The 144,179-nt window shown below is 37.3% G+C and overlaps 2 protein-coding genes across 6 annotated transcripts; one reads left to right on the top strand and one right to left on the bottom strand.

Moving 5' to 3' along the window:
* Positions 1 to 32,064: 32,064 nt before the first annotated feature.
* Positions 32,065 to 112,288, bottom strand: VPS50 (VPS50 subunit of EARP/GARPII complex). 3 transcript variants are annotated; one of them, XM_064410219.1, is made up of 29 exons: positions 112,130 to 112,288; positions 109,810 to 109,878; positions 102,086 to 102,208; positions 101,422 to 101,493; positions 96,828 to 96,881; positions 93,711 to 93,781; positions 93,191 to 93,308; positions 93,065 to 93,100; positions 90,583 to 90,665; positions 89,418 to 89,460; positions 87,579 to 87,677; positions 84,623 to 84,763; positions 81,447 to 81,582; positions 76,690 to 76,787; positions 75,918 to 76,012; positions 75,207 to 75,305; positions 71,831 to 71,921; positions 70,140 to 70,316; positions 65,700 to 65,818; positions 64,122 to 64,228; positions 56,694 to 56,815; positions 55,661 to 55,717; positions 53,387 to 53,467; positions 41,284 to 41,432; positions 40,103 to 40,199; positions 39,821 to 39,979; positions 37,360 to 37,481; positions 34,281 to 34,470; positions 32,065 to 32,817 (listed from the first exon to the last, which is right to left on the bottom strand). In XM_064410219.1, exons 1-29 carry the CDS (start codon positions 112,160 to 112,162, stop codon positions 32,698 to 32,700), a joined length of 2,961 nt encoding a protein of 986 aa, XP_064266289.1. In that variant the 5' UTR covers positions 112,163 to 112,288; the 3' UTR covers positions 32,065 to 32,697. The 3 variants fall into 3 exon arrangements, with proteins under 3 accessions (XP_064266289.1, XP_064266293.1, XP_064266301.1); XM_064410223.1 differs by lacking the exon at positions 55,661 to 55,717; XM_064410231.1 differs by lacking the exons at positions 55,661 to 55,717; positions 112,130 to 112,288 and adding an exon at positions 111,126 to 111,175.
* A 2,972-nt stretch (positions 112,289 to 115,260) lies between these two features.
* On the top strand, positions 115,261 to 141,765 carry HEPACAM2 (HEPACAM family member 2). Of its 3 annotated transcripts, none has more exons than XM_064410210.1 (10): positions 115,264 to 115,454; positions 120,983 to 121,333; positions 122,132 to 122,416; positions 128,387 to 128,683; positions 131,540 to 131,665; positions 131,746 to 131,770; positions 131,893 to 131,930; positions 133,268 to 133,341; positions 135,453 to 135,565; positions 138,826 to 141,761. In XM_064410210.1, exons 1-10 carry the CDS (start codon positions 115,385 to 115,387, stop codon positions 138,833 to 138,835), a joined length of 1,389 nt encoding a protein of 462 aa, XP_064266280.1. In that variant the 5' UTR covers positions 115,264 to 115,384; the 3' UTR covers positions 138,836 to 141,761. The 3 variants fall into 3 exon arrangements, with proteins under 3 accessions (XP_064266284.1, XP_064266280.1, XP_064266288.1); XM_064410218.1 differs by lacking the exon at positions 115,264 to 115,454 and adding an exon at positions 118,222 to 118,338 and having other exon boundaries at positions 138,826 to 141,765; XM_064410214.1 differs by lacking the exon at positions 138,826 to 141,761 and having other exon boundaries at positions 115,261 to 115,454; positions 135,453 to 135,569.
* Positions 141,766 to 144,179: the final 2,414 nt, after the last annotated feature.

Genomic DNA, 144,179 nt, shown 5'->3' with positions numbered 1-144,179 from the left:
AAACTGTTGTTTTTGATAGTATTGTGAAAAAAAGTAATTGCTTGTTAACAATATTCCATTTTCAGTGTGAGAACTCTGCTCCAAATCTTCAGACACTTACTTTACTTCTGCAGGGGTGTTTACATTTCCTGGTAGCAAAGTGCTCATTGCCCATCAAAACAGATTTTATCTCCCCACGGGTACTTTCCCAAAATGTTGCTTGTAGATCTGAGCTGAAATGCAGAATAATGGTGTGTGTCGATGCAATTTAAAAGCAGCAGCCAAAAATGATTTTTCCATTTACAAATCGAAAACCATTCTGCTTCACACGGAACTTTGTACATTTCTCTGCTGTTTTCAGATATTGCTCTGAGATTCTTCTCTGTGTGGCTCTTGAGTGTGAATGGATTTTTTAATGACAAAAAAATCCCTAACAAACATTTTTGCTCATATGAATTTCAAGGACATAGGTAAGGAACGGTTTGTATTCAGACTGTATGACACTGATATTCAGAATGGACATTAAGTCTTGAACATGTTTCAGCAACAGGGAAAGCCTGGCTATTCAAAGGTGTTTTAGTACCATGGACTTCTAAAATTAATTTAAGGATTATCTAAATCTTAGAAAATTTTCCCTCTGCCTCTGGTAGGTCAAATGTCTGTATTCTTGGTTGTTCTGCTAAGTATCACACAATTTCACAATGCCACATGGCACAGCTTGAAAAGGTTTTCAATGTTCTGTCAGAGTAATAATCTCCAAATCAAGACTCTTGTCCTAATGGTGCAGGAGCAAGGCAGTGAATATTTCATCAAGTCTAAATTTAACCCCCCAAATAATCTGCCATAGCAAGATGCATTCATAACAGATTCATACCTCTGCTGTGATTGCAGCCATTGCCCACTGCCCCCAAATAACCACCTTATTTCTCCCAAAAGCCTAAACCATTCCTTTCCATTAAAGCCTTGAAAATTTCCTACTGTTCCATGCTAGAAAGTCTCCATTCTTTTGCCATTCTCCAGTTAATTTAGCATTAAATGAATGGGACATTCTATCTCTGATGGAAAGTGTAGTTTTGTCCTTCACTGGCAAGAACCCTAGCAGTAAAAGTTTTGGTTAATGTCCATCAGCTGTCTTTAGGTTTGGAGTCCATCTCCACCATTTTTACATTGTCAGAGATCCAGAATAGACATGGTCTAAGAGCAATTTTCCAGCAGTTTTCTATTTTCGCAAAAACCAAGTTTTGCTGGATGTAGCACCTTGGAAAATATATCTGAAATCAACAGTTTTGTTATTTTCGTTACACTTCAAAAAACATAGCTCATTGGATTCCTCAGGAAACATACCTGATTAAAGCCAAGTTTTGGTGTGGTCAAATTAGAAGCAGCTGAAATATTAAACATAAATTTCCAAGATGGAAACTACAATGAGCAAAATAAAATGTTGCAGTTGATACTATGAAGAAACTGGGAATAAAGAGGAGCTATGACGAACTATGGTGGTAGAATATACATATTCTAGTTGCATTTTTGCACAGAATTCAAAATGCAAAATTCATACCAGAATCACACTTTGAACATTTTTCTTACAGAATAATTTTTTATTTCTTCCTCTTCATATTTCAGCAAATTTTATATCTTGTTCTAATTCTCTGCTACAACTGACTCAAGTCCAAATGTGGCTTGAAAGTGCCAGGATTTCTGGAGGCCTTGTGCATGAGTAGGGGCACCTCACTCCTCAGATTTCTTGCTGAGACCATGCCCTATTAGATTCATTTTTCTTCTGACATTGAAAGAGGGTGTCGATAGTGGAGAAAACTTGTCTTCATCTTGGCTTGGTTCTGAGTTCTTACTGCCCTAAAGGAAGGGTTGTGTTGGGATTGTTGTTATTTATTTGCTGGTGATAGTTCTGGTCTTACACAGCTATAGGGCAAAATGTGAAAGGCAAAAAGTTTCACTCCCAGCCCCAAACAGCAGAGATTAGAGTGACCAGGGAAGAAAAAAAAAAAAAAAAAAAAAAAAAGCTGGCGATATATATTAAATCCCTTCAGGCTACAAGTTTCTCTAGAGATGGTATTTGCCCCTTTAATTACAGCTCCACAAAACAAGAAGGAAACTCTACTGCAAACAACTTTTCCAGCTTTTCTTGCTCTGAAATGTGTGCTCTGGGGCAGCATACTATGTGTTATGAGGTTACTTCCTTTCTTAGGCTTGGAAGGGTTTCATAAAAGAGCACCAGAGCCAAAGCAAAAGTCATAAGTAACCTCCCTAAAGCTGAGAAAACCCCACTGAGCCAGATACAGGGGGATTTGGAAGGTTATAATTTTTCTGACAATCCAACTGTAACTGAACATATAGGAGTTAGCACATTTGAATTCATCCACCTTTGAAAATACATGAGCTCCAAATGGAGCCTGTTTCCTATACAAAAATAAAGCAAGGCTAGAAATCTTTCAAATTCCACTAGCATTATTGCTGTTTAGAGAAAATTTGGCTGCATGAAAACAATGTTGACAAAGCTTGTGTTGTTCTGTTTTTCTTTTGTTTAAGTTAGAAATGTCTCTATAAAATCCAGAAAACACTCCTGTGCATCCAAATTTTTTAGCAATTATTTGGGTTTACGCTCAACTTAACTGCTTTGGTTTTGGTCTTTCTACTGATGGCCAAAATAGAAATAGAAAATAGTCAACAGAAATTTGCTGTACTAGTCCCAAACATGAGGCTCACAGAGTCCTTCACTGCTCATAGTCATCTTTCAGGTTCTGTCTTAGCTATGATTGAGACAATCATCGTCTTTATTATGATTATTACTTATTTAAGGGATTTTGTTGCCAAAAGATCCTAGGCAATGGCTAGAAGTGCCATTATCTGGGTACAGCAAGGCAAAGTCAAGAGGAGAGTCTGCTCTATGAAGAGCTCAGGAGTCTGTTCACAGACACTGTTTTAACAGCACATGCTGAAATTACACAGGGCAGGTGAGAAAAGGGCTGATGACCCGGCATGGGGTACTTACTATTTCGAGGAATTCAGCTTGCAAAGTGCAGGAGTAATGCAAGGTCAAAAAATTATTTTTGTGTTTTGTTACAAATATATGTATATTTACTGTTAAATGTGTGTGCCTCTCACCCCAATGATAATGGATGCCAGGAACCTGCCGTGTTTGGAGTAGGCAAAGAAACCAGGAGGCAATTAGGCTGCTATGCTGCCAACTATCCTCAGAATGAACAAACAGCTGTGTGTTGATTAAAATGGTATTTTGATGTAATGAAGGGGGTTTTTGACAGCAACTATTTTGTGGGAGGTTTTTTTGTTTGGTTTTGTTGGTTTTGTTTGGGGCTGTTCTTATTTGTTCTCTACCCTGGGATCAAGGAGCTCATAGCCCCTGCAGTGGAAGGAGGAGAGCCTTACTCCCAGACTCCCACCCAGCATGCAGTTTGGTGTTTTTCCATCTGACATGATTTGTCTTACAGAAGTGCCAGCAGAGGTTAACATTTCATTAACATATTCCACATCTTCTTTAAGAAGCATTTTTGTTATTTTCTAAGATTTCTCACTTCCTAATTAATTTCTCTGTCATCTTTTTTTCGCTGTGCCTCAGTCAGGGGAGTATAGTCTTTAATGAATTAAACAACATTTTATTTTTGTCTTAGAGCTCCAAGTAGATTGGATATTTAATTTGAGTTTGTACTAAACTAGTCCACCCTCCTCTTAGGCAAGATTTCTTATCTAGAAGTAACATGATTTGTTAATACACAGTTTAAAGGCAATTATAAAAGTATCTGATGTGCTTCCACTCCTCTCTCTACATGTTAGATAGTCATTGCTACGCATCCAGTTTGAATCATAGAGATGACTATTTTCTCTAACTATAAACAAATAAATAGATAAATTTCATACCCCGATATTTTTTTTCCTTTATTTGTTTCAGCCATTTGATAGAGGTGGTAGAGGACAGGGCAGTGAGGAGATGGTAAAATGCAATGTGGGAAGGACAGGGAAAAGGAAGACCCTGGCATCAGCTTTGCTTTCAGAGAAAATGCAAAATGGATCCACTTCCTGTGTTTAATTCCCTCTGTACTGAACAATGAACTGGTGAACATCTTTCCTCAGTTATGGTCAGGAAGAGGAAAGAACACCTCACACCAACAGACCCAGGGGGAGTGGCAGCAAGAGAAGAGCTGATTCCACTTGTGAAAGAGAAGGTGAGGCCACAAATGATGAGCATGGAGAAAAAAATACACAGTAGATTAAAACCTCTGCTTCTGTTAAAATGTTTAGTTTGGTCTTTAATACTCTAATCCTCAAGCTCAACTTTTGAAGATATTTCATAACCTAACCATACAGGCTACAAAGAGAAAGGGAGTTTCAGCTCTCAGCACTGAAAACCCATGTATCAAAGAGGAACACCTGTTACATGGTCATCTGGAAGACAGCGTTATAAATTTTAGCACTAAGCACTTGGAAACAAGTTTTTCTCCCTGAAAATAACATGTGTTGCTTTTTCTAAGCTTCTCTTTTAATTTCTTGTCCCGTTGAAATCCCCAGCAAACCACTCATTCTCCATTTCCCACTAGTATGAAGTCTGGATGCTGTCTAGGTTGATTTCTAACAGAACTGTTCTACACTTTATGGCAAAAGGCCTTACTCTCCAGAATTTCACTGACATGAAAGCTTCAGCAATTGTTCTAATTACAAATCTCTCAGTTATACTTTCAAATCTATGGGGCCAAACAATTACAGCTGCCAATCTCAACAAAATAAGGCTCAGAGATAAAAAACTATTGGTTTCTATAACAGTGGTGCACAGGAATTTTACATCTCTGCAACTGATAACTGAAACAATGAGGATCTATCAGGACTGAAAGGCTGAGTCTCAGTCTGAATGACCCTCTCAATTATCCAATTGATTAATTGGCTGTCTGCAGTTTGCTGCTGTCTCCGTTTTCAGGAGTCTGAGTTAACTGGAACTGAATTTCTCCCTGTAACTGCCATGTTATAAATTCCCTGAAGATTCAGAGCAGACTGATAGGACCAAAATTAGATCAGCTTCCAAGCACTGAAACCAAGGAGATTGTTGGAAGAGCTCTAGAAATCATTATTCCCATGTTGCCTACCCATTCTTCTGCCAGATGTGGCTGCCCCCACAGCTGATACATCAATATATCTCACTATTAAATCAAACTACCATCCATTTCCAGGCTCAGGCTAAGTTGCAAGAACTGTCTCTGATTTAGGGACTGCACTCTTTAGGCCTGAAAATTATTGTCAACACTGTAAGTGATACATGAGATAAAAGTGTATTCTAATGAATTTTCTTTCAAATGAGGTCCAAGAAAACTGAAGCTATGTATAGCTATATTTTTCTTTCAGTCATTTTGCTGCAGGTAAAAATAACATATACAGAATATGTTATCTTAGAAATAAAACTATATGTTATTTAGTATATGCTATAAGAGAAACATATCCTATGAACATATTTTTAATCATTTAACCAAACTGGAAAACTCTATTTCAGAAGGCTAATACAATAATTATTTTGGTTATATGCTCTAAATCTCTATAATTTGGAAAATAGTAGTAGTAACTGCTCTTTTTCAGAAGTCTTTCTAAGGAAGCCAATAAATAGTATTTTATCCTTGGTAACAAAGCACACAGTATTCACCACAAAAATGTGCTTACCATGAAACTAAACAACAAATGAAAATTCTTGTATGATTGCCTTGTGTAAATAAAGGGAAAATATTTGTGCAGGACTTAGAAAGGAAGGAACAGGAAGGGTTTTTTTCCAGAAGTTTATAGTGACCTTGGATTACTGCAATAAGAATTCCCAGACTTGGATTTTACTTTAAAAGAGCTATGGCTTTCATAGGTCAAATTCTCAACAGAGTCTGGGTTGAGTACCTCTGCTTTGAAAGGTATCACAAGGAAGACGAAATATAAACATAAATATAAATAATACTATGTAATTTGTCAATATACTATATATGAATATAGCATTATTATGTATTATAACAAGATAATTTGCAATACAGTACAATATGCTATAATTTGGAACAAACATTTACAAATCCAGTGGAAAAAACCCTCATCAAATTCCAGCAAGAATTTCACTTTGGAGAAGGATGCTCAGAGAGAGAGCTAGGGCAAGGTAAAGAAGAGAACTGCAGAGTAATTCACCAGCCACGCTACCAAAGGAAAGGAACAGCAGCTGCAATTAAAGTGAGAATCAGGATTGCCTCCAGAGTCACAGAATCATAGAAGGGTTGGGGTGGGAAGGGACTTCAAGGATCATGGAGTTCCCGCCTCCCTCGCACTAGACCAGGTTGCTCAGTGCCCCATCCAGCCTTGCCACAGTCCCCCAAGCCTCACTGCCCTAGCAGCTCTCTCAGCAAGCTGGCAATGCTCTCAGCAGCTCCCTGCTCAAATCCTGCTTTGCTGCCTGTGGGACAAGCGTATCCATGAGCAATTTCTGCAATGTTGCTGAGCAGGTGGGAATAAGCACCAGCACTTTCCTTGGTTGCTGAACCCTGAAGGGTTTTACTGCCTTATGTAAGGCCTCTGACTACCATCAGGGAAAAGTATCACAAATGAGATTGGAGAGGGAAAAGTCTGTAAATCTCTATTGCAGTTTTTATGGAGAAATGAAAACACACATAAAAATTAGAGTATTTTATTTCATGGGCATGGCCTCAAAGCGTCGAGTCGGTAGAACAGGAAGCAGAAGTGTTGTAAAATAATCTGGGATAAATTGCTCATAGGAAAGAAATCCACTTCAAACACATAAAGAGGAGTGTTGTGTCCAAGCCACTTTCCCTTTGCCTGTACCCACCTAGGCCTTTGAAGATGAACTTCCTCGCTTGGACTCCTGTTTTCCAACAACCTGAGAAAGGATAGAGTGTGCATATTCCGCACGCTTGAGAGGAGATTGTTAGATTAGGATCCAATATCTACGACTGCACTGCAATGCATGGAGTTCAGTAAGAGAGGAAAAAAAGAGACTTGGATAGCAGCACTGCACCTGAGATGAAAGTCACGTCTCATAGGAACTCAAAGCTTTATAACAACAGAGCAGAGCAAGCAGATCCCTGACTCATTCTAGTGTGTGTAAGACCAGGGAGCATGGCTAGCTGGAGGGTGGCTGGACTGACTCCAGGCTAGGTATGGAGCTGGAAACACATCCCATCAGGGGACATGGCAAAGCAGCAATGCTGCACATGCATTAGATTTATCTAATGCAATGCTGCATTTATCTAATGCAATGCTGCACAACCCTCCAAAACTGTTTTATGGCCACAGGGTGCTCCGACCAGCTCGCTGTGATTTACAAACTTGTCAGTTCATCTTTGACTGACAGCTCTTGTTCCCATCCCCGCTGACCCACACATTGTGCCAGCCAGTCCATGGCAAAAGTAAGGGCCTCTAAAATCTGGTGGGAAAAGAAAGGAAGGGGCAGGAAAAAGCCAGGCAGTTATTTTTGCTGAGAGTCAGAACCCTTACTCCTACAGGAGGGACACACAGTGTCACACAGGCACACAGGAGCCAGTGGTATCTCCTGCTTTGGAAACGGGGCTGACAGAAGAGGAGGAAAACATTGGATCTTTTGCCCAGTGAACTGCAAGTCTGTCCAGAGCAAAGGGATCCCTGCCTGGGAGTTAGTGAAGTCCAGGAGCCCATTGTGCCACCTCAGCAAAGGTGCTTTCATCTAAGGTTTCCAGGAGTAAGTAATAAAAGTGATGGGCTCTCTGGATCCACAATGCTTTGCAGCTTTATTTAAGTTGAGAAACAGATTCCATCTGTTGTCTGAAAGCAGGTAAGAGACATCCTTTCAGTGTAATGTCCTCACAGGAACCCAGTGGCTTTTCTCAAAATCTCCAGAAAGCTCTTGGATGCACCTTGAGCAAATATCTCCTCATAAATCTGACAAGGTCTCAGGAGCCAGAGACACAGAGGGAATTTGGTGCAGCAGTGTGAGCAGAAAACCAGATGGATGAGATGATCAGACTGTCAGTGCAGGTTTCTTTTGCAGACATGGCAAGAACACCTACACTACACTTATTTTCAGCAGAACAGATTTAAATCTGCTCTTACAGTTGTCTGATTTTCATTTTATGAAAGAGAAATAGAACATTAGTGTCTGCAAAAGAATCTTCAGAGGCCATTTAACATTACTCCAAGAGCTCAATTATTCTTAAGAAAATCTTGCAGTCTTTCCCCACCTTTAAGAGAAATAAAAGTTATCCCTCCAGAAAAACAGAATGAAAGCAGATATCTAGGCAGAGAGAAATATACATTTTTGGTGGTTGTATTTGGCCAAACACTAGGGGGGCTGAAGAGTGATGCAAACAGGAGTTTTACCACTCAGAATTAGCTCTGGTCTTTAAAACACAATTGTCTTCAAAAATCCTCTAGATTCAGCACCAAATATTAGTGCTTATTAGTGTTAGGGGAAAAAACAATGACAATGAGAGTTGTCTAAATAGTTCCGTGAAGCACTTGCTGTGCCAATTCATTCCCAAAACAGTGACTGTAACTAAAACACCAGACACATGAGCAGTCCCTGCTGCAGCTGCTTCTGTGGTAACATCCCCTGTGGTTTCCTTCTGACCAGATGTCCATGTTCAGCCCCACCTGTAGTCAGGAGCACAGATTTCCCTAAAGCAAAGGGGTGCAGGAACACAGGTGCCAAAATGAAGTGGAATAAAGCACCAAGTGGGAATGACACCAGTGAAAAGGGAAAAAATTCCCATTTTACATCAGCTTTATATCAAATTGCCTATTTATTGCTTTCATTTTATTCATTACATGAGGGGATAATATATCTTCTGGTGCTTATGTAAAAAGCACATCACACCAGGACAGACAGCCTTGATAACTATTCCATAACTAGCAGGATAAATGAAAAACAGAGGTCATTTTAAGGACAAGTTATGGCTTTCCCTGAAACTTTACAAATTTGATAAACTTCACTAAATTTACCAGGAATAGGGAAAGTTTTACTGTCTTTGGATCATTTCTAGATAAACTCAATGACGAGGTGTAGGAAAAATATTTCCATTTCCTGACTCTATAATCAGCCACTGAATTATAGAGCCTTAGGACTGAAGCACTCCACAAGTGCAGAAATACATTACTTTTGGATCTAATACATCCTGAGGCAAAATCAGCTTTCCATTTTACCATTGCCTTCAAAGAACATCTTAACAGGCAGAATGTAACAATATTAATTAATGGGGCGAAGAGAAAAAGCTGTTGATTCTGTCCCCAAGAAATTTTCCCTAATGGCTCTGTTACTGAATCAGTTCAGAATATTATTTCAGGCAGTGGCACAAAGGCCTGGTATGCTTGCCAACTCTGATAAAGATTGATGGCTCTAGCAACAAACAGCACAAGGGGACAGCTTCCAGCTTCCAGGGAATGTTAAAGCCTGGGAAGGCTGCTCCCCTGGTGCAGCAAGACTGTAAGGAAAAATTATAGACCTACAATCCTTAAGCTAAATAATACTTATTTACCAAAAACAATAGGTAGTTTATGAAAAAGTCTTCAATAATCTGAATTGTTCCTTTGAACACCCACTCTGTTTGGTTCTTCATTCTATATATCTGAAGCCATAGGTTTGAAAACTGACCCTGCAACTCCATGAAGGTGCTAATTTAATAGCTTAGTTCAGATTTAAAATGTAGTGGCCCATAAACACTCTTTTTTTTTTCCTGTTTAAAACTTAGCTCAGCACTTTTCCAAGTGCTTCAATGAAGTGAGGCCCTAATTATTATATTTCAAATACGCTGATGTTCTGTAAAATGTGCTAACTTTTCCTACCTAGAGGCAAGTGAAAGAAATTGCTGTTATTCATGACCTAAAGTCTTTACCTGGTTCCAAGAGGGAGTAAGTCCTCCTTGACTTCACCAGTGGCCTTTTGTGGCCTTTGAGGTTGGGGTAAAGCCCATATGGCTCACAGAAAATGTTCCCAAAATTAACAGAAAAAAATATTTAATAAACAGGCAAAGTAAACACCTCAGAAATTGTCCAAAGATTAATCTGGGAAATCTACAGGGACACCACTAAAACAATGGAGTTTTTTGCAGATATTACTCCTGTGATTTTTTTTCTTCATCACCCACTTGTCACAAGATATTTGCTGAAATGAGAGAAAATTTCATTTCATCTATCAGATATCTGCAGAGGAGGAATGCAGATAAAAATAAGGAAATATAAATCATAAAAGTCTTCCAGAACTGCTTGTCTTAGCAAATATTTTTCCTATAAAAGTAGATTGAAAGGAAGAAATTTGATGTGAAAAGCAATATTTACTAATTTCATTTTTTAACCATATGTTGAAAGGCTTGGAAGGAATAATTATTTTTAAATGTAGGAGAAAATAAATCTCAGGTATCTCTAGCTTGTTAGGAGAAATCTTTTACCTTTCCTTCTATGTCAGGGACAAATTATGCATTTTCTAATTTTCCATTAAATCTGCCTTCCTCTCATTGGTCCCATCACTTAAATTAGGAATATTCTAAAATTTATAATTATTTGCTTATAACTCTTTCCTTTGGAGGGCTGCCATTCATCAGGAGAGCCACTCTAGTTTGGATTTATTGAATGCAATGAGTCCATTCCTGTGTACAAGTGCCCAGAGGAAAATAAGAACCCGCCTAAACTCTTCCTTGCCTCTCAGAGGGTAGGCTGATAGAGGACAAACTTACAACATGACTGCCTCAAATACAAAATTAAATTTTGTGCCCTGCTTCACAGTAGCCCTGTCTGACCCAGCAGCAGTCCTGTTTGCCAAGGCAGCAGCAGTTTGGGACCAAGGTGTGACTCCACCTGGTCATGCAGGACCTGCATCCTCCTTGCCAACAGGTCTGGCATTTATTTGGCCATTTTCCTCTGCGCAATTAAGCAGCACATCACAGGGCACAGGCTGCTGAGCATGTAAAACCTGGGAAAGCAATGTACTTTCCTCTCTGAAAAAATTGTGTCGGTTGTGAGTGACTCCTGTGCACAAAAGTGGTTGTTAGTGTCACACAGAATTACGGCTTGCCCACAGCCACATGACTGGACATTTATCAGTGTTTGAATGTATATTCAAACAAAATTGTTTATGTGAAAATTCCCCAGAGCCAGACCCTGCTTTCACCAACATGCAGCCCAGGGATGTCTTTCATGGCATGAAAAGTGGCAGTCATGGCATGTCTCTGCCCACCTTGGTCAGTCCCCCATGGCTCCTGGTGAACACATCGCTCCCTTTTCTGCAGATGAACTTACCACAGCTGTCAGAGCACCACACACAGCATACAGACAGTGGCAAGTTGTTGCCTGACTTTCTCATGTTGCAGTGTACACAGTATAATGGCCACCAGCTCTTTAAAATTCATTTTCACAAGCACATTTTCACAAACGTTGAAAATAGCCTCAGGATGTATCGTCATGACTCAGTTTTCCCTCTCCTCAGGAGCAAACTATGTGTGGCAAGGCGGAGCAAACAGTGCCTAGTCTGATAGACTTCATCATACATATATTTACCTTGCAAACACAACAGTGAAACTTGAAAAGAAAAAAAATATTCAAAGTGATGTTTCTTTACACAGAAAAATAATCCATCAGTCCTTGCAGGAGAGAATAAAACTCCACTCAGAGGATCTTACTGATTTACATCATCCTTTCAGACATGCAAGAGGCATATGTGAGATCTATCTTCACCTCACGGCATCTCCCTGTTCACTTTATTCTGTACCTAATCTAAATTAACCACCTAGGTTTCATTCACAGTGAGTTTGTTCAGTGAGTGAAGAGAGATTTCTAGAGGTTACTAGAGGTTACTCATGACCTCTAACTTCACATGGCTGAAGTTAGAGGACACTGACTTTGCTCTTTCTTTTTTTTTTCTTATATTACCAGGAGATCAGAACTCATTCCCTCATTCCCTTTAGAAAGGACCAGCCTCAGCTCATATGGTTTAGGAAGAATTTCTATTCATTCTCATAAAGCAAGATGACTGACTATGCACCTAGCCTTTTGTTTATGGACATGGCCAGGTAGTTCTTTCTGCCCAAGTCTGTGTCTCCTTCAGCAACATCTTATCACAAAAAGCGAGTCACTTACTCTCTTTGAGCGTTTTATCTGCTTCCAGGTTGCCATCAATGCCTCTGCTCCATGTCTTCTTGCCCTTTCTCTGCTTCTTCTGACACTTCTGGGCACGCTAATACACACAGAGTAAAAAAACCTGAAATATAAATTGCCTTAATATTCTGTGTCAGGGTCCTAGAGGAATCTATTCAATCAGCTGCCTAAGCCCTTGTCTAAACCTGCATGAAGCTCAACTTCACATTATTACAGTTATTGCTTAACCAGGCATTTAATAGTACTATGATTTGTCCTGGAAGTCATTTATCACATTCAACGGCTTCAGTGAAGTGGTTTAAATAATTATACAAAAGTAAAAAAGTATTTAAAAGAAAGTTTAAAAAAAAAACCCTAGGAGAATATAGAAGGATTAAAAAAGTGACAGGAAGAATTTTTAACTGGGCATAGGAAGCTGTGTTCAGTGTCATACATATTTTGTTCAGCAAAAAAATCCTTAAAATGCCTTTTAATGATTGGCACATGAAAAAAACATTCATCGAAGATGACAATACCATACAGATATCAGTGCATTGAAAACCTTACTACTAAAGCAATTTCACAGAAAGATTTGGGTTTTTTCTGTAAAATCTCCTGTTTGCTTAAAACCCAAAACTGAGGTCTAGCAAAAAGAAAGCAAGTCTGTTGTTCATTGCACGGGTCATACCTAGATTCTATGTTAGATACTAAATTGGTATTCTGGGGTCAGGGGCTGCCCCTCCACAAAGGCATGGATTTTCTGTGGATTCCATGTCACACTTTCCACACCCAGTCTGGTGTCTCAGTTTTGCTGGGGTACCACAAATCTCTCTGATGATGCATTTAATTCATGCCTTTTCAGCCATATGGGTTTTTTCTTTTCTATCTGCAATTTCCTTTTTACAGACTGAACTCAACCTTCAACTGCACTGCTTGACATGCAGCACCTCCATTTTATCTCTACACCCCGTCCCAAGGGCACAACTATGCTCAAGGCACAGAGGTGGGCTTGTAGCAGTGTCTGCCTGGAAAATGGATTCCACAAGGTGCACAAGTGTGAGATTTATAGTCAGAAATGGTGGCTAAGCCGTAGCAAAAGGATGGTATACAAAGAGGGAACTTACTCAGTGAGGCTCCCAATATTCTTAAGAACCTGCCTTCCTCCAAAAAAATCTGGGTGGTGACAGTTTTCCCAGCAACATAAGACCTTTAATCTGCATCACACAAGTCATTCTTTCATAAATATTCCCAAGTTCTGATTGTCCTCTGCTCTGTACTATCCACTTGCTATTTAATCAAGCCAAACAGCTACTCTTCCATATTTTTTCCCTTAACCTCCTAAATAGATGTTTTTATCTTAACTGTTCTTCCATTATTTTATAATGTTGTTGTGAATTACTAGATTTTACAATTGTTATTGCTCCTGTGTTGTTGTGTTTTGTATGTGTCACAAGAATTCACTCTTCTCAACACTACAGAAAGGCAAATACAGACAAACAAGGGGTTCAGAAAACCAGGGAGACAGTGCTGGACACCATGACAGGCACTATTCCCAGCATATAAATAACATTGTATGTTTCTTATGTTTTGAAAATGTCAAAGCAAAGGAAAGAATTTTAAGGAGCAATTTGCAGAAGAGCAGCATCATCAGCAGGAGGGTGTTATTGGTAAGTCATTTTTCCCCAGACATGAGGCGCAGAGCAGGAGAAAGCACAATGACTGTCATTTGAAATTCAGCCAATATGAGTAGGAGAGCTGGCATTGTGGCCAGGGTGAGTTTCTTGGGCTCAAAGTGAAGACAGACAATCCAGATTTGATCCCCCCAGAGGACTGGGGGACGGCAAAGGATGGAAAGAGAGAGATGGTCACTGCAGACCCTCCTTGCAGACCTTCGCATGTGTAAATGCAAAATGACAAGAGGCAAGGTCTAGGACAGAGCTGTGGGGTCTCATTTTGCACATATCCTGTCCTGAGCCACACAGCTACGCTGACTGAACTCTGACGTGAGGACAGTGCTGACAGGATAAAGGGATTTCATTTCAAAAAGCCACTGCTGATGTGTTTTGATAGAGGTTAGCATGGCTACAAACTGCATTGGCAGGGTAATGGTAGGCTGCATGTAGTGATAAGTACTCTCTTGGAGATCTCTGCATGCACCAGCTCTCACACAAGGCTGGTGCTCACTGCTGAGATGTCTTACTGCCAGAGAAACAGAGCAGTGACCTATGGAAACACCATGTGAAACCAGGGTGAACTCAGCACTGTGGTGGGTAAGCTGCAGAGCCATGAAATAACCCAGTGCCAGAGCCAGCAGTCCTTGCCAGCTCTCATATCACAGTGATTTATGGAGAAGTTTTCTAGAAATATAATTTTTTAAGTAGCCTGGAGGTTTCAAAAGCATTCAAAACTCCTGGAAACAGCACTTACTCTTTTTTTGTTATTTTCATTTACAGTAGTTAAATACTTACCTATCAGACTTTCAGATGCAGTACCTCAAGGACAATTTTGTAGAGTTGTGGGTAATTGGTAGTCCTTAAGGTGTTAATAAGCTTAATATGCAAGAGTCAAGATATGCTTTAGCTCATGGAACAACAACTTAGTTAACTTTGTTAATGTCTAGTCAGTTCTGTTCTCACCAGTTTATAACAATAAAATATGCAAATGTATTTGAACTAGAAAATACTCAATTTTTGAGCTGGGAGAGATTTGCTTTCAACCCAGACTGCCCCTTACCACCTTACTTTTCAGCACATAGTCTTGTAAATAGAGAGAACATCACAAAATATCAAAATCACAAATATTAGACCTTCCACTGAAGTTACAAACCTGGCATGAAATTTTCATTTGACTGGCAAGGTAGCAAAGAGAAGTTCTCCACACTTTCTTTGAGCTGGTACTTCCAATTCACCTGTGGACTCCCTGTGCATCCCAAAAATGATGGTCATTGTAAAATATCGCAGATTTGGTAATTAGTCTTAGGTCCTTTTCAAATTAAAAATAAATCTCTGAATCTTACTTCACATCTACATAGAGAAAATTCTCATCCTCCATGAGAGGATGTGGCACTCACACCTCTCAGAAACAGGGTAAATGTGAATTTTACGGTATGAGTCTGGATGAATAACCTTTTATTCCACATCATGAAAACATTCCCTGTATTTCAATTTCACTTCATGCACCGTGACATTTTTTTTTCTTGATTTGGAGATGTTTTTCCTTTGAAACTTCCAGACATGTAACGCAACTCTGACATTTCCCTGGAAGTGTTCCAGAAAACAGCAGACACAACTTTGGTAGGTTCACCCAGAAGCCTCCTTAGTTGTCTCCTTCATTCTCAGCTCCACGACAAGAAAAATCTGAGCCTGATGGTGTTCTCAAAGAGCTTTTACCCGTCATTTGATTCAAAATTTGGCTAAATTTTCAAGTTGTTTCTTCCAGCTTTCACTAGTTCATGTTTCAGAATCATAGCATGAGACAGTCTTCAAAAACACACAAATTTGAAAACACAACCCAAATCTCTGGGCAGCTTTTATCCCCAGGGAATTCTCAGTTCCAGTAGCATAAGGCCTTAGATTTCTAATTTTGTTAATCAGCTGCTAACAGCTTCAGGTCTGAGCCAAGCTAATTTATGTCCACAGAGAATGGCCCCACAATGGCAGTAGCAATGCTTGGAGCAGCAATACTGCAATATTGCCAACACTTGAAAAAGTTTTTCAGAATAGAGCAGACAGAACTGGTGGATCTATAAAAGGATGAGTTTATAGTCAATGCAGGAATTAAATCCATTAAGTGTTAAGAATTTTGTCACTCATGCAGTTTCTTCATTCTATTTTTCATTAACATTTGTAGCAACTATGAATGTTATGACTCATAAAAATTGTTGATTATATTTATTGCAGGAGGTTTAAAATTTAATGGGTTTGATACAATGACAGAAGCATTTATATTTACAATATGAATCTCAGGACGTGTAAAACTGTTCTACATAAACACATCCTGTAATTCTTTGAATGACAATACATTAGCATTTCTTCAGGCATAATAAAATATGAAATAACTAAGGAATATATTATTATCGCTGTCAGTAAGAAGGGAAAACATCAATTATAAAACTTGCTACAGTTCTTTAAGCCCCACTTTAAGCACCTAAGTTCAAAGTGCAGAACCTGAAAACCCATCTGGTCCTGAAGATTTGTCATGACTACGCACTGAATTGTTGGCAGTAAATTACTTTAAAAGCTTACATTTCTTAAAGTATTTATGTGCTCAGTCAGAACAGCAAACCTTTCCAACACTTCAGGGCTGTGAACTAAACAGAGCAGAAGAAATACTAAAAGCTAAAGGCTATGGTCATGATCTTACATCCTCATTGTCCATCTACTTCTGGATATTTTATTCAAAATTAAATGGCAAGGGATTGTGTTTAATTTTTGAACAGGACCTCTGCCACTAGTTTCTGAGTCACTGACTAAGAAGGATTTTGGGTGCAGATTTTAGGAGGGCCAGAAGAAAATCAAGAATTCTGGCTTTGAAGCACATCAAGAAAAAATTGGTGTTGACTTATTCAAAGGATTTGGACTTAGTCCTTATTCATTTACTTTCACTAATTTCTGAACATGGGTTGTGGGCTGTGTCTGACTCTTTTGGACAAGTTCTCTTTAGTGAGTCAGTGTTAATACTTCAGAACCTGATGGCTTTTACTATTGTTTAGATTGTTCAGAGTAATTTATTTCAGATATCATTTACTGTCAGTTATATATTAAATGTAGTTAAAGTCTCTTTATTTTGGTCCTTAACAGCTGCTATTGAGCAAAGTGAAATGAATGAAAAATGCTCAACTTGGTCTTAGAGACATCAACAAACCATCATTTTAAAATCTTGAAAATAAAGAGATGAAATGCACCATACAGCAAACCAAACTCTGGTTAGATGACAGGAGTTCATTTTTGCAATTATGACACAAGCTGCCACAGAAAAGCAGTGCCTGTTTACGGAAGGCATGTGCAGGTTTTTCGTTTCCTAGGCTAATCTCACCCATAATTACACTTCAAGACCCCAGAGCCTCATTTCTCCTGTTGACTGATATAATAGAAGAGGATAGTTTTAAGTCCCCCACAACTTCCAGATAGGAAATGAAAACATTTTAACAGTATTTGTAAATGACAACAAACAACATTAGGGGAAGGGTGCACTGGATATGCAGGATGAGTTGAAAAAATGACCATATTTTGCAGAAATTTTCTCTGTGACTCCTAGCAGAATTGAAGTGTCACATTTCTATATCTGAGAAATTACCTTAGAAAATTGTTTTCAAAATGCAGCATGTAAATCCATCCCCCATGGTAAACATTCCAAGGGAGCTACTATTAGAGGACTCTTGTGCTACTTCATTGCACATTGCACATTGCTCTCACTGTGTTTTATAGGATCTATCTACACCCAGTTTTTGCCCACAATTGCTTCAGGCAGGCCTTTCCCTCTATGTTGCCTGCTACAACTGCACCCAAAATCCTGCCTGACAGCAGCGGCTGGCAGCAGCACCTCTAAGTCCTTGGGCTGAAGCAGATTGAGGGGACCTGCTCTCACCTGAACGGGGAGCTGCTCTCTGTTCTGCAGGGTGCTCTCTGATAAATTACTGTGGGCTTTTGTATACAATACATAATGATATGTGAGTCCTTTAATGCAGAACACTCTGCATTTGTCTTTCATAAATGGATTAGGATTAGGTGCATAACAATGGAAAAATTTGGATTAGGTGCATAACAACCAGGAAAAGATCACAGCAATAAGAAAAAGAGGACAGCAAAGACTGACCCCAGAACTTACCATGTGAGTCCAGGCCTCTTGCAGGACACATTGCTCCTGCCTGGCTTAGCCCTACAGGGCTCTGAGGCATTCTGTATGCATGTAGCATTATACAGATAAAACTCACAGTAGAGGACTAGGGAAACTGCTCTGCCCAGCAGTGCCTAAGGCCTGGGCTGCTGCCCTCACCCAGTTTTGCCTCCTGATTCAGCCTAGGTCATTGGTTACCTGTGTTTAATATATCCATGTTTTATATTGCCTGCATATTTTGCAACAAAGTGTTCTGAAGCTCAATCATTATACAACATTTCCTCATTCAAACCATACTCTGATTCAGCAAAGTATCTAAAGAAACATTTATTTGCTTGAATGATCCCATCTCAGTCAGCACAAAGTCAGATTTTGAAACACACACTGCAGTACTTCATGGCTAAGTGCAAATGAACAGCAAAAGCCACTTTTCTGCTGGTGGCCATCAGAGATACTCCTCCTTTACATAAATTGGAAACAGAGACAAAATATACTCCTATAATGAGGAAAATAGTATGATATGAAACATTTGAATTTTATACAAATGTATGTACTTGAAGCACTTTTGCACAAAGCATCAAAAAGCGATTTGGAACTAATTTATACTTTTGAATTTTTGTCTTAAAAGGAACCATTTTTTTATGTGAGAAATAAGCAATATGTTGACTTTAATGTAAGGAAGGTTTCTGGGAAGGCTTTTTCCAACAAATCCACTGCTTTGTGGTTTGTTTTTTTGCTCGATGCCTTTGCCATGCCTGGGCTCCCAGGGTTAGTTTCTCTCTCTGGGACTCCACAGGAGGTTCCAGCTTGAAACCCAACAAGAGTTGCATTGCTAGTCAGAAACATAAAACATCTTATGGTCTGTCTGCTCCCAACTTGCTTACTCTAAGTAAACACTCAAAACATCCAAACTTGCCAGGGAAATGCCAGAAGAGTAAGCATCCCTTTACTGAAGGAAATGAATCAATCTATCTGCTTCACCAGCAGCAACTGGGATTGCAGAGAGGAAAACAGGAATCAGCTGCAGACAGCAGTGCTCACAAGAGCTGGCTCTGGATGCATTGCTTTTCCTTCATGGGAACTCTGTATTACCGAAACAGAGCACAGAACCTGACTTCTACAGGTAAAGGCAAAGGCTTTGAGGAGTCAAGATTTGATATCCATTGACTCCATTTTGGATCAACCCCAGCGGTGATTATCAAAAACGCAGCCAACACAAAGAATTAATGGAATTATGTGCCCAAGGGACTGGGTCTGTTTCAATAGCTACCACTCAGCTTGCACACATAAATAACCACTTTTGGAAGAAATGCAACAGTAGCCCATAGAATGGTGCAATCCACTATGCACATACAAATTTACCCACAGATTTCATTTTCTATTAAAACTTGCTGTTGTTATGAGAAGAATGGCTGAAGTACAAAAAGCTAATTTTTTCTCTGGTAAAAGAGTGCTTGCCGTGTCTGTTGTATGAATATGAGGACACTGCACAGGATTCCAGAACAAGCTAATCTTATCCATCTGACAACTAATTATGCTGAACAATATATCAGGCACAATTAAAAAGCCCCTCAAACATCAATAAAAACTATTCAGCCTATTTATTATGGCCTGCCTGTAAGCCACAGTTGGCTCTGTCTTCCAAAGTAGCTTCTAACAAAGTCAAGGTATTATGCTAAGAATGAACAAGAATCCAGACAACCTAATTTTTGCCATTATGACTTACAGGCTCTGTATTGGCCTGAAACTGCATAACCTGACACCCTGACTCAGACAGGCCTGAATTTAGCTGTTTAACTGTGACAATAGTCCAATTGTCTGGTACTTGTTGCCTAAGCTTATTTTGGTTGACTTACAGTTTATAATTTAATGAATACCTGTGTTGAGTGGACCAAAGTGCCTCTGAACTGCCTGGAATGAAATTGGTGTGGAAGATGGTAGGTTCAGGATCATACTGGAGGTCACAGATTATAAAAGAAATCATGCTGATAAAGTCAGCAGTCCCTCCAGGAGTGCAATTTGCATTGCTCTGGAAAAAGAGCTCTAGCAGTAAGAAAAAGAATAGAAAAAAACTAAGTAAATGGAAAGCAGTGAATAGCACTGAAACAAACTGCTACAAGAAGCAAACAAAATAAGCCCAAGTGGAACACAAGAGAAAGGCGTACAAAAAATTATCTCTGTGTTTGTCCCGGCAAAGAGGAGAGAGACAGGACACCTTTCTCTTCCCTGGTGAATGCTGCAGGGTACTGACAGCTCCTCATAACCCACCCACAGGTACACACACTGAAACTCACAGCCTGTCAACGGAGAAGCATTGCAAGGGTGAACATAAGAAATATACTAAGAAGGAAATCTCATTTTATCACATATTAACTTTATTATCAAGGATCTCCAGTATTAATTTCAATAAGATACATGGCATACAAATATATAATATTGTAAGTAGACTAATCACATTATTATGATTAGACTCTAAAAACTTTTCATTTATTTTCTCATATACGTTTGTTCTCCTTTTTGCTTATAAAAGGAATTTGAGCATAAGAGCAACATTATGCTAAATATTTCCAGCCTGGCCACCGAGTTGCTTCCCCAGCTGATCTCCCATCCAGACAAAATACACAGCATGTCTTATGAATAGTAATCTGTTATTAGATTGTTATTGGATCTATTTTGTGTTGTCTCAAACTCTCAAATGCCGCTGTGTTGCAGAGAATGACTCATTTGCACTGCACAGCAAACGTGTCTGAAAAAGCCAGAGGTGCTTGTTGGCAGCCCCTGGGCAAGTGGAGATTTTGTCACACTGCAGTCGAAGTCAGAGCTGAGTTACTCACTCCACACACAGGACCTGAGTGGATTGGCCATTTCAGGGGTTTCACTCCTGGTAAACAAGGAGGTGGAGAGAAAATGAGAAAGATAAGAGGGCAGGAGCATGCAAGTAGAATCCAGAAAAGGGGGCAGGATGAAGACAGCAGAGAAATAACCTGTAGAGCAGTTTGAAGAATTGCCCTGGATTGCATGTTTTCAGTAGACAGCAGTCCAATTGCCTCGTGCTTGTGTTATATATTCTCCTACATCCTTCATGAATATGACAAGCATAAGCCTGCACCAGTTACCAAGCAACTGGGAACTGTAATATGAATTAATATTAATAAAAATTCAAAAATTCTACCATAAAACTTCAGGGTTTAAACTGTAAACAGGAAGCAAAGAAATATGCATAAATGCAGTGATTTAGGATTTTTTAAAGTGCTGCTTATTTCTAAGACTATTTTTATTCAGAACTGTTTTAACAGTTTTTGACTGAGACAACATGCTACAGCTCCTAATCTAAATCTGGAATAAAATAATCTGTAATTCCATATTGCAGGTAGAACTCCTTCCTATGCCAGGTATAAAGATGCTAGCAGTTCTAAGATACATTTCTGAGAAACAACTTTGCACGTTCCTAAATCAAATGGTAGATCCATGTCATATGTTGTTTCTGCTCACATAAATTCATTTAGAAACAACAACACATTCTTGATCACCCAGAAGTTTTGCTGATAGTTTCAGGAAATGTGTATGCAAGGTCAGAGCCAGCTCTCATTCACAGCCATGGAAGAGTCAGTGAAGGTTAACAAGAAGTTTAGATAACAGGGAGTCATTTTGATTTGCACAGGGTGGCCAAAGCCCCTATGCAGACATGTATATATTAGAAATCTTGTGCATGCTAAGTTCAGCACTTCCAGAAGCTTGGGATCCCTAACTCCTGCTTGGTGTAGTCAATTTCATCATTTTAGCCCCACCTTTCTAGATATAATATGCTTTCATTCCTATTATATTGTTCCATGAATGTGATTTATTTTACTAAATTGAATGTAGGTAAAAATTCAGAATGAATATATGGATTTTAACTATTTTGGAAGAGTCTTGGAGTTGTAGTATTTTTACAGATTTTGGTATTGTCAATTTTTAAGATTAAACACTTGGGCTTTTAAAATAGCTGATAAGAAAATGAGTAAAATGAGGTGGGCATCATTCTTCTTTCACAAGCAGAAGAATCCATTCCAGGGCAGCTCTTCAGTCATGGGGTCTGTGTTTGGCTGCTCTCAGGACCTGCACAGAGAAGCTCCTCGTGGTGCTAGACATGCATGCAACTGAGCTGAGTGGTTAGAAACCCACGATTGGTCTCCCAAGGGTGATAATAGAACTCCTGCCTAATCAAAGGATTGTGTCGTTTCCCATAATACTCAGCAATTCCTCTATCAGCACTACTGAAAGTACTGCTAAGCAGGGCTTAACAAAGGCAGAACAGTCAAGTCAAGCTCATTAAGCCCCTCCTGGGGCAAACTTAGCCATGGCCAAATCTTCCAAATCTGCTTAAGAAGCTCACAGCAGAGGATCTCTTGGCAAATTATAAAAGACAACACACATTCTATTCTTATGAGCCTTCAATTAAAATTTTAAAAAATATGAAAGTAAAAGTGAAATATAAAACCTATAGTATAGAAGTAACTTTAAAATAATAAAATAAATAAAATAACAAAACTATAGAAACAAAAGCAGGAATTTGCTTTTATAGATGCTGAACTCTTGCTCCTTCTCTGTCACCCAAAAAACCCAAAATAGACTCACATTCTCAACCAAGAAAAGGGCTGGAACTAATTCCTGCCCTTCACACAACAGCCCACCCAGGGAAGTTGAGGATGAAGACTAAAACTAAAGATATAGAAATGTCTTCAGCAGCTCTAAGGCCAAGGTTAATGGTAATCTGAGCCCTGATATTAGTGCATTAAAAAAGATCTGTTTAAGGCTAAGGACCCAAGACTCCCCACAGATCTTCACCTAAGTTTAAAAAGAAAAAGTAAGGGAAAAAAAGAAAAAAAATGGATAGTGTATTTAAAATTAATGACCTAAGGGTAATTGGTACTTCACTGACTCAATTTGCAAATGGATTATGATGGAGAAAAATGTCTTTCTGACAGAGTTCACATATAGCAATGGCCCTGAGCACATACATGTCTCTATGGAATAAAAAGTATATTTGACTTTCTATGGAAGAAACCATTTCCTTCTCACTTTACTGGTAGATTTCATCTCAAAAGCTTATTTCAGAGGGTTTTTTTATCTAATTGGAATTCAGTGTTTGATTTACTATTTCAAAGCATATTTTTACTGAAGATTCGATTTCAATATTTCATTTCAGGGTGTTTCTTGCCAATCCTTCCTTGCACTGTCAGTTTTTTCCTCACTGCCTTTCTGGTGACTGAAGCCAAGCACTGCCACATTCCTGCTCCTTCTATGATCCATTGGTGTTATGGAGAAACAATTCAGGGCTTCCATTGCTTCAGTCCTCTTCCCTTTATTTCAGTCATGACAGAGTCCTCTGTATTTTGTGATTTATTCCTTCCTATCTTAGAGAAACTGTGAAAGCTTCAGTCATATTCCTTTCTAGCTTAAAACAGCACAGTGACACTGAGGCTACATGGTGCCACAGCAGATGGTTAACTTCACAGGAAAGGTGTGAAGAAAACCTAATGACCTTGTTTGCAAGATTGCAGGAAACAGGAACCCTCACCATTTCCTCTGGTCCCCTCCAGATTTGTGGGTCATCCTAGCCCTTGGAATGGGAAATCATCTTCCAAGCTGGCTGACAGAATTATTTAGCTTCTGGCTGACATTGAGCATTTCTATATTGGACTAAATGTCTCAATGTTCTAAAAACATCCAATTTTCAGACACTTTATTCCTTGCTCAGGTTTCTTCCTCAGCTCTTCCAGTTAAGTGCACATGACTGAACCACGAGGGCACACTGGCAATGGCCTCGTGGCTGCTGGTTCCAAGGGCAACACCACAGACTCGATCCCACCTCTCCTCCTGTACACATGGAACTGTTTGGGACCTTTAAATTTTACAGAGAAAATACAGGCCATGGTGCTTCAGGTAAACCTAGAGGCCATATTTAGGAGGATGGTGGGATGCATACATGTACAACCAAATTGGCATTTGGGTAAAATGAAGGTTGGGGGTGGGCAGCTGAGTCAGAAGAGAGAATGATCTGACACAATGCATAAAAAAAAAAAAAAGTCTGTCTTTTGTCTGTAAGCTATTGTGAAAAGCAAAAATAAAAGCAATTTGTCTGAGTAGTCCCTTTCCTTTTCAGATTATCTTACTCTTAGACACTGCAATGGGAGGAATGAAATTCTAACTCTTCTTCCAAAGTGCATTCAGCCTTTTCATAGCACAAATATTGTGCTCACAAATATTCCTCTTCATTATACCAAATTATTTGGACTGGCCTAATTTTCACAAAGTAGGCATTCTAAACAGCAGATAATACACATACACCAAGTCTGCAAATGACTTTTCACTGACACCCAGGCAGGTATTTAATGCACAATGAAGAATGGCTGCTTATATAAGCACAATGTTTTCCATCCCTTCTAGAAGAAACTGTTCAAAATATTCTTTATTTTCATTCAATTGGTTTGAATACAAAATAATGATTAGAGATGAATACGAAAAACTAGATATTAGCCTGACTTAACAGATCAGAGGGGAGCAACCAGGAGGGTTACTATTCCCTCTCCATGGCAGGTGACAGAGAGGCCACTTTGCTCAGTTGTACTATTCCTCTCCATATATTGAGGTAGATAATGGGAGATTCTGTCAAACATGCAGTGCATTTTGCATTTCTCTGGTCCCTCATTGCTTTAGTCCTGAATCTGATCACAAGAAAACCTATATATAAAGTCATCTATTTTGTAGTGGGATTTTTACCATTTATTCCTCTCTTCAGCCCAGGAACATATTAGAAATATGGTCTCTGCAAGGTGGTGACTCTGTTCAGTTTGCAGCCTCGTAACTCTTCTCACTCTGCATCCTAAACCCTGCAGGTACCCTCAGTCAGCCTTTCTCCAGGACTGGCATGGAAATGTTTCTGTAGCCTGAGCCCATGATCCAGCACATGCTGAAAGGCAAGTCCCTAATTGCCTCCTTGGAGCATTCCATTAAAACCAAGATTAGATTAATCCTATCTAATTGATTTCCTCCTTTGATTGTACTTGCATCTCCTCATCTGTCCCTACCAAACAAAGGTTGGTGTTTCAGAACAATGCCCAAATTCAAACTCCACTAATACAAAGGGCAGGCAGCAGAGACTGGCTGGTGATTTCATTAGGAGGAATGTCCTCCCTGTGCACTGTGACAGAGAGCTTGTGATGCCCTGAGAGAGGCAGCCCTCTGTGTGGTCCCCCAGGCTGCTCCCCTGCTTCAACAGCATGTGGAAGGCAGAAAAACAAGCCAGAAGATTAATTCCTCTTGGCAGTCAGGTGTCCTCTGGTCACCAGCCCCTGTATCCTTGTCACCCAGCCTGGGGTTTTTGCCCATTTTCTCACAACCCATCTTTGGCTGGCTGGCCCCACCACTTCCAGCCCTCTTCTTGGAAAATCGACACAGCCAGGATGGGTGGCACAATTCAGGTCACAGAGGTCCCATGAAGGCATGGCTCAAGACCTCAACAATTGCAGGTCTGGATTCTGCTTTCCTCTGCAAGGGCTGATGTCTCCAGCCTCAGTGACACCAGCACTAACCTGGCTCTCTTGACAGAAAGTGCTCTCGGGGTAAATCTCTGGGGAGAGGGGAGGGAGGCATCTCCTCTGGGTGACTGGCACCCCTTTGGGAGGAGGGATGAGGGGGATTCTGTGCTGTGGGTAGACACAAGCCGACGGAGATTAGCCAGACTTGGCTGAAACTTGTGTTATTCTTAGATTCAAGCCCCCCTGAGGCCAAAGAATCATTCATTCCATATTTTAACTGAAACCCCAGCAGAGTGATGATGGTGTCCATGACCAGAGCTCCCAAGTGCTGTTGGCAAGACTCATGTAAGTGAGAAGTAATGCCCATAGAAAGAGCTCTCCCCCAGACTGTCACTGACCATTGCTATGCTCTTTTTTTGTCTTGCAGTGTGCAGTAGAATGCAAAAGAAAAAAAAATGCCCAAAATTTACCTGTCAGTTAGATGCAAAAAGAAGCTAATGCTTTAATCTCTATTGTCCTCCACACTGTATAAGTAAAGCAAGCTAAACATATTAATAAAATATTTAAAGAAGCCCAGTGTTCTGCATTTTTTGTAATTTTTTTTCCTAAGTCAATGTTTATAAAACAGCAAATATGAACACTATACCGTTTTCATGAAATCATGTGAGAATACAGAGTAGAAGAGCCCAGTCTGAAAATCCTTCACTGACCCCATGAAATAGTGAGAGCAAAAAGGTTCAGCACAAAGTACCAGATAATCCCAGAGAATATTATACTTCTATTTTTCAGGTTGTGATACAGGCACAGACTGACCCCCAGAAAATTTTTTATCAACTTCTTTTTTTTCTCATTCCTACAAAGAGCACAGTTCAAAATGTCCCACCTGTATGTCAATCAGTCCAATTTCCAGCTTTATTGACCATTCATTAGAGGTTAATGAATGTGTTTTAATTATTCATACAATTCCCTCCTTTCAAATGCAGAAAACTGAAATTTAATACAGAAATTACTCTCAACCTAAAGGCAGGAGATAAGAGTTCCCAAGATAAGAGATAAGATTTCCCAACTTCCACCCAAGTTCATGGGAACTAATCATATAGAATTTTCAACAGAGCCTACCAGCTTAGAGTCTGCACATTCATCCAGGAAACCAAAGCTAATCAATTTACTGCCTTAAAAAAAAAAAAGTCTCTCGAGACTCTCGAGTCATCATTTCCCATTATTGAAGACATAAATCTTAAAAAGCATGGATAGGCATAGAAAAAAATTTCCCCTATCTCTTTACCTGATTATTTCATTTGTAAGAATTTCAGATATGGGCTTTACAAAAAAATAGTATTTGTAAAAGAAATAAATGGCCAAGAATTTTATGTCCTAATTTTCTTGTGAGCAAGCAAGATTTTAAATCTCATCTACACTCTCCTTGAACCTCCTGGTCTAGCTGTTTTTGCATATTAATTCTGGTATTTAGGTCTTAACTCAGAACCTTAAGAAATATAACTAGAGCTTCAAGGAAAATAAAAATGTGATCCATGTTGGTTGTTTGCCTATTGTTCCCCTGTGAAAAGAAACAGCTCATGTTTCAGCTTCCCTAGTGTTAAGGCCCCAGCGGCTGCTAAAAGTACAACTTGTGCCTATGGAACCACGGCCTAACAGCACCTCACAAAATATTACAGATAGTGCCATTTCTTTTATACTTAGGGGAGTAAAGAACAGGAAAATATAACAAACTTCTCTACATCAGGCACTGAGACAGAGCAGAACCCGAATCAAAGCTCAGGATGCCTCTGTGAGCTGGCTGCAGTGGCATGCAGCAGTTCCAAGGTGGTCCCACGGGGACATCCTTTCTCCTGGCCAGGGCAGCCACAAACACCAAGAGCTCTCCTGGCACACAAGGCAAAAGCACTCGTGCATCACCCAGAGCCCTGCATCTCACCACAGACATTTGGAGCAATCGAAGGCAGAAGTAAACACCTCACTAAAAATAAACAGAACTCAGCATAAAGGTCTGAGAAGGAAATGTCTTTTTGAACAGCAGAGACCCAGCACAGCACTGGGATGTGTCTGCAAGAGGGGAAGGAAGGGCTAATGGCATTACAACCATGACACACCACTGCAGTTCATGGCAAATATTTCCTCTAGTGAAATGTAGCACATTATAAACCACCCATGACCACTCAGCTGGTTGGAACATTTGGCTGCTTAAATATTCTAACTGTGCTGGAGAAAACAGCTGAACTAGCAGCTCAGGGCCGGGAATTACCCCCAGGTCAAACTCATTTACATAAATGACATTTTCCTACACTTCTGGAAATAAATGGTCCTGAAAACTCACAGATGCTTAGTACTGTGCTAATAACTGTATTCGGTATCTGAATTCCTGCATTTATTGGGGTGCGAGGTCTCAAGAGGACAGCAAGCTCTCCCAGAGCAAGCTACATTTTCACCAGGCTGCCCTTCCACTGCATTTCAGCTCGATCCACCCATGCCCTGACCCAGAAGTGTTGTACATCCAAAAAAGGTATCCTCCCCCAGCAGCCAGGATAGCAAGCATGACTATCCAGGAGCTTCCCTCAAGGGCAAGAGCAACATGCTCCAGCAAGTATCCAACCTGCTGCTTTCAATGACTTGGGCTGTGCTGGAGCTCCTGCCCAGCAGGCTCACGTGCTTTCTGCAGACCATGCATCAGCAGCACACAGGCAGTGGCAGAGGGAGCAGAATGGTAACTCAGGTGTACTCCAAACTCAGAATTCCGACTCAGATTATAACCTTGTTCTCAATGGACACCCATTACTCCCACAAGAAAACACCTCCCAGTGTCAATGACAGCAGAGAAAGCAATATCATGTGGCTTGTTCAATTTTACCATTTTTTTGTAGTCCCTAATATTTCACACAAAGCTCTGTCTGTGTATATATTTACATTATAATATAAGGATGAATTTCAAGGAACACATATGCATATTCCACATGCCATCCCTGCAGCTCTCAGACAGCAGTCCCAGGATTATTTTCCTATATAAGGATCCTTTTTATTTTAAGGCTCAAGTGACATTTCTTTTTTATTGTTTACTGAAATACAATGAATGTGATGACCATCTATATATGAATAAAAATTACTAGTGATATAGGGTGGGAAATACATACAGGTATGAACTATGGATTTATTTGTAAAAAAGATCTTCAGAAATACCAGCAGTCATTTTGCACATCTGATCATTCATTTTGTGCCTAGTGACAAGAGGCATCTCTTCCCCTAGATCTTCAGCTTGCTTGTATACTTTGTTTTTCAAAGATTAACACATTTAGACAGGTATTTGACAACTTTAAATCTGACAATATGGAAATCTGTGCAAGATAATCCACAAATGTAACACAGACCTGTACATCTCTGCTCTGAAAGTAGGTTTTCTTTTCACCTATGTATCCAGAGCTACAGACCAAACCAGCACAGCTGAGGTACACTGTAGAGATTTTGTTTAGCAGAATAGCCAAGCAGACTCAAGTTCACACACAACCATTTTTAATGTAGCTTATAATGTCTCTGTGACTGGACAGAATACTCTGCAAAATTAAGCAATGGATCCACAACACAAAAACCAAGGTTACTCATGTCATCATTTGTTTCTCAGACATGTATTTTATCATATGGCGTGCTATCGATTTATGCCTACTTTAAAAAAACCAAAACACATGTTTGTGAAGCCCTGAGTGTTACTTAAAGATGTTGTAACTTCATGATCTCATGGATGAACAGGAGATCCTTAGAAACCAAGTCTCTACTGTGATGAAAACCAGCTCTGGCAGAGCAAAAACAACACACTCACAAATATCCTTAAATAGCCATCAAGCACAGAAACCTTGCTGCTTGCAAATGGCATTATTTCCATATTTGCACCATAATCCCACTGTCAGTACAATGTTTAGCCTTTATGCTACGCTGTTTCAAACAGCGGTTAAAAATAAAATAGATAACATCAAAAATACAATAAATCTGCATTTTTTGGACATCTCCATTTGTGTTATTTACAGTATAGGAGGTCTTAAACAGGAAAAGACCCCAAACAGATCACTTTCACAGTAAGAAGAGGGGATCCTTACAGTTTTGTGCATTCTGTGACACAGTAACAAGCACAACTCTCATCCACAGCTTTGCATTTGGTATCTATCACAAAACAAACCTTTATCATTCATATCTGAAAAAAAATTAAGAGGGAGTGCAAACTTTTCACAGAAGCTTTGAGACAGCCATTGATCACTCATCCTCTTTTGTCCCCCAAGGGGATAAGGGCAAAGAAGGGAGGCTGTTCTTTCAGTGAACACAAGCTATAATTTACACCCCACATCCAGGGCTTGCTAAGCAGACCTGGACAGGGCCTGGTTTTTCCCACTGAAGATCAGAAGTGAGCCAAGTTTTTATTGTACACATGGGAAGGCTCCTAGCCATGGAGAAAAACAGAACCTGGAACAGTCAATTACCTGAAAATGTAGCTACTTGCCTGAAATCATGGAACAGCCATGCTCCACCCACATGAGCATTAGAATTCACACCTCCAGGGGCTGCTCTGTGTGCTGTCCCATCTGCTGAAGCACTGCTGATCCAAGATGGTCTTTCCCATCTGCTTTGAATAATTAAACCTATACCAAAGCAAGGACCTCAATCGTACATCAGGACCACACAAGCAATCAGCTGGCTTCCTGCTACTTTTGTCCCAGTTCCTTGCTTTTTGGAAGAACAGTGTCACCATGAGATACAACTGAGAGCAGTTGACAGTAGAAAAGCCAGTAGTGTGCTGACCTGTGTGGGTACAGGCATTGCCTAACCAGAGACTTGAAAACTGCTCATCTATGTTCCAGGTGAGTTTGACAAATATCAGAGGACTTCTTTTCTGGGCACTAGGATTTAAAGTCTTCATCAGGCTAAAGAAGAACTGACAGATGCCTACTTCTGCACTGCTGGTGAGTGTTCTTGGAGACTGAAGGCGATTTTCTTCTATTATTAAAGTTTTGCAAAATATTCCTCTAAAACACAAAGGATATTTAAGCTATATTCTCTACTGCAGAAAAAGCAGTATAAGAGGCTTATTGCAGAGGAGAACGAAGATGCACGATGCTCAACAATCAATTTTATAAAAAAAAATCTCATATCAAAGGATGGCAACTACCAAACATACCCTAAGATAACAATTCAGCACTCAGTGAAAACTTAGCTACATTAGTCAGTCAGAACCAATTACAGAATATTCTGAGTTAGACCCACAAAGATCAATGAGTCCAACACCTGATTTCACACAGGGCTACCTAAAAACATGTATCTAAGTGTATGTAGGCCATTTAGCTATGTGGCTTCTTGCCACATCAATCCTGGGCAACAAGGAAAAGATCTTGTGGAAAATATGATTTCTGAGGCATATGTGATTGAAGATCATACAGTTGTTAGGTTTAAAACTGCTTCTAGCACATTATTTTGTTTGAGGGCTTACTTAAAAATAACAAGTCAAACTACAGATATACTACAAAAAATCACTCCTGATTGTGATTCATTGCTCACCTTGACCCTGCATTCCAATGACTACACCTCTACCTTTTGGTAAGCACTAAAATTACAACAACTTAAGCAGCTCAGGAGAAATTAAATGAGTTCAGCTCACCAAATTTCTGGCAAAGATATTTGAATTTCTTATGTCATCCAAGAGAAGAAAATGGAAAGATATTTTACACTAATAGTCCCTAATATGTTTCTGTTTCTTCCAAGAGCTCTCGCTCAGGATTTGACTCCAGGGCAGATAGGCTGACGCAAAAGTCCACACTTTCATCTGTCCTACCTTTTTAACGAGGATAAAAGTGATTCAGCTTCAACATATATGGTGACAAACCTCTAAGCAAATTTTAAATGGAACTGGGCAAGACAGCTCGGTCAATAAAGAACAGTGTAAATTTTGTTTTAAATCTTATTTCCTTTAAAATACAGATAAACAAGGAAGCTGAATACCACACAGTCAATGTTTAAAATGTAAATTCTGTCATTCTTCTAAAACTGTATACAGGCTTTCTCTAAACTCACACAATGATGCTCAGTACACTTCTGAAGAGGAAATCAGGCCACAGAAAAGAACAATCATGATGACTCTATGAGGCAACTTTCTGTCACTGCGTTACTGCTGATATACACTTAACTCCAGGTTCCCTCATGTCTGAATTAATGCACAATGGCAAGTATGAATCCTAAACTGAGAATTTAGCATGCTGTACACACCAGTGGATTGCAGCCTATGTAATTTATTTTACATATTAGCTCAAATTTTCCTTTAAAATGGTCTGAGAGCACTCCAGAAAGTCAATTGTGTAATAAAAAATAAAATTCCTCAAACTTTACATATTGAAAACCAAAGGTAAACCTGAAAATTTCAGTAAAGTCAGTGGTGCCCCGACAAATTGATTTCTAGGGCACATATGCAGCCAAAACATTTTACTTTGCTCAAGATCACTCAGGATGCCTACAGCAAAGCAGGAAATAGGAAGATTACCTTCGTATCAATCCAAAACTTCAGTCAGAAAAACATTACTCCAATTCCCTGGCATTATTGCTGACATTTTGCACTGTTGAATTGAAAAAACCAAGTCTCACAAAAAAATCATATTAGCATACAATGTTTATTATCTTCTATTAATCTGAAGTCAATAATTTTGATATGACTAAATTAATTCTGAAATAAACAGACATTTTTAAATACATATGAAGATGATGGGCTTTAACATGAGAGTACTTAGTTGATCTGCACTCTTAATCCACATGCAGGATACATAGATCAAATTATTGTACATATCCTTTCACTTTACACTGAACTATAATACAGCACAATTTCTGGAGGTGAAAGCAGGGAGGAAAGAAATAATATTTTCAAGTATCTCTTTAATTTAAAAAGAGCATCAATGATATATTAAGCCATTGTGTTTCTCTCTGATTTTGATTTTACTTATAGTATACACTTTTGTAAAACATATAGCTCATCAATGATACACAGTGGCCCTTAACTAAGGGCAAGTAACAAAAAAAAAAAAAAAGAAAAAAGAAATATGACAGAAAAGAATTCTACAGATTAGAAAAGTCATATTTTAGAACATCGTCACTTCACAGTGCCTCCAGTGTTGCTAAGAAAGGTCATGCACAACATTTCTAATGCTGTCATTAGTCCATGAGAGAAATGTCTGCGTGCTTCACATGAACAGAAAAAGGTACAAGTCAGAAAGAAAGCAGCTTTCTCCAGTTATCTCTTAGGCCTGTCTGTGTCATCAATGGTAGCTAACAGCTTCTGTCTTGCCTTTTTGTTGATGTAGGTGCCCAGACAAATATTCACCAGATTGGTCAGCTGCTTAGCAGAATATTCCTGGCAAATGAAAACAGATCATGTTAGGGCAGAATAAAACACCAGACAAATACAGAAAATTTTAAAATACACAGACATACTCAGTGTGGATTTCACAATTGATAGAAGCATCAGTACACAGGGGAGATTTAAAGCTATAGTTCAGTCATGTCTGGATAGTTTTCATAGTTGAGGCAGAGAACTGCATTTTGCTACATGGTGGCTTATAATGGAAAATGCTTATGACTTTAAAAGTACTGGAAAGAGTTCACATAAACTAACTCTGTGAACATGTATATAAATCAATTTTTAATGTATTTTCCATTCTTTGCGAGGCTTGGTAGAAAAACATATGCAAATGATTAAGTTTTCAACACAAATTTTTTTTTTCACAAACTGTAATAAATGTTGGTGATCTTTTTTTTATTTTGACTTCCCATTTCCAATAAGCTTCTAAATGCTTCTGTCTGCAGAGTCTCCAAATGATTTTGATTTCAGTATATGACAAAGGAGGAAAAAATGTCAAAAATGTGAAGAAAACAATTCTTAACACCTGTGGAAATACCATATTTTCCACTATTACCTTTATGTCTTAACACTATCCAAACATAGCTTCCACCAATGTGTTTTAAAAAAGTTTTTCCCTGTAGGTCATCAAACCCTGTAACTCACAATCTCTCTTGGGGTTCCAGGCAATACAAGGAAAATTCAATCAAAGACACATTTCTTTCCTCCATTTCTAGGGGGATTTAATCCCAAAATACAGATTTCAAGTGCTTCACTTTAAAAGACTTTTTACTTCAAAGATGGGTATCTCCAATAGCATGTGACTGCCACTTACACAGAACTGTTGTAAGTGTTAGTTCATGGTAGAGTGAAAGCATCTGAATGTTTTCAAAACACAAATATAGACTTATCTCAGCAAGAAATGCTGATTAAGCATTATCAAATGAAGAAAGAAAAAGCAATGACTCTTTTTCATTGTGCCTTACAACTTAGTTTAAGCAATCGACTCCTAAAGGCAATACAAAACCAAATGCTCTTATCCCAAAAGGTAATTCTTGATGATCAAGTTGTGCACTTCGGCACATTCTGAAGAGCTCACAAATGTTTTCAATTTCCCTTTTCTCTAGTTATCTACACTTTTTGATACAATAGGCAGACGTGACTGGCTTAGTCATCCTCCCCACTCATCAGATGTTGAACTAGGTCAAACACAGCCTAACTTCATATGATAAAAATGAACACGTACACGCACACATACACCTATATTTATACTGCTTCCATTACAAAAAATATTATAATAATATTTATTATAATGAAACTTGATGTAAGTTTCATTATAATAAATGCAAATATAGTTATATATGCCTATATTAATTTTTAGCATTAACATAGAAGGATTGATTATATAGTTAGCATGTTTTTATCTTCAGAGTGAATTTTCTCAATAGAGAGAAAAAGAATGCAATTTTAACTCCTACCCTATGTTCTTTTATCCAGGTTTCCATATCATTTTCTGTCAGGTAGTATGCTTTAATGTAGGTCTCCACAAATTCTTTATCTGGAATAGGCCTAATGTCTGTTAACTTTTCTAGTTTCATTAAGAACTGTTGAAAATCCAGCTGCATCAAGGCACGTCCTTCATTGCTGCACTTCTTTACATTGGCATAACTAAAAAGAGAAACAGTGCAAAGCAGAACTTAGAAGGAAATAAAATTAATTTTGCTTCTCAAAGTTAACTTAGTATTTTGAACCTTGAGGAGGAGAAAAATTATGGTTTTAAGTCAAAACAGACAAGAACTTTTCTTAGGAGCAGACAAGAACTTGTCTTAGGATTTCTGCTGCACAGCTTTATTTGCATTAGTACAACACATTTTAGCCCAGTTATCAAACAGAACCCCACTGCACCCAGTGATACTTAGAAAAATCATACCCTCCTCTCCCAAAAGCCATAAAAAATCCCACATTGAACAGCTTACTGCAAGTAAGTTAGAGGAAATTAAACCAATGCTAATTAGCACACTGGACTTTTCAAGTGATCACAACCACTGGAGTCTGAAAGGTACCACAGCAGCTTTAGGAATGGTCATCAGGAGCTTGCTGAACCAAATGAGAGCAGCAAAGATACAAAGCTACTTGCTCAAAAACAGCCACAGCAATGAGAGGATGAAGGGTGGCAGCACTGGCTCATCTCTGTGAGAAGTTGAGGATTTAGCAAGAACAGGCTGCCAGCCTGTTCTTGTGACAGGTTAGAAGAGACAGTAGATGAGTTTAAGAGCAGGGTAATACTAGCAAGGATCACAGTGGAGTGATAGGCAACAAACGAGGAAAACGATCTTTGCAGTTCCTCAAATGGATAAAGAACTGTCTTTGTCAAGATCAAAGGAAATGACACTGCAACGCCCTTAAGAACACCAATTTCAACTGTCTGCAGGGTCGGGGGGCACTGTGGCTTAAGAGACTTAATCCAGCTCATCCACCAGTTGCTCCCACAAGTGACAACCCTGTCTCACTCTTCCCTTCTACCAAATCTAAAATAAGCTCAGTTTTCACTGGTTCGTGAAGTTGATCCTAATTATTATACACTCCCTAGCTGATTAGGTTTGATGCAAAAGAGGCTGCAGAAGCATGCAGGTGGAAGCTGGATACACCACAAGATCAGGTTAAGAATATGAAGAAATTTCACAGAGTTGGTACACATAAAAACTTTGCAGAATGCAAAAGGAACAGAGGCCAAACAAGAGAGAGCCAATGCAAAAGTCCTCTGGAGCTTCATAGAAGACTAGCAGATGATTTTCAGTAGGCTTAAGAAGCCAGCTAGGAAACAGGAGAGAGCACAGCACTAGGAGATAGGGAAGGACTAAATTTAAAGACAGATACAGCTGACTGCAGTGGAGGTAATTCTTCATGCAGTGATGAGCCTGATGAAAGCACTTTCAGTTGACTGGATGAGAAACATCTCCTTCATGGCTTTTATCTCCATACATTCATTGAATGCAGAGATAAAAGAAGTTACAAATTCAGAGAGCCAGCTATTCAGAACACCTTCCTTCCCTTTCCACAGTGTGAAAAGAACCTACAAGATATTTAAAAATAACAGAACTGGCTAAGAATAAGAAAGTACAGGCAAATGTTTGGGAGAAGATGATAATGAGTACTTTTTTACACTCTCAGAAATGGTACAGGACAAATTATACCAGGAAAGTATTCCTAGTCCAACCTGCTTAGGCAAAAGTAAAGATCAAAGTTTCATGCTACGTCACAAACATGAACCTGAACTGCAGCATGGAGGAAGAGATATAAGTGATGATTTCCACAGATAAGGATTAAATGGTTCATGAACACTGAAGCCACAAAAGATGAATGAGATGTGATGTAAGAAATGCAATCAAGTTGAAAGGAAACACAAAGGCTGAGGTAGAGGAGGTTGATAGTGACTGACAGTGCTATCAACTTGAAAGGTGAGGGAAACAGAGAGAAGAAAAGACAGGCCTTTGTTTCACTTCCTTTTATTTGAAAGTAGAAAATAAATTTCAAAAAGGAGAGCTAGTTGTATAGGCCATATGTTATATGAAGGAATTGAGAAGTCAGAGACAGGTCATGGATAGATTTAGTTACCCTGAACATGAAACTGATCTCTCTAGAGACTGCAAAAGGATGATGGCATGAAAAAAAATGGGCAGGAGATAAAAAAGGATGACTTTATTGAAGCAGTGGAAGCTGATGATTCTCAATAGGCAGCTAACACTTGCAGAAGAAGGGTGGTTTTTCTTTGAGGTCCTGATTTAGAGCAGACAGCAGGAGAGTGGGATGCAAAGAAATAAAATAGGTAGTAGGGAGTGAATAGGCTAAAGATAACCAGGAAAGAAGTATGGAAACATATAGAAGGAGTGGAAGACAGCACATATTCTATGTTGCAGAAGAAGTTCTGGTAGGAGCCCAATCATATGTAGTAGGGGGACAAAACCATAAAAATAAAATGCAGGGGATAAAAAGACTATAATACTCCGGCAACAAAATTGAATCCAAAAAGACTGGGTCACTGATTACAAGAGTAAGGGATGAGCAAGGTGTAGTGCTCGAGCAAGCCAACTAAGACATCTCTCTGTTCTTGATAAATTTGGAAAAATCATGTTCCATGGCTACTTTAAGAAAACTGATAGTGTTGACAACTCCATCTTTCTTCCTGGCAAAGCTAAATGGAATTACCATGGAAGTATTGACTATTATATTGTAACTTCCTTCTTTGCTTTGCTGGGAAATGATAGTTTTCATACAGAAGTTTCTTTGAAAGTGTACTGTATTTTCAAATGCTTCAGTAAAACATTCAGTGTCATTCTTCAGCAGTATCTAGGATCAAGACCACCCTCTTTAGGCTTAATGCTGCACCAGACTGTGAAACAACTGCTAAGGAGTGTGTTAAGCACTGATAATTTTTAAGGTCCCCAAAAGCATATGAACGCACAAGGACACTATAAAATTAGAACTTTTAACTCTATAAAATAAACATTATCATTGTAGACATACCTACCCAGAAGCAAGACTTTAATAAATACTTACCCTTCCACAAGAGTTCTATTGGCCAAGCGTATGCAGTGCTCCCAAAGGATGTTGGAGACTGGCAATGGAATACGGACTCTCTTAGACACATCATTCAACCTCCTGTTAAATTCTTCAAATTCCTAACAGAACATAAAAGATGTTTATTCTTTAATGTAAAAATGGATCATAGTCTATACATCCAACAACAGCAACAACTAATTAGAAATGCACATGAAAGAGTATACTGAGAAGTAAGAGCAAAGAAGAGAGGCTTAATAGGCACAAACTGTAGACAACTCAATGTGTAAAGTAGAAAACATATCACTTTCTAGTATATCACTCACAACATTATCTCAGTGATTTTTTTAAAGGAACTATTGCTCTGTTCCCCAGAGCTGTAGTTCTCTGTGAAACCAACACCTCTGAAAACAAACCAAGTAGCTTATCCTTCAAATGCCATTTTCATTGCCTCACTCCCTAAACTCATATTTAACTTAAGTCAAAATATAGCCACTGAAGAAAATCCAATGATGATCTCTTTATCCCTCTAAATACCTACCCCAGCGGTTTTCAAAGCTCAGAAACATTGTAACCACTTTTCATTCTTCAACCTTTCACATAAGGTAATTCCTCAATGCTTTAGAAGGAGCTGAGAGAGGCCAAATGGAACAGTTTAGGACCACACTGCAGCACTAGATAACAATTCAGGTCAAAGGAAGGCACCTGTTTCCACATGAATCATCAATGGCCTGGATGGATTTCAGCTGATATTTTGAGTGAGAAACTAGTCATGACTTAATGCAATTACTACTATAATGATTTTTGTGACTTAAAAGTGAAACAGAAACCCTCTACCAATGATTAATGTCTTTATCATATAAAAAAGTATCAAATTATTTCAATATCAAGCAGAACGGTAATGAACTCCTCCGTAAAACCAGCAAAAGTCATTTGCTGTGCAGTCTTTTAAGACCATACTTGCCCAACAGAGATTTTATTTCCAAGGCTGTTCGTATAGGTTTTTTTCCCTTTTTTCTTACAGACCCTCTCAAAAATTCAGTAAGTGAAGAAAGTCAGAAGAGAACTTCAGTAACTGGCATTTAACACATATTTTCTGAAAGATGAATTTGGCAAAAAGATGCAGGGTACCACAATGTCATGCTTTAACTGGCATACAACTCATTCTTCTAAAGATGAAGATGCCTAACGCTCCATAACCTATTTTTTCAACAGTCTTCTTTCCCCACTTAATCTGCTTCCAACATACTGTGACTGAATATAGAACTTTGTATGTGTGCACATGACTGAAAGTAGCTCATTATTACTTTCATCACTGTGCTCATATCTGATGTTCCTGGAGTCCCAGTGTACACATAAAATAACTCATTGCTTAGTAGTTATTTAAAAGCTTTTGTACCAACTAGTACTAGCTATAGAATAGAGAGACTAAAATTGGTTTTAAATGGTATTAACTCTGATTGTCCTGAAGCAAATTCATCATCAGTTGCATACTCACAGAAGAAAAAAGTTTCGCCCCAGAGATCAACTATTTTAAGCACAAACTGGTATCAAAAATTTACAGCAGCATAAACAAGAATAATCAAAACAATTCCATCAAATTCAGTGCAATGATATCCTCTGTCAAATTCTTCCTTCTTTGCCTTGATTTTTTAGCAGAGAAGAGCTACAAAGTATGAAGGTGTTATCCAAACTGTTATTTCACACAGTGTAGCTTTTTCTGTGATTCACACTTCACACATCTTTAAAATAAAATTTTCAGTTTCTCTAAAAATAATTAGTAATTAATATAGTATAATTAATTAGCATAATTCTACCACTGCCAGAAATTACCTCTGAAGACCTTTAGAAACATTAATTAGGCATATATAAAAGGATGAGAAAGGGATTGTCCCAAGAACTAGTCCTGTATGCCATAAGACATGACAATTGTATAATGACATCTACTGAATGCAATTGTTGGGTGAATAAATTCCCTTTAGCTTCCTTTTCAAACGCTAACTTCTAATATAGCAACTTCAATTAGATACTGCATGATCATCATTGGTGCTGATTCGACCTACAGCTCCTATGATACACCTCAAAGACAATCAGCAAAATTATTCAGAACAGCAGTAGTGCGGTTTGGGGATTTTTTTAAATGATATCTCAGGCCACAGAATCTTCCTCAGTGTTACTCTGTTTACTACACATTTCTCTACCAGTCAAGACTTAAACATGAGACTTATTAAACTTCTTTGGTCAATTTCATACACCATGTAGTCAAAAATCATCATTGAAAACAAGCCTTTAGAAGCAAGAATAATGACACTTCTGGACAGATCTCATAGGAAATTACTATTTCCCATTTGTAAGGATGATGTATTGTCCTAGCCATGCCACTTCAACAGTTTTTGTGAAGTATTACAGCAATTCAGTGTTTATATAAACTCTAGCACACCATTTCCCATAAACTATTCACCTTTAAAAGAGCATCTACATATACATTGTGCTGTGACATGATTTCCTTCACATCCCATTTCACATTAGCCATGAGAAGAAGCATTTGTTCATAATCAATGGCTTTAGCAGCAACAATCCAATAAACTGGTTTACGTAGTTCACTGGCAGTTGACACTGTCTGAAATAGAAAATAAATAAAATTCATTTCAGTAAATATCTATGGTGTAGAAGTATTTTCACCATAATGTACAAGTTTTAAATTTTCTATATGAAAATCAGCTGTGAATGCCACAATTCTGACCTGAGAATAGAACTGCTGAAGAAAAGGCTTCTTGGCAGCTGGCATCACTGCATCAAGATGAGGCTGAAGAAATTCAAACTGCTCAGCCAGAAATACCCTTTGAAAGCAAAGAAAATTTACTGTGAACTAAGTGTAACATTTGGCATGTCTCTTTACAATTTTTACTCTACAGCTGACATATCTGGCAATAACAATATGCAACCCTGGAATATTTTGTCCCAAGAAGAACTATCTCAGTTGCGCGCCAGCATATCAACTAGCAGTCTCAATTCTTACAATTTTAAACTGTATTTGCAAATAAGAAAATATTTAAATAAAGAGACTAAGGCTTGAATATCAAAAATTCATATTTCTATTTTTCTGAGGATACACTGCACAAGTCTGAGCCAGGGTCTAGTAAAGTCAGTGACCAAGAGTCACATAATTTACATTGCAGGACAGTCAACATCAATATTAATAAATCCATCTTAGAATTTCAAAATAACATTCCCAATTAATGTTATGCTAGTGATTCTATAAAACAGAACTTGATCTCATATTCCTCCTCAGGGGTAGAATTTGTTAATAACTACATTATAAGGAAATATATTTCTAACTAAGCATAAATGAAAAAAAAATTTAATTAACTCCTAATCTTTAAGTATCATCTCATGTGAGGAAATAATAATTCCTAGCTGACTCTTACTATTATTCTTCTCAAACAAAAATCACTTTGTTACAGTTGCATTAATTCATTATTATGTCCTCTTCTCCTGTGGTATGACACAGGTACTCTTCTATCCACTGCAAAGAACATGGTGATTCAAGCCAAACTGATATGAACTAAGGAGTTCTGAGACAAGTATTTAATATAAAATCAGAACGAACCATACAGATTAAATATTCCCACTAGCATCTTTGAAATTAAACTTTTTTCCTAATAGATTTGGCCATGTACTGTCAGAAATTACTGGATCATCTGCAGTAAAATTTCATTTCTTGTGTTTACATGTTGCTAGACTAAAGAATTAAACCCCAGTACCTTCAATAAAGAATTCACCTGTATCGTTCATATTTAAGATCACATTGAGAGGTAGGAATTTTTGACCTGTCAAGAAGGCTTTGGATTATAACCACAATTCCTTAAAGAAATCAATAGCTTTCAGTGATCACAAATACAGTGTGTACAATAAACAACCTACAAGGATTCTGTGGCCACCACTCTCTCTGCCAAGCCATACAGCGAATTGCCAGATGTCAAAACTACAAGATGACTGAGATGTGGGCTTGGCACCTTCTCTTTCCTCTCTTCAGCAGCTGTGAGAGTTCCTGAAGGATCAGCAGACACCTCCTGAAACAAAGAATTAAACAAATTAAACTCACAAAACCAGCAAGGATGGCTCCAGCTGAACAGTTTCAGATGCCAGATAAGATGAAGGAATGTTTCAAATTCTAGGGTGTAATTTAAATCAAGCTTATTTCTATTTAAACAGTATAGTGAAATGGGTGAAAAAAAACCACCAGATCATACAAATCAGTAGCCAAGGGAAAAATAAGTCAAAAGAAAAAGGCAGCAAACAATCTTCTCACTACACAACACCCAAACAAGCTTTAGCCAAAATGCCTTTTGGGAGACTGACTTCTCATCCTTGGAGACAGTGTATCTTCAATCTGACAGCAATCAAATAAAGAGGCAAATCAAAGAAATGTTACTTCTGCATAGGCTTTACTGCTTATATGAGCAGTGGCTAACTTAGGTAAAAAACAACTGATGTTCTCCATCACAGAATCACTAGGTTGGAAGAAACCTTTAAGATCATCAAGTCCAACTCATACCCTCACACCTCAACTAATCCATTCCATGAAAACTTCTACCCTGAAGACATCTTGATGCTAGAAAGCAAGGAAATATTCACAGCAAAGGAGTAGAATCTGTAGCGAGAAACAGGTTATACCACTGGCTTGTTCCAAAATTAAAGGAAAAAAAAGAGGACAAATTCTACCCCCACATTTAAGGAATCTAACTACAGGGTACAGTTAGAAGAGGAACCATAGAAGGAAGAAATTCCCAGAGCAGGTGTACAAAGAGACACCCTCTGAAGCCCGGCTATTTCCCAGTCTTCAGAGGACTTCAGGGCATGAAAACATAAAGGTTGTCCTGGTTGGCTTAAATTAATTATTCACACCATGCTTATACACAGGCCACAAGAAGATGAGAAATGCTACAAAAGAAAGGCACAGCACCCAGAACAGGTAAGAAGACAGTCAGGATATGGCACCAATTTTATTAAGAGCCTTTCAAGCCTTTCAAGACCCTGGGGATAGAAACACTGGCCAGCGTACAGTCTATGGATGCTACAACATATCAGCCTGTAAGTATGGAATGACAACAAATAACAATAACAGCAACAAAGTAGTGGAAAAATAACTTTTACAAAAGTAAAATCAGTGGTCCAACATGGCTGCTGTAAACAGCATAGGAACAACCAATCATTATGACAATAATAATGCTTAAACATAACGTTTATGTTTGGACTCAAAAAAACAAATTAATGTAATTCTGAAATTGCTGTTAAACAAGGGAAAAAGATAAAGACAAAAACAACATAATGAAAAAAAGCAGCTTTCAAGTTTGTGAATTGTTTGTTTGTTTGTTTCAACTAGAGACAGAAGTAAAACCAGAAAAATTGCAGTGAAGTAACTACAGAAAGAGGGAGAAAAACAGACTCAAGGTAACCACAACAGTAGCCATGAATTTCTTCTGGGGTCCACAGCAGTGAACAACTGTGAGAAGTGGCCTGAACCAGAAAGCCTTTATTCAAACGGGTTTTGTTCAGACACTTCTGCTTAAGGAGAAGAGGAAAGCAGGGAGCACCTAAAACACTTGTGGAAATCAGTAGTGGTGTCACTTATTCTCTATGTCAGGATTGAGACAAAGAGGAGTATTTCATTGCAGACCTTGAAACACCAAGAGAAGTATTGCACATAGATCAGAAAACTGGAAAATCAACAGGGCAGTTATTCTGATAGCAAAATATCTGACAGACCCGTTGGGGTAGTGTTGCAGCAATTAAGGGTGGGGCAGGTGAAAATTGATTATGTCAAAATGTGTAAGGACCTGGTGAGAATTTAAGTGACACAGGATGAGCAGAAAGATCAAAACTTTGCTGCTATAGACAAAGCAGCACCAGAATGTGTTTACTGCTTGGATGAAAGCCAAACCAAAAGTGACATTAAAAATATAAGACAACTGAGAAGATAATAGCAGCCAAGCTGTTAAAAGTGGTTTGAGGTGTGGAGGAACAAAAATTCACAAGTTCCACTTTAACTCTCTGAGATTTCATTTGGCAGTTTCCTCCTGTGGTGTGACGGCCCAAGGCAATAGGAGGTGGATTTGTTAAATCAGAAAGGCTCTTTCAGTTCTGCATCTCCAGAGACATCAAACACAAACATAAAAATGGGCTACAGCAGATGGAACAATGCACAGTCTGGGAAAGCAGAGTTCTCACTAACAAGGGTGAGGAAGTACCTTCAGACTTATTTTAAAAATATTGTAATTAGGTTACAGACGTAAAAAGCCAATAAAGCAGGGAACCTTGATGGTTCCCCACAGAAATTCTGACACTAAAAACAAGGACTGCTGACTGAGAAGTTCCATCAACACATGATTTGTAACACTAAAAGATCTCACAGAAATACATCAATGAGCACAAGATAAAACTTTGAAAAGAAGCTTATGGCAAATGTGATCACTGAGCATAGGAACAATTATAAAGGCTAACTAAAATGTTATGTTATTTGAAAGATTTATTTTCATTGCTCTGACTTGTGTTCACACTCAGCCAGATAAATCTGGAAAAAAACTGACTAGATGCTTCACAATACTATGAAGTTTGCATTCTGCTGAGGTTATCAGAATAGATAAGCAAGCCAAAGGACCTGGATATTTGCTAAAGATCCTGAGACCTCTTTCAGAGAGCCCTAAGGTACTTCCTGAGCACATCCACATGTTTACTGCAGATAGGCAATGACATCTAACCATCTAGCCACAACAATCAATTCTCTAAAAACTTTAACTAAGGAAAAGATAATATTGATTAATTACTAAAATTCCCTCTTTATCTGTCTACTCTTTTACTTTTTTCACTTCATTCCATTCTTAAAAACCCACATTAAATAACCCAAAAAAACCCAGAAAAAAAAACCAAACCCTCCCACCCCCAAAAAAAAAAAAAAATCAATTTTGAAGTGTTTACACATGACAAAAGTAGCCAAGCCACAGCTCACCAAGCAATGCTGTATCCTTAGGAGAGATAATGAGTGACAGAGCTGGGGGAAGAGTATCAGTAGTAAACATTTAAGAAGCTTTCTTTCTTTCAAAGACTAATTAAAAATTATGTAAAAACCAAGTACTATGAAGACTTCATTTTGTATTTATCTCACTTCAAAGTTGCCTGCCACTTCAAACACATTTTAAACCTTTTTTTTCTTCCATTTTTCTTCCCATGAAGGTGACTAACATCTTTTAAATGCCACAGTTGTGTTGCATCTGAAGAACACAAAAGGTACGTGAGATCTGGCTAAGTCAAAGGCATGACACCTTCATCTGGGGAGTCAAACTCTGGTTCAAATATCGTGGCCAAACAGCATGAGCATTTCATTCTCCTAATTTGCTCTAAAAAGCAGGCACTGCAAAAGCATGTTGACAGAAAAAAGCAAACAGCCAGTGTGCCAATACCCCAAAGAAGCACAGGATCACTCTGAAAGGCCCTCAGTGATGCATGTGTTTTTTCCTCCTGCTTTCATTAACAGAAATGATCCAATGACTGAAAGAGGAAAATAAAGGGACAAAACACACAGGCTGGAACAAGAAAAAAGGCTACAGACTATTTAAAGAAATCAGATGTTTTTCAGTGTACTGGACTTGCTAAAGTTAACCCTTCCAGTAATGAAGAAAATCTTCAAGAAAATGTCTGTTGCCAGAGATTCTCTTTGTGTACCATAGCAAACAAGCAGAGTCCTGTAAAACTGCCAGCCTCAAGAGGAAGAGGAGAGGAGAAGAAGCCAGAAAATTAAATAGCAGCCAGTCGAACTTTAATTTCAAGAAATGTCAAGTTACACTGAGAACATCTTGTAGCAGGCAGCATAAAGCACGCAGAGAGCAATACTAAAGCAGAATAAACTTGTTTAGCTCCTCCCTGCATCAGAGCTGCAGGTCCTGCTGATCCAGCAGAACTGGGATATGTCAAAGACCTATCACAGCCCACACAACATCCATGTAAGAAAACTGCGCAAAAGAGATAAAATTATTTCAAGGTATGGAATGGAATGGTATACATGGAACTGGTGCAAACTACAAGATGCTCTTCTTCCTTGCCAAAAAAGAAAAAACCTAAGGTGTTAAAAAAAATTTAAAATAATATTAAAAGCACCAGACTCATCTGAACAATAACCAAATGAGCTGTAGTAGGCACAGCAGGACAGGTTAACCTGTATTGCCTGCAGACACCTTACAGTAGGTCTTACTCATTAAATTTTCTCTAGTCTTAGTTTAATTTCCTCATACTGTCAAAGGAAAAGAACTGCGTGTTCTAATGCTATACATGATAGGTATACCCAACTAGCAATTATTTTTAAAAGCTGCTTTGCTATAAAGACCTGAAAATATCAGGATGAAGTGTTAAAGCAGGCTTATGGCTGCTTCACCTATTTAAGGGTTGCTAATAACAGCAGTATGAGCTATAGTGTATGCTTTGGGAAATATCTTTGCAAGATATCTACAGTTGAATTAAAATTCAACTGGAACATGTTTTTACAACAAAAAGGTATGTATTAGCAAATAACAGGTATCAAATTAATGGGAGTGTGATATTGTTTAATTGTTGGGCATTTCACTTGATTATTTAATTGTTTATATACAAAAAGAAAATTTTTTTATGAACAGGTAGAAAAATAAAATCTACCTGTGGAACAAGCTCTCATCTAAAGACGTCATCTGTAACGAGTGAACATTTTCATTTCAAGTTTGGCTGAAACTAGTGGCAAGCCTTTGTTAAGCCTTCCATCTCAATGGGAAGAGAAGACTGTAAACTAATTACCCAAACTGGAAGTGCAAACTACATAAGACAATTATCTAAGTTAAAAATTTGACATTCAATTTGCAAGAGACATTTTTACAGGGCTGATCTCATGAGAACAGAAACACTTTTGTTTCAGTTATCCAAAAGAACTTATGACTTAAGCAACTGATTATCTGCCAATTATGGTGAAATAGTTAATTACAATCCTCCACCTCCACTAACTTTAAGCAAAAACCAGTAAACTCCACAACCTGTCCCCAGCACACGAAGTTCTGCAATCACACTCATAACCAATAATCTTTTAAAACTGCACTTCTTCTAGCCTAATACTTTTTGCATAAGATTTCAGTTTCAGAATTGTTTTGATTTAATATACATACACAATAGCAAAAATTTTGGGTTTGATTTTGCAATAACTCTAAATGTTAGTGAAGAAATCCCAATTTTAAAGGAGTAAGTGGTGTTCAAAAAGCATGGGCTAAACTGTACTTTATGAAAAGGTTCTGGCAGTAGAACAGTCTACAGCAGCTGCGACATACCAACACTTCTGGCAAGAATTTGATGTGTGCTGATGGACAAAGAAAAGCAGACTAACCTCAAATGTTTACATAAAACAGGACAGCTCCATCATCTCTGTTTTAAAAATTGTAATTAATAGTTTCTGTAATATCATGAGCATCGATTACAAGAAAACAAACTGATCAAAGAAAGCATCAGCTCTTATTGTATTCAAAACCTGACAGAAAATAGTTCAACTAACTCCAAGTTGATGCTTAATATACAAGAATTTTTTATCACAAGAAATGTACTGAAAGCAACCAATCAGGCTGTTTTTTCTCCCCTTTGAGTTTACACATCCCTAACTGTTCTTGAAGCTGAATGCTGAAAAGTACAGGCAGGGCCAATTGCAAAAGCACACTGCTTTCAAGGTAAAAGTACTTCTTGAATATGTTGCAAATGTGTTAAGGTTTTAAATGGTATTTTATAATACTCCTACTCGGTTTTAAGTTGCAAGATCCATATTTTCTTGCTGAGGGGCACAAAACTTACCAAGCAGGTAATCTTGCCTCAACTTGCAAGAAAGTAAATCAAACATAAACAATGTAATCGCCACTCTACAGGCTTTAAAAAACCAGATCTTTAAAAACCAAACTACAAATTATCTTGAGAAACCATGATATTAATTTTCCATTATTTACAATCCTTTTCATGCAAATGGTATCTTTATAGCATTATTGAAGAACCATGAAAGGGATCTCCAAACTTCCCAACGTTTACAGTGCACACATTTCACATTGTCCTCAGGGTTGAATTGATCGGCACTGCCTCACAGCAGGCATGAGGTTCTAGTTTCAAGAGTGGGGATCCTCCATGCTCTTTGTCACAAAATAAGCATGTCCCAAACCTCATTTGGGTCAGTCGCACTGACTTCAGTAAAATAGTCCAATTAAGTTTGCACTGAAACTTCTGGAATCTTTGACATTGATTTTTTTTTTTTTTTTTTGTTCAAAGGTAAATGGCAGAGTTTTTGCATAAAACAATTACAAGAATTAGGAAGGTTTATTTACTACTGGTTGTCTCAACCAATGCAACAATGCCTCTATGACGAACCGCTGTGTGGTGACAGACAACTGAGAAAATGAGTCATGAACTGTGCCCTAAAAAAATAAATGAGACTCCATAGAAAACCATATGTACAAGCATCATTAGAACCTGAACCACTACCTTGCAAAAAAAACACATAAGCTGGTCTGGTCCTACACGTTTTTACTGCACCACTTTCTTGTACACAGAAATTTTCTCAGGAATAGCTGTTGCTGGTTCCCAAGTGCTCAGCTGTGACGCTGTGGACACCTGCACCCCTCTGGAAACAGCCATTTTTGGTGTCCAGCAAGAAGAGTCTGAAGTGACAAAAATGAGATGTCCTAGAGACTGCTTAAAGAGAGACTAAGCAATTGCCAAAACCCAAAGAATATATCAAATTAAATAAGCTCAAAAGCTTCAGTAAATTATTCCAGTCTACTTGGTAATACAGTCAAGTAAACAAAAAAAAAAAGCTATATGAAGAACTCTAAATCATTAACATGAGGAAATAAAACACCTGCTGAAGTCCTAGGATAATTTCAAAGCACTTGTCTTGTCAGAACTTTGTATACACAGAGTTCTCTTCCCTTGACAAGCAATTCATACAATGCCTTAAAAATTGTCATTATGTACACTTAGAAATCTCTTTTAAAGAGGCGAAAGAGAAAACTCATAAACTGTATTTTATTCTTTTTTTTGTTTTGGTTTTTTTTGTCCTTTTAAGCAGCAGGAGACCAAGCATAGATTAGAAATGTTGCACAAGATCTTCATCTAAAGAAAACCTCACCAAGAATCACAGTTACCATTTGACTGAGGACCTTAGCTGAGCCCTTTAGGAGTTGCATCCTGTGCTAGGTACAGCCCTGTCAGGTAAACAATTCCACAGCCAAGAGCCTCCACAGTTTGCCACTAGTATTTTGCCAAACAATACACAACAGGGAACCCACCCACACTGTGTAATGCAGACCCATGATGTCACATTTTAAGTAAAACTAAACTATCTGTTTCCAGCACTCATGTAGTCCCTGTTTCCAGGGACTAATGTAACTGAATTGTATCATTCCACAGGATAAAAGAGTCAAAGCCAAAATGGGATGAGAAGTCAGACATGAAGAAAAAAAAAAAATTCCTACCAATCTTTATCTTACTTGTATATCTAAAAAATCTACATTTTCCATCTCTGCACCATCAATCTCTAACCTGACTCTGCCAAAAGACATATATTTCATGGGGAAGGAGTCCAAAAGCCAAAGTAAAGACAGATTCTAAAATACATTGACCCATACTCATTTATATTAGTAATTCCTTCCATCTACTTTACTATATATTGCATTGCAATGCTTAGATACTTTACTACAGTGATTTTCTACTGCTGTAAAACACAGTAACTTTAAGAAACTCCATTCTAAATTTTAGTTTTGCTTGAGAAAACCTGTTTGCAATTAATTATTTATGTGTATTCCATGGTTATTTGGTCCCCAAATCTTTTTGCAGCAATATCACTCAAAGCACCTATCTACATACACGGGACATTCACAAACAAGATCAAGGCAATGGCAATATCACGATTACATTATGTTTTTTGAAGATAAGGAAGCTGCTTAAAAACAGAAAAAGCGAGGAATCAAAAGTATTTTCCTTCCAAAGCACTAATTATTCCTACCAAAACACACACAACAAACTGATTGATGCCTTGTACTCAGGGGCTTAAAGCTCTCAGTGAACTAATATGGACATCATTACTGTGTAAAACCACATTCCTGTTAGAAATTACAAACACAAGGACACAATGTGTGTAGGTACCTCTACATAGTGACTAGAAAACTGCCAGTGAGGAGGTACAAAGAACTCAAAAAAGAGGCTTGTTTTGATGTATTTAACCTAATCTAAGCCACATCTGAGTGAGGCTGAAAGAACAGCACTTCTTCATCCCCTTTTCAGTCTTCTCTTTCTGTGTTTTCTTTTTAATACAATCTGCTTACATGAATGAGCAGAGTGTTTGTAGAGTGCTACTACCGGAGGATCCAGAAGTAATTATTAAATTACTAATTCTGAAGCTGCTGCCTAGCAGAAATCTGTACAAAAGCTATTCTGTGCTAGATGTGCAAAGACCTGCTATGAAATTCAGGTACACATATGAAGTTCAGTACGGTCTGGCCAATAAATCTTTTAAAGTCATACTGTTCTCTTAACTCTCAGAAATGAAACTGGAACCTAAACTACTTTAAAACAAATACTCACAGTGTTTTGTTTCTTACACTTTTGATTTAGCCTAAAGGTATTTCTTTAAGGCAAAGACAAGGAGGTTACATACAGAAAACAGCTTACTCAATCACTGTAAGCTGTCAGCACACTTCCACAAAACTTAATATAAGAAAGCAAATAAAGGTTTGCTAATTGGTAATCCCCTTTTATTTATTTTTAACTAAGTCTATTTATTTACCAAAAGACATTTCAGATCATACTTAAACCAGTATCTGTATTAGCAGTACAGTGTTTTAAAAAGAGCCATAAGTGGATTTCATAATTATTAAATTTGTAACAGTCTGAGATTGGAAGCATATCTAAAGCACTAGTGTTTTAAGAACCTGCTTGCTCAATTGTAAAGAGTTAAGTCCTTTTATCATTGTCATAATGAGGACCTTCATCACTGCAATTTTGATTACATCATACAGAATATCCAAATTTTAGAAAAGTTGAAATTAAAAATGTTTTTGTATCCCAAGTATGACCAGCAGGAGCACATTTATTACCAACTGAAGCGGTGTGGTCATTGTTTATTGTTTGGGGGTTTTTGCTTACTGTAATGTGGTTTATCATTTATCAATGTAGGAGAGACATACTGACATTGAAAAATATGTATCACAGCTGAGGTCACATCATTGCCTTGCAAAGAAATTAACAGGACTAAAGACATGTTCACATTTCAGCTACTTCCTGTTCATTGTGTAAAACATCAATCTAAACTGCAGGAGGACTTGCTGCAGTTTATAGAGTACAGTTGGTTTTGCTATGAAGTATTAGACTGCAAAAAACAGTGGAGAATTCATTCAGCTATAGTTGAATCCTGCTCAGAGGGGCAAGGACCCCCAGCAGCAGCAGGAGGCATGTGATGCATGAGAAGGGATGCAGGGAAGAGTAGAGGAAGTGCTTCAAATTGCTGCAGCCTTTTCCACACTGGCCACAAGCCAGAAATCTGACTTAGTCGCTCAGCGGTCCAAATAAAATCCAGGATAGTACTTCTCCAAGTATGGTTAATATACTGTAAGCAGAGTATATATTAAAGGACAGAAACTTCTTGCACTGTAATAATGGGAAAATAGAGCAGCTCCATAAGGAGTTACAGGGAATGCCTCCAATCAACCCCCATACTTTTCATACTGAACACACTACAAAAATGCAAGGAAGAACACTTAGTGCTTTAACTTGCCAGAAGTGGAACTCCCATTCCACATCACTTTTTCCTTAACAAAGGAAACTTAAAATTCAGTTGAATAACAACAAAAGTAGTATTATTTTTTAAAAAGATATCTGGTATAAACTAGATAGCATTAATTCAACCCCAAACAGAAACTACCAGAATTCCACACAAAGCTGGAGGGGGCGGCCACTCAATCCTCCAATTATTCCTCTAACTCCTGACAATAAATTTGAGCAAAGAGGCCTTCATTCACTCATAGTTCACAAAAATGAATTGAGAAAGTCCAAGAGGAAAGCTAGAAATGATCCAGTCTAAATTACTGGAGTCTTGATATAGATCATGTAGCTCAAACTTCACAGACACTGACAGAGTTGTGAAATTATTCTGATCTATATGCAAGTCCGGCCAAGTTTTGGTCACAGACTCAGAACTGTCAGATTCAGGCCATCTTTATGGAAATAAAACATTGATGCTGCCATCAGGAACTGAAATGTGACAGAAATGAACCTCTTAATAAAGTTACCATGGGTAGAAGACAAGGCAACAACCCTAAATTCCCAGGCCATGAAACCAAATGCCACAACACAAACATGAATAATTTCAGAAAGCAATTTACAAAAATTTAAAATAAGATAGGAGAATCCCTTGAGCAGTTCAGAACCATCCATACATCTTGAGAAATACCCTTTTTATGACACAATGAAAATGATCCTTGACTTTCACAAACTCTTAAAAATAAGCAAACAATAAACAAAAATATCCAGAATACTTTTACTTCCTCATAAATAAAAAAGGGAAAAAAACTTCCATTTACAGTATAAGATTGGCATAAATTCATAAGATATTCATAAACTTCATGAAATGTCTTTAAGCAGTTAGCTAAGATTACTTTCTTCTTTCAAATCTTACATTGAACATAGCTACTAATTTCAACTGGCAATAACATTATATATTACAGTACTCTTAATGACTGAGGAACAAACTGCTGTTATTTTTCCATTTCACTCCTAGAATTTTGTTTTCAATTATTTTAACTGCTAAAAAAAATGAAGTCTGTAAAGTACTGTCAGGAATCATCACTACAGAGAAATTTAAAGAATTAATTCCATAACTTGACATTTTTCCATAATCCTTAACTGATTCATTTGCAAGTACTTCCTGTAATTAATTTTTCTTTCTGCATACACTGCCTTTGAGAAGAATATCAAGAAGACTTTTTCTCCTTTACAGAGGCCTAGGGTTATTAGTTATCCTATGCTCCCTCTACTGACTGTAGAAGAAATGGCCTCCAAGCCTTTTAACACGCTTCTCTGAGAGAACAGTTTAGGATTTGATATAATGATTCAAGGAATTAAAAAAGCATAAAGTACATTTCTTGGAGTGTCAAATCCTTGTGCAAGTCAGAGCAGAATATCTTTTTCTTCTTTCTAAGATGGAAGCCTCAGAAAATAAAACTTTCCCGTAGCATCCATGGTATAAATGACTACACAAGCCATTTATGATACCCTGAGGAAATTTCTTCACAACGTTTCAAGGGTATGAAAACTTCAAACTTCTATTTCTGGTGTAGTTTTTAGCAATATTTTCTTATAAACTCCGTTGTTCAGCTGAATCCACAAAAACTACCTACAGTTTTCTTTACCATCCTCCTGTGCAGGACAGTAATCTACTACCAGTGTGACATGAGCACCATATTTACTTTTCACACTTTGAAAATAAATCACAAAATGACCAATGAGATATAATCAAAAAAATACATTTTGGAAAGTTTCCCAAAATTAAGGAAGGTCTTCTTAGTATACAACCTCTATTATCCTGAAAGGTGAACAATCTTCAGGAGAGCTTACTCTTTTGCTATTCTTTTACTGAAGAAAAATGAGTCATTTATTTCTTTTTGTAAAATGTCTCTTGGTAAGGATAATACTGAATGTCTCTCTTTATTACACGAATCATAATAGAAGATTTAAATATTGAACTTCACTGTTACATCTAGCAAAATCTATTTAATTTGTTGTGCTGTACATTGGAAACAAGTGATTTCATACAATAATGACCTCTACATCAAGAAACTAAGCCTTTATTATTAGACAACTTATTAGATACATTCACACTGAATGTGAAAAGAGGAAAAAAAATCAAAAACCCATGATGAAATATAATTCCTGAATGTCATACAAAGACCTCTATCCCACTGAGCATTAACAACATTCAGGTACTTACCAGATCAATCAGACTCTCCTGGATTCTGTTCAGCGTGGTGCGTAATCTGCTGCTACTGAGGCCCAGTCCTGTTGATTCAAACTGGAAGAAATACATTCTACTTAAGTTGGGAAAGGAAATCTCTTTGGTTTAAACTTTAGAGTTATACAGCAAAACTTGAGCTTGCAAAGACTATCTACAACTTACTTAAAATTTTAGCACAGAATCATAACCACACAAAATGAAAAGAAAATCAACAGAGCTCACAGCACTCAACTCTGCACTGGTATGAGGAATGACCTAAGTATCTTCCATGAAGATGACAGTGTGTCATTCACACCAATAAAAGATCCAGTATCTTTTATTGTTATAATTATGTATTTAATTGCAGGACTCTAGATTTTCTGATTTGGGTGATGAGCCTGGAATGGTGCCCCACAACAACATCTCTGAGCCTTGCATTCACACCACACCCAAGTCAAATGGTTTTCACTCCTCTTTCTAGCTATACAATCTCTTGTAATCATCAAATATATATCTTGCATATGTAAAAGTTATAACCACTGATATTTATAAACAGTCATTACTTAATGTCTACAAAGATCTACCTCAGAAATGTGCAATCTTCATGTTCACGGCTCAGGAGCGTATGGGGCTGATGCTCAGCTGGGATATATAGTTATATATATACAACTATTCTATATATATGTATTTATTTTATTTGTATATATATACACACACATATATATAGCTACACTAATTTCCTACTAAGTGCAATGGATTATACAAGCTGAGGGTCTGATTTAACATGCATAATTATTGTAACTTATCTTCCACTGTTAATAAAACCCCCCAACAAACTAACACAACAAAGAAAGTGGAAACAAACTTGGAACATGTAACAAACACAAATTTAAGTTAACAACCTGGAAAGATTTGAATACAGTTCTGGTATGTGATTCACACCAAAAGGCAATTTGCTGAACAATATTTAGGGCACTGTTGTACACTGCATTATTACACTTTTTTTCAGTGGGCTGAATCAAGGAAAGAAGTATTTGAATTTACGTGACCTCCTCCCCTCTGTTTGAATACAGACAGGTATAATTTAGGTCCCTATTTACTGCATCAGAAGTTTCCAATTTAAAATGTCCATCTGCCCCAGTCCTTCTATATATTAAATGAAAATTTACATCTGAGTTGAATTCCCACTGGAAGTACACTCTTGATGAAATCTAGAACCTGATCTAGGAGACATGTTCACAAGAACAGAACCTCATGGCTCCACCATGAACATTTCACTCATCAGTACAGCTGACTCAATTCATAGTTTTTTGCTATTTCTATTTGCAGAACTATAGATTTTTAAATTCCATAAATTGATGGCCTAGTAAGGCTAGTAAGCAGAGCATTATACAATTTTCAGAGTAATTCTGTTCATCACCAATTTTATCTCTTATCATTAACCTCTTATAGAAATTACCTCTTATAATAACCTCCTATAGTTACTTTAAAAAAGTAAGTTTATAAATTAGTGCAATGTCCTGTCAAAAAAAAATAAAACTCACCTCAATTTGTTTCTGCTAAGGAAAACTATTTTGTGGCATGTTCATGAATGACTTAAATTTTAGTGAGTAAATTTTAAATACAGGCAATTTTTAAATTTTTTTCTTGATCCATAAGATCAAGATCCTTCAGATAAGGCAGGCTTAATTTGCAGCCCACAAATAAAAAAAGTTTTGAAAGCAATTCTGGTTACAATAGTGTTTAATTTTTGGCAGTGAAGAAAGCTAAATACTGATTACACAGGATAATGATTTGAATAAGTTTTGAAAGCAGTGACAGCATCATGAACAGACATAGAACTCAACATTTATATTTTAAATCCCTGGTTTTCACTGAGCTGGCAATGAACTCTGTAAAACCAATCACTCTCCTTATACGTGTACTAACTCACATATACCAAATAACCATAATATTCACAAAACTTTTTAAACATTTAAGGAAGTTATACCAGCAAACTATAAGAATCCCATTTGACATTATTTTCTGAACAAAAATAAAACAGGAACTCTCTAAGTGGTCTAAATCACATACCATCACCCATCTCTAATTTCTAAAGGTTTAGAAACACTATGGGGAGTGAGGACATTTAAGCAGCATTACAAGAGGGTTTCTTACAATCATAAACCCTTGTAAGCATTGTGTTTCCCATGGAAAACAATCTGTCAAAACAAATACTAGGCACAGTACAAAAACATCACAATTTTACCACCCATTTGCTAGAACATTTACCTGCCTAGCACTGTGCTGTTCTCTGTTAGAAGCACAGAGTGAGGAAGCTGGTATGGGCTTTGGAAACACAAAACAGAAGGTGTAAAAAAATAACAATAAATGCAACACAATGTGAATAGCAGAGCAACTAAGCCAATGGAAATCAATTATCTTAAGAAAATAAAACAAACTAGACCCCAAACAAACAAAAAAAAAAAAAAAAAAAAAAAACCAACAAAAGGAAAAAACTCTCCACCCATCTTGTAAACACAAACTGCAAATAAAGTTGTCCTGCCAAACAGTTCAAAACGTTTTAGAACCATATGTTGAGTCTGAAAATTCATTACAATTTGCCAACAAATGATGATGGATTTGGAACCCCTCGATACTGTTACTTGTGCAGTAATTTAGGGGCCAAGATATGAGAAGTTGTTTTTACATGCAGCTATTAAGACAATTCTATTGACAGCTGATGTTAGGTACAGACATTGCCAACAAGCATTTTTTTCAACTTCAAGATCACTCAAAAAATCATTGTTTTCATTAATGCAAGTAGTTTGGCAGAAGAATGCTAGACATGAAAAAGCATCTTTCAAGTTTCTTAAACTTGAGTTACTGCTTAACTTTCACGGTCCCCTTTTCCTACATTTGCTGTTCGTATGTAAACTAGAGAAATACATACAGAACAATTCAATCACCTTATACTGTCTAGGATTAAACCACCCTCCTTCTGCAATCTCCTTTGCTACCCACTTTCTACCACTACTTCTAGGTATTTCACATTTTCTTTCCTCCTTTTCAATAGTTCTGGAAAAAAGAATAGAGAATCTATCTATTCAAATCATGCTATGATTAAAGTCTCACTGACAATAATGCTCCCAGTACTTCCTTCCCTTATTGCTGATCTAATCAGCCTTTTCTTACTCCTACATTCAAACCCATTTTATTGCCACTAATTTTTCTGGGAATTACATATTTTAAGCAAACAGATCTCCTCTGTATTTTCATTCTCTGTGTACAGTGATATTTGAAAATTTAAAGTGCTTCTACCTACCATGTCATTTCGGCCAAAAAATGTATAGACTGCATACAGATAGTAATCAAAGAGCTGGGACATGAAGTGGATCACATCAAATGCAATAGGTTTCAGAATATTCATCATCTGCATGTATTTCCCTTAAAAATCAAATACAGAAGATCAGTTTCCTCAGCACAAGTGCTACAAAGACAATTTAGACAAATTCAAAGCCAACTTTACCAAGAGTATTATGTAGCCTTCATTGTTTATTAACAACAATTAATAATAGTTTACAGATTGGAAAGGTTTAAAAACAAAGCTAAAATGATGGCTTAAGACACCACAATTGTTCCAAGACTTCTCAAAATATATATGTTAACCCATATCAAAATGTCTTCAACCGTTTTCAGCCTTCTGGTACCAAATTCAACGCACAACTGTCTGGATCCTCTAAATGAAGTTTCAGCTTCATTTAGGTAAAAAATAATAATCTGCTAAAGCAGTGTCTGGTAAATGCTATATAGAGCCACTGAAGATTTTATGCTTGAGTGTGTTTATGCATGCACATATGGATATTTTTCAAGCAATAGAAAAACACAGTATAAAAACGATATGCCCAAGGCTGGATTTTACCCAACAACTGCAGGGGTTATGTGCTTCACATCAGTGATACAGCATCTTCTGCTCTCCTTCCTTTCTATCCTGTGGTAAGAATCTCAAGTAGTTTTAAGTTTGAAATGTTTCCAGGAGGAGAGACTATGAGTAAAGAAGGATGTTGGTACCCTGGCACATCCAGGGAGAAGAATAATTCCTTCTCTTCCTTACTATTCTCTGTTATAACATGTTTGACTTAGGAATTTTTTTTTAATAATTTAAAAACCCAACCCTCAGGATCTTCATCCATATGGTATCTGAATCAAACTGATCATAGATTTGGAGTCCAGAAGGGCTTTTTCCCTACAGACCTTGTTCACAGGGCCTATAGTTTTCACTTATTTCTGTTTCGAGCATAGGAAATGGCTCTTCATTGGGTCATAAAAGAAGCACACTTAATGGAAAACCCTGATATTCCAGAGACCCATATTTCCTGCTGACTACCTCAAAAATGACATCCTGCTTGCCCTTTTAGTGTTCTAAAAACATAACATATAACAAATGTTATTTTATTACCAACAAACTGTTTGGTTATTACAGTAAGAGACAGACAGCAATTTTTAAACCAAAACACAAATGTAGTCCACCCCAGCATGTAGGATACAGCAGGTCATTTCACAAATTGTCATCCTCCAGACATGTTTAGATGTGACAGGTTGGAAAAATTACAGGAAGGTACTAAAACAATTTCTTTTTCCTGTAATCAACAACACTCATCTTCAAGTTAATACTATGCCCAGAGAAGTAATCTACTAATAGACAGAGAAAATATTGGTTTAATCAGAGAAATTGGGTAGCAAAGAAACAAAAGCTAGCTTTTAATAAAGGGGGAAATATTTTAATTTTTCAAGCAAGTAATTGTGTAGGTCAGCAAAGATAACTAAGTTGAAACATGCATGATACAGCTACATACCTGACAAAATGCAGAGCACTAGAGTAAGAACTATGCAGTGGCCTGACATTGCTACCTTCCAGGTTTCTATCTGATTTAGACTCCTTATTTAATACTACATGACTACGCCCCTGTTTGCTAAGACATGCAAGAATATGTTTTGTTATTTTTAGAGATTTGGCACAGTTTGTAACAATTGATATTGTCACTTTAGCCCTTTTGTTAACTCTATACTACTTAATTACTAATGTTTTGACCCATAGCATTATGAACAAACTGAAAAGTGGACTTAAAAATTGTATTTGCCTTCCAAAAGGGAAAATCAAATGCACAGTCCAATGTGGAAATTTTTGCATATTTGTGAAAGGATGGTGATGGTACCCTAATTAAAGCAAGTGTCACCTGCATCCATACTTATCTGAATATTCTGGATTGGACAGGCTGACTTTTCCCACTTACTCTGTGATAAACATTTTTTAAAGTTGCCTGCAACCCAATATGAGTGATAAGTCACAATCTGGACAGTTAAGATTTCCAAGTATCTGTGCAGCTGGCTTCAATATTGGAGGTAATCCCTTGGGCAGTGTCTTATACTTTTCCAAAGGGCTATGCACTACACACTGCCCAAGTACTGTACCTATAAAAATCTTCCAGCGCCAAGAACATTTCTCTATTACTACATCACTCAGCATCTTGACACAACAAGTGTTCCAAGAACATTTCCTCCTCATTGCTCTCTCCAACAGGACACCAGCTTTTAATGTCTACACATTGTTACCTACACTTGGGCTGAAGTTACTGCTCTGGGTTAAAAAGGGATATCTAAGAATATTTCCAAACAGCACAAACACAGTCCAAAGCCATATCAAAATAGAAGTTTCCAGAAATACTTGAAAAGAACACTTAAAGTTTCAGCAGCTGAAACTAGCTTGAATTTCTAGAGGCTCTAGACAGCTTAAACTGCTTAACATTTGCCATGTTTCTCTGGAAGTATTGCTTGCAGAACTCCTTCTATCCTTAAGGATAGCAAGTAGAGAGTATTTTTTATCAGACTAATCTATACAAAACTGATGCACCTCACAGATTAGCACACACATTTTTGCCATAAATCTTTACTAAGCCAACCTGGTAAAGTGAGCTTTAAACTAGGAAAGATGGTGTAAGGGGAGAGTTACAGTGACCATGCATGCAGCAAAATAAGGTTGAAGTGGGGATACCTCCAGCAGTTACAAGCAGCCAAAGACAGAAGACAATGGGACACCCCCTTGCACTCCCCCTGACATAGTGACACACTGAAATATCTCTGGGAAGTGTCTGTACACCAATGCACACAGTAGGAACAAACAGAAGAAATCAGAGATGTGTATGCAGTCACGGGGCTCTGACCTCCTTGCAGCTATGGAGGTATGTTGGGATAGCTTGTGTGACTGGAATATTGTCATGAAGGGCTGCATGCTGTTTAGGAAAGACAGACCTGGAAAGCACAATGGTGGAGTGGTGCTGTATTTCAGGCAACACCTGGAATGTATCAAGCTCTGTCTTGGGGTGGATGATGAGTCAGTCCAGAGCTCAAGTGTTAGGATAACAGGGCAGACTAGTAAGGGTGACACTGTCACAGGTGTTTGCTACAGGCCACCTCATGAGGGGAAGGAAGTGGGTGAAGTCTTTTAACAGACAAGTGGAAGCAGCCTCATGGCCACATGCCCTGGTTCTCATAGGGAACTTCAGCCATCCTTATATTTGCTAGAAGAACAAAACAGCAAAGCACAAAGAGTAAAGTATTGACAACAACTTCTTGACAGAGATGGTGGAAGATATCAGTGAGGAATGGTGTGTTGCTCAACCTTATACAAATGAACAAGGAAGGCCTTTTTAGAGGTGTGAAGGTTGGGGACAGCCTTGGCTACAGTGACCACGAAATTGTGGAGTTCAGTATCCTGCATGAAGGAAGGAAGGCAGCAAGCCAAATTGCAACCCTGGGCTTCTGGAGAGCTAACTTTAGCATCTTTGGGGATGTTTTTGGAAGAATCCCATGGGGACAGGCTCTGCAGGAAAAAAGGGTCCAAGAGAGATGGTCAATATTCAAGCACCACTTCCTCTAGGCTCAAGAATGGTGCATCCTGATGAGCAAGAAAGTGAGCAAAGGGGACAAGAGACCAGCATGGATGAACAAGGAACAACTATCAAAACTCACTAAAGCAGGACATATACAGGAGGTAGAAGTAGAGACAGGCCACTTGGAATGAATATAGAGATATTGTTGGAGTGAGCAGACATTAAGACAAAAAAGCTAAGGCCCACCTGGAATTAAAACTGGTCAAGAATGTCAAGGACAACAAGGAGGACTTCTTCAAATACATCAATAATAAAAGGCCTGCTACTAAATGGAGAAGGAACCCTGGTGAGGGGACACAGGAAAGGCTGATATACCAAATGCCTTCTGTGCATCAGTCTTCATTGACAGGACCTTGGGAATCCCTGACCCAGGTGACTGGGAAAAAGGAATGGTGGAAGGAAGACACACATTAAGAGCTAAAATGCTGCTTTGAAGGAAGAAGTGCAAAGTCTGTTGAAAGACTGTGTGATTTAAGGTTTTTTAAGTCGCGTGAGGTTCTGTGTTATGTTATCAATTACTCATTTCAGGTAACTTCTGCTGTGAGGTTTTTCATCATTATTATTATTTTCTTGCAAGGTAATGGGGTTTAAAGCAAGCAAAATCTAAATTTTTTTTTCCTCAAAATTTATTCTTAACACAAGCAAAAATAAGGCCAAAAAAGTATTAAAACCCATCAATATAATAAATATCCACTAAACTATTTCTAAGGACAGAATGATATTAATTAAGAGATCACTGAATCAATATACACAATGACACAGTTATTATTAATTATTCTTGTTGATATATAGTGCTTAGTCAAACTATTCCACACAAATTTAACACAGGTCTATTCTTCCTTTGTATTTTAAGTCAACATGCTTGGTAGGAAAAATTAACCTTATAAATTAGTCTAATGGCTACTTTATACTATAAAGAGAACTAATTACCTTAATTAATGTAAGAGAAATCTGATAAATTGAACTGTTCACTTGAGATTCAAACACAATTGTAACTGCTCCCCCTTCAATTATACATTAGCAACTCATTTATGTAGTTTATAAATATTAAACTACTTCCTTTGTTATTCATTTAGCCTCCATACAAAGCATACAGCACATAGAAACAGCTCAAAATGGTTAACAAACACTGTCATACTCATTCAGTATGACACAATGGGCACTGCTACTTTCCTAAAAGTAGTAAGGCAATTATTTATGTTATTGATTGGGCAACTTAAATCTGCATCTTCATCACTATGACTGAAAAACAGCAAAGAAAAACATATTAAGGAGAGAAAATAGTAATCCAAATAACTACTGATCCACTGTTTTAATTTTTAGGATGCAGAATTTCAGATTGTTTTGAAGAAATTATGGAAATAACAGAAACAGAAATATGGAGGCAAAATTAAGATAAATCATGGATCTTACAGAAGTGAACTGCACCAGACACTGCACGTGAACCAGAACTGCACACGATTTTCTACACAAAGGACACAGTACATTTCATCTATCTAGGATTTGGTAAAAGTATTAATATAACAACATTGCACAGTAAATAAATGAAGCTAGAGCGTGTTGAGTAGGAAAGTAACTAAGAAAAGCTACCAGTGGACTTCCCAGCGATCAGCAACCTCTTTAACATTTTTATTAATTACTCTGGCACAAAAATAAGAGTGATAATAGAAAAAAGTAAAGAGGCACCATCAAAACAGAAAAGTACTGACATAATGTACAGGAGTACTTGATGGCTGTAATAAAAATTGGATGAAATTCAGTAGCACAAATTGTAAATCCATGCATTTAGGGGACAATTAATTAAAAAACATGCATCTTTCTACTATTAGCTAGCAGCTTCTATCTTGGAAAAAACTGGGAAAGTGAGGGATCTGCTGGCTATACAAGGTCATTACACTCTACAAGGAAGCTGTAAGAAATCTAAAGAGCTGCAAAATGGAAGGAACTTCGGACCATGGTGCAATGATGTAAGAATTGGACAACGCAGAAAGATCTCATCCAAATTACTGATGATTTTGGTAAGATTACAACAAGAGCAGAAAATTTAAGTTTCTGGTGGATAAATAGAGAGGACACTAGAAATCTTGGCACATTGTTTAGCAAATCAAAGACTGAAAAGAAATAGGATCACTTCCTGTGGAAACAGCAGAACAGTATGCATTGAAAAACAAAATGATCTGTTAAACCTCAAAATTTATTTTGTCATAAGATCAAGTCAGCAAAAAATAGGAGGATAATTTTTTTTTCTTCTTTAGGCTGACAAGGCTTCTGAAATAGAATTCCTGTTAGAATGAGTGCTGGGAATAGAAGTATTTTTAAGCTGGAGCTCAAAACAAGCATATTTACAGACAGTACTAAATGATATATTCCTCCCACAGGAGGTCGTTTCCAATTCTATCACTCATTACCAAAACAATATAAAACACCCCAAACAGCAGTAAATTTGAAAATTAATAATAATTCCAGGAGAAGAAAGCATACATATGAGCTTTATAATAATGTTTAATTTTGGGGTTATGAACATAATCCTCAAATAGGATTCCTTATGTAAAACTGGAAAACTAGAACTACTGCTTCTCCTACTGGTACAGTATTTTATGGCAGGAACAGAAGCTAGAGTTTGCATGAAAGTGCCATGAGTGGTTTCTATATTTAATCCTCCATTTTCTCAGAGCAAAACCTTATAGCAGAAAGAGCAAACAAATCTCTCCAACCTAAGTCACAGATCAATCACAGAAAACTCACAACAGAATGAACTCTCACTTCAGGTCTATATGATAAATGCTTAAGGAAAAGAAAGGTTTTAGCAAACCTGCCAAAAAGATTTAGAAAATTAATTCCTGACTTTCATGCCACCCTCGAAGACAGCAAAAGGTGCTAATCAGGTGTTGGAGTAACCTTTTTTAAAAGGGCTTACTCTGAAGTGCAACAATCACTTTCAAACTTTGAAGACAATCCCCATTAATGCAACACATACAGAATTCCTCTATCTCCTGCCTACTCAGATATATTTAGGCAGTTACTTCACCTTCTTTACAACTAAAACAGAAGTCAGTAGCAGAAAACTGCTACTGTAAATTTATCTAGATCATCATACAGAAGGCATGATCACAGAAAATCAATCCCATCACTAGAATTGGAAGCCAGTGTTTTCATAGAAAAGTCTGGCAAAGAAAGACCTCAAGAAGTGGCCTAGTGCAATCTCCTGCTCAGAACAGGCCTAGACACAAGGCTGCTCAGCAGCCTGACCAGCCACATCTCGGTGACCCTGCAGGGATAGAGATTCCCTACACTCCTTAAGGATTGCTAGGCTGGATGAGAGCTCTTTTCTTCTAGTTGATTACTTTGTAGTAAAAACAGTTATTCTGAGTGCGAGAACTTGAATAATGAAATAGAAGAAAAAAACATAGTTCTAAAGTTCTTATTTTTGCAACTATTCTACTTGAAATCATTTCATAAAATACATCAGCAACATACAGCATTAATCTTTTTGCTTGCTATATCCACTCTTCTAACACATTCAGTATTTCAAACAAATAAACATTATTGGTTAAAACCAACATATGCATGCAGATTAATTTTCTAAGTAAAAATAACTCACAAGATATAAATAAATCTGTCTATTTAGTTTAAGAATTTTTTAGTGCTTTATTTCTATTTTATTAATATTTTCCAAGAGTAGAAATAGAGCCCAACTAGGTATATTTTTCAGGGCCTTAAATATAATTTAACATATTTGCTATAATCCATAAGTTTGCACAAAAATCAAAAACACTTATAAAAATAACAATTATTCTACATACCAACAAGCCTTATTACATTCAGTGTAGTGTTGGTTAGAATAGGTGCATTCACTTTATTGAGGTTATAATCTGATCTCTTTCTGCTCCTCAGAGTTTCTCGAGAAACACTTAAAAAAAAAAAACAACCAAAATACAGCAAATGTGAAAACATTCAGACATACAAAGGAAATTTAGTGGAAAATTATTAGGATTATTATTCCTCCCCCGTTCTTTCACCTGACAGTATGCCTTCCAGTGCAGAGTTTTATTTATGCCAAAGCACAACAGGGTTAGGATTCTAACATTTAAGAAAGAAGCCTGATCTAATTTACACAGAAATGTGCTAGAGAAGGAATTTTTACTTTTATTCTAATACTGGAGTTCCACAGGCCTCTGTCTTGCCCAAACAGTCATTTTAGTCACTCTGAATCAAATTTATAATTCATTAAGAGAATTAAAGCAACACAAGTCACAACAAAACACAGGCAGATTTGTCAGCTACAACTGAAAGTTACTACCTAGAAATAGAAGCAATTTTGAGGAAGGTGAAACAAAAAAAGTCATTAACTTTTTCATAAATTTTAGTCCTGGAAGAGTCAGGAAGTTGGACACAATGATATTTATCCAACTAGACACATTTTAATTTTCTTTAAGATAAACCCTCTGTCAGCTGCCACACCTCAAAATTATATTCTTCCAAAAATTTCAATTTCACAGCACAAACCTATGGACAGCAACTCTTGTTTGTTCCAATTAAATTATTTTTAAGTATATCTCCACCACTTCTATGAAAGGAGGCAGTTTACATGGTATACCTTATAGAAAGAATCATGCCAACAATATTTGATCCTAAAGAGTTATCTTGTAACTACTCTGCTACTCTGCTTTGATCCAAGTGATGGCATTCTAGTTGTCCTGCAAACACTACATAAAAAAATGTTAGGCTGCTTCACAAAGTCTGAATGTACACCTAAGTTTTACAGTGTCATAGACAGAAACTTGTTTTCAGACCCCTTTAGAGGATACAAAGTTGTTTTTTTTAATATGAATATATATAAATAAAATACTTTTTATATATATCAAAATAGAATATGTATATTCATTTATATATGTCTATGTGTGCATTAAAGAAAAAGAGAACATAAAATTCAAAAGTACCATCTTCAATCTATGGAATAATCTTATGTTTTTTCTTAACCTGTAAAAGTTTATTGTTCTGCAGAAGCCCAAAACTCAAAGCATTTGTCTGCAAACAACCACTTTTGACACAACAGAAAATACACATATACACAAGAGCTGCTATAGAAGGACCTTCAGTTAACATCTAGTCCTTACTAATAAGTTTTCCACTACCTTCTTCAGAGATCCTTTATCTGCTTTCAAAATGTTCCTTTCTTCAGGTTTTCTCTGCAATAATGATGAGTGGTTTAATGTTCCTTCCCACTCTGGAGATCTAAGTGCTGAGCCTTCTAACTGTGCAGGCAGCATAATGTTTATTTGATTATTATTCCACAGTTGTAGATTACAGAAACTGAACTAATTAGAATACTGAGATGAAAAGCATGTGAATTAGACCAAGGACCCACACAGCCTACTTACCTTTTTATTGGGGCATCTCCTGTCTGCTCATCCACATAATCTCTTTTCAGCTCTTCAGGAACATCACTGTCACTATCATACTCTTGATATGCACTTTTTTCTTGTTCATCTGATTCATACTGGCAAAAGAAAAAGAAAAAAATAAATTTACTTTTTTCTTTTTCTTATAATATTATCACTCATTTAATGCTGCACTTGGGTCACTTTTTGGCTTTTACCTTGACTGGGATACAAATAACTTTGCTGGTTGAAAGGCTGCTGTCAATGTTCTTTAAAAATGGAGCAGGCAAATTATATTATGTCAATTAGTTAAATACCTGCTTCATTCTATTTCAGCTACCAATAATTTGTATTGTGTGCTAGTTGATGTATAAAGTACCCACATATTTGAGCATTTATTATTTTCTTATAATCTGAAAAAAAAAACCCAGTAATAAATCGTCAAAATTCATCCCTACAGTGGCAGTAAAAAAATTTTAAAAAAGGAAAAAACCCTGGCACTGCATAATAGCTAATTATTATTGAAAGAAGAACTAAGCTATTGTTTCACAAAAATACTTCTTTATATTGTACACATTTAATTAAGAAAATAACCCAATACAAAAAAAAATAACTTGCAGTTATGCAGAATGCACCTGCACTGGAAAAGAGACTTGAAGAGAGAAACTTTTCCTTAATACATAGACTGCTTTGAAGCTACTTTAATCACATAGTGACACAGGTAACACACTCTGGCTCCAGGATCCTTAAGAAATGGCAGCCAAAACACACTAGGACATGTATTTTTTCAGTCACACGTGCCATGGCCCCAAGAGAATTTTCAAGGAGAGAATTTTCAAGGCTAGCACTATGTATAAAAGCAAGAACCCCACAGTACAAATTCAAAACAAAAACAGCTCAGGTGGAAAAAAAGAATGTAGTATGAGACACTCAAAAGAAATGTTCAGACCATTAGTATTCCCAGGCAAAATGTTTGCATCATGAACATTTTAGACAAAGGAAAGTTGTAAAGAAAGCAGCTCAGTTTATTTCAAAAATGAGCCGAGGTCAGCCTTAACTAAGGACAAAAAGAACCACAGTTTAACTAACTTGGCTGGAACATTAGCACAGAGAATTACCACCACTTATTATGCATTAATAACGTGCTGATGCAATTAAAACTTAGTGACAGTAAAGATAAATTGACCACAAATTGTTAACCACAATTCATACTGATGTAAGAATCTGTCAGTTGATATTAATTAAATGTCTTAACATCACAGATTAAGAGGGATTTTGAGATTTTTTTTTTTTTTTAATATGGAAAAACACTTTTATTAAGTCTCCTCAATCTAATGCTATTACTGATCTGGAACAGCTATTTATAGGATAAATGCATTTGTATTTTAAAGTATGCATTAAACCACAACTATTAAACAGTGACCTCAATCTGAAGAGACCTTATAAATCTATTTTGAATACACACAGTCTGCAGTAAAATTTTGAAGTGGTAAAATGAATGCAGGTATCTTGTAGCAATAACAAGTTAAAGTGTTAAGGCAATCCACTCAAACCAACCCACAGGAAGCTGTAAGATTCATCAAATTTGAAGAGTGTTATAATACTGGAAGTTAACTGTATCACAACGGACACATTTTAGGAAGCTACAGAAAAGGGGCATAAATCATCTCACCAAAGCTCAAGATACAGAGCTGAGCTAATTGGGTCCAGGGGCCTCATTTGGCAACATCCAAGCACTTAAAAAGACTTTAAAATTCTCAAAAGAAATCCTGACAGGTCTTCCCACCCTACAGATAAACTGACAAGTAAATTAAATGTTTATGTCCTTATCATGCTAGTTCTTTCTATATTTGGCAACATGCCTATATTCTCTGGAAACAAAATTTTGCAACCTCCATCTGAAAGAATTCCAATTTTCAGTGCTAAAAGGTGCCTCCACCTTAACTGGTCAGTCAAGACACTGAAACACAAAACCTTGGTAAAAATTTTATCCTTCATTATTTAAGCAGGTTATCTATCTTTCCATGTAAAGTATAACAAAATAGGTGAACCATCTACATTTTAAACATTTCTGTGTCAGCACTTTGGAACAGACAGTTTTGAGACTGAGACATTAAAGGTTAATGGCTCAAGCAATTGGCAATTTGCAAGAGCAGCAGGTGCTCTGCTGAGGCCAGGTTTACACAGAAAAAAAAAAAAAAAGTGTGCTGGCAAAACCTCTGATCTCCATAAGACAGAGGAGGTGCACAGCTACCACCAGAGGATGCCCATGAAAAATCAGCCTTTGTTTAGAAACAAGCTGGTTTTTGACCCAGATAAGGAAAAAGGTCAGTAATAAACAGTTTCTGTGAGACAGGATAATGCTTTTTATCATGACAATGTCCTTCCCATGAGGAGGCATCACATAGGCCTTAAGGTATTCACCCCTTCTGAGAATGCATAATTGGCTCACCTCAATCAGGTCAAACAGCAGTCAGTCAGAAGGGGCCACAAACTATCAAAGACCCCCAAAATGCCACCAGACTCATTTCTGCAGCCTTCCACCAAAGGACTGCACATGACCCACAGTGTTGCAGCAGCCAAAAACACCCCTCCATTGGAGGTACCTGGCTGCTCCCCCCTGAACATGAATGTCTATTAATCCAGTGAACTTTCATGTTTGGTGGTTTCCCTCAGCCCCAACAGATCAAGGTTGTGGCCATCACTGTGACCAATGGACATTGAAATTGTAAAAACCAAGTCCCATTGGATCCATGAGTTGCGTTATCTTTCCACTATCTACTCTTACCTTTTCCTTCTTTTTTCCTTTGTATATTTCAATAAGTTATATCTTGATACTTTTATATCATTCTATTACTGTAGATAACAACACACGAGATAAAATGGCTACATACCTAATTTCCACTGAAACCAAATTGTTCTAAAATAAATCTGCCATTTATATGTATGTATAAACACCAATCATTCAGTATTGTTTTACTCTAATCCATCCCAAAGGATCTATTAACAAGTACCTCACTTACCCTGCCTCTGGGACCAGAGAAGAGACTGAAAATGTCAAAAGGGAAAGTAGGATGGTCGTCTGTACAGCACTGACACCTCGGTCATAAAATACCTTTGTTCCAATACGAGCCCTGGGAGATATCCTGTACACAAATTGGTCAACTTGTCTCCATTCAGAGAGACAAACTTCTGTCTGTTTTACACTTATGTTTTGTAAGTCATGCAGGTTTCAAAGAGTGCCAGTAACACCTGCAGGACCACTACTTCCCTCATGAGCCTGCAGTCTCTGTGCCAGAGGTCTCTTTGAGCACTAACAATTCAGTGATTCTGTCTTACTGACAGAAGGCATCAGTGACACGTCATGCTGGCAAAAGCCAACAAAACATGTTCATCAGCATTTGCTACCTCATTTTTGATCGTATGATTTAACGCTCGCAAAAGCTTAGCACAGAGTAAGACAATGTCTTCCAGATTCTGAAGGGTAAAATGTTAGAAATGGAAAGACCAAAGAAGGTCTGTCCTAACTTATATGCAGAGTTCTCATATCTCATACAAATGTGCAGAGAGAAATAAAAACACCTCAACCTATCTATAGCCAAGAAATGAAGACAATTCTACAAACCTCTTCTACAAGTGTAAACATGCTGCTTACTAAACAAAAAATATGGGAACAATGTAGCCTCTCATTCATTAGCAGTAACCCGCAAAGTATCAGAGGAGTTTGAAATCACTAAGCAGCAATTATTCTTTTTTGTTCTTAAGATGTTATCCAGCCTCAGTAGCACAAGTTAAGCCCAAGAAAACACCACTTATCAAAGGGATAAACAATAACAAAAGCTTAAACAAAAACATGATAATGTAGCACTTAAGAGAATGATACAAAGTTTTACATTGAAACACATTTGATCACTGATAAATTTTGACAGACTTCTGAAAAAAAACCTACACAGTTATTGTTCAGTTTTATAGAAGAACCCACAATAAAGAGAGTGTCCTGAGCATTTAAATTACAACTAAAAATGACGCAGCAAACATCAGAAAATCCATGGCAAATCATACAGGAGTGAACAAAGACCACATAAGGAGCAACCTACAACGATTCTTTCCTATGAAGCTTGAAAGCAAGTCCTAAAATGATAAAATTACTTCCTCAAAGAAAGCTAACTTAAACCCCTGGAAAAATACTAATTTAGGTGGAACATGTCTTGCTAACCTTCAGGAATACTTGACTTGAGTGGAAAAAAAATGCTGATTTAGTGCAAAACAAACCGAACTTTAAACAGGATGCCTGCATTTCTGGCACTTTTAAAAGCAAAGCAGCACAGTACTGCAGGCAACAGAATCTTGCAGTAAGACACTTTACCATCATTGCCTCACAAAATAAATCATCATTTACTGAAAGCATTATTTGATTTTTTTTCCTGAAACACTCCATACCCCATTGGAAGCTAACACGTCTTCTGTCTCATCGTCTTTGCTGTCGGCCTGGATTTCGAAGGGGTTTCCTCCGGCGCAGTACTGCTCGAACAGCGTCAGCGCCGATGCAGCTGCCGAGGCAGGCTGCTTACTCGGTGACACGGATGGGGAGCGCGACTGCTCCAGGAACTTAAACTCCTATCAACAGAAAGAAATCACGTTTTTTCAGGCATTTTCAATATTATTATGACTCCAGTTCCATAAAAACAAAGGATAACAACAAACTTGTGGGCAATTAACTTTTAGCCAAAGTTTGCTGCTTATTTAAACATGCTTTTCACACTGGCTCAAGTTAACCTCAAAAATGACAACCTTATGCTGTTTGTCTTTGTACTTTTATAAGTTTTATGCTACAACATGCAATACATCTACATTCTGAAAGTATTTACAGGCTCAAACTAGGTGAAAACTAACTGTGTTTTTTACTTCACAGAATTAAGGAGATAAAAAAGACTAAAATTCTATCCAAAAATGCAGTTCTCTTTACACAAGTTACCTAGTAATTTACTAGAGCTGAAATTTTCTTGCTGGTATTTTATTTTTTAAAAATTGTCAAGATTTTTTACTTCTCAAACCCACTGCACAGTTTCAGATCACTGGGTGAGTACACAAACTTTTGCAAGTGTATGGACCAAGTAGGATCCAAAAGGCGTATTTTTTTTTCCTAACCAAACACAACTTATCTCAGATGACATACCATTTCTATCTATTAAACCCTAGCTATTAATACTCATAATGGTAAAATGTGCATTTTCATTTAACTAAAGGTGCAAAGATTAAAACACATGCAGCTAAAAGGACTACAACGTTAGATTTCTATTTGCTTAAACAAATCAGTAACTTTCTGCCATTTTCTGCTGCTCCAGTCCCTTGAGCAGTATATGTAGGGATTTAGAATCCCATTTCTTTATTAAAAATATTATTTCTTTTGCTGCTGGATGCTGCTGAGAGTCCTCCCTTCCTTTCCCTCCATACTTTTAGTGACCCAGTAGCCTATTGCTTACTTCTACAGTTAACTCCACAGAGGCTGCAAAATGATCTTGCTCAACATTGGTGTGCTAAAACATTTCTGAACTTCAGTTATAGCTTTAATCACAGGCACCATGTTTTATTTGGCAGAACAAGTTAATTTCATCCACCACATGCTAAAAATAATCACTTCAGATGATTAGAAGGTAAGTACAGTAATTACTTGCTTTCAGTTGGACTTCACCACAGAAGAATTTTTTTTTTCCTGTCCAAATGAGGCGGTATCACCTATTTTTTCCAGAAACAGATGCCAAGTTGGTACAAGCTAGTGAGTGCTCATGCAACTATTTTCAGGCACTCATGTTTTAGCATCTTACTGTCAGATAAATAATTTAGAAATTAAAAACAGACATATTAACAGTACATTGACACAGGAAAAATAAAGGCTAACATTATGATTACAACTCTAGCATCTTCCATAAAAACCCCTGCCTGCCTGAAACAGAAACACTACTCTTTCAAAACTCCTAAGTTTCTAATATCATGAAGTAAAACTGAGGAGCTTTTAGAAGCAGTTAAAAACATTTGTACAGTAGCTCATGGATCTTACTACTTCTTAGAACACCGCAACTCTTAGTTATTAAAGTATTAATACATTTGTGCATTTCATCCATAGAACGTACATGAAGCTGCAAAATACTAAAGCTTGATTTAACAGGACAAAGTTCCCAGGTCTCATTCTCCAAAAACATTCTTAGCTCTTCAAGACGGGTTCTGAAACACAAATGAATATTCTTAATTGGCAGAAAGAGTAAATCACAAAATTGGCAATTACTTCACTTCTGCAGTGAAGTAATTCTAAAACTGTACAAAAAGTTACTTTAAAACAAGTATTTCAGCAATTCTTCCAACCGACAAACTACTCAAAAGCTGTGTCTACCAAAGCAGTGCATTTTTTATGACACCTCTGCAGAAAGATATTCTTTGAGACTATCTCCATAAATTTGTAAACTAGTTCTTTTAGTCAAAACCATTACAAATTATGTAATGGGACACCTACAATTATGCAGAAATACTGGATCTTTTTCCTCTGTAAACTGTAGAAAACAATACAATATACACAAACACTCTACAAGCAGCACAACAGCTTCTGAGAGCCCACAAAAGATAGATGCTTCTTTCAAACACACTGAAGCCAACAGAGAGTAAAGGCAAGTGGAAAGAAATAATATTCTACAGACATACCAGCCTTTCAAAGATAAAATTTAAATGGCTTTTAGTCTCTAATTTTCTTCATACTTCTTCAGCAATTATATATATATATATATATTACTGATACCAGCTATTTGGTATCAGTAATATATGTATACTGATTTGGTATCAGTAATACAGTAATAAGGAGAAGTAATCAAGCCACTGCATCTCTGCATTTCTTCTGTTGCTTTTAATCACTAGAAAAGCCTCCACTCTGTCATAAGCAGAAACATCTTTGATAAAGAAAAAAAAATTGTCGCATAAATGGAACAGCAATGAATGCTTTTGGGATCATATTGCTCTATATTTTCCTCATAATATAGGACATATTGTTTTGTTTAACAAGTAACAGTTGGTAAATTATGCATTGGGTTTCTAATTAGGCAATAAAATATTCTAGGAATACCACAATTTCAATAATAAACTACAACCATCACTACAATTAAAATTTGCTCGCCGTGATGAGATAAGCAGTATGTTGACTACAGTTTGCTGTGTCTATTTAAATTCACCAGTTAAATACAAATAGACTATAAGTGCTATTTTCAGGACATTGAGCACCCATTGAGCTTGCAGATCTTCTCACAGTAAAGCCAACAGAAACAACAGAGATGCTGTGAAAACCAGCATTAGAGATTAAAAGTCTTTGTGAGGGAGACTGATGTGAAAGTCATAGAAAAGCAAACATTAAAAAGCCATACAACAAGTTTTGTAGCATTTAGAATTTGAAACCAAAGCTCTGACAGAGTACTTGAACAAATGCTCTTAATTTTTACCAGCATATATATCTAGAAAGGGGAATGCAGGAAGACCTGATGCATTCATTCTCTGAAAAGCTTAATTGTATCAGACACACTTTTTTACAAGTGTATCAGTACAAAAACCAAATTGCATTTCAAAAATCATCTTACTGATGCTTTTGCCAAAAGCACATTCTGATTTATCAGAACAATCAATTGCACCAAAAAAAAGGCTTCCTGTATGCTCTAGTATTATGTTCTCTTCTATGTTTTTTGAATCACACAGCCAATTCCTTTAAATATTTTCTCTATATTGGCAGTTCTCTATAACACCACACTGCTCAGGAGGCCACGTATGTCAAACTACACAAAGAACTGATTACTCCTGGATTCTAAGCATTCATTCAGCTTTCACGTACTAATGCATCCTTAAAAGCACTACTGCTTTTTTTTCCCCCCTCCAATTAAATGCCTAAGAGAAGTAAAAGCCACGTTAGCTTGATCTGAAAAGGCAAGATGCATAAAGCTTTATATAAAACAACCTAGGGGATATAGCTGTGTGACAGGGTTTTTATGTTTTTCCTTCTGAGCATGAAAACATCAACCAGTTAATCTTCACAATACCCATGCAGCATAAAACACATATAAATTAAAAGGTTTCATATAATTTAATTAATGCCAATGAATATTTAATTTTATTTTCACAAGAATTACATGATCTTAAAAATCACAAGTTATTACAAAAAATTACTATTTCTCTACATATTCCAGCAGTGTTCCTCAACCTTTATTTTACTAAAAATAATTTTAAAAATTTGCCTATAATTACTTAAGCTGTTAAACATACACAGAACTGTAACAGTCAAAATTATATTTACTTAACCCAACAAGGTATTATGTGGTAAGTCAGTGTAGTAAAAGATGGTTAGGTAGACCAAAATCAGTTCATGAAATTCTGTCTAGGATTCAGAAAAATTTCAAGAAATAAATAGGTGGCATCTCATGACAAGACATAATGTGGATCTGATTAAGGCTCAAGTTTTTCAGACAACTGGAACTGAGGTCTTCATCAAATGACAAGAAAGAATTCCTAGCTACCAACTACCAAGCTGGAAGAAATTCCAAACCACATTCTCGTCTTCTGAATTTAGGCACTGTTTCATGTTCTCCTGCCCTAATTTTCATACTTCATGGACTTTAGGCAGAAAGTCTCTAACTTTTCAAATGGCTCTGGATGTATTACTTGTATGACAGCTCCCAAACAAGAGGACAACAGATCAAGACTAGAAAAGTAGGCATTTCCTCAAGCATGGAAGGCTGTATTTTTTCTCGTATCTTCTTAGGTTTTACACCCAGAAAGAATATAATGCTAGATGACTAGAATCAAAAAGTTGTCAATCACCCAAACCAAAACATTTCTAAAATCAAGACAACTAAAACAAACAGAAAGATAAGTCCTGATGCTGTTATAGCCATATATCATGTCTGAGTCCTGAGAATGCCTGTCCATGACAACACATGACTGTCCTCGTGGGATATGACATTAGAGCTGACTGAAATGTAATTACATCCTGCCATCCTTCAAGCCATGAAGACATGACTCAAAAAGATGGACGCAGTTCTAAATATCTTACTTGATTCAAAACAGAATTGCATATTGAAAAAACATTTCATAGTAATACATGAGTCTTCTTAAGCAATTGCATTGAAAAAGAAGACACAATTTTGCTACAAAGTATGGACTTCAGAGGCATTCCTTCTCAGGATGCCAGGAGACAAGAAGCAACCTAAAAAACTACTGGAACTCTACATTAAAAAGTTGTTTGTCTTTATCTGACCTGCCTGCTGCAGAACTTCAGTTTTCCACAAACACAGTGGAAGCAAAGGCTTCTCTATCCTCTCCCCTTCTCCAGGGTTCAGAGACCTTATTCTCATCAGGAAATATACTCTACAGTCAACCTCAATGCAGGAACATCATGCAGTGGAATTCCTTTGGAAAGGAATCTGTTTACCCAACACCAAAAAATGTCATTAGAATCATCTACTGCACATATAATAGTCTCACCTGTGGTATGTTTTGAAATAGTTAACACTTTGCTTTCTGATAGATTCTTGCAAAACTTCAGACTTACTGCCACAAAATTCTTCTCCAACCTGCATCAGCCTAAAGTAATAAAACAAAGTTTAGACATATTTATTGATTTATTAATACTGCTGTTCTAACTGTGAGTGTAGATTTACCTTCATAAACACAGAGTACCAATGTTACATTGCAACGTTAAGGCTGCATTCCACAAAATTCAAATCCTACCATTGTGTGTCATATGCATAGAGACAAAGAGCCATAAGCAAAATAAATGTATTTTTGAGAGCCCGCTACACAGGACAAGCTGTCAGTTCACAGTCTCAATGTGCCATTTTATTGTTACAAGAGAAGGATATAATATTGTACAGGTTGGCAGTACCACAGTATTTTTCTGCTTGACTCAGACACTCTTTAAAAGCTCTTAGAAAAAAATTGCCAGGCCTGCATACCCCATACTTTAAAAGGAGACAATACTGAAATCATATCACACTTAAGCAGCAAAACAGTTCATGCTACCTCTCCTAAATACATCCTCATAAACTCTCACATACAGAATTACTCTTCAAGCTATCAGCACATTTGAATGAAATTTGCATCAAAATGCAAATATCAGCCTTAATGAACAGTGGTATCTGATCAGAGCTCATCTGTGGACTTGTACTTAAAGCTATTACAACCACACCAGCATACCTGCTGATAACATCAAGTACAAATATGAAGTCATCATATTTGAAGTTAGACAGATCTGTTCCCAGAAGATACGTTTTCACTTTCAACTGAACATCCTACAAAACAAGTTTTTAACAAGTATAGTTAATACACTGAAGAGGAAAAGTGAAGGCTTGGATGCCTGGTTCATTAACACTTGGTTGCTTGCACTTAAAAATAAATTCTTTTTTTGAGATTTAGAACAGAATTTCACTTTTGGTAACATGGGTAATTTCTTTATAACAATTTTATAATCAGTTTCTTTAGCACTCTATAACACAGATAGAGTCAATCCTAGATGCTTTATTGTCAATGCAAAAACAGAACTCAGCTTTTTCATCAACATTTTGGGTGACACTGCACACCAAACCGATCAAGCAATCACACCAGGAATACCATGAAACCAGCCAGGTTCAAAAGGCTCCGGGTTCTCCAGAGCTATGGTTGTACCAGAATATAAACAGTATACAGAGAAAAGCACATGAGAAGAAAATAGATTGTGTGGCAGCACACAGGTTGAAAGAAACAGGTTGAAAGTCCTATTACTATGTTTTGGTATCTTGACTGGAATTGGAAGCATTGCAACCACTGAGTCATAGAAATTAATTTCTGTGGTCACTTTAAAAAAATAACTTTAAAAAATCTGGCGACATTTCTTTAAGAACATTAGTACAAATATAACAATAATTAATATTAGAGAGATGGAAGGAGGGAGAATAAATACCTAGGGGGAAACAAACTTCAAAACCCATACCTGCCATATTCGTGAAAGTCCATGCTCCAACTTCTTTTTTACATAGTTGCGGTCAAAACTGTTCTCTTCAGTTCCAATCACATTGTTGCCATCTGAAACTTCAGGTTAAAGGCATTGTAAGTATTTCCAAAAGCTTTAAAAGTTATCCTACACAGAATTACATTTCCTTAGCTATTGACATATTATTGATTATACAAACTCCAGAAGAGCTACTTTTCTCTAAACTTCTGAACAGAAACTAATAACACACATATAAGCATATAAGCCTTATGTGCAAATGCAGACCAGGAGAGTTTCATCCCCTGCATACCAAACACCTGTCCAGCAGTGTTCCTTAGGCAGTAATGTACTGCAAGGATCACAGTGGGAGCTAATCCTGACTGATCCTTGCAGTTGTTCATTACTAGGCTTCACAGCTTTTTACAGAAAAACTCCTGGCTTAGTTCCACCTTCCTTAGAGAAAAGAGCAATTTTTCGTGACTAATTTTGTTGTCTACTGAAGAAGAGTCCAGAAACATAAATGTACATATGTCATCCATCTGTCAGCACCAAGAAATTTTATCAACAACCTAAGTGCTCTTGCCTTGTCATGCCTCGCCCTGAATCCAGACCTTGCAGTCTAGATGGACATCATGTAAATATTGTGAGCACCTTACTAAAGAGGCCAGTAAGGAATGGGACACTGGATACAAGATTATTATCAGCCTTTTCAGATGTATGCAGAACAGACCCTGCAGCATTGTCTGAACTACCACATATTTAAGAGAACAAAAGAAAAAAACATCTACTAACAGCAATTGTTATGATTTGTATTGGACACTGACAATTCAATTAAACCAAAATAACAACAGAGCAGTCTGAACATGTTTTGATTGTATCTTCTTCAGATCATCCAGTGCTCACTGTCAAGTGAGCAATTTTCCTTCTGTAAAAATCACCAATTATAAATAGCACTTAGCAGTGCCTCATTCTCCCAGTCCTAGGACAGACTCTTTGTAAGTAGAACAGTTTCACGTACATCATCCTTCTTCTCATCAACCATCTGGTTTCTGATTTGAACCTTTCCAGAGTATGTTTCTCAGAATAAGAATGTTTATATAAGCTTAACAGGAAGAACAAAAATATTATATCTTCTACATCCATATCTCCATTTAAATTCAAAAAACAGACATGGGGAATATGAAAACTGAGAAGGATGCTGGCCTTGCTTGATTTCTTTCAGATGGAGCTATAAGGTGTGGCTCGACATTATAAAATTATGAACTTTATAAAATTATGAACTTTACCTAACACTAAAAAAGCCTTATCTGTAAACTAGGGATTACAGCAGTGAACATACAAATGCTACCAAGAACTGGTGGCAAGCTAGCTGAGCTAGTGTGCCCACAAAGCTGGAACTCAAGAACACAGAACCAGCACAATAACCAGCCAGAATGTAAAAGCTCCAGTAGTGTGAATTGAATAACTCCTCATCAAAATTAAAAATATAATAAAATACAGTCCAGAACTTGGGTTTAGATTAGGATTATTCATTTGTCAAGGCTGCAAATCTGTGTTCAACTTTGTCCTGTGTTAAGACATTGGGACTGATTTTGCAAGTTAACTGAGAATCTACCCTAATAGCTCAAAATGAGATGATAAAAGGCTGTGCTATGTGCAAACAAGACATAAACATAATTCCATACTATATCTACTGTTGCAAGGCATGCAAAAAAATGTTCCTTATGATAGAAAAACCACAGAACAAATATTACCCACTGCCAACATAAATCAAAATTTACTAACTGTACCTAAATATGATCATCTTCTGAAAGTAATAATTCTGACAAATTCATTTTCCTGATCTTCCATGGAACATTAAATGAAACACAAACAGAAAGAATCTAAGAATCTAATTTCTATGAACAGAAAACCTCTAAGTGGATTTAACCTTTCCCAGACTATCAAGGAAACAAAATCAGCAATCTTAGCCACAGCACACTCTTTGTGTGTTTCTGCAACCTCCTCTCTTTTGAACATCTGCAGACCGAAGGCAATGCTAAAGAAGTCAGTGTCCTTGACCTGTTCTCTGGATTAAGATCATAGTCCCTGTACTCCCAAACTGCCATTCATGAAGGAATGGCTGGACAGACACTGCAATACACGTTATTGTTCGCTAAAAATAAAAAAAAAAAATCAATGGAATATTCTCTGTCAGTCTCCCAATGGTCTTGGTTTATGGCCACTCATGCTAAGAGGTCTTGTTTCCAGTCTTTTAATTAACTGCACTGCAGCTAATTTCACACACGCAAATGCATTAATTTAGGATAACTTTCTTGAAAATCAAGGGCTGCAAAAGCACTTACACATTTTGTATTGAGGAAATGAACAGGCAGAGAACACATATATTCATAACTACACAGAAAAACAAGGATCAAAACCACCCAGGAGTTATTATTCTAGATGCCTGATTTAAATACAGTCATTCTTCAGGTTTTTCAGTATTTCTCAAAATTCAAAAAGGCAACTTTCAGTCATAACAAAAGGTTTTTGTTTAATCTCTGCACAGTAGACGAAAGCAAAAAAAAAAAGGACTCAATCAAATCTCTGCCTTCTAGATTCACTCTTTGAATACTAAGCAGGTCTTGCACAGAATTTACATAGAACTATAAAGGAAACATTTTGAAAATTAAAATGGTTGAAATTGAATTTACACCCTACATCATTTTCTTCTTACTTTTCTTTGAATCTTTTATAGATACTAGAGCTATTTACCACTTTTACCCCTAGGATTACACATGTGAAATCAGAAGTTTAAATGCTATAGTGATCATTTTACCACTCATTTTCAGGTCTTCTGTTAAATCATTGTCTCATGAATACATGTAAATTACACCAACACCATAGTAAATTTCATGCTATGTGAAAATCCAGCTGAACAAGGCAAGCCCCCACACAAAACAGTGTGACTTTGAAGATCACTTTGCTTTGAGCAGGGAAGACAAAAATTACCTGCATAGGTCCCTTTAAAATTCATTTTCTGTTTGATTCTTTACTAAAACATAAACAATGCTCTGAACACAACAAACGATGGAATGGAAAATTTTCCAGTAAGCAGTTTATTTTGAGGGATGAAACCCCATATTACAGCAATTTTCTGTTTAGCATACAAACAACAAAATCATAGACTAAGTAGTAGCTCATTAAATATGACATAGATATAGATAAACACGACATTCATTTCATGTTATGTTGATAATTTTAGTTCACTAATTTTATCTTCAGTTTGATTAAACAAGTTCTACATCTACTTAATTCTGTCTTTCCAAGGACTTCTTTTGGATAAGTTTCACTACTAAAATATAAAGAGTTTTATAAATAATGTCTTTCAAGTCCAACTTCTCACTTCAACATTTGTACTTGATGCCCTAAGAGCAAGAGTCCCTTGACACATTTAAGGTACTTTCTAAGACTGCTGAGATTGACTGGGACAACACTGGGAGAGCCATGAGTTCCCGAAACTATAAAAGCCAGACATAGTGGTACATCTAGTGGTACATCATAGTGGTACATCTACTTCTCCAGTCTATGGAGCCTATTTAAGGAACAACTTCAGCATAATCTCCTGAACTGCCTCCCTGGTTCCCTCTGACATACATGTCCATTTTACAGGAATTTTACTCTTTGACATTACCACATATCACAGCCATCAAATCAATGTATGAAATAAGAATTCCATGTACAGTTTTCATAATTATAGCAGAATAAGTAATGAGTTTAGGAAAAAAAAAACAGTACATATTTACAGTCCCTCTGAAATTAAGCTGTACTTCTAAAATTCCCTTCTGTGTGCTTTATCATTACTGAGGTATTTGAAAAAGTGATTCAGCAGATCACTACATATCAGCTGTACATTGTAGCTAAGCCATATGTCCAGAAAATTAAAAACTGAGTAACAGAAGGCTAGTAGTAAACATACCAAAACACTCTGGCATGCATTTAAAAGCAGTGCATCTAAAACTATGTATCTGACTGTATAGATCACTTTATCCTAATAAAGTGCTTAATAGCTCCTGTAGAAGGCTTTAGAGTGCAGATTGTCTTCCTTCCTCAGGATGTCACAAGTAACAACCCTAAGGAGAACTAGGTTTATAAGTGCATATGTGGCTGAATTAGGAGTCTACTGTGGTCATTTTTCCATGAAGTTCTTTATGGTACCTGCTTGATTTTACATCTGCAAAAACTACAGCAAAATGGACACGAGAAGAAAATATAAATATCTTATTTAAAGTGTAAATGTAAATATTATTGAGAATGGGCAATTCAGCCAAAACTCTAGAATCTTTCTTCACACCACAAAAGCAAATATTTTGACTCTGAATTTTACATCTGATACAGATATAAAAACTTTCAATTCAAGCAATAGTTTCAACACAAAAAAAACAGCTCCAGCAATCCAAAATATTTTTTTTTACTAAAAAACAATTTATTATCTCTTTTTAAGATTCTACACAATAGAGGAAAGACATTTTCCCTAAGCACGTTTAAAATTAAATCATTTATATCTGCAAGACTGGCACATACAAATATTCATTAAAAAAATCAATCTTATTGAGTAAAAAAAATCCAGTGAGTGCTTTAGTCCTTACTGCACACTGTCAGCAAAAATGCTGAAGGCACTGAGTCAAGACCACAAAGATACCAACACAAATTAATAACTTGAGCACAAGAAAAGTTATTTCCAAGTATCAGAAGTTTTGTTCCCAGAGGTTTCTTACCAGAAGACACAACTGCTGCCTCATCTGGGTCATGGTTCTCATGCCACTGCATCGTTCGGTAGTAACTGAGCATGACTTCCCAGAGGGCTTTGCAGAGATCAGCAAGGCATGGAATGTAGCTGTCTGATGTAATGTGCTACAGAACAACAAACAGCATTAGGAAACTTCAAAATGGTGTTCATTTTTTGCTGCAGCAACACAAACCATAAGAAAGTCTAAATTCATACAGCTGAGCTGACGTACATCAGTTTCATTTTCAAATGTATTTTAAGAAGTGACAAATTCCTGATTTTGGTCAACTAATCAAAAGCATAAAGTGTTTTTGTTAACATCTTCTTTTTAATTTTCTCAACTGGCCTGTATGTTAACTACCTCTTACATTTATTTTACAGAAATGCAGAAGTAAGATGCATCTCACTATCAGAGGGATGCAGCCACTCCTGTCTGTCAGTTCAAGGACACAGACTTTTGTACAAAGAAGCCTTCCTGGCAAATACCCCATTGGGTTAAATGATCTTTAAAGTAGTAGTTAAAAAACTCCAAAGCTGCTGATTCAGCGATTTTCTCTACTAAATTATCAAGAAATGTTATTCTTACTGTATTTCAGGGCTTTTAGTATCTAAAATCTATAGTTTTCTTGTGCAAATCACTATACTTGAAGACATACTGACTTTCAGATGAACAGGAAGAAAGGATTACTTTACCAAGATAATTCAATTTAAACTAAGGAAACAACTGAATTTCTTTGAGCTTATAGTAGAATAAAGAAAATCAAAATTTGAGACTGAAGAAGCAAAGCTTTGCCCTGCTCCAGAAATATTCAAGAAGAGTAAACATGTTTGTAAAACCATAGCATATTGCTAAGAAAAGAAAGACTCAACAATGAATCAGTGACTCTGAGTAGACAGGCACTAACTTTCATAAAGGCTTAAGAATTTCTGAAAACATTACTCTTTTTTAAAAGATTCACATTATTATAATATCCAGTATCAGTATTCCAAAAAGATGCAAACAAAACAAAGAAAAAAGCCACTATAGTCCCTTACTATCCATGTACAATGGAAATAAGCTAGATGAGTTCATTTTGACAGATTTTTAGAAACACACAGCAGCATACCTGCCTCAAAAGGAATACTTCAATTTTATATTCCCTTGCTTTATTAAACTACTTGATATCCCTTTACATGTTAAGGGCATCCTGGCTTAACAGCATAGGCAGCCTGAAGAGGGCTCTCACTTCAACTAAAGGAAGAGAAAGAGGGCTCATATTTCAGTCTTGAACAATTTGTTCCTCAACAGCTGAACACATGAGATGAAAACCGGCTGTTTTTTCTACAGGAAGTTACAAATTGAATTGCTATGATAGCTCATCTTATTCAGCACCCTGATTTTACAAATGCATTACAACAGGCACCAACACTGAACAGCATGGTAAGAGACCAAAATTTCCCATCTGCAGCCAAGGTAACTAATGGTTACCAAGATAGTAATGAAAAATTTTTAAAGTAAATTTCAATGCAATTGCAGCAATATTCACAGTAGAATCAAGTCCCAAAATCTGAGTACCTTCATTTATACAGAATGCCAGCTATTACAGGGTCACAGTAACACATCCCATCATGTCATTAACACTTGGCATAAGTAAAGACCAACAGAAATAATGAGGTAATAATTTTGTAACCATGCAGTTAAAGCCACCCTCTTTCTGTGTATTACAAAATGTGGTATTTCCAAGTGCCTGAAAGATTCCTCCACACACTCAAGTATAAGGATAAACAGCAACACACAACCTGGATTTTAGAACTGGTCAGAAGCAGCTCAGTAGTAGTTTGTAAGTGTAAATAAGTGGGCTTAGTATCATTAGTATTAGCAAGGAATGAGAAATAAACTGAAGAATATACAGAAGAATAAAGGAAAAAAAAACTGGAAGATAAGTTCATTAGAAACTAAGAAACAAAAATAAAACCACACTCTGAAGGCTTATAGCAGAAAGATGAAAGGACTGCAGTCTGGAGAACAAAGATCAGGGTTTGCTGGCTTTCTGCAACTAGAATTCACCTCAGTGAAGTGGGAATAGCAACTATCCAGAAACTTACTCATTATGTTCATAAATAGTTAAGTCAATTATTGCCACTAAATCTATTTTGCTCATCACATTTTTATTTATATGAAGGCTCTTAGATAATGTAAACTTTTTAAGTCAAAGAGGCACCTCTTTACAATGAAATGGTTTACAATGTGTTGATTACTAGTGGCAGCTACATGATCCCAGGAGATAAGAGAAGGGAAAGAACAAAAAATGGATCAGCATATGAACTTGAATCTCCCTGTGAGTGTATTTCAATTTAATAAATTGCAACTGATGGGGTGGGTGCTTAAGTTGATGAAGTATGATGAGGGCTTCATCTGTGACTGAAACAAACATCCTAAAGAATATTCAAGATAGAAACATAATTTCAAGTTGTAATTCAACATTAGAACCACTTAAAATATCTCACATTCTTCTTCCCCATCACTGAAGTTTTAGAAAATTTCTCAGGGTGTAACAGAAAAATCTCTAGTGAAAAAATTTAAAGAGTGGATTAAAAAATGCTACATTCATTCTAAAAACACTACAAAATATGCAAGAAACTGCACTTAAAATTTGCAGTAGAGGAAACATGTATATTCCCAGCCCATGATCTGCCTATCATCAGGCTTTTATATCACAATATTATAGCTGTCCCTTATCCTGGTATCAAAAGTGCAAAATTAAATGTGAGAATAAAAAGTGAATGATACAAAGTCAGGAATAATGGGAAGACATCAATTAAATTAGAATCTTTACAGGAATTCTTGGCAGTATCAGAGAAATTGTGAATACTACCTAAATGCACTGGAATAAAGTTCAAAGATAATAGTTATTCCAGTAACAAGTATATCATACTGAAGACACTCACATTTTGAAATGTTGGTATTTGTTAGACACAGTGCACAAAATCTCCAAGGTGCTAAGATTAATGCAATTGAAACCAACATTAAGTTATGAGTAATAAATATCTCAAATAGTTATAAGCTGTATTAAGAAACTAGAGTAGCTATAGGGTTAACAAATTACTCCCTACTGAGGAAAGGTACACCTACAACAGTGAAAAAATTCAGATTAAAAACAATACATATATGCAAGAATTACATACTGTACAGAGGTCTTTGTACTGTAACTTCTGAAACTTGGTGTCTGTGTTTCCTGCACACAGCTCCACATATCCAAGGACTACTTGAAACACAGTGTTGTGAATGGCTTGGGTGAAGTGCATGTGTAACTGGTCCATTGCTGTCTGAAAGAAACAAGAGTAACATAAAACCAAACAGTAAAACTCAGTTTGTCATGTGCCAAACCATCTTTTAGTCATTTTAGCCATCATCTTTTAACATAGATCTTTTTCAGTAATGAATACTTGTAACCATGTCCTCCAATCTCTGTCTCAAAAATACCTAGCACAGATCTTGGTAATATTACAATATGATCACATAAAAGAGTTCAGGTATTGCAAGTAAAATCAGTTTCCTCTGCCATCTTCCCTCTTTACCTTTGCTTGTACACTGTCACTACATATTAATATAATATAGCTAATTATAGAATTTACTCACTCTTGCAGTCATTAAAATTAAAGGCACAATCACAAAGTCTTCATCCACTTGCCAGAGTGAAGAACCCAAAATACAATTAAGCATACAGAAAGGCATGCACATCATATAAATAAATTTCCTATAAAACTCCTCTTTTTGGTAGGGAAAAAAAGACATTTGTTTAAAAAAAAAAAGACTACCTTTTCCAGGAAAAAGTAACATGTACTAAGGACTAATGACTATGAAACATATTCGTTTTGCCATAACCATGTCTGAGTTTCAGGTCAGAACGTTTCCCTGTTCCAGAAGTGTCCCTGCTCTTAATAAATTATATGTAACATTATTTCATTTCAGAAACTGAATTTTCTCACTGTTTTCATATACATGTAATTATCAGATTTGAAAGTACTCAGTTTCACTACTTCCTATTTGACATTTTTAGCTACCAATAAGAGCTGAAAACTCAATCACTCCACAAGAAATGAAGAAGCAATTCTGCTTAAATCCTATTGACAACAGCCCATTTCCTATAGGTAGTCCTAACCAAATTAGCTAAAGAAAATAGAAAGACAAATTAAATAATGAAAAGTACTGAAGATACTGAAGGACCTCGACATTTTGTTTACTGAGAAGAGGTCAATATGGGAGAGATTTGAATAAAAATGCAACTAAATTATTTTCAGGAAAAGTTCAAAATACTTATTTTACTAGTAATAAAAAGAGTGCCAAAACCAAGTCACTCTATAATGGAAAAAACAAGCAAAACCATGCAGTAACAAATAACACTTTTGTTTTGTCAGAAATTTCATTCCTCTCCAAATATCTGTCTTTCTCAACATGTCATGTACTTGACATGCATTGTACCTATTTTTCTTCAGTAAATAAGAAACTGAATACAGTGCACTAAAAAAATGAAAAGTCTAATTAAACTTCTCCCCCGATTTTAAGTTGCAGTCTTTAGGCATTCCAATAGTTCTGCACATTAACAAAGTATGGGAAGATAAATCCATTTCTATCCTATTGCAGACCTCCACTGGTTTTACAGTCAAGCCAGCCAACTTTGCTAGAAAGGTTCTAATTAGAAAGAAGCAAAACAAACAAACAAAAATTAAAACAAACCCAAGAAACGCAATCTTATATCAGATATTCTCCTGAAATCTGGAAAGAGCATTAAAAAAGCCAAGCACAATAAAAAATGACTGGGGTTCTTGTCCTGTCTTTGCCAGGGGCAGGTGCTTTGACTTGGTCTTTAGCAACTAAAGCCTTCTGGGGGAATCACTTCTCTAAGTAAATCAATCCCTGTTACACTGGCATCACCATGCTCAGCCTGTATTATGAGCACTGATCACTGACAAAACTCGCCTCCAAGACTTTCATGTCTCCTTATCCTCCTTACTTCACAGGACGTTGATATTAGCTGCCATACTTAATACCTTCTGAAGGAAACTGGCTAATTGCCTTCTCAGAGAAACAAAGTATGAAGCCTCAAGACAGTGCACCAAACAGAAGAGAACTCCATCCTATGGGAGAACCTAGGTCTACTCTCATATACACACAAAGTGCTCTAGGCACACACAGATGTAACTTTCAACACATGTCCACAGCATGTGTTTGACATGCCATGGGATCTACTTTGTTGCAAAAATCTATCTCCTCACATGTTACATTGCCATCATGTTAACAGTACAATACAAAATGGAAATACTCAAGGCAGAAGTAGTGCACAACCCAAAAAAACAGACTTAGCTATAAAAAATAGTATTCACATGACCAAACAGAATGAACAGTGCAAACAGCAGTATAAACAGAGCTGAAATATGCAACTGTTACTCTTATAACCTGTCAAAAAAATTACATGTTGCAGTAACACACAGCTCACCTTTAGCAAATACTCTTCAATTACATGGGCACTATAAAAACCTTTGTATACATATATTTGGCAAGATCCATCAGCATTAGTGTGCTGGTTTTGGCTGGCATAGAGTCAATTTTCCTCACAGTAGCTGGTAAGGGGAATGGGGCTATGTTTTTGATTTGTGCTGAAAACAGTGTTCATAATTCAAGGATGCTTTAGCCATTGCTGAGCATGGCTTACACAGGGTGTGCTTCTTACCCCAACCCTCCAGAGGGGGCTGGGAGTGCACAAGGAGCTGGGAGAAGACACAGCCAGGACAGCTGATCCCAACTGAGCAAAGGGATATTCCATAACATGTGGTGTCATGCTTAGTAATAAAAGCTGAGGCAAGAAGAAAGAACAGGGGGGTGTTTGGAGTGATGAAGTTTGTCTTCACAAGTCACTGTTACACATGATGGAGTCATGCTGTGCTGGGGATGCCTGAACACCTGCCTGCCCTCAGACTTTGCCATGCACCAAGGAGGAAGAAGCAAGCAGCTGTGTGGGGCTTAGCTGCCACCTGGGATTAAACCACAACAATTGGGAAAATAAATTTCCATCACAGTTCTCAAAGCTTCATGCTGTGACACAACTATTCTTTGTGACTTCCTCAGAAGATACGTACTAACCTGTGTTTTTCCAAGCAGCCTGTAAGCCTGCTGAACCTTTGTATAATGATTGATATCAAAATTCTTGCATATTTTGGAAAGCGCTACGTCCAGTTGTTCCTATAAAAATGGAAGAAAAAAATGCATTAAACACTAAAAAAAAACAGGCCAAGTAATACATTACTTAAACAACAGCAAGTGAGGAAGATGTTTATTTAAACAGTGTGATAATTACAGTTGTAAAGTAACCAAGACTTTGTGTGACTGGACTGTTCTGAGGTGCTTAAGTGTTACTTCTTGCAGCATAAGTACTTCAGTGTCAGCCAAAGAGTTCCACCACTCCCAAGAAGAAGCAAAAACACTGCAGTCAAATTCAAAGTGATGTTTACTTTGAGAAGGCCAGGAACATCAATATGGGAGAGCTGAGATTTCCAAGCTGGTCTACTTCCACCCCTAAGAAAAACCCAGATCTGGGAGTTTCAGCTCAGTCAATTCCATTACAGACTTCTTAACCCTCTGACTGCATCTCTTAAATGGAACAAACACTGTCTGAATTAAAAGTTCATTGGCAAGACAGCCATTTACAGAATACTACATCAGCACAACAATCAGTACCTGAGAGAATCAAAAAAGAAAGGAGACACACAAATACAGGTTCTGCCAGCAGAGCTGTGTCTGAGCATACTGAATAGCTCTGCAAAAAATGAAGTTTGCCTACTATGTAAACTAAGTGGGAAAAAAAAAAAACTTCAATAGGAACATGTATTTAATAACTAATAAAGCTTTCAAACATAGCTTAAAACATAATTCTCATGTAGACACTGTAATATATTCAGATACACAACCTAACTCTAGTTTTTTCCAACCAACAATGCAAAAAACCAGAATGAATCAACAACATAACATACAGAGTTAATATTTTCTTTCCTTGCTAGATATTAAAACCACTTCAATCTTATTATTTAATAAAGTATTATCAGAGAAAGACTAAGGGAACAAAAAATGCTTTGCATAAAAGCTGAAGTACAAAGACATAACTGAAGGAAATTGACCAAAATTTTAATTTTACAGGGAATTAAATAACAAGGTATGATAAAACATGTGGTAGTCTAACTTTCTGAATAGCATGTGACAACAGGTGTAGACAGCTGCTCAAATAGCTAATTCAGGTTCCTGCTAGACATTGCATGTGTATGCATTACACGCATCACATACACATTATACATACCTACATTACTAGACTTCCTACAAAAAGCTTGCCAAGTTCCAGCTCAAAATTACCTAGTAGTGGAGTTCAAAGCATTCCCTTTTTTTCCACCGGTTTCCAGGAAGACACTTAACATTTTATATTCCTTTGCTTTTGTGATGCTATCTACAAACTTAAACCAACCTTAGTCTCTTCCTTCATAGCTATTCAAGTCTTATTTCCACAGCTTAGCACTGGTCCTATCCAGCAGCTTCCAGTTTGCTGACCTCTAAAATTTCCTGTGAAACTGTGATCTCTTGTACAGCTTATCCAAACCTACTGGCTTGCTATTAATTTACTTTTCACAACTCTTTAGAAGTTCAGGACTTCAAATGTTACTTGACTTTGTTAATTTGACTGCTCTACCACTTTGAGTGAGTACAACTACTGAACTGAGTAATAATATATTATAGACCATTTAGGTTGATTACAGCACTAAAGTCTACATGAATAGCAATGACTACAGTACTTGAAAGAAATGTAGACATTCTAACACATTCTATAATTGCTAACAACATTTTACTAGAAAGCTCTAGTACTTAGAGTTTAAATACTAGCACATACTCAAATGTTAAATATTAACATATACTAAACATCACTATATTAATTCTTACCTCTATTTGTTCCAAGGTGTCTTGCAGTTTTGAATTTAACTCACTATTGACGAACAAAAAAAAAATGTTTAGAATAAAATTACTGATTATATAAACATTTCAGACCATTTCTTAGTTCCAAAAACCCTGCTACTGAGCCACAACACAGCAATTCATCATAAACCACTAAGCTGTTGCTGCTATGTCAGACTATCACCATCACACCACCGCTATGTTGAAAAGCACATTATTCTAGGTTTATAACACAAAGTGTTAAGAGGGTCTAGACAAACCTCCATCCTGCTAGGATTTAACCAAGAATTCAAAGACATTCCCAACCCCCAAGAAACTTGCATTAAATGTTTTGGTTTGGCACTGTAGTCTACAGCAGAACATACCCAGAAGGGTCAGGGCTGTCAAGTCTTTGCAAACTACAGTAATTGTTATTTGTTGCTCAGGAACCCCTTGCAGAAATGCTACTGGAAAAAGAGAATTTAAGCATTCTCAGAAAAAAAAAATTGAAGTTGGTATGAAAAATTAATCGAAACAGCTACCATAAGAGAAACTATTTAGGACAAAGAAAGGCACCACTGCACCTTTGCAACAACCAGCTTTAAAGACTTCAGAGCAGCAGGAATAAAAAAAGAAAAAAAAGACTACTATGTTTTTGTTCGGAAGGGTCAAAGCAGCAAAGAAATAGGCAGGATATTATCTTCTTGCACGGAAAGCAGTTTTCATTAAATAATCACCATATCTGATTTTAGACAACTACCCTCTGTGCTGTGAATCTTCTCCTTAGGAGCCTGCATTAATTATCAAAAGACAGATTCTAGCATCTCTGCTTAGTTCTTTACACTTAAATGATACACCCATCACCCTCCTTTTTTGTTTCCTTTAGATAAACAGGGTACAACACCCTGCAAAAAAAGTTTAAATGGAAAAAAAGGCATCAAAAAGAACTGCCATTAAACACTGAAGAGAGTAGCAAGTATTGCTTTATTGTTTCTCCACATGCAATGAGCCTTCAAATAGAAGGGCTTCTATAATACTTACGCTTTTATAACTGCCTCAATTTTACTATTCTAAGCTGAAAATTGCTCTTCAATTAAACTTTCTTTAGAGAATGAGAATCAATGATCACAAATAAAATCAAATGAAAGCTGACATCTGCACAATATCATCCTACCTTATACAACTGTAGTGTTTGAAAGTGCTGGCAGCTTTCTGGCATTCCAAGCAGAGTTGAATAGCTCCTGGATAATCCTCTTCCTTAGGATAAAATACAATTGAAAGCTCATCTGAAGTAACAGTGCAATACCCATTTTTCTTGCATGCTTATGTACAAACATTAGGAATAAAACATTTGCCTCTCCTGTCTCTACAGTAAAGTTAAAGAGTGAGGGTCTACTGCAGCACTTGATGTGCAGGTAGTTTAGAATGAGCAACATCTGAAAACACTAGGTATTACATTACCTTATGCAAACAACTTGCTGTATCGTTTCATATATAAAAAATACATCACAAAGCTTTTATTATAGAACAACTAACATCTTCCCAGTAATCTATTCATGAGCATGGAAAGAGGTTAATTCAGGCACTGGCTATTCCCATAGTTTATAAAAGAGACAAGGAAGACACTCCCAACATTACACCCAAATAAAGACTATTTAAATTGACACACCCAGCTCATTAGAAATTAGCTTAAACACAATTGACTCACAGAAGGCCTCAGAAAACAAAGAACACACTATGGATACATTGTCCTAATACATAAAAATCATATACAGGTAGCTCAATCAGGAAATATGATGAGGATAAAACAAAAACATACACACAAAAATGTAAAACCCAAGGATCCTACCAACAAGACATGGCCATTGCTTCAGATATACCTATTATTTTTGTATTCTATTAGACATGAGACCCAGAAAGAACTTTGGAAGAAGAGAAACACTCTTTAATACTTAAGAGCTTCTGGGTTTTGTCATAATTACATCTGTTATATTACGTGCTTTAGAGAGCTCAAATGCAAAGCTGTTACTGGAATTTCAGTCATTGATTGAAGAGCGAAAACACAAGGGTAATTTATATTCAGCCATTATCATAGAGGAGTTTCTGAAATGAAATGGGTTTTACCAGAAATGTTCTAATGCAGATCAAATTTAACTAAAAAACATTAAAAAACCCTAAATACATTATCCATTAGATGAAAACAGAACAGCATATTGGTCTAAAAGGACTGCTGCATTTTTAGCTCTTTATATTTCTCTCCACTGGAAACCTAGTATTTGCTCCATTAAGTCTAACACGGCTCAAATCAGAAAGCCTGCTTGCATAAAATATATTACTAATATATTCCAGATGCAGCTCAGCCCTGTAAGCTACCGTAACTTCATTCCAGGTCTTTTTTTAATTTGGAACCCTTTCAAAATGCTCTTCTCTGAGTGGCTACTAATACCTCTCACGCATATTCCAACCTACTAACTTCTAGGAGTACAGAAAATAAATGGGCCAGTAGCTGGAATAACTTATTGGGAGCAGACATTGAGCACAGCTTTACAACGGCACTCTGCCAAAACAGCAGTTCCAGCCCTTAAAAATCACTGACCAATTATGGTAACCAGACATTAGGGTCTGTGTGTGATTGTAACAACCACACTTCCTCACAGGACAATTCCTGCCAGTAGACAGTGAAGAGTTAATTTCCTGGGAAGCAGAACACAGCACAGAAATTAAAAGCAAATCATTGTACAGGGCTTACTAAGCAAAAAGCCTTTATGCCACCTGAAAAGGAGTGCCATTTTGCTTGGTAAAGAGTAAGAAAGTTTGCTGACACAAGGTGACTTACTCAAGATGGAATTAAATTCACAGAATCTTGAAAGCTGAAACTATTAAGATTCCATTTACAAATCTAATAACTGGGGATTGTCATCATGACATTCCTTCCAGTATTAGCTGAAAATATCTGGTAAACTTGCAAGTAGAAATTGTTACACTACAAGTACTATAGCTGTTAATAAAATCCTGAGGCTTTCTTTCATACAATTCATCACCTTAAGACAAGATCCTATTTTGCTCTGTACAGTATCTACTGCATTTTTAGCCAGTATACATAACAGCATGAGAATTTTCAGTGTCACAGCCTGCATGTTGCAATGTTTTCTACAATTGAATTAAAAAGCCAACCCAATGAATAAGGACAAAAGGCTACTGCATTTACAAATAAAATGCTAAGCAAGGAACCGATCCATAAATTTACATTGTAATATATCAATAGAAATTCTTTATCCAGACCCAGTTTATCAACAATCAGCTAAATCTCATCTTTTTTTTTTCTTCCCCAAATTTCAAGCTAAAGAAAACAGGTATAAGTTGAGAGCAGGGCTAAGTGAAGACCCCACAAAATTTTACTGAACTAACTCAAGCTTCAGTGCCCAGACATAAAGGCAGCAATGAGTTTTTGATAGAAAATACTGTCCCCTGGCAGCAGGGCTATCTAATTTGATATGTAGCTTTTCTCAATTTAAAAGAAGAATAAAAATATAATTTTATCCTATGCACACAACCTGTTTGCAAGACAAAAATTAAGATGACTGACAAATGTAGACTTAGAATAGCCTTAAGTTATACCAATAGCTTCAAATTATACCAGTCTGCTAGGGACTTACCTCCAACATCTCACTCAAACGCACATCAGTTCTTTGCTAGAAAAAAAAACAGAAAAAAAAATCCAGTCATTACTATGCAGGAATTAAGAAAAATATTTGTCACTGAACAAAAACAACTGTACATACCAGTGTTTTTATTGTTCTCAGAGATTTCAGCAGTCCAATAAGCAATTGTCGTTTCCTCTGATTTGCAAGGAGCCCCAAACTAGTTTGTGTGAACCCTTCCTTTGCTATATTCAGGTGTCTGCAAGGTAAAAATTAACATAATCTTCAACAATTCATAAAATAAAACTTAATTCTAATCAATTCTAACAAGTCCAACAAAATACATTGTAGAAGATAAGATTGACAGCATTGTTAGGGAAACTCTGAAAATGAGATTGTACCAACAGACTACTAAGAAGGTACATCCTCCCTTCTGCACTTGTCTGCGTATCTCCAAAGTTTTCTGTTTCAAAGAGAACTACCAATTGCAAAAGTGAAAGCTGCAAGAGTTTGCAACTGTTTTAGTATCTCTAACTACTACTGCTAATAACATTCAGCACATGAACAGGAAATGTCATCAGCAAGCAAACTTCCTGGGTCTACAGATTTCCTGTTAAATACTTCCCCACTTTCAATCTCTGTAGTTCCTTAAGCAAGATACCTTCTTCCATTTGTGCAAATAACTGCTGCTAGCTGAAGGCCAGTCTGCAGTGATGTAACACGTTCAAGTTCCTACAGAGAGACAACAGGTTAAACAAATATACAAGTTAAACAAATACACAAGTTACACACTAGTGAAGACTACTGATTAGTACATTTCTCTTGAGATATTACAATGACTTTGTGGAGTTACTTCATATATTATTTGTTCCATCATTTTATATACACTAAGTACTGCAATGTAACATTCACACAAACCTGTATTTTGAAATACAATTCTCTTTTGAAGATAAGACAGTTGAAATCTGTTTTTGTTGCAGTGGGACCCTCTACATTTATATGTTCCACATTTAGCATAAGAATTTCTATACCATTAATACATTACAACAGAATAATCAAAGCTTCAGGGATAGAAGCACAGGGCTTAATTTGTATTAATATGCAAAACAAAAAACTCAAATTATGTTTCACACAGCATTTTCTTGTTTAGAAGCACTTGTGTTTACCAATTTAATAGATGCCACATCATAATGAATGTTAATTGTATCCTGTTGACTTTCAGCTGAAAACTCTTCAGCAGAGGTGACCTGAATTTAGCTCGATCTTGACTTAGTGAAGCATAATATCAACTCCTTGAAAAATATAAATGTTTTAATATAACTATTAGGATTTCTTTTGTTAGAACAGCTCTGCAGAAAAGTGCATTCTTTCCCCAGGCTATAGAAAAAAGAGTTTTGTTTGTTTCTTTGAGGGTTGTTATTTGGGGTTGGTTTTTTTTTGGTGGGGGAAGTTGATTTTATATTTTAATTCTGCTCATCAATTCAAAATGTATCAAGTGCTTTCCATGAGAAGGGAGATTTTCGCTTTGAAAACTCATCTAACTCTAATAATATGACAAACAAAAATGAGTTCAAAGTTCAGTTCAGTTTCAGAACAGCTCCCAGTCAGTATCCAAATCACTAAGCTGCATCTTCCACCACAACCTGCTCCTTTATGTTACCAGTGTTGCCTTCTTATAAATGACAGCCTAGTTGCAGATATGCAAAATACCCTAAGAAACAAAACTTGAAGATTACTTTCCTCAATACCTACTTCTCTCTAAAAATATACTTTGCAAATACCAGAGCTATTCAAAAAGCCATTGTTCCCTTATTCATGAGGAAACACATACAATAAGGAGCAACTCCACTCCCCTTCTTGCAAAGACTGTAAAATCTCTCCTTCGAACACAACTGGATGGAGAGGAATGGGAAGAGAGTGCAGTCTAAATGTTCCCAAAGAGGGAGTCTTCTGCCCACCATTTAGGGCTGAATACAATTTTTCTCTTCTCAAAAACAGCCTTTCATCCAAGAACAGAAAACTGTAAATCCCTTACCCCGTCTCAGTGCCATGCATCTTGTGGCCACAGGAGTGCCTGTTAAACCTGTACTTCACACTAGACATGAGCTTCAAACCATGATATCCCTAAACTACATTTTGCACAGCGAAAATGTGTCCAGGACATGTGTTCAATTGCATTTTTGGTTGTTGTAATGATTTGTTACTGTAGTTGAAAACTGAACTGGAGCTGCCATTACAAGTTCACACAACACAACACAGCAGGATGTTCATTTCATGAATCAGTGGGAAAGTGAGACCTACAATGCCCACCAGAAATCTCCACTGACTACTGACATGAATAACTCTGTGCAGGCCTGTGCCTTTAAGTAACACTGAAGGATTATTGACTTAATCATGCACAAAAGCATTTAAGAAAAGTTTTTTAAAAATTTTTACCGGCACAAGGGATTTTTAACTGTCTTTTTGGAATATCCGAAAGCACTTCTAGGTATGCAATAGGTTCACCTCCCTAAGATGTCTGCAATAAGAACATTAGCATTACACAGCAAAATGCAAGAACATTTGCTGCAGTTCCATTATGCAGTGAGAGGTTTTCAAAGTGAAGCTGCTGGATTCAGGAAAAGCAGCACTCACTCAAAACTATCAATTTAAACCCACACAACAGTGAAATAATATCTGAATATTTTTATACCATTTTTTTACCCTTTCTCCCCCTTCTACATGATCTTGTGAAGACTCAACCAGTAGCCCTTACTGTACAGTAGCACTTACCAGCCTCTTTCTGCAATAACCTCCCACCTCATCACCCCTTTAACTAAAACTGAAACTTTACTGTTACAGCCTTTTTCTTCCACCTGCTATCGCAGGAGATGATACAAGCAATGGTCACTTCTCCCACCCCACACTGTTCTTTAAACAGCAGCACTCCTTTCCCCAGGCAATGATGCCAGAGCACAGATGGCAACTTCACTAAGGCTGGATACACTGGCCATAAGAACAAGAGAACAAAAAAGATGTTGTGTCCTCTGGATAAGAGGAAAATGATTGCAGCTCCATGACATCTACCACAGGTTAACAGCCAGGAAGCCATCTTTGCTCTTCCACACTCTCTCCACCTTCTTGCCCAAAGAATTGCCATAATCATCAGTACAACAATGGTGATGTAAGGTGCTGTACACAAACAAAAGTATTAACCACAGCATCATTCTTACACTAACTTACTAACAATCTCCATTTTCACTTTGCAGAATTGTTTGGACATTACTCCTGGGCACATGGTGTGACTTTAGGGGATGGTTCTCTGCAGGGACAGGAGTTAACTTGATGATCCTAGTGGGCACCTTCCACCATGACATATTCTGTGACTCTGTGACTCTCACAACTGCCTGTGATTAGTGGCAGTTAAGTGATCTTAAGAAAGATCACTACTGCTTTCTCTTATGGAATAAGATGTGACACCACTCCTAAACAGTGGAAATAAAGCAGCTTCTGCTCCAAGTCTGTTACAGGTATTAGCCAAGCCTGTGAATCCCTGAATTCTAAATTCTTCAGAAGGCCTTGTAAAATGACCATATTATAAAACCTTTATCATCTTAAGGACTTTCAACTCAATACACTGTTGGTTTTCACTATAGAGGACAGAGCTTTAGCATACAAAAATAGCTGGTTCTAACCAGGCACTAGCACCCCTACTACAAATCACTATAACGACACAACTGCAGCATTATAACAGCACAAAATTGAGCAGTTTATTCTTGAAAATTGTTAGTTGTCTTACCTCAACATATGCAGGCTGTTTTTCAAGGATTAAATCTGCAACTTTCTTAGATACCTTAAAAAGAAGAACACTCCATGTGATACATAGCAATCTCAAGTATGGCCTACTACATAAGCTACATAAGCTTCTACAAGCTTATGATTCTCTACCACTATGTTCTGCATTTTTCAAATTTATTAATAAATATTCCACAACAACATATTAAAAAATTGTAAAAGTTATGATGAACTTTCCTTGGAACCAAGATAAGAGAAACATTCACAAGTCCATCTAGCAATTAGTGGGCATTTTTAGACTACTCACTTAACTCTCTACTTGTTAAGGAACATGCTAGAAAAGCAAATAGAAATAATTTGGGGCACTGCAAGTGTTTACATTTTGCTCATGCTATCGCTACAGTACAAATTTAAGTCAATGATATAGAATGGTGTGCTGGCTGGGCTGGGGTATTCAATTTTCTCCAAAATACTTCAGCTGAAACCAGTTTTGATAGCACAGAGGTGTTTCAGTTGAGCAGTGCCTGCAGAGAATCAAGGCCTTTTCTGCTCCTCCAACTACCTCACCAGCAAGTGAGGTGGGAGTGAACAAACTTTGAGAGGGGACACAGCTGAGGCAGCTGACCCAACTGACCCATGGGATATCCTAAATGTACGGTGTCATGATCAGCATATGCAGTTTGGGGAGAAGGAAGGGAAGGATGCTCAGAGTGATGGCATTTGTCTTCACAAATAAATGCTACACATGATAGAGCCCTGCTCTCCTGGAGAAGCCTGAACAGCTGCCTGCCCACGAAAAGCAACGAATTAATTCCCTGTTTTGCTTCAGCTGCTTTTGCTTTACCTATTTTTAGCTATTTCTTCTGCATTATCTACCTTTATCTCAACCCATGAGCTTTTCCACTTTTACTCCTCCCATTCTCCCCCCTACCCCACTGGCAGAGAAGCAAGTGGCTGTGTGATACTTCATTGCCATCTAGAGTTAAACCACAACACATTTAACATAAGGACACCTACCTTTGAGACTGATACTGCATTAAAGTAAAGCTATGTCAAAATGAATATGCATCCTCTACATATTATACCCTTTCTTTAGAACACAGAATATGTATATTTTAAAATTTTCTCCATTCTCTGAGTATAATTCTAAGTAGAACGCTCCTGAGAGCTACTGTTTGTGTTGAATTTAAGAACTGGGCATTGCTACCTTAATCAATCTCTTGTCCACAAACACAGAAGCTTAAAAAGAAATCCAACAGTAACAGTCTTATAAACACCAGCTTGAGAATAGTGTATTTAGTTTTGTTTTTCATCAGGGACTAAAAATATTTAAGAAATGGTTTCATACATGACAAAGAAATTACTGGCATTGCTCTATATCCTTTTGGGGGAACAATACTCCCAGAAGTGGAAATAAAATAAAACTGGCTATGACAGCCAGCCCACAATGCACTACTGGCAGAGAGAAACAAAGAGGTTTTTGTAAATTTGACTGCTTGACTGCTATGTTTGCCTAAACGTAGCTCAGATTTGAGCTCTTCAATCAGCATTCCTGTAACAATCTTATATTGGCTCCACCAGCTCAATTCCCATCCTCTGGAAGAGCAATTGCACATAAATGGGCTTTGAAGTATTCCAATGGCATCAGGGGGCAATGTGGACAAGGAGCATATACCCAGCTACGCTTTCCTCCTTCCATATCAAAAGCAAGCCAGACCCACAGAGCAATTTTAAAACTGTTCAGTTGTTCTTAACCTTTTAGTTGTTCCATAACCAATAAATCCTTCCTCTGCAGGACAGCAGAAGAACCACTCCAGAGTGAGGTGGGGTCAGGATAGGGTATTATCAAGCCAAATGCTACACAAGCCTACATGACCCTGGGGCTCTTAAGAAATTTTGTTCACTCCACAGCCTATGCACTGTGAAATTTTCACCTTCTTTTTCCAACATATTCTTCATTCTAGTCCTGTACCTGTAAAAATCTTTAGAACATGGATATACCTGCTAGTTATTCAATGCTCTAGTACTGTTAAGCAACACTCAAGCAGTACACATTAATAAAAGATACATTTCTTTTCAGTTTTTACACTCTTTTTGTTTTGCAAGTCCTCAGTTACCCTTGACTAATAACGACCTCAACATTGACAAGCACTGGCCACAGGCACTTTTTTTTCTTTCCCAGTACTTAGTGATACTACTTTTCTTTCTGAGGGTCCAAGCTCTCAGATACTTTTTCAGATAAGCAATACTATCCCCAGATATTTCATTTATTTCCAAGCTGTCACACCCCTTTTGGCATCTTCCATACAATTGTGTTGTGCTAAGCCTTGGAATCCTGAACTGCAGCTGCTAGCACTGAATGTGACCATGGTTATCAACGCCTGCCAACAACGTTTGCGGGACAAATAATTTTTTCTTTCTTAATCACATCAGTAAAAGAGATTTCATCTCCAAAGAAAAAACAACATAGCAAAGGATATTAGACCACTAATTAAAATGAAGTCTAGCAGACATACAACTAAAAAGCCTTTCTAATCCAAGTTTTCTGTAACAAGACAATTACAAATTAAAAGTTGTTATGATACATACATTAAAAAATGTTTGAGCAAGTTGGGATCATTCCAGTTGAATGGGAAACTATAGAGAAAACTACAGAAAATAAGTCTATATTGACCCTGAAAACAACAGGATGACCAAGACCAGCTGTGCAAAAGCAGTAAGTCAGAGCTCTAGCACCTGTAATTCACACTCATATAAGTGCTTTGCATTAGAAAAATTTAGAAGTTGGTATTATCTCCAAACTATTATTGTAAATTCCTCTGCCAGCTGTAGGTACAGACACTGAAGTGAAAAAGGCAATACTTAGTTTTTTGCAAAAGCAGAGCTATTGTGTAATATGTCAACAGGCTTCTTGAAGCCTCTATCTAATAATCTATTCACCATTAAAATATTTTTAGTACTCAGCTAACAACATACAACACTCTGCAGTTTTGTCTTCCATGAAAGACACTAACATCCTTTAAGGCATTTAGAGACAGTTCTCTAAATGACCTAACACAAGATAAATGTAAATAACTGAGACACAAGAAGCAAACACGCAACAGTCTCTCACGCTCAACCTGAAAATATGACATAAGGACACGAAATACAGCATATAAGAAATTTTAGCACTTTGGCACATGCTCAGGGAGGAAATAACTCCTTCCTGTACCAGAAACACATTTTGAGAAAATTAAGAAAGAAACAAGCAAGGACTAATCCTGACCGGGGGAAGTTGATGAGGGAAGAACTGGGCACATGTTTCTTGTCAAAAGTTTTTGCTTTGAGAGTTTTTGCCTGTTTGTATTCAGAAATGTGTAAAAGAAAGACACATCTGGCCATATCTACTGGAAGCCTTGTGCTCAATTCTCTCCCCTATTATTCATTAGCTGCATGCACTTTTCAGTTCAAATGTTTCATGGCAGCAGCCATGCCCTGAAACTACTCCCTCAGCTGCAGCCAGTTCCCATCCCTCAAGCAAAAAATGGCCAAGACATTGATAACACATATCAGGATTATGCAGCAAATCTCACTGAAGTTGTCTCAGTCTTGAGAGCACTTTCTTTCAAAACAAGGTCAGACATCACCAGATGTCCTCTTAAAATTCAAAAAAAAAACCAAAAAACACTACCACCATCACACAAACAAACACACAAAAAAAATTACTACCTCTCACACACTTCCAAATTCTTTCCTTATAAATCTTGGTGAGAAACATGGAATACTCATTTCCTCAACTTCTCGCTACCCTTTCACAAAATTTCATAGGTATATTATGGGGAAAGCAGTTTACGGCAGCAGGCGCTTGATTTACCTATTGTTAACAATGCAAGATTCTCCTATACATTTCATTTATTTGAAGACATGAATTAGGATTATTACTTCTATTTTACTTGCAGATACTCTCCAAATGCCACAATCAATAGATTTGTTTCCTGTAGCATGTTATTCATCTCAAAAGAGTAATGGAACAACAATTAATACATTAATAGAAAATTTAAAATTCTGTAACATAACAAGCACCTTTCAAATGCTGCAACTCCGATTTTGCCTCATACCTCGTAGTTACTACTCATTACATTTCATTTGGTTTATTACATAATAACTCTCTATCAGTGTTCACTAAAAACCCTTGTGAACAATTAACATATTGGCAAATGAAAAGTAAGAGAAAATAGCATCTTCAAGGAGGGTGTTTTTAAAACATTTTAAGTCTAACATTGCCAGAAATCCCTCAAAGAGATACTAGTCCACTATTCAGCACTGTGTCGAACATTGTAAGATAAACATTCAAAAAGTCAAGTTTCTAAAGAAATAGTTAGCACATTTGATCTTTGTTGCAATACTTAACATTAAGATTTACTTTCATCATTTCACATGATTGTATGATTTAGTGATGATTTTCCACTATAAAGGCACACAACATGATGTTAAAAAAATACTTAGTTAAAAAATCTGATATGTTAAGAAATCAATTTTTTTTCAGTTACACTTCTTGCTAGACTTATAGACAAGACAACAAATTGTGTAAGGGTACAGGGGAAAAAACTTTTACTTACAGCAGCTTGCTGTTGTTTTAGTTTGTCTCTGTACTCTTCCAGTTCTTGAAGACTAAGTACTGGAGGAAGCCTCTGCATTTAAATAATAAATTAAAATCAGTGAGAAATTAAAGTTTGTTAACTCACGCATAGCATTAGCTAGGCAATCGGTTTCATTAAAGAAACATTCTATAATATAATCTGCAGAATTAATCCATTTTTCCAAATGATGGATACTGCAATCAATTAGTGTTAAAATATACAACATATGATCATAACTGCCTCATGTAGTATTATAATTACTTCCAAGTTACTCTATGTTATGTCATATATGTATACACACAACCACCCAATCACAGAAATCATTGTCTCTGTCAGTTTGCTAATAAAATACACAAAATATAGAGCAGATTTGTTTCCTCACCTATCTTGACTTTTTCACTTCAGTTTAAATTACAATATGCCTGTTAGCACATTCTACTACATTAAAAGAAGAGACTATATACTATAGATATGCACCAATAGTCTATGCTAGAAGCTGCACAAAACTGCAAGATGACGTAGGGGAGTACAGTGTTGTATTCATACAAGACCTAAGAAACAAAAATAGCTCATTGAAACAAGCATACTCCTGGCCTTCATTTTTTGTTATGTTGCCATTTTTTCTTTCAAGATGACAGCTTACCTCTAACTCATACTTCACAATATCAAAGGAGTCATTGGAAAAATAAACTTCCTCAATGCTGTTAATTATTTCCTGTTGTGCCTGAGGATCAGTTGGTTCTTCATGTAGTTCTCTGAGCTCCTCCTGCATGAAATAAAAAAGAATTTCCATAATGTAATAACACATCAGAGGAAGAACGACCTTTTAACAAAACTAACATCTTCCAAAAGCCACTTCCAATATTAGCACAAGAAGCAATGGCAAAATACACAAAAAGATCAGTACACTGTGGCTTGTACTTCCCATTAGGGAGAGCAAGACGTTTAAAACTTTTCAAAAAACATAGTGTAGACTTCAACGTTGTAGCCCACTTAACCATTCACTGATTTATGGCACCAAGTGCATATTGAGTTCAGTTTTTTCCTCCTCACCTTAAGAAATTCTCATAATAAACTAAAAATAAACTGGCAGACTATTTCTCCAGAAGGAGAAAAAAATTGCACAAAACAAAACAAATAAAACCTGAATTTTTAAAACTGAAGAACGCTCTTTATAAATGACATGCAGACAGTGTCATTTCAAATGCATAACTTTTCGGTTCAGCCCTCATATTCACTGAAATAAAAGTCATGACATTAAACACTTGATTTCTACAGGTAAAACCTGAACAGATCTGCCTTCTTTGCACAAGATTAACAGCTCTCAGATGTTAGCACAGTGGTCTAAGCAGAGATGTGCTGTCAGCTTTCTGAAAGCCAATATTCCAGAGATAAGCATCCCCCTCCTTGCTGTCACGATCTCCTCTGGAAGGTCTCCCCGGCAGCCCAGATGCTTCCAGTGGCTGAAGCAAACCAAGGACCCAGCCTGAACCTCCTCCTCTGCTGCACTGGACACTGCAACTAACACTGGCCCTCAGCTGGATGTCGTTCACTCAAAAAAAATGAAAAATCCTTTATCAGAGACTCAAAAGGGAGAAGTGTTAGAATATTCTTTCGTCACAAAAAAGTAAAGATAAAATTGCTTGATAATGAAATTAAATTCTGGTGAAGCAATCCAGCAGACTGAAGAGTCCTATAATGATCCTGAGCCTCCCAGCAGTGCTGAGTTATTCCAGAGGGGCAAGGTGCTGGTATTTTCAACCCAAAGAGATCAAAGGTTTATTTCACCAGCTAATGGTATCCAATTTTAGATTAAATGACTGAACAACCACTAATTTGCTTATTTTGCACGTCAGCTAAGGTCAACGTGCAGACGTCCCGAGGCAAAGTGACCCTTACAGCACACAGCAAGGCGCTGTTTCTCCGTGCTGTAAGAGGCAGCCAAGGGGTCACAAGTGGGCAGTTTGGAAGAGCATCAGAGGAGCCGCTGCTCCTCTGAAATACCTCTCACAAGAAAAAAAATGGGGAAAAAGATTAAAATAAGAAAAAGGTGGGGTGGTGGGGAAATAAAAAGCAACGACTCCGATACAGAGGAAAAGGGGTTTCAAGCGCATCTCGCGTCCCCGAGCGGCCACACGCGAGGCCGCAGGAAGGCCCCAGGCGGTGCTCGGGCGCCCCCGCCGGGCCGCGGGCCAGGCCGCAGCCGGGAGGCTCCGAGCCGTGACGGGGCAGCGGGGAGCGGCAGAAAAACCATCGAGGAGGCAGCGGAGAAAAGCTCTCGAGCAGCCACCTTCTCCCGCCCAAGCGCCTCCGATCCCCCCCTGAAACGCCAGATGCAGTCACTGCCGGCAGCGCAGGTGAACGCAGCAACCCACGCCCAGCCAGAGAAAGGACATGGACTGCACCCACAGACCGAGAGAAACAAGGAAATAATACAGTTATATCGTTATATAGCATAATGATAGCTTTATAATGTACATCCCACTGTAAATCAGTTTCACATCTTACAGTACATTGAGTTTTAGTTATATGAAACTAAAAAACTGTTCAAGACAGGCAACAGGGTCCACTGAACACTGCAAATGGAAAAACTTAATTTATCATCCAGTATTTGCCTACAAGTTTCTGCATGGCTGTTTCCTAAAAGAAAAAAGGATAAAAAACTAACCAAAGAAGAAATGCTTAGGATCATTTGAAATTCTGGACTACTGATACCTTGTCATGTTGGCGAAAAAATATGTCAATAAAATAGGTCAGTGGTGATTTACATCTGCTAAAGATGCATTAAGAAAGCCATTACGGACACATATTCTGGATTTCATGTTGGAGTGCCTAGGAAAATTGCTAAGAAACCATTTTATTCTGTCTCAGAAAGATCACTCATCTGAGTGTTTCTTGCCAAAACACTAATCAGGAAAATATTTATTAAATGACAAGGTTTTTCTTTTCCTTGTCCATTTTTTTCTAGAATAGCAGTCTAGTTATAACTCTCCAGGATAAACTTTAGCTCCCCCATAAATGGCATTATATCTGACACCAGACTTTCTGCCATGATAACTTGCAGCTTTCAGCACATCATGCTCCAGTAGCTTGAAATAACCAACATAGTGAAGGAAAATTTATTCACTCACCTCTAAAGAGGCAACTATCACTAGCTAAAGTTTATTTTCTGATATTCCATTTTCCTCATCCTTTCAATCAGATACACAAAAACAATTTTACTATGTAGAAATAAGTCCATAGTTTCAGGGGTCTTGGCAAAGGGCCAGTTTAACTCTGTGGACTTGGTACTCACACACTTAGTAGAAAGAAAGAAAGAAGCTCTATTAAATCCCTCAAGGTGTTTTTCCACCCCAAAACTTGTCTAGCTATTGCCATATAAGTATCCTCCTTAAAAAGAAAAAAAGTCAACACTAAAACACATTTATAATTTTACATTTTATGTTAATTCAGCAATTCTGAGTGCTATTCTGAACATAAAAACCTGTCAAAAATTGTGACAGCAGGGATCTCATGATAATACCCTTGCAGAGAACTTTGCCATTGCTAAACAGAATTAATTCAATACACAGGAGGTCAGGAAAAGCAGCATATTGGCAAGGTGGACTCCACAACCTTCACTTCAATCCACCTGTCCAGGTTAACACATGCATTCAGCAGCAGGAACTCTTCAATCAATAATGGGCCAACACAGCCTGGTAAGATACTGTTTCACAGGCTACTCATTTTCCCTAAGTGTTGTTCAGCAAGAGGCCTCATCTCCTACCTAAAACTTGTGTCACTATGGTTCCAATTGCACCTTTTTTTCCTCAGTACTTCAGGATCATACTTTCATGGAAAAACAATTTATCCTGTTAGGTTTCTAGTGCAACCTTCAGCAGCAGGCCTCTCTCATTATGTCACCTAAACAGATCAGTGAAAGACAGCATCTGGGAAGGAAAAGAAGGAAAAAAAAAGTCTGACAGCTCAAAGAAGCCATTGCTAAATAAAACACAGTGCTTGCATCCACAAACCTCACATCATTTTGTCTTTCTGTTCTATGGAAATAGGAGTTTACAGTCTAGAAGCCTGTGGCAATTCCTTGAAATGTATTTCAGAAGAGTCATCTCATTGCAGACTCATCTGAAATGCAGTTCAGCAAGTTTTAGACGTCTACCCAGCTATTTCCCAGTGCATCACACTCCCACTCTCCTTGTATGCTGTTGCCTGTAGCAGCAAAACCAATATTGTTCTGTTGAATGAAGCATTTCTTGTAAGGAGTAGAAGCAAACACTTTTTGCACTCCAGTCACTATCACCTAAAAGACTGGAAAATGAAGACATTGAAAAAAGTTAACTGACACTACTCAGAAAAAAAAAAAATCTAAACAGTTTCTAACCTAGTTAAAAGCTGAAGTTCAGAAACAGCCTATGCTGGTTTTTTATCTGGAGATTACCAGGGGCCAAGTCTGCACTATACTGATTTGGACACAGCCTCCCTTTATGTCATGAACCAAAAACACACCAATGAATATGCTGCTGATTTATATCCCTCCATTGTGAGCATGGATAACACCTGTGCTAAAATCCAATCCTAAATATCAGGATAAGGGCCGTGCTCAACAGATTCCATCAGCAGCTATACTGTAACACTGCACCACTGTGAAATACAAGTATTAAAGCACTTATATATGTATCTGTATACACACATGCAAACACCATCTTTGAATTCTATCTATATATAAAGATATATTTAGAGATTATATTTGTCTTATAATCACAGAATACACTGAGTTTGAATGGACCCACAAGGATCATCAAAACCAACTCCTGGCCCTGCACAGGACCATCCCCAAAAGTCACACCATGTGCCTGAGAGCATTAGCCAAATGCTTCTTGAATTCTGTCTGGCTTGGTGCTGTGACCACTTCTCTGGAGAGCTGTTCCAATGCTCAACCACCCTTGGTTGAAGAACCTCTATCTAAAATCTTATCTAATGTATATATATTATACTATAACAGTATATATTTAATATAACAATATACATATATAACTATATAAATAAATCTGATTTTCTTTGTATGTTTTATATAACAATTAATGTCTATAATACCAAAAAATACAATATATAACTATATATATATATATATATACACACACTTTGCTTTTCCTCCCTGCCCCTCCCTCCCTCTTCCCCAGCTAGGAAAGGCAGTACCAGAGAGACGTTGGTGGTATTCCCTATCTTTCATAGAAAAAGCTCAGAGCCTTCTTTTGATTTTCCTTTGTACAGTATGTGCAGAGAGTACCTACTAAAAAGCTCTTATTCTACCAAAACAAACATTATACTTTGGAAACCACTCTCCTAATGGAGAGAACAACAAAGCCTATCCATAGAACACGTTAGCCACACTACTACTTAATGCACTCCTGAAAAGCATTCAGCTACTGCTGGGAAAATAGAAATCCACACTTCTATGTCTATAGGAAAAAACATTTTTTTAAAAACTCAGTTATTTACCATAAGCTACAAAATCAAATAATATTTGTATATTGCATATGAGCTGATTATCATCAAAATAGACACAACCTAATTCAAAGTCAACTCACCATTAATCCAACACACTTGAATTCAAGCATGCAAAATACCTACCTCAGACTTTTGTGACAAAACTGTTATCAGCTTGGGAAACAACAATAACAGAATGATTCAAAAGGAGTTAATTTCCCTGGGTAATCAGGGTATGCCAATGAAGTGAGGTATCTCAGCCAAAATAGATGTTATGTCCTTCTACAGACTACCTTCTCTTCTAGATGTCATAGAATCATCAAAGAATCATCACAGAATGATGGAAGGGATCTTGAACATCATCTAGTTCTAACTCTCCTGTCATGGACACCTTTCACTAGATCAGGTTGCTCAGAGCTCCATCCAAGCTGGCCTTGAACACTGCCAGGAATGGGGCATCCACAACTTCTCTGGGCAACCTGTTATATCCAGCCTTGCAGTTCAGATTTGGCTTCTCCACTTTATGAGACTTTATCAGACTCAAACTATTACACAATTACTTCCTACTGAGATACTTCCCTATGTGAGTGAGTTGGCTGCATGAGTCTGTATTAACCAGTTAAGCAAGTTTGCTGGTGATTTGCCTTCATATGATAAGAAATTGAACTTTTTCAAAATAGTTGCAGAACTTATTGAAGTACCAGTTAACATGAGTGAATACACTCAGGTACTCACTAAAATGTCCAAATGCCTAACAATTTCATTGCCTGAAAATAAGAAATTGAGTGTTGTATCGTGCTTTTTGTTTTACTAGTAGGTTTATGGTTTGATTTGTGATTTGGTGGTTTTCCTTGGTGCTGTTTTCCTTTTGTCTCTGCCTTTTCCTAGTTACTTCGTCAAGTAGTTTCTATTTCTCCAAACTTTAGCCATTTATTGAAACCGCTTTTCCTCCCTTGGAATTGTATTGGTTCACTGCTGTTATCTCCGCCTAGGTTTTTTACTCCCAACTCTCCTGATTTGTTGAAAGTTGTGCCTTCCCCTGAGACCTGCCCACACTTATAAGTCTTTGTTTGCCCCTTGATCAGGGTCCCAGGAGAGGAAAAGGGGAAGTTTACCATCAAATAAAGTTTCCCTGGGACCCGTGTGCGCTGCCTGTGTTTTATATTGCGCCGAAACAATTGACAACTGGGACTCAACGGAGCTCCAGGGAGAGCCTGCCGCCCCCCCTCTCTTGTCATCAGCTAGCCAGGAAGCAGCAATTGAGGAGTACAGTCATCACTTCATCATGCTGGCCACAGTCAGCAAACCATCAGCAAATCAAAAACTTTCAGATATCCAGACCCAAAAGAATTTTGCTGGTTTTGCTTTCAGGGGATGGAATGTCAGCAGATTCTTCTTCCTGTCCTCCATATTTCCCATTTGACCTCCAAACTAGTGTGGTAGTCCCAAAAAACATGGGTTTGTACCTAGGGCTGTCTAACAAATGGCTTGTCCTTTTACCAGTAATTCACACTGGCCCTAATTAATGCTGATCCTGCAGCCTTTCATTATGTGTATTTCGGTACAGCTTTAATGCAGCTTTTGAAGTTTTCAGTATCATTTGCCCTAAATCAGTCTGGAGATACCAGACTGAATGTGGAAGTGTGACTATGAAAGTACAGCATCATAACCGTTCCGCCATCAAAACAGCTTGAGACTTTCATGATTCAAGAGTTAAATAAAAACAATTATTGCTACACAGTGTAGACTTATCAGACATATAACATCAAACCATTACAGAATGGAAATCCAGCCAAGATACCCTACATCTGCTTTTATCTGGAGAGCCAACTTGGCAAAAAACTGATTGCTCAGGGAGTGGCAGGAATCTGCAATTATGAAATTTAAGCGATGGAGATGTGACAGGTTTTTCAACATTGCTGCAACTGAATACTTTTGCTCTTTGATATCAATACATTGGCCACTGTTTCACAAAGTATAATGTGCCAATTCAGAGACTCTTACCTGATTTTTCAAATATATAGCAATGCTAATTTCTGATCTGCCTCAGCACAAGCAACATATTACACTTATACAGAGACAAAGAAACTCAAGGGGTCTTTCGGTCTGATTTTTTAACTATTGTAAAATAGGTCATCTAAATTAAAGACAGTAATTTAAGTATCTCATTGGTTAAAGGCAAAGACCAAATTCATAGAAAATAATAGACAACAACTACAGAAGTCTTGTGAATCCTCTCCTCAGATCAACAGAGAATAAGGAACAGCCAATTATTGTGACAATTGTACGCTCACATACAGATTACTCAGCATGACTTGTGAGATGACAGTGAGCTGGCTTCATTTAAATAGTGAGATCCAAAAGGATACCAAAAACTATTGCTATTATAAAGGGCTAACTTTTAAAGTAGAACACGAAGTTAATTATATATGCTGAAGATTAAAACCATGAAATTACAAAATATATTTACAGCACCCAGACCATGAAGAAACTAACTGTTAACACTAGAACTATACAGGCCATCCACACAGCATCTACTTTCCAAAGTAACACTCAAAAAGGCTTTTTTTTTCCACTTTTTTTTTAATTCACTCCAGCAAGAAACCTAAATAATAGTAAGATCAGCATCCAGTGACAACTGAAAAGTTTCAAGAAAAAGTTTTAATGCAAATTCATTTGAAGTTGGTGAACTGATTTGTCTCACAGTTCTTAATTCTTTCATTAAAACACTCTAAAAGACTTTCAGCAAGAAATAAAACTGAAAAAAGAACAACAGTAAACCTGGAGTTAAGGAAGAAAAGAAGACACAACTAAATGTCACTCAACTATAAAATGAAAAACTAAAAACAAAGGGAGTGGGAGGGGAGGAATGTTGTATCATACCTTAGTAGGAATCCGAAAGTTTTCAATAGGACTGAGGTCATTAACACTCTCCTGAGGACTTCTTAGACCCTTTAAAAGAATTTTAATAATCAGTTAAGTTTGATTCCTTTATGTATCTTGCAATCAAGTCTTACCTGATGTTGAATAGGTATCTACAGGTCCCTTAATAAATACTCTGACATGTTGCTGGAAGGCTAAGACCTCATGCTAGAAACATTAAAGCAAGACCATTGGTATATAAATCATGCCCCACAAACATCTAAGCATTTCCAGTTTTATGCTGCAATATGTACCTTTCCAGTACAGTTCACTAACATTTTCTTTATAAAACTTACTCACATCCTCCTGTCAATGTCCAGATGTTATCCTAAATTTCAGAATGAGCACGTGTCAAAAAAACATAGCATACTTTGTTCCACTAACTTAATGATTTAATGGAATCAAATTAATGAATTCAAGGTAGGTGCCACCTACTCTATTGCAAGATTATTTCTGATTGATGGCATATTTTTCTACTTACTGTATTCCACTACCTGTATGTTTGCTGAATATCAAACATATTCACAATTTTTATAGAAAGGTTTGGGTTAGAAGGAATCTAAAGGTCATGTAGTTCCAAACCCCCTGCCATGGGCAGGGACACCTTCCACTAGATCAGGCTGCTCAGGACCCCATCCAACCTGGCCTTGAACACTTCCAGGGATGGGGAATCCACAACTTCTCCTGACAACCTGAAACAGCATCTCACCATTTCAAACTGCAATACCACAGAACAGGCTGCACAGTATATTTTCTGCCAGCTCCCTAGGCAGAAATGAATCTACAAGTTCAGATTTCAGATATGGTTCTGGCTCCAGCTTCCCTTGAGACTTCAGTGTGTTCCTGTGAGTCAAAGGTTTCAGGCAGATTTTCTTCCTTCCTTCCTAGTTTTTTTTCTAAGGCCCTTTCTGGTCCTGGGTACTTTTATTTCTAAAAGGACCTGTGCAAGTACTATATTAGTTTACGGTGAGAAAGTTTGTATTTATTCTTTGAAACTGACAAAGTGTTGTACAGAATTTCAGTGCTAACTACTACATTTTACAACTGTTTCATCCTCCCAAGATGCAAAACCTCTCCATTTTGGTTTTGATTCTCAGATTTTGTCACACATCACTTCAAAACATCCTCCCTCTGCAGTTGTCACCATCAAAGATGACTCACCTCTGCGCATCAGAAATTCAAAGTAAGAAACAAGCACAGCAACTGCTGCAGTTTCTCATACTTCACACAAATTCTTCCCTAAGTCCTCTCCAAAATATGCAGTTCTAGCGACTTACCTCCAGAAGAAATAAAATGGTTCACTTATCAAAATGTAAATGGAACCTAATCCTTCCAAATGACTGAAAATTGCCAAAGTTGTTATCATTTGCAAAAAAACATCATCTCCACACTGGGCAGGCTTCCCAGCACTCCTCCTAGTCAAGCCGAAAACGAATCATGTAACCCTCTACTGAAGCGGAACAGAACATTAGTTTGGCAATTCCACTTTCACACAAGTGTCCATTTTTAAGCCCTGCCTCCTGCATAAGGATCACAACTCTGAGGGCATAGTGTTAGGGGAAAAAGAAACTTCTGACTTTTCCATTATTTTCTATCACTATCTAGAATAGCTAATGTGGGCAACACAAGTGATTTTTTTTAAGTTCTCCAATTAGACACAAATAAAGAGGCTTTTTTTCAGGGCTATCTTATATATGTGAATAGCTGGAATGTTCTGCTGATACAGTTCCTTAAAAGGACTCTCAATCTTAGAAATATTGGTCCAAAAGTAGGCTTAGATCTACATAATCCTGGAGACAACCAGTACAAGTGGCCCACAGCAGTGAGCTGACAGACACACACCGAGTGCTCTGGTACACACTCACTATGTGCCCATCCAGATATGCCCCTGGCACCTTCTCTGCCTCACTTCCCTGTAGACCAAAGGCATTTGCTGCCAGACAAAGCCGTGTTACAGAACCACAGCCCAGCGCTCAAAAATTACATGTCAAAAAAAGTAAACTGACACGGGCCCGCCCTGTCATCTTCAACAGATTTCTCTGTTGTGACATGAGCTACGCGGTGCCACCTGCGCACGCTTCCATTTCTCGGAAGAGAGAAACAAGGTGGATGCGTGTGCAGCAGGAGCTCGCACGCCCCAAGCCTCCCGTCCCTCCCCGGCAGCACAGAGGGCGATGCCCGCGCACCGGCGGCTCTGCGGAGTGCCGGGGCACGGCGGCCCCGCGGAGAGCCGGGCACGGCCGTCGCGGTACCCCGCCGCATCCCGAGAAGAGCCGCTCACCTGGCGGGTCATCAGCGACTTGATCTTCTGCATGCTGGCCCCGCCGCCGCCCCGAGTGCGCTCAGCGGCCGCGCAGGGCGCCGGGGCACGGCGCAGCCATGTTGGGCGCCACCTGACCGCGCCCGCCCGCGGCTCCCCGGGAGCGGTAGTTCCCGGCGGCCGGCCCGACTACAAGTCCCGGCAGCGCGGCCGGCAGGGTGGGCCTGGAGCTGTGGCGATTGTTTGTGTAGGTTTGGGTGTGCTTAGCTCCGGGGATAAAACGCGGCTCTGTGTATGGAGACAAGCTGGAGCGTACACTAAGACGAGGGGAATTTCCTGGTTGTCTTTCGGGCTGTGAAAAGTGCATATTATATAGTTCTACGCAGCTATTTACTATACACATTAAGTTGTATTGAGTAGTGCTGTATTAACATTTTAATACTATGGTAAATGTAGTTTCATAGCAAAAAGGTAGCTTTTGTAGTTGAAATAGGAACTATGTATGTGGAATGTTTTCTTTTAGAAAGGAATGAGGGGCCCTCACCAGATGGAGGCTGCAGGACACCTAAATCTTTCAGAAAAAGGGAATTTATTGCTCCCTTATCAGCAGAAAACTAACTTCTTCCCACCTCGCTCAGACAGGAAGACGGCATGAGGATTAAGAGGAAGAAGTTGACAGTGACCAGAGAGAATTCTGTGTTTGAATGGAATTTATGCATCATGGATGAGATGTATGAATATGCAGCAGACGATTGTTTTTAAGGCTTAATCCTCTGTTAACGGGGGTCCTTTTTCGGGCTTGTGTTGCCCAGAAAAAGGTAGCCGTCTGTATCTCTTTGTTTTTATTGTCTCATATTGTCCTAATCTCAAATGTTCAAATTTTATTATCCTAATTGTATTACTATTTTTATAACCATTTTATTACTATTAAACTTTTAAAATTTCAAAAACAAGTGATTGGCGTTTTTCACAGGGCGTTACGCACAGCGCGTCTGGCCTGTTCACGGGTGATGGATGTAGTTTTGCATCGGTAAAACAGGCTTGTGTCACTCTTATTTAGTTGTATTGATAGCAGCTTAAAAAAAACCACACTCACCAAGACCCACCAGATAGCTTTTTAAGTCTAATTCATATAAGTACAAGGAAAGAAAGAATTTATCCTACACTCTTTGCTTAAGTGGAGGCACTTTGGAGGGCGAGACCACCTGCACATCCGCTATGGAATGGCTGTGCCTGTAGAAAAGTGGTTTTTTTTTCCTTGTCGAGGGCACTCCGTGTTTCCTGGTCCTGCTGTTACTCAGTGCCCAGCTGCTGCCGAGTTGTCGCAGGGCAGGGCAGGTGAGAGCTGGTGCCTTTGGAACGGCAAAGGGAGGGTCAGGAGCCGTGCTCCCTCCCTGCTCTCTGTGCCAGGAGCTCATTACTTCTGGCTGCCTTGGGGAATATCGTGTAATTGTTTAGTAGAAAGCCTCTAACAATTTTAGCACATAACAAAGTTACTTCTCATTAATAAAATAATTAAATTTTGCAGATTGTTGGTGCTGCAAATAGTATTGCTTTAATTTAGTTGCTTCTATTGAAAACGAGGGAGGTTTGATTTAAGTCTAAATTTAACATTTAACTTTTAACAACTAGTGCAAGCTACAAGTGTACTGAAAAGAAAATCCATTTTTCACATGCACAATATTTGTGTGGGTTCATGTAAAAACATGCAGTATATTAATAACACCAAAAATATGTTAAAATGCTGGAAATAACAGGACAATAGAAAAACATAACTCTGCTTATCTGTTCCTTTTTTATTATTATTTTCTTAGCCCATATGGGGCATTTGAAGTGCCAACACAAGTTTTATTCCAATGCTAAAGGTCCCATCATTTCAGTTAGAACTTAGTTAGAATCTATGACCAATATTTTGTTACATGGTGAAATCAAGTAGATAATAATTTCTAACCTAGGTTTTATGAAAGGTTGCAATTTGACATATCAAGCCTACAGTTAGGTGGATTAAGCAGCTTCCAGACAACAACATTCAGGTGGGCAGGACAATGGAGTCAGAAAGCTTTTGGGAATATGTGAAATACCCTCTTCATCTCCTGACATAAGTCAGGTTGTGATATTATTTCTGGTGGGATCACTGTACTTCTGCTTTATTAATCTGTAATAACTCTTGTGTTTCTTATATTGGACCTGGAAGCATCTGGGTGTTTTCACCTCTCTTTAACTAAGGTAAAACTTGAGTGCTCATTGCTCCTGATGGGGGCTTAGCACCTTGCTGGACCCCTGCTCCTAGCACACAGTGAGAGGGAGGCAATTCCTTCCTACAAGTTGCTCCTGCACAAAGCAGAATAAAATCTAGCCTAATGTTTGTTAAACCATAATAGTCTGTCTAAGTCTGTTTAGTGAAAAATACTGTGTGGTTTTGTATGGACAAACCATCTCTGTCACTGCTAATATTTGCTGTTGCAAACTGTTACTGCACAGCTCTGGGAGGGTTTGTCCAGTTTGATGCTGATTTTTATGGTGAATGACAGCTTTGGACAAAATCCAAATCCTACATTAATATTAATTTAAAACTGATGTAAGTTAATGGAGAAGAAACAATAATCAGCAGTTAACAACTGAAGGAAGCTCTCCACTCTAGCCATAGGATTTTCATTTCAAAGATGTGTCATAGGCACTCGACATCACATGTTGTTTAAAGAAAGGGAGTTAATTCTTTGCTGAGTTATACTTATGTTAAAGAAAAAATACAGAAAAGTTATGGGCTTGAAAGTGCTAAGAAAAAAATAGAAAGGCTCTTTAACAGCTGTTTTATGGGGGTTTTTTGCAACAGAAAATGAGAGGCTGTCAGAAAAGTTCTGAAAAAATATTCTGAATACTAATTTTAGTTTGAAATATGCATGTAACATCACAGTATTTTTATGAAACTGTAACTAAAGGAAGTTAATGACTGTATAACCTGTTCACTTGGTGCGTTTACTTACTTCTATTAATTAAATGTACTTTGTATTGTGTGCCCCATTTATTACATTCTGTGTCATATTTGCTGTGACTGCTGGGGATGGGTTATGATAAAGTCAGAGGCAATGAAGATGGGTCCTCATCTAACAGGTGCTCCACTCCCTTTGTTCTTTGTATACACATATTCAAATCACATAAGGCAGGGGACAGGATAGGACCTGTTAACTCATTGCTGATTTCCCTAGCAAATAAACCAGCAGCTGCAGGTCCAAGCCCTGGCTTAGTGCTGAGAAGGTGGCCTTTGTGTGGGACAGGATGCTTTCATGGAGTCCTTTAGCCAACTTCTTTTGGGACTTACAGTGCAAAATATATTTTCTGCTTGTAGGTAAGAGACAGTATGAATTATATTTGATTGTCATTGTGGAAATGTGAATTGGTTCTATAAGATTTATCTTTATAAATTTAAAGGTATTTCTGTTGCATTGTTAGGTGTTTCATTTCAAGAAGGTAGCCTAAAAGCTTTTCATCAGGTAGTGGCACCTTGTTTTATAAGTGAAACTAAAGTTTTAGCAGCTGAACAAAAATGGGTGCTATATACAATCTCTGTAAAACTTGGCATTGATTAAATGTGCATAATCTACATGTAAAACGTAGTTATTGATAAAATAAATACTATTACATTTTATTGAGTAACATACACATTGTGCATTCTTTTTAACCAGTAAGGCTGGACAAGTTCTAAACCAAAGATTATACAGAAGCTGTTACGCACTTGTTTAAAAATTTGAGACAGCACTGATACATTATTTTTCACTTCTTTATTGTTAATTAGTTTATTATTTATTAGTTTTTGTAACATCTAAATGTAATTGGTATTGAAACTAAATTAAGCTTTTAGTCAGCTGAAGAATATCTCCCAATTAATACTGAATTTGTTTGGTGTCTGGGTGCAGTTTTTTGTAAGTCTGTTTTTTTTTATCCATGCAATGAATAAAAAATAGATGTTCTACGTACTTTGACAGAAATATCCTGTGATCAAATGTTAGATAAGCTTATTTCTGCAAACTACTGTAATTACCTTCTCTATATTTAATTGTTTTTGTAAATGTCAACAGAGGAAATGTATAATATTACAAACATAGTGCATCCTCTAATCCTTCATGTATAGAAACAACTTTACTTTTATCTTTGTGAACTTCGTAGTTCTAGCTTATTATAGGGTCACCTAGTTTCCTTGATTTTGAGATCAATACTTTTTCAAGACTTTTGGCTCATAATGATTGATGTTTTATATGATGATGATTGGATCTCTTCTTTAAAAATGAAAAATATTTGATTGATAAAGAGTAGTGATTTTGTGCTTTATCTGCTTTACCACTTTATTGGATATTTTTCATTAAAATCCTACAAGAGTTATAGTCATGCAAGCAGAGTGCTTAGAGTACAGGTTTATTCACCATGAAGTCTTATATCCTTACCCAGATATACACATTTTCTAGTAAAGGAAGTGTGCTGCCCATACTTCATATCATGATGATAATCAGCTACAATGGAGACATAACACAAAGGCCACTAAAGGCATTGACCTCAGCAGATAAAATTAAATCCTATAACAAAGCTCAGTGGGACTTTTTCTTGGGCAAAAAAATCCCAATCCAGGGAAGAATACTCTCAAGTTTTCCATTACATAAATGGAAGTATAGAAATTGCAGCTTTCCTGGACCATTACATCTGCGTTGTTTGGGGTTTTTTGTTCCATAAATGATCATACTTGTAAAAAAGGAAAAAAAAAATCAGTGATCTAGTGACATTTTGCATCAAGTTCAGGAGAGTTGAATGGCTAAATGAACAGACTGGTGAAAAGCAGTTGAGAATCCAAACTCACTTTGACAAGGAGATGTGCATGTTAAATTCAGAGAATGCTAAAATCTTGCTAAGCAGGTTTCAGTTTATGCCATAAACTCAAAAATTATGTCATAGTTTTTTATTTAAACTAAAACTGCAGCCCTTGTTTTATGTCAACAACAATTCTGTTGTGCTTGCTAATACTGGTGACAGCAATGTGAAATGGAAGCAAAGCACAGATCACTGAGCTCCAAATGGAGGTCGTTGTGGTACAGCCCTTAGAATCATTATACAAAAGTTAGGTCTTGGAATTTCATCATCTTGGGAAAAAAGTGTATTATATTTGTGAAGCAGTAGGGATAGGCTTGAATTTTATGGAATTTGGGCCTGAAAAATATGAATTTAGTTTGACACATTGGCTTGATTTTGCTATTAACTGTAATTCAAGGATTAGTGATAACAGTCTCCAGTTTAAATTAAATATCAAGATTAGTCTAATAGAAGTGAATCATGGAACCCTTTAGGCTGGGGAAGACCCTAAAGAGCATCAAGTCCAGCCATAAACCTAACACTGCAAATTCCTCCATTAAAGCATGGTCCTGAGTGCCACATCTACACATCTTGGAAGTATCCCTAGGGAGGATGACTCTGCCACCTCCCTGGGTGCCCCATTCTAATGCCTGACAACACTTCTGATGAAGAGGATAGCCCTCTCAATAAAGGATATTCCAGACTGTAAAAGACATGATCTCTGCTAAGACTGGAATATTTCCATCACTGCTCCTGTAAACCCCTTGCCTTTGATAGAACACTGTTGTCTAATAACTTGCCCCAGTCTCAATCTGCCTTCTCCCTTGCCATACCAGCCATGGGGAAGCTCCTATGGAATGTTTGCACTCCACAAAATCACCCCAGCAAACCCACAGAGAGCAACAAGAACTGGAGTTATCCAAAGCCACTCCTGAAGAGGGTGAGGGGAAAATGGCGTTTCTGCCCTCACCACCTCTAGTTGCAACTAGAATAATTTCCTCAATTGCAGATCAAAATGTCTTTCCAAGACACTACACAGAGCCAATTTTCCCTGTAAATCAAGTGGAACAAAGTTTATTTGCAGTTTCTATTCCAACAGTTTTTAGCTGCTACTGAAGTACGTTTTCCAGCCCTGATTCTGTTTTCATTACTCTGTTAGGCTGTTACCTTCCATACTGGTGGTCCCAGTCATCCTGGTCCTCTCAAGACCTGCTTAGTTGTGCTAAGTTTTTGTACAAACAGATGTGTGAGAAATATTATTTGTTTTCCATATTTTGTTTTCCCTATTTTTATGATTGCACTACTTCTGTTACTGGCATGTTGTCCAGCAGCACAATCATCTATTGACAGCTAAACAAACTCAAAAATTGAACAGCATCCTACATAAAGAATGAGTAAGTATATGGACAGATCTTTTAATTACAGATCTCTCTGTGTTTGAGAAATGTTTGACTTTAGTCCAGTTGATCTAAAAATTGAAATGAGTGGTTATGTGATTAGTAGGTTATATTAAACCTATATAGACCTCTAACATGAGATATTTCATGAAGGATTCTACTGAGGAGTTATTCTCTTTTTCAAGTGGACAACAGGACTTTAAATCTGATTTGTACTGTAATGTTGTCAGGGAGTATATTAACATCTGAGAAGTGTTAGAATAACCAAAAAAATACTTAATGTCCTGTTAACCAGAGTCTATCAAGCCTTGAAGAGTTGTGTTAGAAAATTGCAAGAATAGCAGGCTACAAATACTGTTAAAAAGGGGAGCAGGTTTCAATTTGATGTGCGTCATCTGGTTTAGGTTTTTCATCTGGAAAGTTAAGCATGTAAACATCTCTTTAGTATGTATCCTCCAATTAAGCCACTCCAAATTTTTTCTACACTCTTCCTTTTTTTTTTACCCTGTTCTCCTTCTATCTCATCTGAACCCCAGCCAGTCCTTTGCAAATTAAAGTTCATGCAGCCTGAAGTCTTCTGTCTGGTTCCTCCTTAGCCCCATTAATGGGGGTGTGCCAGACTTTCTGTCAAAGGATTTCACTGTCTTTTTGTATATTCCCCCGTTAGTATTCTGCAGTGTTTTCCTTTGGCTTCCTTGCCATGCCCTCAGAAAAGCTGTAAGCTATCTTTAGCTGAGTGTAATATTGCTCAGCTTTATGAAAAGGGAAGCCAGCCACAAAATTACTTTTTTGGGGTAGATTCTGTACAGCCCTGCTGGTTACACATGAGACAGTCCACTCACACTCCAGTGTACCTCTGACATTAATTACTGCTGCATCTGTAACCACCACTCCCTTTTTGTGTCCCCACCCTCATCCCCAACAAGTTTACTTTGTCATTACCTCATGGCAAACAACTGTGCACTGAAATGTGATGATTCTAACCCAAAAGACATGTACAAACACCACATTATGCTACTGAATTGGGGTTTTTTTTCTGTCACATAACCTAGGAAATTGGACATAAATGAATCTTTAACAATTTCTGTCATAAAGAATAATTATATGAAAGCAGGACATTAAAGAAATAAAGTTAACTCTGCATTATAATAATGAGCAGAGTCACATATTTTTCATACATTGCTCCTTCTGCTCTTCCCTACCCACCCAGCTTCTCCAGGTAGAAACGCATTCCATGTACATCAGCTGGGAAGTTACTTTTTCATTGCAGGTATTTGGAAGCCTGTCAAGAACCACAGAATCTCATGTTTGAGGGACCTCAAGCATCATCAAGTCCAGCCAGAAATGATCATTAGCAGGAAAAGGATAGATGGTGCATGGTGACAGTGTTGTGTGTTATCCAGGGCAGTGCGTTCTCAGTCCCAGTGTGTTCTTATGCAGTAGCAGATGGACTACTTACATCAGTTTTTACATTTCTTACTTATAAGAGGTTGCTTTTTTCCTAGGTTTTTTTTTTACCACTTGCAGTGTACTTTTTAGCAGTTTTGAACACAAATCTGAGCAATCAAACCTGCAGCTAGTGTCAATTGGAGTTACATCTTTAACATACCAAAATGTTTTTATATGTATTTTGAAAAATCGTATCCTTCATATTTCAAATTGATCATCCAAAATGAGTCAGTATTTTTGCTGTTAATTTTCTCTGGGCTTAAATTCTTCATCTCTAAAGTCCTATCAGTAAAAATGGTGTTGTAAGATCAGTTCATTAATGTAAATTCTTCACATCATTGCTGTTCTCATGAGTGCTATGGAAAAGTTAATGTGAAAATCAATCACTTAGTTCCAAGACTAAAGCTTTAATAGTGTTCTATAAATATGTCTTAGGCCAGCACAAGGAAAAATTATTTTTAAAAATGCATGAGAAAGACAATGATTAACCAAGGAGTGGCCTTTTTGCATTGTAATGGAGACAGAATTCTTGGAAAACAGAATTAATCATGTGGCTGAAAATTTCACTTTTGTGCATGTCAACAGCAAGGCTTAATTCTGGCAATCTCCTAAGACTGGAATTAAAAAAAGTTTAATTTAAATACTTGAATTTTGCAAGCTTTGTAATGTTTCTTGAATTTAGTCTTACAGGTACAGAGCAGTCAGCAATAACAATTATATACAGTTTTAGTCAGAATTCATGATAGTGCTTGTCTGATTTTTAGTCAATTTCTTAGTATAACTGGCACAGTACCTAAGAAGTCCTCTGCAGCTGAACAACCCAGAAAAAATCCTAAAAACTGAGTTTATAATCCAAGACTCTTAGACAGTGTAAGACATAGAAATACAAAATATTTTAAAGGGCAGATATTTTATACATTAAGGTAAATGTACATTATCTCATTTTTGTCAAACTTTCAACAGTGAAAGATCCTTCCTTTGGCTTTTTTGTATAATATGAGTCTAGAGCTCTGTAGTTAGATGCAGCACCAAGGTCAATGAGCTCTTGCCCCTTTCGTACTTAAAATCTGAGTTATAACCATGTAAAAAAATGTGAGTTTTTTTCACTCTAAGAATTTCTCATTTGAGTTTTCTGGGGTTTGCATTTGTGTTTTGGGTTTGTTTATTTGTTTATTCTTTCATTTTTATGCAGGGATTTGTTCTGCCTTAAAGTTGACAGTACCATCTCATACCATCCATGGTATTGAAGGGCAACCACTTCATCTTTCCGTTGACTACAATTTCAGTGCTACAGCTTCTGAAATCCAGATAATTTGGCTTTTTGAGAGGTCTCAAAGTAATCCAAAATACTTGCTTGGCTCTGTAAATCAAAGAGTAGTTCCAGACTTGGAATACCAACACAAGTTTACCCTTATGCCACCAAATGCATCTTTGAGGATTAACCCATTGCATCTCAGTGATGAGGGCAATTACATTGTAAAAGTCAATGTCCGTGGAAATGGGACCATAACTGCAAGTCAAAAGATTCAAGTAGCTGTTGATGGTAAGTAAGTAAAAGATAGTATCTTCATTTTAAAAATAGAATTACAATAGTCTTGAAGTCCTGGTTCTTAGTATCCCGTTACAATGGTGTCTCATTTAATGCAACCATACATGAATAAATGCAAACAACTAAGTTATGTTTTTTCCTACTGCTGCTGGAGGGAATACTAAAATATGTAATCTTTAAAGAAAATTAATATATTGATTGGTGTTTCTATATCATAAATACTGAAAAGGCATAGAAACATTTAATATTATATTAGACATTAGACAAAAAATAAGATTTCATAAGTTTCTGCTGTGCTATCATGAGCATGCATTGAATTTCAAATAGTCTTATTCCCTGAATAACTTTATCTCCTGTAGCAAAGAGGAGCCATTTAACTCCCAAGCCCATCCCAATCTGCAGACATCCTCATGACAGGTTGCCCAGATTTCAGTGGTGCAAAGCTGTGGGCAGTCATGCTGAGGTCACACACGGTGGGCAGTGTCATGCTTTGTGCTCTTTTCTTTTCTGTGATTTGTATATGAGGCAAGAGGCCATGGTACACATGACTGCTGCCTTTATCCTAATACCAGTAATATAAGCAGTCTGGTTTTATTTATGTCCCATAACAATTTTTACAGTCACCACCTGAGAATATGGCCTTCTTTTTTAACCTTTAAGTGCATTTAAGAGAAAAAATTTGAAATATTAGAAATTTCCAGAAAGAATGATGATTTGAATCATCTTGGCCATGAAGACTGTAATAGAATGGCTTGTCACTTTAACAACTCTTCATATCTCTTTATTTTACAGTTCCAGTCACAAAGCCAACTGTACACACTGAACCATCTTCAGGAGTAGTGGAATATGTAGGGAATATTACCCTAAAATGTACTGTGGATAGAGGTACAAGGGTAGCTTACCAGTGGATGAAAAATGGGAAGCGTCTTCATGCTGGCCCTAATTATATCTTTTCATCAAACAATGCTACACTTCTAATTGTTCCTGCAGTAAAAGAAGACATTGGGAATTACAGCTGTCTGGTATCTAATCCTGTCAGTGCAATGGAAAGTGAGATAATTGCACCAACCATATATTGTGAGTATATGAAATATTCATTATTATCTTTGTATGAATTATTTTGCTGGAAGGGGTGCCTCCAAATATGAAAACAGGCAGAAAACAGTGGAGTCAACATTGTATGTGAGCTTGCATTAAAAATGAGCTTGTTTGTAATAGCTCTAACTTAAGACAGGATAATAAAATTGTTCAGTGTTTTGTAGTTCTGAAGAGCAGTCTCAACTGCAGAATTCAAATAGAAACTTCAAAATTTCCACAGATATCTTCAGATGTGACTCAAAGGAAAGAATAATGAGATCATTATACATGAAAATGTTGTTATAAATGAAGACACAAATAGTATCAAAAAGCTAAGCACCAGGAAGTACCAGGCTGAACAACTCATCGTAGTGGGTTTCCTCAAGATCGTTTGAAGTCCAGTCCTTTTTAATACTTCCATTAATGACACCAGAAAGAAGATAGGGAGTATCTCAATGAAGTTCATTCATTACATTAAACAGGAGGATTGAATGACTTTGACAGAGTAATAGAGCTGGGATGAGATTTGCCAGTAAAAAAAATAAATGGGTGTGCCCTTTCAGAGAACAAAAAACATGAACTTCTGCTGATAAGATCAAGATCTATTAGAAAAGGCAGTGACCCTAGGGTGATTGAGCTATCACAAGATATCTATGAACTGACAGCATACTTCAGGCATGAGAAAGACATACTAATTCTAGGGGAGTGGGAAATGGATTTCCAACAAGGAAACAAGGGGAGTGCCAATGGCACACAGAAGATAACATGTGCAATACTTCATGCAGTCCCTGCAGATCCCAGAATGCTGATTTTGAACTGGAAAGAAAGAAAGACAGAATGAAGAAGAGACACAAAGACCTCAGTCAGGCTTGGCAAAATTAGAGCTGAAAGTTATTGCATTCCACATCAAACGGGAAACATGAGGGAGCAAGAAGAGTTGCATAAAGACCATTTTTGACAGAAGAATAAACCATAAGGTAGCCAGATATTTTGACTGGAAATGAAGGCACCTGAGAAACTGATTGAGTTGGAGGAAACAAAAGATTGATTTAATCACCATCAACAATTATACAATAAATCTTAGAGCCTTCCCATTTTGGTCTATGTCAGGAATTCCCAGTGCCTCCTCAGTTTTCAAGTGGCACATGCTACACATATATCACCTGCTATGCTCTAATCCTCCTGTCCTCAGGGGTCTAATTATCCTTCTCAGAGGAAAGCTGAAATTTGAAAAGCCAGGACCTACTTTGCCACCAGTCCTATTCAGATATAGCCAGTTTATCCAGTGGCCTGATATGGAAGGGAACACGTCAAGGACTGGAACTGAATTCCTGTCAGCCAAGGGCTGGTGCTCATTCCTGCTTTCCCCAGGCTCTGGCAGCTGGTAGGCAGCCCATGCTCAACTTGTTATTTTTGCACTACCAACATATTCAGAACCTACATCTCTTATGTCTCTATCTCCTATATTTCCTCCTCCTTTCATCTCCTTTCATTTCTGATTGTCTATTCTGCTAGTTGTTCAGAGATTTTTATTATAACTTGGAAGAATTCATTGGATAAGGGGATGACTTGCATCTAAAGTACTGGGGGAGGGTCTCTACACTGCAGCAGGAGAAGAGAAAAAGACTGCCTCAATTAGCAAAGATTAATAAGGACATTGTTAAATATAAGCTGATATAAGCTTATGTGTAGCTTGTAAAATTGACAGCAGTGCAGACTTGAAGATAAAGAAGCAATTGCAGAGTTCTAAGCGGGGCAAATATTAATTGAGCTTCCATCTCATTAGACAGAGGAATCATTATAAACAAGGAAATAACCAGCACTGATAGAGCTTTAACTTATCATTACTGTAATTAAAAAAAAAAAATCAATCACATTCTTTCCTCAAGGTAGCGCATTTTTATATGCCTGTCACAATCTCAGCTCACTTATGTGCTTGAAGTGCTAAGAATGAGACCTGAAGGTGTATGAATGCAGCTCCTCTACTGCATTTCCCACTTTAATGAGCTGTGAATTGGCCTTGTACATGTCTGTCTTCAAAGAATACCTACAGAAGTTGGGACACTGTATCCAGCCTGACACCCCTTCCCATGCAATGAAGTCGGGTCAGGCTAGAAAAACACCTGCCACCCTTGCTACCTTTCAGACATCTCTGTTTGTTGCACAGCCATGTGAGATTTGAATTTCTGACCTGTTACACATGGGTTTGTCTCCAAAGCACTGATGGCACTCACAGGTGTCTGGGACACTTGCTCTGACAACGTGTTTGCCCTTCAGTCCCAGCTCTGCTACTGCTTCCCCCCTTCTACCCCACTCAACTACATGCATTTTCCAGTAAATTTGAAAAATCTTTCTAAGTTCTAAACTAGAAACCTGTTTTTGACCAACTGTTTACCAGAATTTTAAAATCTCAAAGTTACTTAAATGTTCACATTTCTTGAATCTTTTGCTGTTTAAATGGTTGTGATATACAGCTTTATCAAAAATTGAGATCCACTTATTCTCCATGTGGGTAAATATTATTGTATATGCATTTTATGAATGTCCTTCATCAGAACTGAGGGTTTGCTTTGTGTATAATATAAAATCTGAAAAAAAGGTATTAAGAGCAAACAACGACTGCTGAAAGACTGCAAATACCTGTGGTATTCTCTATATCCAAGTCAGTGATGGGAGTTGGGGTCTTACTTCCTGAGCTATATGAAGTCACCTAATTTGGTTCAGCCTCTGCCTGCAGAAATACTTTGTTTCCTAGCTCCCAGTTGTCAATAACAATCCAGGCCAGGCCCCGGGATCTCTCTCTGCCATATGTCATTGCTGTGGGGGAGTTGCTGCAGGTGATAAAGAAAAGGTCGCTCACAGTAAATACCTGCCATCTGCTTGGAAACTGTAACAGTCTCGTAGTGATGGGAGCAATTGGAAATATTCCCATGGAGCAGTAAATTGTTACCCAGAAAGATTGATTTATTATTTTACACATCATTTAGTTAACGGGTTTTACTGAGACAAGAGGCAGTCTTCTGTAGAGAACAATACTGGAAAGGGAAAATAGAGCTGAGGGATCCATGAAGGCTGTCATTGTGAGTTGTTACTGAGTATGAAAAGTGGTTTTTAATTCATGTCTTATTAATATTATCCTGCTTCTCCATTAATTATTATGCTAATGCAGCCTGGAATATGGCCATTGCAGTTGTGTGACTCAGAAACAAATTATTTCAAGACTGGAAGAAGCTGCTGTCCTGTAGGCTGCAGCAGACACTGTTGTACTTATTCAGCAGACTAAGTGTGCTTTTCTTCCTCAAGTCTTCAAAAGATAGAATATACTTAGTTCCAATGAGAAAATGGTTAATTGCCTACTTTTCAGAATCACCCTTGAAGCTGTGTATAACTGTCAGTTACCCGTTGTTTAGGGACCTTGATGTACACTATGCCCAGGAGAGGCAAAATACTACTCCAGGCAAAGCAGAAGGGTTATTCAATCCTTGTGTTGACTTCAGCAGGAGTGCCACTTTTCCAATTTTGCCAAGATTTGGCTATTTCTTAAGATAAGCCCTCTGGTTTTATCCAACTTACTTCCACAGCCAGTGTGTGTCAGTGTTTGTATAATGATTTCTTTCAACTTGCAGCTTCCATCAAAATATAGTTTTCAGTGTTATCTCTTTATGCTGCACAGTTCTGACACTGATAGAAAAGCAGAACTCAGTTATGATTCTTTTGCAGACTGTGGCAAATCACCTGCTACAGTGGAGCATGGAAACCAGTCAGCTATTCTTACCAATAATTTCTGTTAACACATATCAAAGTCATATTACCTGTAAAAATAAAAGCTAATTCTCCTAAGAAGGAAGAACCACTGAATTGCTCTGAAAAGTGAAAAAAATATGTTCCTGCATATACATAGTTTGTAAGGGGCTTTAATTCATTTAGGAAAAATGTCAAAGGCCAGTACCTCCCTTCTTCCTTCAGATCTGAAAACAGGGGAAGTAAAGACCTATAAGAGGTGAGCCCCTGTGAAAAGTTCCCCTTTCACAGAAACATGCAGCCCAAGTGAGGCTAGCCAAGCCAAAACAGTGTGCTGTAGGTCTGTACTTCATACAAATCATCATTACAGGGTCAGCTGGCTCTGGAGACAATAAAGCAAGTGACTCAGGCACTGCAAAGCCTGTGGGGAAGTAGCCCAGCATCTATAACTTAAAGAAAAGCCATGATTCTTCAGAGTGGCTGTTGCAATGTAGGTGGGAGCAGCACTAATTCGTGCTGAAGTGAATTTCTATTCCATTTCCCAAGTAAATATTGTGCATGATGTTGGCCATTCTTTAAAATGAGACTCCAAAAAGCTTACCACTAGGAAATAAGGAGAGAAAAATAAAAGATTGACAAGTTTAAGTTGTGAAGTATGGACATTTACTTAAAAGTGGACTGAACTGAGGTCATATATGGTGGTCTATAGTCTCTTGTCTAAGCCTGAAGAAATGGAAAAAACCACAGAGACACACAAAACAAATGGCCTGGTTTGTGTTGTGTGCTGGTGGTTTAGGTGTTCTTGAAGAATAAATGAATCTCATAAAAAAGGCAAACAGTAAATAGAAGTGTATATTAGAGAATGTTCTAACATGGTCCTGAATTTCCTGGTGGGAAATAAAGTCTGAAATATACAAATGTACAGCTTCATGTAGCAGGGATTTTCCCCTTCACACCCAGCTACATTATCTTAATTCTTCCAATCAACCACAGGAAGGTGGAAATACTGTTAGATTCCACTGTCTGGAGTGGGCACAGCACTGTGCCTGTTTTGTGCTACACCATTTCTGTATGAGGCAGCTTTACTGATCTTCAGGGATCCTACCAAAAGGACACTCTTAATATTTTCTACTTTTGCTCTGTCATATTATCACATTAGGTCTGTGCATTTTTGATTATTCATGCAAGTCTTCAGGTAATTAACAAAATTAAAATGATTAGGGGTTTTTTGGTTTTTGGGTTTTTGGTTTGTTTTTTTTTTTTAACTAGAAAAGTTATTTAATAAGGCACACTTCAATTTTTATATTCTCTATGTAAATTTCTATACTTAAATAACTGTAACAATACTTTTAACATGTAAAGATATAAAAGCCCCAATGATCTGAAATGTTCTAGTAAAACCAGCATGAGAAATATTCTTATAATATTTAAGTATATTGTTTCCCTTCCCATTTTCCTGTGCAGGTTGCACCAAAAATACTCATCTGCTCAATTTTTTGAGTAATGAACACATGACTATAGAACAACATATGGTTCTTCTAATTATATTCAGAAAAACAACCTTCAGCACAAGAACTTGCTTTTGAAAAAGTGTAATTACAGTAGTAATTATTTAAGTATTTCAGATTTTTAATAATTTAAAGTATTATTTAGTAATACAAATCCACTAAAATAGGGGAAAATTTCAAACTTATTCTGGTAGTCATTTATGGAAAAATTTTTCTGAATTCATCTAAGGCACACCCCACTCAATATTATACCTGTAAGTTAGTTCCCTGAATAATTTTTATATTGTAAATTATTGCAGTGAAGATAATGTTATGAGGCCGATTTGTTCACTTTTAAATTTGTAGGGAAATTACTTATGCCAGTAAGTTTGGCATTGAAATAGAAATCAAGTATGCTCCTGAAGAAGACATGCTCCTTTACTTCATAGAAATCAAACTGATTTCAGTTTTTATTCTTTTTATCATATTGAGAAATACATAGACCCATGCTTTTTCTTTAAACAGCAATTAGACCAGTATTAAGTGGGTGTAGCCTGAGCTAAGCCTAGCACAGAGCCAGTTATTGAGCTGAAAGCCTTTTCACTGAAATGACTGAATGCCAGCCATTCTAAAGGATAGTCTAACTTAAATATTCTAACTTTAGATATACACTTCTGATTAATTTTTAATTATATACTTTGATTTTCATTTTCTCACTGTATTTCCTTTTTCCCCAATGCAGATGGACCTTATGGACTTAGAGTCAAATCAGACAAAGGTCTGAACATAGGGGCAGTGTTTACAGTGGACGTGGGGGAAGTTGTACTGTTTGACTGCTCAGCAGATTCAAATCCACCAAATACTTATTCATGGATTCAAAGGGATGACAATAGCACTCAAGTAATCAAATATGGACCCCATCTGGAAGTTGTATCTAATAAAGTGTCCCAGAAGACAATGGATTACATGTGCTGTGCTTTCAACAATGTGACTGGAAAACAAGATGAAACTCACTTCACAGTTGTGGTTATGTCTGTAGGTAAGAAAGTAGCATTATTGTTTTAAAGTGTAACATCTACATGGATGCCTCAGAAAAAGGAAGTCATTCTCAGAATATGTATTGAAATTTAGGTCTTGCTAAGAATATAGTAAAGGGGCTTTTGGACATTCTGTGGGATACAGGTTTTACTTGCTGTATGACAGCTTGGAACACAACCCACCAAGACACTGAAGTTTTGTGTGATTTTATTACAATTTTCATGTAAATTATTTCCCTGTCATATTTATGAATCTCTGTGTTGGTTGGTGGGTTCTGAAGAACACATACCTTCATTGCTCCTACAGTATAACCTCAGCTCCTACAGTATAACCTCAGCTCCTGCATGATTGTGTTTAATAGCAACAAAGCAGTTTTTCAGAAAATCTCCAGAAGCATAGAGCAAAGAACAAGATATCAATGAAGTCTGATGTCTCTTCTCAATGCAGATGGGTACAAGTATTTCTAGATAAGGAATATATGCTATTAATGTTCAACAAGAATGACTAGATTGCCTGTTAGAAAATTTAAGAAGGCAATTTCACGTAGGCTGAGCAAAGAGCTAACAAATTTGTTAGTCTGGTAAACAAGAAGATATGTCCACGATTCAGGCTACTTACTGATTCAACATGAATCCAGGGCTTTCAGTATGCTGGGAAGAATATGAATTGCAATTTCATAGTAAGAATATTGCACTCAAAAACTAAATATTGTGGTTACTAGTGAAAGAAAATGCAACCAGAACTATGTGTTTATAGAAATAAACATGACCTTTCTCCAGGAAGTTCATGTAAAATATGATATTCAACTGGGATTTCCTTTGAAAGGCCAAAAAGGAGGGAAGACTCCACAGCTTCGTAGTTGGTTTCACTTAAAATAATAGATTTCCTAATTACAAATATTTTACTTACATCTTATTAAAACATTTTATCCTGTGTATTTAAAAATAGAAAAATATATTTTCTCCCCTCTGGAGCCGTATTCTTTTTGATGAGTGTTTATTCAAATAGCACTAAATGGAGATGTCAAGGCTACACTTTGCAGAGCAGCACTGACTGGTTCTAAGAGGTATAAATTCACACACAATTCATTCTCAGCAATGCTGCTCAGGCTAAATTCTCACTGCAGGTGAATAAACATACTAAGCAAAGACTATGAAAATTGTACATATTCCTTTTCCTTACTCCTATAATCCTAGATACTGAGGATAGACTATGGCATTCAAAATACTGCAAACCCCATTTACAGTAGCAACAGGAATTCTGATGTTTCAGAAGACCTTACACAACTTCCCCATGGGACAGAAACTACCTATATGGCACTATAGACAACTGCCTAACTAATCCTAAAAATTATCTAGAAAACAATTTTTATAAGTTACAATTATATCAATAGTTGAACTAAGTTGTTACCCATTTTCAGCCAAGATTCTAAGATGAGGTATCTCATGTACACCAGTCATTGGTCAGTTCTCAAGGTTAGTCAGTTTGAATATGTTAAATGCATGCAAAGAGCATGTCTTTGTTTTCTGCACTGATACATCTATGGAGATGCGATTTATTGAGTCTACATTTGAAATTAGTCACTTTAAGGAACAATTTTAAGGACTCATCTGATTCTCCAGCATTTGGGCTTTTTCTTCCTAAGGAAAGCAGTACAAATTAAAAAAATTTGTGAAGTTGCAGTGATTTATTTTCCCATATCTTTAAGACACGTCTGTCTAGAAATCCTCATATTTAATCTTCATGAAAACCACTGCACATGTAGCCAGTGCAATGCCAGTGAATTACATGGAGGTGTAAGTAGATATAAGCAGGCCTCTGCACAGGAGTTCATTGATTACTGGAAACACATCCAGCTAAATAATACACATTTTAATTGTAGTCGTAAATCTGGCACTAGCAAATATGCAACATTAGTTTACCTAAATGGATTGTGACTTATCCTTTAATGACATGAATTCTGCACAATTCAGAGCAAAAGAAGGAAACAGTGCACAAGCAAATATGTCTGGCATTTCCTAACTTTCACATTCTTGTTCTTTGCAAAATCATTACAACCATTTTCCGTGTGCTTCTGGGTATGTAATTATATGCAATTTGTGTCTGTGTTGTATCAGAAAATCCTGCTGGAAAAGTCCTGCTAATGCATATCCCAGCAAAAGACTCGAACAAAGGAAAGAAATATTTTGAATATATTTAGATGTGAATACAAACAACGTGGTGGGGTTCCATCCTTGGAGGTGTTTAAGGAAAGACTGGGCATAGAACTTAGTGCCATGTTGGTCTTTGGTCACAGGTTATACTTAATGGCCTTAGAGGTCTTCTCCAGCCTAACTGACTCTGTGATTCTGTGAAAATGTATTGGTTTCAGATGTGGTTTGATAAATAACCAGACTGTCAGTGATCTAAAAATCTTTACAAAAAGTCAAATTGATGTTTTGTCTTCTCCTGCTTTATATCCCAACTACTAGGAGGATTTCCCTCCAATCTAGCACGAGTTGCTCTCTCACCCTCTTTTTTGGTAGTTCAGAGTCTCTTTACCACAAGTTATAATATGCATTTTCTTTTTTTGATGCTGTAATTTGTGGCTTACATTTACTAAATTCCATTTAGTTCTAGGCACTAATCTGCTTTGAAGTCTTTTCTGATATGCATATCATTGCTTTTTTCAGTTCAGGATATCTGTGGGGAAAAATAAATGTTACCCATTTGGAAGACCCAAATTTTGCATCTGTTTTGTATCTCTGTGCAGGTTTACTAGTTTCAGAATAATTTTTAAAGATTCATTTTTCAGTATCACTGTAGCACATTGTAAAGAACAAGGAACTAAATACAGTACTCATCTTCTTTGTCACAGGGTTGGAAAAGCTGGCCCAGAAAGGAAAATCTTTGTCTTCTCTTGCAGTAATAACAGGAATTTCATTATTTTTGATCCTAGCTATGGCCTTTTTATTCCTATGGAAAAGATATCAGCCTCATAAAGGTATGTAAAAGTTAAACACAGTCCAATTCTTCTTTTGGACCCTTGGAGCAAAAAGAATAATTTTTTTTTCTTCTTTTCAGTGATACAACAGAAGCTACAGAGCAGGTAGAAAAACAATTCATCTTACATCTAAAAGTACTTTCCATCCAGAGAATTGCATTTTATCATATTAATTTTCTTTCCTTGGCTTATGACGTCAAACTGAGAAATATGTTTATGTTTTCTAGGGCAGAGACTGATTACAGAAAGGCACAGGCATTTTCAGGTAATGCTAATGAAATAAGTGTTAGCATAAGGTCAAAGTCCATTCCTGAAAAAGAAAAATAGCATCACAAATACAGGAAAAAAATAAAAGGAAAGTAAGAAAGGTGTGTTTTTATGTTGGGTTGCACACCTCTATGATAGCTTAATTAAGATAAGACCTAAATGAGAAGCCAGCATGGGTTTAGCTCATGTCTGGAGCTCATAGCAGTATGTACTGTTGTCTTGAATTCTACCTATTAACCCCAGTATTTTGGGATTGGAATACCTGTATTCCACTGTTGTGACCAATATGACTTAAATCAGTGTTGTTTTGGGATAGCAGTAAGAGGTGATACACCGTGAGAGAATTACAACTGAAAATGTTCATGGCATTAGTTGTTATCAAAATCATGGGTTAATGACATTGCAGTATACATATATACTGCATATATATATATATATATATATACACATATATAACCTTCTGTCATATTCTGTACTGCCTTTCTCTGTGTTATCAGGCACAGAGTGGGTGCCCAGAGTGGGTTTTTTTACTGCCTCTTTTCCCTCCACAATATTTCCCAGCTGATCCTGTGCAGGAGATGCTAGAGACCAGCCATCCTTTGGAAGGATATCACTTTTATTCCCATTCCTTTCTGCAAAAGCATCAGAGCAGACCAGAAACTGCTACATGCACAAGTAGAGGGAAGTATATGAAGCTTAGGAAGGTAGGACATTCACCTGAGCACAGAGGGTCCATCAAAGTGATATCAAAGGATAGAAATTCATCATTGCTTTTAGTGCTGCAACCTTTGATGTGGAATGGTGCCCAGGTGACAACCAGAGCCTCACATCTCCTGGATAGTGGGAGGGTAGACTAACTACACCTAAATACAAGCTGTATCTGAAGTCCCAAATAATAATGTGGCATCTATATGTACCATGTTCCCTTTTATTTTTCTCAGAATTGTAAAACATTCAGGTGATGTTTTACTTCACTACACTGTGGATGTGTTGAGTTTATTTATTCAGCCTTTTTTTCTATGGGAAATGAAAGTAAATTGGTCATTTTAGCCTTCCAAAATAGAGCGTATGAATGTCTCTATCAAAATTGTTGCTGAGGTTAGCAAGAGGCTCCTCACTTGGTATAAGGCATGGGAAATCACCAGGTACCGTGCACACCATCTCTGTAGCTGTCCTACCTTGCTCCACACCAGTTGGAGCTCGGCAGAGAAGTGGTCTAAAGCAGGTCACACAAGCAGCATTCAGGTGTTTTAAAAATTAGGGCAAAATACTTTGCCAGTCATTATTTTCCAGGTCCATATTACATCTCTTTTTAAATCTTTGTTCTAATTTTAGGACATGAAAGTGCTTTGGATGATTTTGGGATATATGAGTTCATCACATTTCCAGATCTTACCAGTGGCTCCAGGGTATGTGATTTTATATCATAAACATCCAATTTTCTCTAGATATACTAAATATCTGTACCAGAATCCTTCTGTAGGTTTGCTTCTGTTGCTTTTTACAGATGTGTGCGTGACATCATATTCATGGCTATTGTTCACCCAGTACTTGCTCTTTCTTTCCTGTGTTACTAGTTCATTACTTCGTAATCAACATAGTCAAGTAAGGAAAAACCAAGCTCTAAAGACAGCAATCTCCATTCAACTACCCTATATTAAAAGAATATTAGTCATGTTGGGTAGTTGAGTAGCACTGAGCTACTTGTGTCACACAGGCAAGCCTACTATTGCTTGATGCCATTTTCTCCCTTGACCCTAATATTTCTGCTCATGCAACATTCAGCCCTGGCAGTGCAGAACAGTCTCAGAGGTTATTTAAAGTGTAAATAAGAGGAAAGTCTCAGCTGTATGTCACAAAAATTATTTGGTTGGTTTTGTGCATTGTAGGGTAGGAGTTAAGCATAGGAATTTTGCTAGCAGAAAAGAAATCCTGCAACATTTACTGCTTCCTTGCATTGTCTTTGCTGACATTACTGCATAGCAGCTGGAGACCATGCTGATATGACGTAAAAGGACCAAAAAAAAAGATTAGACAGGGCCACAAAATTTAGGGACAATGGTAAACCTGAGAGGAAAGAAAATAAAGATTTGCCTTTGCTAGGGAAAGTTGCCAGCAATGTAATCTTGTAACTTTGGAGAGCATCAGTCTGGTCAGGTAAGGGAGAGCTATTAAAGCATGGTGACAGGGTCACATTGTCATAACCTAATTTGTTCTTATGATTAGTACTCATAATACATGATGTCAAAAAACAGTCATAGATTAATTTATCTTCTCTGATGGAGTTAGATGTTTGAAATACACATTTATAGTGCTAAAGTGCTACTGCAAATGTTAGTGGAGAGGACAGACTTTTACAGCAGCAGAGATAAAAGACTTTTAGAAAACAGAGCAGCTGAACTGCTTCTTTTACAGTTTGTGCCAGTAAGAGGCTTGTTAAGTTTAAAGATCGGGCCCTAGATCATTACAGCCTTAAGCTTACTTAAGCTTACTATGATATTGTACGAAAGAGGATATATTTATATTAAACAAATTCTTTCCTTGTGAGGATGGCGAGGCAAGTGCAAGTTGCCTCAGTTGCAGATGCCCCATCACTGGGAGTGCTCAGACTCAGACTGGACTGTGAGCAACCTGGTCTAGTGAAAGATGTCCCTGACTATGGCAGAGGGGTTGGAACTGGATGATCTTCCAACCCAAACCTTCTATATCCGTTAAGCTGATCATATCACAATATCACAATCTTGCAGGATCAGGGCCTTAGTAGGTCAGGAGGGATAAAGCAGTGACGAGAATGACAGGATGGATGTACAAGCAATGAAATCTACTATAATTTCCAGTAAATTTTCAAGGAACAGGAGAAACTCCACTCGTTTATGTTCAGCTACTCAAATGTATAGCATTGCAGGTAAAGTCAGCATTTGATCCACTGATTCATTGTAGTCAGCAGAGAAAGGGGAAAATAAGAAAGTGGAGATAACAAAGAATTAGAGGTTGGGTATAGGCAGAAAGACTGGTAATTCCTCATAGATGTAGAATCTAGGTAAATCTGTTGTCATGACATAAGAGGAAATTAATATACTTAACACGCTGAACAATCAACATTACTTGATTTATGGAAATTCCATGCATCTCTCTTTCTTTGACAGGCTGGTGGGAATTTTATGCTGAACCCATGTGCTGAATATTTACTGCTTTTTTACTGTCTGTTCTCCTGCTTTTCTCTTTATTAATTGTTTCTTTCTTGACTTGTGGTACCTTAATATAAAGAATTTGCTGTATTAAATGCAAAAGCTGCATCCTAAATCTTTTAAGGGGCTAAATGAATTTAATACTTGCCTTACTATTAATGTGACAAGAACTTACTCAAAATGAAATCTAAATTAGCAGAGATTATGCATTCAATCCACAAAAACAGTTTTGATGAAAAGTTTAAAAAATAACAAGTTGCATTAACAGTTTAATTTCTGTTTAATCTTTTCATATTTGTACTTACAGCAGGAATACACTTTGTTGGTTTTAGGTTTCAAGCCACTCTGTTCCTGGCCCTGACTTTGTCGCAGGCCAGGATATGCTAAGTACGGTTTATGAAGTTATTCAGCACATTCCTGAGCAGCCAGAGCAAGACCACCAACAGTAAGTTACAGACTGTGTTCACTCATATGGTAGCTTGAAGACAAATACTTTTCATCCAGAGCAATTTACATTTTTTGAGTCCACCGAGAGGATTATGGAAGGAAAGATAAAAGCTACCTCAATTCCTCCACCATTTCCTATCCAATCCCCTACTTTTCCTCAAGGCTGCAGTCTGTTGTTTCATTACACCAGTTTTGTTAAAGTGTAAAAAACAAAAGGTGAGATCTTCAAACACAGCTTCAAATTAAAATTCCCACTTAATTTAACAGGGCACTGAAACATCAGCACTTCCTACTGAATAGGTTCAATACTCAATCAAAGCAGTTTAATTGGTAGCACAGCCTCCAGACCACTCAGCTATGTGCAAGTAGAGTTAGAGTGGGGATTTTTACAATGTTGAAACTGGTCGGTTTAATAATAATCAGTGGTTGTTAAAATAGTCACTGAAATACTAACAGAGTACTACTTAAGAAAGCAGTGTCTCTAGAGCAAAAGAATTCTTGTTGTGTGGTACCCTGGCTGGGAACTCCACAGAAACACTTTTGCTGTGCTCAATACCAGGAAGGCCACAGAAAGGAAGGCAGCGTTGTGCTTATGTCTTGTAGACCTGGTTATGTTCAAATCACCTCCCGTATCTCACTTCGTAGCATAAGAAGGGTGAATACACTAAATTTTTTGTAGTTGTTGTATGGCTGCCTTAAATCTATTGTGAATATAGTCTTTCTTAAAAATTAAGAACAGCACACAAGACTTTATTTGGTAACAAGTGTATTATATCTCATTTTCCATGGTTTTTTAATGTGTTTGGTTTCTTATATAGTTGAAAAGAAAAATACACACCCTTAACAATATGCTAATCAGTTGGCTGAGTAATCACAATGTTTATGTGACTGTATTAGCATGCAGTACTTACACTACAAAAAATGTCATTATATCTTAGTTTATGTCTTCAACTGTGTGTCCAAGTTATGTATGTAAACATGCAGCCATGCTTGTCAAAACAAGCTGGTCAGTGAGAAAGCAACACTGAATTGCTAATGATGTTTTTGTTCTGCTCAGAATTTTTCATTTTGAACCTTAAGATTTTTAAAGCCAGATGTAAAAAATACCATTCATAAAGTACTTATTTTCTTACTCTTCCTCTTATATGTCTTCCTTCTCAACTTTCTCACTGATACATGACCCCTCTGAAAAAAGGAATAAATACAACAAAAAGGTAACTTGAACTCTGTAACAGTTCAGATTTCAACTTCAACTTTGCAAAACATATTCTGTAGTTGTAAAGGACTCTTTTGCATAAACCAATTTTGCTGCTCTTTTCATATTTTATATTTTGAAAAGGAAACAGGAAAAAATTTTCACTAATAGCACAAAAACGGCTAAGCATGATACTGGGCAAACTACTCAGATTAGAAAGACCACATTCATGAATTTTCCAATTCCTGACCTGCTGAGAAGGAGCACTCTGAGTGATAAATAAATAAGGATGACTAATACTGGTGCTTACAGCAGGATGCTTCCATTTCAGTATAAGGAAGAAACAAAACACCACAGAACAGAGAATGAAGCTGGGAAAGTGATTGCAAACTCCTGTAGAGCAAAGTAATGATTACTTGTGGTTGAATCCCACAGACTCAGTATGCAGTCATCTGTAGAGCAATCAGCAATATTCACAGGAAAAATGATACAAAACTTGCCTGCACTCTGTGGCAAGAATCTCTCTTTGTACAAAGCAAAAGAACAGATATTTCAGAGCCAAACAAATTTGTTAGTTAAGTGATCATTTTATTCTTATTCCCAGTTCTTCTAAATGGAACTGCTGTGATTTCACAAATTTATTAAAATAAATATGTAAAGAAAAATCAGTCAAAAGCAATGCTTAATTCTCAGATTTACACTTTGAGAATCTTTCAAATCCTGTCTTTGAATGTATCTTCACCAGAATTAGCTGGTGTTCTCTCTCTTGCTCTCAGAAATCCCAGTGACAGTACCAGCAGATTTGCAGACTAGCCAGTGCCTAACACCTGGCATAGCTGGTATAGCTTTTTCCACTTTTCAGCATGTTTTTATCAGCCTTTTTATCCTTTCATCCACACATGCACATACGCCTTTGACAATCTAAACAATTACAAAATGTTTATGTGCCCCAGCTCTTAAAAGGTAGAAAGACTACTGGAAAATAATTAAATTCTTTATATCTCTTGGGTTTGGACTGACAGGCTTATAACTTAATTGCAGTCAAAACATAAGGTGAGATGATAGCTGGCTTTGCACTTTTACATTCATATGCTTCCATTAGTTGCTTTTCACAGCAGTCTTTTGCAGACTCACCTCTTCTGCACTTCCAAAGTATCAAATGGAAAACACAAAATCAGATTTTGAGGCAACTGTTCTGCTCCATCTCTGGCATCCACAGTTACAGGCAGTTACAGGATTGTCACATACTCCAGTATTTCATTAAACAGATTCTTTTAAGCCATTTTGGTTTGATTATTTTCCCACCCTTGGACTTTTTTTTAACTAAATATAAATTCTCTGACAAACTGAACAGGAAGGTTCTTCCATGTATGGAAGAAATCCAATGATGTCTGTCAAAGCTAATGAGCGAGAGGTTTAGTCAGCTTTTACAGATAAGTATGGACAGTTCATAACTGTTCCACCTAAAACTGTTTGTAACTTAGGTTTCACTTTCACTCCAAATGAAGATAATTTTACATCACCTTCCTCTCCTCTCATCCATACTGTTTCTCTCATATCAATAGTTAACCATTTCACAGATTTCTGCTCTGCCAGCTGTTAAAGCAGTAAGGATACAAAGCCTTGCCAGGCATTTCAGCACAGGGTTGTACTGTGGACAGCACTGGCTCAGTCCATGGTTACCACCACCACCCTTTAGCAGGTACATTATTGTTATACAATATTAACAGCTATATACATCATCATATTGTATGATATTGTATCATACAACATGATACAGAAATATCTGTACAGAAAGAGCAGCAATGCAGGATGCCATACTAGCCGTTATGTTATTTATGGCTCAAACCTGTGCTGTCTTTTAAAAACTAGACTCACTATGCATACTAAAAATTCAGTCAAAAATTAGTGTTGCAAATCTGTCCCCACAGATCTTATTCAGGCTGAAGAATTTTGTTTAGAGCTGCTGGTTTGCTTACATGTTTGCAACAGTTCTTTTAAAGAAAAAAAAAACAGCATTGTGGACAAGTGTTAGATGTATCTATGTATATGTTCTTTCCTAGATGTATATGACGATACAGGAAGAGGAAATCAAAGGATCTGAAAATGACAAAGTTACTTCTTCTTCTTTATAATGTATTGAAGGAAATGCCAACAACTTCAAGTGTAGCAAAGGCTTATGCCATCTTGTCTTGAAATAGCAATTTTTCTTCAGACTGAAAAACTCTTCTCTTGGAGTGGTCCAAATTGCCCATTTTTTAATTTTTTCTTTCTTTTTTTAAGTAATAATTCCTCAGAAAATAGGGATATTTAAATTCTTTTTTTTTCCTTATCAGTGAATACAAAAGACAAAGGGCTATCTTAAAAATGCACTATAAAACCTACAACTTTTTTAAAAAACAATCAGCAGAAGCACAAGAAGGAACCAGGCCCAAGATGCCATCCATGCTTGTTTTATTTTAAAAATAGCAAAAAAATATCAAACAGAAGGGTTTTTTTTATTTGGGTTGACTTTCACAACAGAAGACCTCCATACTGGAATGGAAAGTAATAAATGCAGTATGTCTGATTGCAAAATACATTTGGGGTTAAGAATAAAGTAATTCTTTTAATTCATTTAATGTAACATAATTTTCAAGCATAGAAATGGATTTGTCAGGCAGTTACAAAAATGTACATATGTATATTATTCAGAATAATGTGTTCTCATTAAATTCTGTTTCCTTTGCATTTGAAATGGTTTTCTATTTGCTGCTGAAGAGCCTGTTTCTCATTGACTAGGAGAGTAAGTAATATTCAAGTTATTTCCAAAAGCTGCAGGAAGTTCAGGCTATTTGTACATTAAAATAATTCTACAGTGCAAATGAAACCAATCTTACTCTGTTTAAACAGTGTGCTACAAGTCCCTTTGGAAATAGAAGAATACTCTTCCAGAAGTTTCTGTTATCTGGCTACTGAATCCTGCAGGAAAATTCACTATTATTTCCACAGGGTCAGCTATTAGTTGGTGTCAGTTAATTGTCAGGGAAAAGAGGAAATATGAACTGAATTAATCTACAGGGGGAAAAAAGTTACTTCAGGGACAGTTAATTATGCATAAAATCATTACTGTGACTAATGAGAATGCAGACAGTGAGCCCACCCTTTAAGACAGGCTGTATGATATTATTTAAAGCACTCTGTATTAAGAAAAATAATTTACACTTATTTAAAATACCACCCTAATCCAAATTTACTAAATATTCTTCCTGTCTCCATCTTTCAAAGATGAGGAAAAAAATAGCATGGTTTTCAGTCAGCATTCTGATCTTGTGAGGCTGAAAAAAAAAAGGAATAAAACAACTGCACCACTGCATATGAGGAAAATAAGACTTGGTATTACACAGAGGCAGCATGTGAAGCCCAAATATGCAAGTAGTAGTGATATGATCTCAAAAATAACATAGTCACCAGATTTGCTCCCTAAGAAATAGCCATCTGACATGAAGGAATCAGGCAGAGGTTCTAAGTAGAAACATTTGTGCAGAACTCTGAAAGACTGAGAAGCTTAGAGAGTTCCCCATAAATTCCTCCATTGTTCAGTCAAAACTGACTTCATGTGTGTTTCAAATCAGGACAGCTCTGTGGGATTTGCAAAGCCTGATTTTCACCCTCTTTTCTCCTCCTCTTCTTGCTGGAGCAATAATTTTAATTGCTCTGGAGGGAGTATGCTGATTAGTGAAGTGCTTGAGACCATTCCATCTTACCCTATTGGATGTCACTGCAGGCCACAGGGCAGGAAATGCAGACAAATTAAGAGAAATTTTCTCCACCTCTGGACCCTCTGTATTTAAAACTGCCAATTGTTTACATTTTTTAAGCTTTTGTGGGGAAAGAAAAAAAATAATTCAGGTCAACATCAGTTCCATTCTACATTCTTTTAAGCTCACTTAAGCCCATGCTTAAGTGCATTTTAAAGGTCCCAAAACATTTTGTTTCAGAATCTGTGCTCATGTCTCAATAACAGGGGAAAACTGTTTTGGATGAAGCCATTTATCAATAATGTGAGATGACTTCAGTAGTCTAATACTTAAGTTCACCTTAACAGTCTTTTGAACTTCTGCAAAGAGCCTGTAAAATAACTGTAAATTTAATAAAACAATTTTGTTTATGCATCACATAATGCCTAAAAGCTCTGTGGGTATATGCATTTTCACTGGAAAGGACACCTATCATCAGGTTTGTAAATAAGAAACAAAAACCTACCTGTTGCAAGTAGAATGTCCCATAGAGGCCCTATATGCAAGTTGTGGCTGTCCCATTCCTACTCTCCACTTACAACAAAAATTTACAGAAAAAAACCTCAACTGGAAGGGAAATATATTTTACTATAGAAAGAAAAACAATTACATAAATAATTCTTTTAGTTATGGCAGCAGAACCAGCTCTGCAAATAGGAATATGTTATTGAAACAGACAGAGGGCAAACACAGGCAAGTCATCTTCTGTTTATAATATATTGTTCTCATCTGTTTTTGTTTCATTGTGTCTTGTGTATTACTGACTGTTAACCAAAAATACACTGGCATAAATTCCTATTCAAACTGTGCTCATTCTTTACTGTTGTTCCAGAACTTGCACAGTGTGTTGAGCTACTTATGGTGGGGAAATCCATTTGGTGGAGGTATAAAAACAATACACTACACGGGAAAAACAATTCTGAAATGTCACAGGAGCTTAATGGATGACAAAGAAAACCTTTGCATAATGTACTCTTGCCTCTTTCTCACTGTTACCACAAATTTCAAAAGAGATTGATAAGCTTTTATTTATTAATGGAAAATCTATTCCAGATTTTGCCAAAACCAATGGAGTGTGTGTCCATTTACTTGATGGTGTATACACTGGGCAGCTGAAATATAACATGGGGATCATGAGAAAGCAGTGTGAAATGGGACAGGGAGGAATTTTTAAAATCCTATCTCATTTTTTTCCTCCATTCCTGTTGGTGGAGGCTTTAGCCATTTCATTTGCCTGCTGATGAGGGTCAAGAATGGCTTTCTTTGATGAAGTGAGGCTGTGGACCTGAGATCAAAGGTAGGGAAGATAAGCCATAACTCTGTAATCTGAAGTGTAGGAGCAGTAACAGCAGTCACAGCACCTTCAGGCACTTGTACCATATCACAAGGTGGTGTGTAGTACTTAGTCTTTCTTACTACATATCTTAAAAGCAATTCATAAGAACACTGAAGAGTATCAGCTTTCACCACTGCTCGTATGGGAATGCTCCAACTCACACTTCATTATGGCTTTGAAATATTAACCCCTTCTTACAGGCCATCAGGCTATATTCCACACTCCTTTGAAGACTGCAGCAAGATCAAGGAGGACAGCAGTATCCTTAGCAGCATTAGGACAAGCACTGCCAGCAGGCTGAGGGAGATGATTCTGCCCCTCAGCACTGCTGAAGCCACACCTGGAGTGCTGAGTGCAGTCAGTGCTGGGTTCTCCAGTAGAAGACATGAACACACCAGTGCAATCCAGCAAAGACCCACAATGATGATGAGAATCATCTGATATACAATGGTAAGTTGAGAGAGCTGGGACCCAAAGAAGAAATGCCTCAGGGAGATGTTACCAATGTTCATAATACATGGAAAACCTTTTACACTGTCAAGGTGGTCACAGACTTTTGCCCAGAGAAGCTGTGGAGTCTCCATCATTGAAGATACAATAAAACCAACTGGATGCAGTCCTGGCCAATCTGCTGTATTGACATTGTACTAAGTTTTGCACTGGACCATGCCATATAAGGAGACAAGCTGGAATGCAAAGCATAGAATTACAAGCGTAGTTCTTTTATTCATGCACATGAGGTGTCTCCTTCAAAGCAGGGCAGGCATTCAGGTGCACATTTCACTTACTGCTGCCTAACAAACACACACTAATATTTACTAATCATAGTGAAACTTTGCAAAGTAACTACATTTCTATGATGTCATCATCCACCTGCTTCTCTATTGATCAGATGCACCCAGTGTCAGTCTTGCTATACTTACTTATCTATAGTGACAGACGATGGGAGGGTTTCAAACATATGTTAGAGGGGCTAGAATGCTGGCATTATCTTGGTCACCCAGGAGTATCTTTTATTCTTCACGGACAGTGATTAAAATTCCAAGAAGCAGAGTCCTTATCTTGGGAACCAGGTTGTCCTTCTCCTTAGTTTCTTTAGCTTGCTTGCTTAAGCATAACTGTTCAGCATCCAATGGAAACTATATATATGTTTTAAAGAAAGTGAATACCATTTTATATTACAAAGATTAATTGGTATAATAGATAGGGAGTGAGATTTTTCTAAGACCCCACTGTGAGCAGGAGTTGGACCAGATGATCTCTAGAGGTGCTTTCCAGCCTCAGACATGCTATGATTCTGTGAACTCAGGGCAGGAGATGATCAGTAGGTAGATCTTAGCAAAAATGACACTAGCAGTTAAAACAAAATGAGGTCCTGTTATTGTAAAGGGAATATATGCTTCCACTAAACACCTCCTTAAACATGCATGACCAGCTAAGCAAGAGAAGATGGCAAATTACAAGCACAATACTGTGCAGGTACTTCCATGCTTTACCTGTAGAAAGCTGAGCCTTGAAAAGGAGATGTCCCATTGTTTTATAATCTCAGGTTAAGCACTTTTTAAAGTAGCTTTATTCTTTTTATTACTTTCTACCTTACTCAGATAAAATACAATCAGATATTTTCTATGGACTTTTTTCAGTGTTAGCACAATTCATTTGGAAATCTGTCTCCAGTATGGTCCTATCAATGCTTTTATATCATACTTCATTCTGGGAGCTAGAGGGCAATGGCTTCGCACAGGATATGGCAGGAGTTTCTGGGAACTGTGCTTGAGGCAGTGAGAAGGAGAAAGGGAAATGACACAATACTAGTAAATATTAACTTTCTGACAGGTGTGCAAATTGATCATGTCCATTTGAAGGGGGACTGCTTCCTCAGTGCTGCGTCCTGCAAGAGACTTCCTGATTGATAGAAGTTACTTTCTAGCTATATAAATGGCAGTATTGAGAATACTTTTGCATCCAACCAAGTATTTTTTTAATGCCCTTGAACAGTCAATCATGATGTATTTTTGAGTATATTCTCTACTCGCACACAAAAAACTTCAGAAGGTTGTTCATAATTATCTCTTAAAAACTTCGATGTTCAGGCTGACAATACAAAAGGCCATATCAGTTTGTACAGAAATGCTTTTCTCAACGAGTAGCTCTTCATAAAGACTCCTAAGTGTATGAAATGAGCCCAGCTCTTCCAAAGGAGCCCAGCTCTGTCACTGCCTTTCTGTGGAGATGATAAAGCTTTTGTAGAAAGAGACAGAACTGTGGCAAAAGTTTCCAAACATTTCATAGACAGATTTAA

This window comes from Passer domesticus, chromosome 1 (assembly GCF_036417665.1).
Source record: "Passer domesticus isolate bPasDom1 chromosome 1, bPasDom1.hap1, whole genome shotgun sequence".
In the NCBI taxonomy this organism is placed as follows: domain Eukaryota; kingdom Metazoa; phylum Chordata; class Aves; order Passeriformes; family Passeridae; genus Passer; species Passer domesticus.
Note: the sequence above shows the minus strand (reverse complement) of the source record. Positions and strands in the feature narration are given on the sequence as shown.

Coding starts and splice junctions, on each gene's coding strand:
- HEPACAM2 (XM_064410210.1), top strand. CDS start 115,385: ATGCTTTCATGGAGTCCTTTAGCCAACTTCTTTTGGGACTTACAGTGC. Junction 115,455..120,982: donor AATATATTTTCTGCTTGTAG/GTAAGAGACAGT, acceptor ATTTTTATGCAG/GGATTTGTTCTGCCTTAAAG. Junction 131,931..133,267: donor AAAGGCACAGGCATTTTCAG/GTAATGCTAATG, acceptor TTCTAATTTTAG/GACATGAAAGTGCTTTGGAT.
- VPS50 (XM_064410219.1), bottom strand. CDS start 112,162: ATGCAGAAGATCAAGTCGCTGATGACCCGCCAG. Junction 109,879..112,129: donor AGTCGCTGATGACCCGCCAG/GTGAGCGGCTCT, acceptor ATTCTTTTAAAG/GGTCTAAGAAGTCCTCAGGA. Junction 55,718..56,693: donor TTTTTGGCCGAAATGACATG/GTAGGTAGAAGC, acceptor GTGTTTCCAAAG/CCCATACCAGCTTCCTCACT.